Source organism: Silurus meridionalis, chromosome 6 (assembly GCF_014805685.1).
Source record: "Silurus meridionalis isolate SWU-2019-XX chromosome 6, ASM1480568v1, whole genome shotgun sequence".
Lineage (NCBI taxonomy): Eukaryota > Metazoa > Chordata > Actinopteri > Siluriformes > Siluridae > Silurus > Silurus meridionalis.
Genome location: NC_060889.1, coordinates 28,160,248 through 28,270,309, shown reverse-complemented (window position 1 = coordinate 28,270,309; position 110,062 = coordinate 28,160,248). Strand labels below are relative to the sequence as shown.

Genomic DNA, 110,062 nt, shown 5'->3' with positions numbered 1-110,062 from the left:
TGCTGCCACATGACCGACTGATTAGATATTCAGCGTAAACGTGCAGGTGTTCCTATTAAAGTGCATGCATGGACATTTTCCTTGAAGCTGAGCCCCAGACCTACAACTTGTTCTCATCATGCACTTCAAACACACACACCGGAGTAAAGCATTCCTTGTTGAACCATTTTGGCCAGTCTAATTCAATGCAGTAGACAGGAATTCTAAAAGGAAGTGGGTTCCAGCGGAAAATCAGAGTCTGATCCGAAGTGCATTTTCACTCGTGCGGTATTTTAACTGGACCCAGACCATGGAATGCCCTTCATGTGGCGAATTTGAATCTCGCGTTCTCAAACAGCCTTCTATCGCCCAGACACGGGGGTTTTAGAACCTGCATTCTTCCACACTCCACTTCTTCAGATCAAGCAGACATGTTCTCCGGGTTCAAAGACGTAAACGAATGCTTATCTTGTGGATCTATGAATCGTTTTGTCATCTTTTTTTTGGGGTAGAAGTGTTTTTTCTTCAGCATTTCATTCACCCTGGTCAGTCTTTAGGTTTTTACCCCTCTTTAAAACTCTTGCATGTTAAATTTCTTGCAGATGCTACAGCCTGATTTGCATTTCTAAGGAATAAGCAGACAAAACACTAGCCCGAAACAAATATTTACCAAACATGTCTGGGATTTAACCAAAGCAACATAACACAAAAATGCCTTGCTAACCACCACAAATGATTTAAAACATTCCAGACTTCAAGGCTCATCAAAATGGATAAAAGCTGGAAAGAAAAAATTCGAAACAAAGGCAATCTGGAATCTATTTCCACCAATGACACTAAATAAAGTGCTTTCTGTGATTAGGATCTTTGCAAATTTTATATTCTACAGGCCTCCTGGAGAAAGAAATGTACAGGAATGTCAAAAAAAAACATCTCATCTCATAACTCTGGGTGTTATGCTGGGGAAACCATCCTGCAGACCCACACCCAGCCAGAGAAACAGTAAATCCATACTCTCCATACTCTGTTTTCCTTCTTCTGTTTTTCTTCGAATGAGGAATTCGTGCAAACGACCTCCACATGCTATAGAGTAGCTCCCAGGGGGCGCCGGCCAGCAGTAATATTGCTGACTGGACGTGAAAACAAACTTCATCACGGGGCGACCTTTATGTCTTGTAGCAACACTCCAGACAATTCAAACCATGTGTCGGGAAATGTGGTTCGAGATGAAAAGGGGGGGAAATATTTCTAGATGTGTTTTAAAACCAGATCAGAAATCGGCTCTCGGGGTTCCTGAGCAGTGCAGAATAACAAAGCTGACCAAACTCGAGCCTCACTTAGGAATATTTTACTGAAACTGTGTATAAATGTTTTTGCAGTCCAAAACTGGACTTAAAGTGTACACCAGAGCTTACAAATAATACAGGGATGCTGATTTTCTGTGTAAGCATGTAGATAAATCCCAATGAGAAGATAAAGTAAAGGGATTGGCTGGGATTTGAACTCATGACCTTTGGATAAAAGTCTTATCTACAGAATTGGGCCATGCATTATGATAATTTATGATAATTTTCTTCATGATCTTTACATAACAATTTCCTCATGATCACTACTTAATTTTCTCATGTATTCAGCATAAGAGAATGTTCTACATGCACCATCATGGATAATAACCATTACAATTGGCACACGACCGTCCACGTATTATCCATGATGCTGCATCTAGAACATTGTCTGTGCTCAGTACTTCATTTTTCTGTGAATTCGATATAAGATGTTTTAGAGGCAGCATCATTGCAGCATCATGGTAATAAACATAACCACTTGTCACGTCCATGCAACCAACGAGAACGAGTCGTGATCATGAGAAAACAGGTAGAACAAATATTATAATGCATGACCTCTCGTATCCATTACCTCTCTTTTATAATATCCTTTATTAAACCAAAAGAGACCTGGCCCAAGAAAGCAGCAACTGATTTTCCAAAATAACAAAAAATGGAACGAAAAGTTAGAATATAAAAACAGTCAAGTGTCAGAGAAACAACTTCCAATATGACTGAACACAAAGTAATTATTAAGTGCCTTGTATTTAGCCAGTGAAAGATGTATAGGAAGCTGTAAGCAAGTGAGTGTACCTGTTACCACTTACCACCTTTCGGGAGCGTAAACTTTGTGTTAAACGACAGGATCTTTTTTTCTTTCTTTTTTTTTTTTTTTTTTAAGAAACACCTAATTATTTTATGTAAATACAATGAATGATACTTTGGAACAAATTTCAAATGAATGTTTTGTTTCAGAACACGTCATCTATAGACATTTCCCCCAGGACGTCATTCCGACCTCGTAGCAACCCTTCCTAGGTCACGACCTCCTGGTAATTGGGGACCATCAACATAGTGTAGTGGATAATATTACAGACTCACAAATTTACAGACCCTGTTTCTATCCTGACTCGAGGCTAAAGTAGAATTTCACAGTCTCCATGTGTATGGGTTTGAGATGCGAAGTGGACCATCAGCTCTAAAGTATAAATGAAGATAAGTTGGAAACTTGTGTGTAAAGTGCATCAGTTAGTATGTTGGCCTTGTTCCAAATGTTCCCAGGATTCTCTTCATCTAAAATCCACCACCCTAAACCTGAATAAAACAATTCCCCAAAGTGAACAAGTTCAAATTTTAATCTTTTTGATATAAATGAAACTGAAAAACAAACGCCCCACTGCTTCAATTCCTATCCCATAAAACAAAGCAGATGGCCGTTTCCTCAAGCCCTTGCATTTCTCGTTCTGTCCCAGTGGACCGGGTGGAGCCCACAGCAAGCACTCTATCTTCTTTATAACTCCATCACTATGGATGATTCATTGCACTCCTGATGAGTGAAAGACTCCCGACTCACAGCTTTGACCTTGTCAGGTGGCCAAGAATGTTTCTGTCTGGCAGCATTATGAATGAACTGTGGCAGGACTGAAGACTGAAGACTTCCATTTCTTTGCTGACAGAATCCTAAAGCATAACTGTGGCCTGTTCTGTTTAAAGCGAAACATTGTGACCTGAACGCAGGACGCCTGTTCTGACCAGCAATGGATATTCGGTCTTGATATTGCCCAGCCTTATGCTTGTCAAGCCATATACATATATGTTCGGTGGAAGCTCAAGGTCCCTTCTCAGCGACAATCTGGATCACTCATCAACTTTTAAATAAAAAAACCCAAGCAAGTCCAAAAATTATTATTATTACAAGCAAACTACAAAGATGTCTCCAGTATCCCTGGTTCATCCTTAACGTATCTCTATCAAGGAGAACCTCAAAGTTCTCCATGTTCCTTCTGGGTTTTCAGAATTTCCCCCACTGTCCAAAAACAGGTCTGGGGCCTATAAATCAACTGGAACGCTGGATAAACTCCAGATGTACCACTACTCTGACAGGGATAACCAGCAGTTACTGAAGGCCAATTGGTTTCCTGCGAAAATAATATGAAATATAATAATATTTTGGATCTTGAAGGAGTTTCATTTGTTGTTACTGAGCCAAATATGGTGCATTTCTCATTTTTATTTCAGCTATAGTGCACAGCTGTTCTTCATTTAAAACCTGAAATAATTAGGAGTAAGTCAGATAAGTCCAATCGGTGAAACTCTACGGAACAAACTAATCAGGAGGGTGGAATAGAATATACCTCCGGTTGCGGTAAACATGAGCTCATCTCTCTGGGGCAATCAGAGGAAGGTCTTGTTTAATGACAACATTCGAGCGTATTTACTCAGGAGCTTGAATGTTCTCTGAATCAGTTTCACTTGACCTTCAGCCCCCATGATGTCCGTGTATACAAAACAGAGGAACGGGGTCAGAGGTGAAATCAGATGTAGTGATCCTCAGGATTAGAAATGTAATTTAGACTGGCAGGAGGGGGAGCTGGTCTGGGATCAGCTCGTACAGGATATGTTTCCTTTATGTAAAGTGCTAAATGCCACAAATGTAAAGGATAGGTAGATCTGAATCATCATCCCGGTTGCTCTAAAGTGTTTTTTTTTCCTTCTGACATTGTAATGTTGTAGAAACACTATCATGGTTGTGCAATACATTATATCACGGTCTCATCAATAAATAAATATTAGAACATGGGGCAATAACAACATCCCAAATGCATTTTTGGGGAAAAAAGCATTAAAGAAACTGATTGCTTCCACAAGTCATTTGTATCACAATACATTGTTTTTAACATATTTGCATTGGTAAGAACTGAATTATTTATATATAATTATTAGTAGATGCGCTATACTTTTATTATTTAGAGAGGATGGGCCATACTTTAGAAGTCAGAAGGCACTTAGTTAAATTGATCAAATCGTATCGTATCGCATCGGTAGCTGCTTCATATTTATCTTAAACGTATCATAACGTTGGCTATGCATCGAGATGCGAATAGAGATGCACATCCCTATTCTATAATAGTATTCGCTACATAAATATTGTCTCTAAGGTATGTATGAGGAAATTTTCATTTATTTTCTAATAATTTAATGTATTTCTTTTTTGGGTTTATGGATGTGGTGAGGGAAGACATGTTGGGTTGAAAGAGGCAGATGTAGAGGACAGGGGGGTATGAAGACGGATGATCCGCTGTGGCGCCCCCTAATGGGAGTAGCCGAAAGAAGAAGAAGAAGAAGAATGTATTTCCTATTTGAATAGATAGATAGATAGATAGATAGATAGATAGATAGATAGATAGATAGATAGATAGATAGATAGATAGATAGATAGATAGATAGATGATAGATAGATAGATAGATAGATAAGTGCAGGGTCAGCCATGACACAAAGACCCTGGAGATCAGAGATTTAAGGGCCTTGCTCAATGGCCCAAAGTAACAAGAAAGATAATGAGAGAGGAGAGGATCTATAAGATTTTATAAATGGCCCAAATAATAATCTCATATCTTCATCTACAGACAGCACATCCTATTGTATCAGCACGTAATAAAAGAGGCAGGACACAAATGACATATGTTTATGTTTCGAGGTCAGATAAGAGGCAGTATTAAAGTACATCATCATGTCAATAAACTGGCAGGATGATTCATAATCATGAGAGGAATCTGTAAACACAGAACTATTCCGGGCTCAACAGAAGTCCTATAACAACTTAGTTTGCATTCCTAATTGTGTTTGGGTTTACAAGCGAAATGAATGAACCCGAAAACTGCATTTCAGGGAAACATGACATTCTTCACTACTTAGTTGTGGTGAGAGCATAAACCTAATACCATGGTTCTGTTGAGTGTAACTATAGAAAACCTCCTCCTTATAAAGGCCTAATATACAAACAATAGGAAAGAAAGAATAGTCAATTATTCACTTACTTTTGACTGGTATCAGATTCAAGCAAAGGATTAGTACTTTGTCCACCAATGGTCACTATGAAAACCATGTATGGAAAGAGTCATTCATAACTACTTTATGTCTATAGCACTTTTTACAATAGACATTGTCTCAAGCAGCTTTTCAGAATGTAAGAATTATAGAACAAATTTTAATGATGAGAATGATGTGTGTTTATTCCTGATGATGAAGCCTGGGGTGACTGTGGCATGGAAAAACTCCCTTAGATGTTATGAAGAAGAAACACTGGCGAATGAGAAATATCTGTCTTTTCTACAGTCTAATAAAGTCAGCTGGTGCTGTGGAACCAGGAGCTCCTGAGCAACAAATTGTGCATGACATGTGCTCAACATGGGATCATTATAGATTGAACACCAACACCAAATCCTGCATGCAAAAGCCTTAAAACTTTGAAGAAACAGCATGTCCAATGTCCGAAATCCGAAAGTGACTTTTGTGGTTGATAAACACAAATCTCCAAAATCTAGTAGAACATCTTCTCAGAAGAGTGAAGGGAATTATAAGAGCAAATTAGGACTAAATGTGGAATGTGGTGCTCAAAAAACACATGCCATATTTATGACTAGGTGTCTGCAAACTTTTGACAATAAAGTTTATATATAAAATGTTTATTGACCTAAAGGCCCAATGTATAGCATGTTCCAGTCAAATCCTCAGAGCTTGAAAATAAAGCTGCACGTGAAGACTTTCTTGCCTGCACATGGCCTGCAAACATAAAACATGAACTAGAATTAAGGTTAAGCAAAAAAAAAAAAATGTGTTTATTTTTTCAAGTCCAACTCACTGCACCATGGTATCAATTCCCTCTGTCTCGCTCTGTTCCTCTTTCTCCAGCCGAGGCTTACACACACCATTCCTTTCTTCCACTTTTATCTGATGCATATATTACCGTATACACAGAGCAGTTTTTATGCTCTGCAGCCACCTGATTAACAAAGCGTTCAATTTGCATACATGATGCAAAAGTTTGTGGACATCTGAGCATAAGTCTTATTCCAAGATTTAGTCCAGATTTGCTGTTATAATGATCCATATCCACTCTTCTAAGTAGATGTTCCAGGTTTTATGGAGATTTGTGCTCAGCCACAGGGATGTTAGTAAAATCAGGTACTGATGTAGGTGAGAAGGTCAGGATGTCTGGGGTGCAGTCAGGGTTCAATGGGTTTTTTGTATAAGTTTGGAGCTCTATAGCAGGAGATTTTTCACATCTTCCAAACCATATCTTCATGGAGCTCTCTTTGTGAACAGCCACATTCTCTCTAGAACAGGTTTTGAGTCTACTAGTTCAAGTGAAGGAAAAATTTCATACAACAGCATCCAGAGATGTCCTATACTTTGTGGTAAGAGTTTGGAGAAGAACCATGTATGGCTGGAAAAGTCAAGCGTTCCAGTACAGATGTCCATATAGTGTACTGTGCATTTAAGAGCCGACACTGTCTCTTTAAAAACAAAATTCCTATGCAGTGATCATATTTTTACAACTCAGGCCCAGTAAATCTACGTTTATTACTAATAAATCTATACATATTACTGCTGCATGGTAGCGAAAATCGATGACATCATCCCCATACCGTTTGGTCCACGTCATGTCGATTTACTTTCGGAGCAGAGCGCATAAAACTCTACACCAGCGTGATGTTTTATGATCCAGTCCCTATACCTTAACCACCATTTTGACACATCTATACGTCATGCCAACCCCTGGGGTATCGCAAAAACGTGACCTTAAACACGGAAACGTCGCCGCATTTATTACAGAATCGGGTTTCCTCAGAAAAGCCATACGAACTGATCCTACACTTACATGTCTGCCTTTTTATTCAGGAAATGGTGATTTCAGCAAGGAGAGATTAAATAATACCTTAACATGAAGGGATATTTATGTATGTATGTATATCTTCAGGTTGAAAAGGATTTTTGTGGCACTTATGGGCCTACAGAGATCAGCTATTAATGCAGCAGGGAGGTGGAATTGGAAATGAGGTCACAGGGTACTGTACATCTACACTGGATGCACGTGCAGAAGGAAAACTGAATCACCAAAGCAGACAAAGCAACATCCAACCACAGTAGAGTATTAAATATAACTCTTTTTGCTGGCAAGTTCTACTCACAAAATCTGAAACCTCTGCTCCTGTCTTCAAAATATATATGAAGACAGTGGCTTCAAAAAAAAGTGCCAAAGACCAGAATTGTTGTTCAAATCCATTTACACCATGGAAAACTTTTCTTCCTTTCAGACTGAGGGGATCTTCTATCAGTGGACATTGGAGCATGCATGGTCCACCAGCTACTCACTAAAAGCTCTGCATCATGACTACATCAACCTCACATAGCAAACTAAAGCACAGGGACATGTATCCATCTATAGTTTAGTGGTAAAATATTGGACTTCTGATCAGGAAGGCATGAGTTTGAATCCCAGATTCACCAACATGCCACTGCTGGGCCCTTGAGCAAGGGATACTGGATACTGGTGTCTGTCAAATACTGTAAATATAAATGTACAGTAAATGTCAAAGCAAAACCTTTGAAATGATCAGGGACCCCAGTTTTACCCCACTGCACACCACTTTATCCAACACTGGTTAGTAATAAAGCACAAGGATGAAAAACAGATTCAGCAGCAGAACTGTAATGCCATACATCACCAGTGAGCGCCGCTGTCCTCACTCATTTACTTATTTACCTGTTTTTCTGCTGAAGTTTTATATACAGTATATGTTTACATACATGATTTCAAGCAATTTTGCAATGACTATTAAATGTGTTTAACATTTTTATTGTAAATTGCAAATGATTTGTATGGTGTAGAGGTGGAGCATTGTGGAGGAAGGGCGGAGCTATTGAGTGGGGTGGTGACAATAGGAAGGGCGCCTAGGGTCCCAAAAAAGCTAGAAACAACCCTGATGGCATAACAAACACATATGCATAAAGGCACATGTACAATACACCGATAATAGTTAAGATTTTAGAGTGAATAAAATTAATTATGAAGAGTTTTTCATCAGCTCTTTGTAAATGAATGAAAAAAACAGACGCAAGGACTGATGTTCTCATATTCTCTTATATTCAACAATAATTACATATAATATTGTAGAATGTTCATTTAACGAGCTCGATCCTGTTCTCACTTAACGTTATAGCCACTATAAACTGTCGCTCTCTCACCAGTTTCACCTTGTAACTTGATATTTTACATAGAATGTAATAGTGTAATGATTTATAATCACATTCTTGGTATGACCAAGATAAGGACGGGTTTCCTATTGAGTCTGGTAACACACAAGGTTTCTTCCTCATATCATCTAAGGGTTTTTTTCTTGCCACAGTCCACCCAGGTTTGCTCATTTGGGGATAAATACACATAATTCAATTGTATTAAATTTTTTGTTCTATAATTCTTACATTCTGTAAAGTGGCTTTGAGACAATGTCCATTGTGAAAAGTGGTAAAATAAAAAAACCTGAATTGAATAATAAGTCAAAATCTCAGAGTCCCCAGATTTCTTCAGCAAGTCCTTGATGTTACAAGCATTGAATGTGTAATAAACACAATGCTGTAGATTGGGTTTGTAATTATTAAACACTACACCAATTGGTTACCATCATGCAAAACCTGTCATGGTCCATCACATCAACACTCCTAAGATGATTAAGAGAAATCAAAGATCTTTCAAAGTGCTCAGGAACTTTTATACCTACCCCAATGGGAGCATCGTAATGGGGAACATTACATAGTTTGTGTACTATGAGCTCACCATCCACACTGAGCTTCCTGATCTGCAGTCTATCTACGGTGATGTGATCCTGAACCAAGGCCACGGAGAAACCGAAGAACATCCAAACGATGGACTTTTTTTGCTGTTGCGCTCAGGCAAACAGAAGACCAAAAACACTTGCAACTTTCCCAGCTGGGAAAACACCAAGGACCAGAGTTTGCACTCATACACACAACACTACCTCAACCTGCTTTTTCCACTCACATTTGTTTTTATTCTTTATTTTTGCCCTTTCTCGCTGGTCACCGAAATAAACAATGCTGCCACCTAGCGGACAATCTCATAGTTAACGTGTGGGTCTTGATTTAAAACAGTGGTTCTCAAACATTTTACTGTCAATCCGAATGACTGTTTAAGTCCTACCTGTCCATTACCCCAGAAAATGTTAATGAAATATTTTAAGCTTAAGGATGTCGAATTTATTAAAATATAAGTTCTAAATCAATAACATCAAATAGCATCAAGTAAAAAAAAAAAAAGAAAAGAAAATTGTAGGTGTTAGGGGTACATGTGTTAGGTACCCTATCAGATGTTGTTTTAATTTACATGCATTCATGACTTATTTGAGTATAAATAATTGAATAAAAAATTATAATATAAAAAAAAAAACATGCCACTAATTGCACCCCACCTGCCCTTCCTTTTTTCTCCACTAGAGGGCCACACCTTGAGAATTGCCTTCAGTTGGAAACCACTCACTGCAGCTGAGGATGATTCCACATGATCAGTCTAAAGAACAGTGTGGTTTCTGTGGAGGATTAAACTCAAGAACCATAAAGATGGACTGTAATGAATAAAAAGGTCTGAAACAATTGCAACAAACAGTTTTGTATTCAAGAGTCAGAGTCTTTATTTGTCATATTCACATTAGAAAAGAGCAAATTGGGACTAAATGTGGAATGAAATGCTCGGAATCACATACTAAACTTATGACCCGGTGACTCAATACCTATATAGTGTATATATACACACACACATATACACATATTTATTATACAGCATATTTTATAGATGTATCAAAAAGCCCATGTTTCTAAAGTATGCAAGACAGCTTCTGATAGTGATGTAATATATATCATTGGCACTACAGCTATAATTTTATTTAAATTCCTTTTACTTTTTCCTTCCAAAACAAAACAACAAACCTGAGCGAAATAATCTCCAGAACTGATCATTTGGTCTCAAACAAATATTAATGTTTTTATTCCTGTTGATTACTTTGTGCTTTTATAACTTTTTTCCTATGAGGTCTGCTCCACTCAGCATCCTCATACTGTACATGTTCTCTCTATACACAGATATAATATTCAAATTTCTAGTTTTACTGCAGGTCACTACCAGGTTCTGCACAGAGAGATGAAGGTTTGTATTTTTTATTTGTGTAGACAGGAATCAAATGCAGATTTGAAATGCGTCAATTTTCATTCAAACTATAAAAGATAGTAAATATAATAAAAACAAATGTGGCCTGTGTATTTTGTGTACTTCTTGTTTCTCTGTGTGTGTGTGTATATACAGTGAGGAAAATAAGTATTTGAACACCCTGCTATTTTGCAAGTTCTCCCACTTAGAAATCATGGAGGGGTCTGAAAGTGTCATCGTAGGTGCATGTCCACTGTGAGAGACATAATCTAAAAAAAAAATCCAGAAATCACAATGTATGACTTTTAAACTATTTATTTGTATGATACAGCTGCAAATAAGTATTTGAACACCTGAGAAAGTCAATGTTAATATTTGGTACAGTAGCCTTTGTTTGCAATTACAGAGGTCAAACGTTTCCTGTAGTTTTTCACCAGGTTTGCACACACTGCAGGAGGGATTTTGGCCCACTCCTCCACACAGATCTTCTCTAGATCAGTCAGGTTTCTGGCCTGTCGCTGAGAAACACGGAGTTTGAGCTCCCTCCAAAGATTCTCTATTGGGTTTAGGTCTGGAGACTGGCTAGGCCACGCCAGAACCTTGATATGCTTCTTACAGAGCCACTCCTTGGTTATCCTAGCTGTGTGCTTCAGGTCATTGTCATGTTGGAAGACCCAGCCTCGACCCATCTACAATGCTCTAACTGAGGGAAGGAGGTTGTTCCCCAAAATCTCGCAATACATGGCCCCGGTCATCCTCTTCTTAATACAGTGCAGTCGCCCTGTCCCATGTGCAGAAAAACACCCCAAAGCATGATGCAACCACCCCCATGCTTCACAGTAGGGATGGTGTTCTTGGGATGGTACTCATCATTCTTCTTCCTCCAAACACGTTTAGTGGAATTATGACCCAAAAGTTCTATTTTGGTCTCATCTGACCACATGACTTTCTCCCATGACTCTTCTGGATCATCCAAATGGTCATTGGCAAACTTAAGACGTGCCTGGACATGTGCTGGTTTAAGCAGGGGAACCTTCCGTGCCATGCATGATTTCAAACCATGACGTCTTAGTGTATTACCAACAGTAACCTTGGAAACGGTGGTCCCAGCTCTTTTCAGGTCATTGACCAGCTCCTCCTGTGTAGTTCTGGGCTGATTTCTCACCTTCCTTAGGATCATTGAGACCCCACGAGGTGAGATCTTGCATGGAGCCCCAGTCCGAGTGAGATTGACAGTCATGTTTAGCTTCTTCCATTACCTTTTTTCACCAAGCTGCTTTGCAATTTCCCCGTAGCCCTTTCCAGCCTTGTGGAGGTGTACAATTTTGTCTCTAGTGTCTTTGGACAGCTCTTTGGTCTTGGCCATGTTAGTAGTTGGATTCTTACTGATTGTATGGGGTGGACAGATGTCTTTATGCAGCTAACGACCTCAAACAGGTGCATCTAATTTAGAATAATAAATGTAGTGGAGGTGGACATTTTAAAGGCAGACTAACAGGTCTTTGAGGGTCAGAATTCTAGCTGATAGACAGGTGTTCAAATACTTATTTGCAGCTGTATCATACAAATAAATAGTAAAAAAATCATATATTGTGATTTCTGGATTTCTGGATCACAGTGGACATGCACCTACGATGACAATTTCAGACCCCTCAATGATTTCTAAGTGGGGGAACTTGGAACTTTATATATATATATATATACACTATCTCAAAAGTGAGTGCACCCCCACATTTCGGCAACTAATTTACTATATCTTCTCAAGGGACAATACTATAGAAATATACTCACTTTTGTTGCCAGTTATATAAACAGTAATGGATGTATTTTAAGTTTTTTTTCAGAAGACAGTAAATCTGTACTGCTGTACAAGCTGCACATTGACTCCTCTAAAATATATCCAAGTTCATGTTTCGATAGTATTGTCCTTTGAGAATATACTAAAATGTTTGCGGAAATGTAAGGGGTGTACTAACTTTTGTGAGATACTGTATATTAGGGACGTGCATCTCTATAACTAAGGCTGATTCGCATCTCATGCACAGCCAACGATATCATATATTAAAGATAGGGTCTTTGTAGTGTTGTGAAACGTCATATTCACGTAGCAGCGGTGCTGAGAGAACTCGCTCGATAATTGGTCACAAATTACTGGTCACTTTCTAAATAATAAAAGTAGAGCACATCTAATAATCATTATATAGAAATAAATCAGTTTTTACTACACATACATTTTTTTTATCTTACATTACAACCCGAAATAGTTCTGTAACACATTAACACCAGTTTAGATGGGTCTAATTTAAACTTTTATTTGTGTGCTTCCTGAATAGATAGATAGATAGATAGATAGATAGATAGATAGATAGATAGATAGATAGATAGATAGATAGATAGATAGATAGATAGATAGATAGATAGATTAACATTAAAGACATTTATTTCTCTCCAAGATCTTGTATTGATGACCACTGTATAAAGTCTTCTACAGTAAGTCCCAAAGATACTCAATGGGGTTAAAGGACTCTTATGGATTGGAGGCCAATCCATGTGTAAAAATAATCCCACATAAAAAAAACTTCTGGACAGGATTTGGCATTAAGTTGTGAGGCCACAGAAAAGAAAATTGATTCCACCAGTAAAAGAAGACTGTATCTGACCCTGGATAGGAATGATGGCTTGTTCATGAACTAAAACATAGATGTTTAAGAGCTTTGTGAAACATTGCCATAAACATTCAGTATTTCATAATACTGTTGTTGTCAAGGCATTTTGAATCTGGGCCAAGGGTGTGTATAAAGTGGCTAGATTGAGGTTTTGTTGAGGCTGACTTGTGGAACCAACTTGTTTGGTCCTACATACAGCTATAGTCATACATTTGGCTGAAATATAGCTGTGCGATGGACCATATGTGGCTCGAGATCTGGCAACCAACCGGTCCAATCAAGTACCATAATTCACTGCTGTATTTGAGCCAAGTGAAAGTCGGCTGTGTGGACCAGCCAAACCAATTTTGCTATGTGGATGCCTCATAAACACTTTTATTATTTGAGTCCAGTGTAGCCTGGCATTTTGAAACCTGGTTATTTAGTTAATTCAGGTAGTCCAGTGACCTCATTTTTTAGTCACATAACATTAATATACATTAATATACAGCTGAAGCAACCGCAGATCATAACACTGCCCCCACAGGCTTCAACTATAGGCACTAGAAATGATGGTTCATATCTTCTTACCCTGATGTCTCCACTGCTCCAGTGTCCATCAGCAAATATGAAGCCTTTCTTCAGATGAGCCTTATAAATGGTATTTATTTTAAGGCTAAGGTTGTACAGAAAAGGACAGGGCCACTCACTGCATCAGTTGCAGTTGTAGCTGCACTAATTATGTAATGAAAGCATCTTACCTATTTGGTTATTAAATACAGGTGGTACCCAGGTTTTTTTTTGGCAGGCAGTATATATGTTTGCATCAATCAGAAAATAAAATGGCCATTTTTTAATGGAAAAAATACAACAACAACTTGAAAAGCACTTCACCAGGAAAAACACACTAACACAATTATTTCATCAACACACACGATGATGTGTGCTACAGAGCTGCAGAATTTAGTTCATTTGCATTGTGCTGCAGAGAACTTTATGAAAAAACAGTGTAATAAAAAATAGGAGGAGCAAAGGAGGAAATGAATGGATGAAGTGAGGGTCTGGGACATTTACAAGAAACACACAGCACATAGATATCAGAGAACCATTTAGAGTGAGATATTTATAACAATGATCAAGAAATATTCATTTTCTCAAATATATTTGAGGTTGATGATGACTTTGGTGAATTGGCAGAAGTAATGAATGAATAAGCGTTTTTTTATTCAATTTTCATTTCATTGTGATTGAACTAATATTTGTTGTTCTCCAGAGTTATGGCTTCAGCGTTGTTCTTCATTCTGCTTTTCTCAGGTCACTTGACATTTTTTTACTCTATAAACCTCTTTTCTGTTTCACTATGATGTTACTCAGCTCATGTGAGATCTTTTTTTCCTGCAGGACTGTGGGCTTTCGCTTTGGGCGCATCACGTCATTATTATGCAGTGAAAGTTAATGCAACATGGGACGATGCTCAGAAATGGTGCAGGGAGAATTACAGTGACTTGGCTACTATTGAGAATGAGGATGAAATGAATGCTGTAAAAGAGCTTCTCAAGGAGGAACATGACAAATTCTGGATAGGACTGAAACAAAACATGACTGTAAGTATACATAGATATAAAATCTCTCTCTCATTTTTATATATATACACACACAAACACACTGATTAGGAATAACATTATGAATGGTGAAGTGAAGAACACTGATCATCTCTTCATCATGGCACCTGTTAGTAGGTGGATTTATATATTCGGCAGCAAGTGAACATTTTGTCATCAAAGTTGATGTTAGAAGCAGGAAAAATTTACAATTGTAAGGATTTGATTTTAATAAATTGTGACGTCTAGACTTCTGGTCAGAGCGTCTCCAAAACTGCAGCTCTTGTGAGATGTTCCTGGTCTGCAGTGGTCAGTATCTATCAAAAGTGCTCCAAGGAAGGAACAGTGGTGAACCGACAACAGGGTCGTGTGCACCCGAGGATCATTGATGCAGGTGTTGAGTGAAGGCTGGTCCGTTTGGTCCGATCCACCAGACGAGCTCCTGTAGCTCAAACTGCTAAGAAGTTAATGGTGTTGATGCTGGTCAGAAATATTTCAGCAGCAAAAGGGGGACCAACACAGTATTGGGCAGGTGGTCATAATGTTATGCCTCATCAGTGTATACTATATATTTTATATTTATATACTAATTTGTATATTGCATATTGTGTTGTATAATTGGTATATTATTTACAAATTGTGAATGTTCCATAAATTAAGAACTAAAACTACCAATTACCACAATGCGGATTTCAATATTTTAAAATGCTCAATAATCACAAATAAATATTGTCAATTTGATCCATTCCTACATATAAATGATCTTTCTTTAGTATTGGGAGCTTTCTGAACAAAGGTCCTGGTTCTGGTCAGATGGGGCTCCATTCAAATACACGTTCTGGTGTTGTGGAGAACCGAACAACAAGATTGTGGAGAGTAACTGTGTACAGGAATACAGGAAATAACTATACAGGAAATAACACATGGAACAATGCCATGTGTGAACACTCAAATTCATTTATCTGTTATAAAAGTGAGTAATCCAACAATGTTACAGCAGATTTGCTATTTTATTAAGTCACCTTTACAGCTTGTAGTGTAGTTACAGCTGGATGAACTAACCGTAAATAAATGATAGAGCGAACCAGATTTTTCCACCAAACGTTCCTTTTTTATTCATATTATTATTACTTCATTTCTTTCTAATATCTTTTAAGGTTAGTTTAAAGCATACAAGGTACAGACAAATAACTGATAATAATGAAATCTACAAGGCCTCCAAACACTGAGAAAGCATTTTTAACATGTTCTTGCATTCTCAGAGATCTGTTGTATGAAGATGTCCAAATCATTTGAAGAATTCAAATTGATTTCGATTGCTTTTATGAGGCTTTCCATGAAGAGGAAACAGTTTTGGTGTTGATTGGACAAAATTCTAAATTTCTTTAAATTTCTAAAAAAAAAAAAAAAAAAAAAAAAAAAAAAGGAAAAACTAAAGATAGGTTCAAATTTGGACATAAAGTTGTTACTATTAATTTTACCCTATAGTAAAGCTAGAGCACTGATAGCACTGGGCCCAAATTTGATGGGTTATACAGTAATTCAAGAAAGTTTTCACAGCGCTTAACTTTTTCCAAATTTTGTTTTCATTACAGCCTTATTCCAAAATGTATTAAATTCATTATTTTCCTTAAAATTCTACAAACAAAACCTTATAATGACGTAATACCTTTTTAAAAAAAAAATCTTTGCAAATTTATTTATTTAAAAAATAACTGATTCACGTAAATAAATATTCACAACCTTTGCCATGACACTCAATATTGAGCTCAGGTGCATAGAAATCTGGAATAAATCTGTAACATAACAAAATGTGGAAAAAATGAAGTGTTGTGAAAACCTTCTGGATGCACTGTAATATATAGACAAATTATTAAGAAGAATAAGAGGAACAAGTAGCAGAAAAAGACTTAATAAATAAACTGTTGTCGTTACTATTATCTTTTTTGTCTGATTGTAGAATGACCTCCAATCACTGTGATTGCTCAGAATAAGACGTGGCAAGAAGCTCTGAGGTTCTGCAGACAGAACCATGTGGACCTGCTCTATATTTACTCGAAGGAAATACAGGACTGGGTTGAATACGCCACTCAAAACGTCACTACCGATGTGTGGATTGGTCTGCGTCATACCTGCGCTCTGGGCTTCTGGTACTGGGTGAGTGACCATCTGCTACCAAAACTGGGCGCCAGGGAACGGAACCGGAGTGGAAGACTGTAATTGTGTGGAGAGAATTGGAGCTCTGCTGGCTGGGAGTAAGAAGTGGGTCAGTCTGCCACAGACTCAAGAACTCAACTTTATCTGCATCACCTTCTAGTGCAGGTCAGAGATTTAGACATTTATCACTACATTACAATTATTCATAGAATAATGTAACTGATTAATGGGCTTTTTTTATAGGCTACTAGAAGTGGAGGCATGGAATTCAGCTTGATTCTCATTATTTAGGACCACATTTTTTCTTTTCAATATGATTTTATTTCATTCGTTAGACATGCAAGAGGAATTTTAGAATAATGTTAAGTGTTTGCTAAATGTTTAAAGTTGGGAATGGTGTTGGTTATACTTTTAACCTTTTTAATATAAAAATATTTTAATATAAACTTTAAATATCTATTAGTATCTTTACTGCCGGCTACTGTTTAAAACTACATTATGTGAAGTGTTACTTCCTTTCACATGGTTTGTACTTCATTATCAGTAATATGTAGCATTCATATTTTTCATCTGCAGTCTTAGGATCTAACCAGCTACAATAAAGCTTTTTTCAAGCAATTGTTGGTGAATTAAGATTTTTATTCACAATAACATTTAAAAATTAATGATGTCTCAATCATTGAGACACTATCTAATTGAATTTGTGCCAAAAGTATTGACTTTTCAAAAAAATAAACAAAAGCCTACAATGTGAAACAAGAGCTCTGGAAAGGAAAAACTAGTGAACTCAGTGGAACAGTATTTAACTTTGAATTTTCATTACAAAACCACATAAACATACATAAACACAAACGCAAACACAAGAACTTACACTGTGCAACCTGGAGATATCAAAACAGAGACAAGGAAACAAAACATAAAAATGTTAACATCCCAGCAAGGAACTGACAAAAAAAGGAGGATCTTCAATAGACACAGTAGGCGATAAGCAGAGGTGGAAAAAATGGGTGACTAATTAAGAACACGATGGCGACATCAGGTGGGGCAACAGAGAAAAACACATAAAAACAAAAAGCAGAATCCACACAGGATCCACCCAAATCCTGGCAGAAACAACAGCATTGGTGATTAAAAAAGCTCAACAAGCTGGTCAAGAAGGCAGGCTTTGTATTAGGCTGCAGACTGGATAGTTTTGAGGTGATGGTGGAAAATAGGATACTCGATAAATTCAGTCATTGTGGATAATAAACAGCACTGCCTCCATGACCTACTGATAAAACAGTGGAGCTCCCCTAACAAAGACTTATTTAGCTCAGCTTTAGATGAGCAAGATCTACTGTTCACAGGCATACACACTGCCACCTTAATGAACTTAATGGGAGTTTTTCCTTGCCACAGTCGCCACGGCTTGCTCATCAGGGACAAATGCACACCATTCACCATCACTGTTGATTTGTGTAAAGCTGCTTTGAGACAATGTCTGTTGTGAAAAGCGCTATACAAATAAACTTGACTTGACTTGACTTGACTTAATGCCATTCATTCTTCTGCTGTTTCACTGCACTGCCACCCCAAGTCTGCTGGTGTATCAGGAATATTACAACAGAAACACTTTTTTCTTTACATACTGTATATTTATATACTTTAATTTTTTTAACTGCATATTTCTGAAGTTACGTTCAATCCAAGTGTAACTCAATCCAACGGTTTTTTTTCACACATGTATCTGCTGACTGCAAATGAATTGTGGATCCTGAACACACCACAAACCCGGGGTAGAGAGGCTGAGTGAATGTGGTATGAACTCTGTAAAGCAGCTTCATGGTTTCCGAGACACTGTAGAAGGACAGGGTTCCTGCCCTGTGATCCACATACACCCCTATTCTAGAGGAGCTGGGTATTATTGGGATTTGAATTTCTTTCTTAACATGTCTGAACGAGTAGCGGGAAGGATAACAAAACAATCTCCAGGACTGATTGTTTCGGCCAAACAAACATTCAGTACCTTTTCCTTTCCGGCTGATGGTTTTATATGACACTGCTATAGAGACTCCATGACGGCCGGTCCACTCCAGCTCCCAGTAACAGCGTCCACAGATGCCTTCTCTACACAACACCTGGAGATAATAATCAAATCTTTCTGGATGAGCCAAATATGATTGTGTAGTTTCAGTGCAGGTCACCACCGTGTTCCTCTCAGACAGACATAGGTGTTTATTTACCGTGTTGGGATCCAATGTGAATTGATAGGAATCTGGAGAAGATGAAACACAAGGAGTAGTCATAAATCAGGATCATTGCACCTGAGTTTATTGTAAATACTTATACACTATATAGACAAATTTGTGCCCATGAAATGGGTGTTTTTGTTTTGAATATCCAATTCCACATTTAGTCCCCATTTGCTCTTATAATAAGATCCATTTTTCTGGGAAGATGTTCTACTAGATTTCAGAGTGATTTGTGGTCATTATGACGCAATGTAATTAGTAAAGTCAGGTACTGATGTATGTGACGTGAGGAGGCCTGAGGTGCAGTCAACATTCACATTCATCCCAATAGTGTTTAAATAGAGTTGAGGTCAAAGATCTAAACTATAGTAGGCCACAAAACATCTTCCACTCCAACCAATATAAAGCATATCTTGCATTTCATGGAACTGGCTTTGAGCACATGGGCAATGTCATGCTTGAACAGGTTTGGGTCTCCTAGTTTCATGTTACTGCATCCAAAATGTATCCTATACAAGTGAATGCCTCCAACTTTGTAGTAACAGTTTGGGGAAGAACCACAACTGGTTGTAAAAGGCAGGTATAACAAAAGTATTGGAACACCTGCCTTTTCCAACCAGTTGTGGTTCTTCCCCAAACTGTTACTTCAAAGTTGGAGGCATTCACAGTAGTTTCTTTTAGGTATTTTTTAGTTGTCCTTTTGGCCTTTTTATGGACTTTTGTTGGTATCACTGAATGGCTTTTGCTGTGAACAGGCTTGTTTGCTTTTTGTTTGTTTTTGAAATTGATAGGCTTCTGGTGAAATTTAGTTTGGTATAGTTTAAAAATATTTAGACCCAAAAATATTAAGACACTACAAACATAATGGGGAAGTGGGAGCTTAGTGGTTAAGTCGTTGGACTTTGGATCTGAAGGTCGTTAGTTGACACTCTGGGGTCCCTGAGCAAGGCCCTTATTCCAACAGCTGCTCAGGTGTATTAATGAGATAAAAAGGTAAATGTTAATCACACCAGGTCCGAACACTGAAATCGTATAAATGTGTATTATGGTTTTGTTGAAAAAAAAAAAGAACTTACGCTGTAGGAACTCTTCCCTGCTTTTGGGTTCAGGAAGTGGAAGGATCTGGAGTTCTTTTACTGTAACACAATCACAATTCATCCACATGACAGTAATCAAATGATCACAGATTTTTATTTTTTTTTCCATTTGAGGGAACATTCACCGTTTCTACTTAGAACCCTGTGTACCTTACAGAAAAGCCTTCACATTGAATCCCTTTATAAAGTCACACCACGAAACCATCCAAATGACCTTTGAATATCCTTCTGTTCTAATTATATAAACTGTTCTCTTTATCCTTATGAATGGAAATCTCACATTTCTCACCAGAACAAATTCTTGATTTAATTCCAAAAAAAGAATCTATTGATCTACCTGTATTTGATACCATTCTGACCTCCTCACAGCAGAAAGCCTCCACTTTGTCCTTCAGCTGAGCCACAAATGCTGTTACATCCTCAAGAGAGAGGAAAGTACTGAGTCTGATGGAGTCCAATTCTTCCGATACGGGAGTGTCCAAGAGAGACGAGAAACCCTACAAAGAAAAGCAAAGACATTAAAGATAAACAGGGTGCCAGAATATACAGTATAAGTCAAAAGCTTGGACACAACTTCTCCTTCAGTGTTGTTTCTTTATTTTTTTTCTTTATCAAACTGTGAAAGAACACATATGGAATTATGTAGTAAACAAAACCTCATTTTCAGTTCCTTCTGTACATCTAACAAAGACACAAAGACAATTTTGACTCTTCACACCAAAGGACAGTTTTCCACTGATCTAATCTCTAATTTTTGTGTTTCTTGGTCCAAGCAATTCTCTTCTGCTTGTTGCTCTTCTGAAGTAATGTTTTCTTTTTGCTGCAATTTAACTATGAAGGCCTGAATCACAGTCTCCTCTTAACAGTGGATGTTAAAATATGTCTGACACTTGAACTCCAAGAAGCGTTTATGTAAATCAGCAATTTCTGAGGCTGGTAATTCTAATAAACTTATCCTCTGCAGCAGAGGTAGCTCTCGGTCTGGCTTCCCTGAGATGGTCCACAGGAGAGTGTGTTTCATTATAGTGTTTGATGGTTTTGGAGACTGCACTTGAGGAATACATTAGAAGTTCTTGAGATTTTTCAGATTAACTGCCCTTCATTTCTTATGAAGTAATAATGGATCTTTTCTCTTTACTTTACTTTTTCTTGCTATAATATGGATTTGTACAGTAGTTGTACTAGCACTAATATGGTTGTTTACTCTCCCTTTCTTTTGCACAAAACTAATGATTCTCTAAAGTTCATCAAGAAGGCAAGAAATGTCTTTAATCAGCACACCTGTGAAATAAAAACCATTCTGATGAGAGAGTTTGCCGAACTGATATAATAGCTAAAGACAAATTAAGCTATAAAACATATTCATGGTTGTTGAACACATTTTGTTGCTTATAAACACCTGTGAGACAGCTATTGTACACATTTCCTAATGACTTTCCTAAACAACATGGAGGATTTTATTGTGAGTTATAATGAATGCAGAATTTAACAACAGTGTGCAGTAACTTTGGAGCTTATAAGTTTATTGAAATACATGACAATTGAGAAGTGTGTGCAATTCTTTGCTGTTACCTGGAGGAAACAGATGGAATCTGCCTGTAAAAGCCACTCCATCTCAGCATCTCTTCTCTTCAGCTCTGCGATCTCCTGCTCTAGTTGCGTCATGACTTCTTCAGCTCGACTCACTGCAGCTTTTTCTTGAGCTTTGATCAGATCTCTCACCTTATGACGTCTTCTCTCCATGGATTTGATCATCTCTGTGAAGATCCTCTCACTTTCCTGAACTGCTCTTTGTGCAGACTTCTGTTAGGAGACACACGAGAAAAGAAATCAATGATATCTAATGTAGGTTGATCTTTCAAAAAGAAATACACCAGCACCAGACACACAACTTTACAATGTACAGAAATACATGTGTAATCTGGAGCATATTCATTAGCATTTAAATTAGTACATTCACAGCATTTAGCAGAAGCAAATTACTTTAATTATACAGTTGAATGTTTTAGGGTTTTGCTCAGAAACCAAGACGTGGAAGCCTGGCATTGCTGGAATTGGGTCCAACATGGGGTACCACTTCCCCACTTCACTGGACTTTGTGTGAAATATTTTTTAATTATAAATAATTACTAATGATGTCTATAATTTCTGTATCTGTCTGGTTCTAAAACAAAACTCACCTCATAAAACACCACAGCTTCTGCCAGCTCCTGATGTTTCTTCTCTTTTTCCAAAATTCTCTGTTGGCATTTTCTTTGTGTCTTCAACAGCTGCTTCTAAATATGAACACACACACACACACACACACACACACACACACACACACACACACACACACACACACACACACACACACACACACACACACACACCAGGTAATTCTACTGTGTTGGACGTTTAGACAAAATGGAACAGCCACTACCTGTTATTACTCTTTCTGACCACAAGAGGCAAATCTTTGGTACGAGTTTGCAATTTACATATAGTACTGTACAGTAGTTATTCCTGAATGCTTCAAGTGTCCGCTAGAGGCCACTAGAAGTCAAAATATTTATGCATGTGCAGTTTTTTTGCTTTTGAAATGTCAGAACTCAGTTTGTCAAGCAAGCCTAAAAGTATTAAATGGCAAATAAAAGCCATTAAAAAAAAGTCAATTATGCTTTTTACAATATGCTTTTATTATAACCATGGCACATTTCATAATATGCGAAATAATATTTAATGACATTTCTGTCTGTTAATAGAGTTGCTTCCATTACTGTATGTTGGTTAGGCTGAATTTATGTAATTCACATATTCTATGATCGAAAACTACAATACTGCTGTTCTGCTAGATAGGAAATGTGGACTTTGGACATTCAGACGTTTGAACATTATCAGATTACATGCTGCACAAATAAAACCCACTGAAACTGGACCATTCAATTCTTCAATCCTTAAACAAGCTTCCAGATCATCACTGATCATTTAAGTACCACAATGAATACCACCAGTATAGAGCTTTAGTGGAATGTACTCTAAGCATGAAATACACAGTGATTTTGAATTCTCAGCATTACATTAGTTCTAACGTGTGTTACATGTTTCTTTGACATTTTTCAGAATGTATGTACCCCTTTTCCTTGTGTAACAATGTTTGATGTTGATGTTAAACATTATTATTTTGGTCATTAGTTGTTTTTTTTTTACCTGTTTCTCAGCTTTTCCTGCTGAAGCTGATACTGTATCATGTCCTTTATGTTTATCTAACATACACAGCATGCAGATACACTGCTGATCTGTGCGACAGAAAACCTCCAGCAGTTTGTTATGATGAGAGCAGATCTGGAGTCTTTTGGAGGCGTCCACCAGCTTGTGCTTCTTAAAGGCAGGAAATTCATAGTGAGGTTGAAGGTGAGTCCCACAGAAAGAGGTCAAACACACCAGACACGATTTGACAGCTTTGTCTTTTTTCCCAGTACAGAAATCACACTCCAAATCTTCAGTTACAGATGAACAATAAGCAGGACGTGGAGATCGAAGATCTGCCTTTAGTTTCTCTGTTACTTCAGCCAGAACAGTGTTTTTACTCACAGCAGGTCTTGGAGTGATGGTTTCTTTACACTGAGGACAGCTATAGACTCCCTTCTGATCCTCCTGATCCCAGCAGTCACTAATGCATCCCATACAGAAACTGTGTCCACACTGAATAGTCACTGGTTCATTGAATAGATCCAGACAGATTGGACAACTGAACTGATCCTGAGGCACTGAAATATTAGTCTCTGCCATTTTTCTTTGCTCAGGTATACAGAATAAAAAAAATAGAAGATAATCTCAAATCTAGGTTATACCATCAAACAAAAATAAAAAATACAACGTTTAAGGTGATTGACTCAGACGCTTGATTTTTCACACACGCCGAAGGAAAAGACTAGTTTCAGTTTCACTTCTGTTGGTAGGTGGTTGAGAAATAAGAGTAAATAGGATTGGCTGAGAGGAAGAGAAAAAGAGAAGGAGAGGGAGGGCAGGAAAAATGTTTGTATTCCAAGCAAAGCAAATGTTAGCACAGAAGTCCACTGTGTTTCTGTTCAACCTGTTATTCTGCATACATTTTGTAAAAACAACCCATATCTCCTGTAGTTACATAATATTAGACAAGTGGTTTTAATGTTATGGTGGATTGATGTGAACATGTACTTAATTTGACCTCTTACTACTGCAATAAACAACAGACTAATAGTATGTATGGATATTGTGTGTTTGTTAAGGTTTATATTTAAAGCTATAGCCCATGCCATCAAAAATATGAATTTTATTGCAGCTTCTCTGCATGCTGCTAGTATTTAGCGTAAAATAATCTTTGATCGAGTTTATTTCTGCATGATCTGTATGAATGTGCAGTAGAAAAAGACTTTGCTGTGATTATTCACTTTAGTCTTACCTTTTAAGCTCATGTAGATCATTTTAATAAAATTGCCTTCTCTCATTACATTAAAAATGATCTTCTTACATAAAGAAAGACTAGGTTGGATTATCGTAATGCTCTCCTGTTTTCATATTCTAGTAAAAGCATAAACTTTAATTCTTTTAGTATGCAACAACAATAATTTGTACTTTGGCTCCCCAAAAAAATCCACATTGATTATAAAATACTACTGCTGACTTATAAAGCACCAAATGGTCCCATGTCACTATACCTGAGCAAACCTCTGATGTGTTACAATCTACCACACCTACTTCAATCAGAAGAAAGCAGGCTATTTGTTGGTGCCTTGAATAGTAATACGTATTCTGGGAGCGGAGGTTTCTCTTACAGATCCCTAGAGTTATGGAACAGCCTTCAGAATTACTACAATCTACATCTCAGCAATAAAGCTGAAGTGTGACCCCATAGCTGAGAGTCTATACTTACAGAGCTTTGATATGAATATGCTGATTTAGAAATGTAAATAGAAGAAACAGTGCAGGTTTAAATCCATCTGAGATAAAAAAGGGGAAGTGGTCACTCTGGATATGGGCATCTGCAAAAGCCATAAATGGAAATGTACCAATAAGCAGTACACCAGGAAATGCAGTGTAACAAACAATAAAGACAACAAAAGGGAAAAACCCAGAGCATGTCCATGAACGATACTATGCAATGCAAAAAGGTTTAAAGACATTGAAAAATATTACAATTCTTTAATTCAGATTCAATCTTTTGAAACTCTTGGTCCTTAGAGCCAACATGCAGGTTTTAAAGAATAATAATAATAATAATAATTCGTTACATTTATATAGCGCTTTTCTGCAGCACTCAAAGCGCTTTACATATGAAAGGGGGGATTCTCTTCAAAGAAGTCAGACACCTTCATCAAATATTGATTGGATTCCATCTGTAGCACTGAAACATATTTAACAGTTGGTGTCAATGGAACTTGTCATCCTGCATCTCATGAAGATCAAAAGACCAAAGCTTTGATCTAATCCACATAGAGTCACTAAATGATTGGATGCGGTCAAGCTACTGTACACATGCTCCTGAGGCACCAGTCATCCTGTCCACTTCTTCTTTCCAGAACAGCCTGAATCATCCTGATGCCTTTCTAACCATTGGTTACTGTTGAGGATGGCTCTCCATGAATGTAAAGAACTGTGGATGGTTCTATTTGGCTACATGAAGATAGATTTTGGCTGTAATTAATACAAAAGGTTTGCATTCAAGTCTCATCAGTAAACAGTTGGTAACCTCAACATTGATGGATCTATAATGAATGAATAATCAGGTGTCAACCAGATGAGAATGACACCTGATTCTCCTAAACGTTTCTGTTGGATGATTTGTAAAGAAATGTAGAAATGTACAAAGAAAATATAGTGTAGGTTTGAATCCATTCAGGAATAAGAAATGAAATATACTGTGCAAAGAAATTTAAAGACACAACAAATACATTTTATACTCTAATGCTGTCTTATTCATCCATGATTTAACAGACATCATTCAGACTAGTGAGTAAGTAACAAATTAGTGGTTATAAGTTTATCTTTGTGCAGCCTAAAACACACACATCTGATGCAGAACCGTACATTTTAGTTCATTTACATTTTGCTGCTTATGAAAAGCAGCACACAAATAATGTACAGGAGGAAGAACATGAACAAAGATATATTTTTGTCGATGTTTAGTTCCAAGAGCCTAATCAGGGTCAGTGATCAGTGCCATCTACAGTACCTGCAATATATTACGTAGCATCTCTGAATGGTGTTTCTGTCTCAGTGTGTACAGCAGTAAAAAACCTTCGTGCGAATATTGACCCGAGTCTTTCCTTTGAGGCTCATGTGAATATTATTTTAATAATAGCAGGATTGTCTTCTTTCACCTTAGAAATATTGCTAAAATTAAGCATGATTAAAAACTAGTTCATGCTTTTGTTACTTCTAGATTAGACTACTGTAACACTTTACTGTCTGGGTGTTGGAGTAAGTGCATAAATAAGCTTCAGTTAGTTCAGAATGCAGCAGCATGAGTCCTCACTAGATCTAGGAAATATGACCACATCACCCCTGTTTTAATCAGTCTACACTGCTCCCTATTAAATCTTGCATTGATTAAAAAACACTACTACTGACGTATAAAGCACTTAACGGTCTCGCACCGCAGTATCTGAGTGAACTCCTGTACCAGTATGATCCTCCATGCCTACTTAGATCAAAAGGTGCAGGCAATTTGTTGGTACCTCAAATAATGAAGACTACAGCAGGGGGGCAGATCTTTCTCTTATAAAGCCCCACAATTATGGAACAGCCTTCTAATCAGTGTACAGGACTCAGACACAGTCTCAGTGTTCAAGTCAAGGCTGCAAACATACTTATTTCGTTTTTAGAATTGCATCCAAAGACTTCAGACAGGTACAAAACACTAAATAGTTTAGCTCCCATGTATCTTTCCAGTCTTGTGACATGCTACAGTCCGTCCCTGAGATTCTAAAAACTCCGGACTTCTAGTAGTTCCTAGAATAGCAAAGTCCACTAAAGGCGGTAGAACCTTCTCACATTTAGCACATTAGAAGTAGATGCCTGCAAAACATACACGACATCTAGAGATGTACCAGTGCCATTTGGATCCCACTTCATGTGGAGTTTGGACACTGGACCAACTTTATTTTGTTTAAAGGCTCTGGCATGGAGAAGCTGGTGTTGGATCTGTGATGATCTCAGATGTTGAGCTTTTTTATGAGTTGCTCAGTAGCTCCTGGTTCCTTAATCTCAAATGACTGTATAAGACTGTAGAAAGATCATTACTCATAATCTTATACTCCAGTGCTCATGTTAGTTCTCACTCTCCAGTGTTCTGTATTGATTAAAGATTTATGATCACACTCTTGATGTCACACAAATGAGGATGGGTTCCACTTTTGAGTCTGGTTCCTCTCAAGGTTTCTTCCTCATAACATCTAAGGGAGTTTTTCCTTGCCACAATCTCCATGGCTGCTCATCAGGGATAAACACACATCATTCACCTTAACTGTTAAATTCTATAAAGCTGATTTGAGACAATGTCCCTTGTAAAAAGCACTATAGAAATAAATTTGACTTGACTTGACTTAAACTGATCCTCACCTATCTTTAAGCCAACCCACTCTGGACCCATACCAATTTGCCTATCACCCAAATAGGTCAACCGAGGACACCATTTCCACAGTACTTCATTCTGCCCTGACTCACCTAGACAACTCTGACACTTATGCCAGGATGTTGTTTTTTGATTTCAGCTAAGGTTCAAAAACTTTAAATCATGATCATTTAGAAATTTACTCCATCCACATTTCTTTCTTGAAGATGATGGTTCACCACTTCTTCCAGGTTTGATAATGTGTAATAACCCAATGTTAGTAGTTTTTCCTTAGTTACTATCTTACTATCATCAATCTCCTTAGTTGCTATTCTGCTTGATGCAGGCCAATAATTTTACCTTTCTGAAAACATTTGAGTACTACCTTTTCTTTATTTAGAGGACTTGTCTTCTGACATGGTTGTAAATAACCTGTTGCAGCTGAAACATTTTCATCACTGCAGTTATTAACCAGTGGAAGTCTGTTTGTTTGCTTAAATTGAGGTGGTGTACATTTGTGCCTCAATCAGGAAATAATGTGGCTATTTTTAATTAAAAAAACAAAACAATTTAAAAAGCATTTCATCAGAAAAGCACATTATTAACTGAATTATTTTAATGTTTGAACAAACATGTATCAGATGCCATGTTAGTGTTTATATGTTGATTCGGCTACAGAGCTGCACAGTTCAATTCATTTGCATTGAGCTGCACAGAACTTTATGAAAAAACAAAAAAAGTAGGAGGATCAAAAAAGGAAAGGAATGGATACAGTTAAAGTCAGCGACATTTACAAGGGTTAGGACCAGAGGACCAGAGCATCTCTACCATCATTAACTCGTAAGTAAAAACTCTATATGACACTCCTCCTATTGATTATTATCTTAAAAACCTTTTTTCACAACCAAGACTATTGGAAGCTTGTGGAATGATGTATAGAATGATGTTAAATTTGATTAATGATTTAATTATATTTATTATTAAAAAGTTAATTGTATTTAATTATTCAAATCGCCAAGAAAAACATGCACAACAACATTAATTGTTTAAAATTACAAGTCATACAATAAAGTTTTTTGTTTAAAAATATTTTATATCTAATAGCCAAGTCCATTATTTCTATTCATACAAGTCATACTACACATTTATATTAGAAAACTATTGGGGAGTTTTTAATCATATAAATTTGATGTTGATGACCAGTAAAATGGGCAGAAATTATGAACTGGAATAGGTTATGAGTAGCAAATAAAACAAAAAACAAACAAAAAGCAAAAGCAAATTAGCTTTTTTTTTCATTTTACATTTAATTTTAATAGAATTTTAATGTCTGTTGTTTTCTTCTCTCTCTCTATTGTTCTCCAGAGTTATGGCTTCAGTGGTGTTCTTCATTCTGCTTTTCTCAGGTCACTTGACATTTCTTTTTAATTTATAAACCTCTCTTCTGTGTCATAATCATGTTACTCAGCTCATGTGAGATCTTTTTTTCCTGCAGGATTGTGGGCTCTCGCTTTGGGCGCATCACGTCATTATTATTTGGTGAAAGTAAAAGCAACATGGGACGATGCACAGAAATGGTGCAGGGATAATAACAGTGACTTGGCTACTATTGAGAATGAGGACGAAATGAATGCTGTAAAAGAGCTTCTCAAGGGAGAACAGGTCAAATTCTGGATAGGACTGAAACAAAACATGACTGTAAGCAATGTATATTAACTCGTTAATGCAAATTGATTAATATTGTGTATTTGTATATATACCGTAATTTCCGGACTATAAAGCGCTTATATAAGCGCTGACAAAGATTTTTTTTTTTTTAACATAAATAAGCTGCAGGTGTCTACACTGAAACTAATGAGCTTTACACAGGCTTTAATGAAAGACACTAAATGCAATATGTTGCGCTTCTATTAGGAGCATAGCGGTATTTTGGGAATAGCCTGCCACTGCATTCTTTTGGTATTACTGCGTGTGTGGAGACTGAGGATTATGTCCTTATTATTTTCTGATGCTCATTTCTAAGTTTCTTTGACTAACCCGTAACGCTGTTGCCAAGAAAAATAAAAAGCACGAGTTTTGGAAACCTGTCTGTGCTTATATGAGTTCTGTTGTAACTGGAGTTAGCGAGCTCTCCCTTCACCCAGACTCAATGCGTTACAACGGCTTGTATCTAAACAGTAGCCTACTGAGTAAGTCATTGTTCACTGTCTTCCTCTTTCCTTTCACAACTACAGTGGTACCTTGACCTACGAGTGCATTAATGTACAAGTTTTCCTAGGTACGAGCGGTCACTCGGTCGATTTTTTTGCTTTGTTACGCGAGCAAAAAATTGAGGTACGAGCTCGAGACGCCGCTGCTAGATGGGCGAAGCGATCTAAATTAAGATAAGCAAAGTAAAAATGTTAAAGTTTAGGGATACGTAGTGTACAGGAGTGATACTAAAAAACCTCTGCCTCCGCTTATCGCCTCTACCCCCCTCCACACACACACACACACACACACACACACACACACACACACACCGGCGTTTTCGTTAGCTCAAGTCGTCTCATCTCCAAGGAAAATACACTGAATAAAACCTTTATATCTTTACATACTCTTTCTATTATGTTTTTATACAAGATTTGTTATTAAGAAATGTATTTTCTAATTTAATAACATGAAACATAAAAACGAGGTGTCATTTTGAGGGTTTAAACGGATTAATGCCATTTTAAGTATTTTCAATATGGAAAACTGATTTGATGTGCGAGCAAAATGAGATACGAGCTCGTCCACAGAACGAATTAAACTCGTAGGTCAAGGTACCACTGTAATTCTCTGGGGAGTTTATCTTTTGTCATCGTCATGCGCCACCGGTGGAAGTTTTTCTCCCGAAGCCGTGCAGCTCAGAACACAGGTGAAGTGCGTTTTTTCGTTTCCGTTCGGAAATTTCATTGGTCTAATGTTATGTCGCTCAGTTTTTTGGCTTGAAGTTTGTGAAACCGGGAAAAACCCAGGAGAAATCCATATATTAGCCGCTTCGTTGTTAAAACGTGGGAAAAACGTAGCGGCTTATAGTCCGAAAAATATCGTGTATGTGTACATATACAGTGAGGAAAATAAGTATTTGAACACCCTGCTATTTTGCAAGTTCTCCCACTTAGAAATCATGGAGGGTCTGAAATTGTCATCGAGGTGCATGTCCACTGTGAGAGACATAATCTAAAAAAATCCAGAAATCACAATATATGATTTTTAAACTATTTATTTGTATGATACAGCTGCAAATAAGTATTTGAACAGCTGCCTATCAGCTAGAATTCTGACCCTCAAAGACCAGTTAGTCTGCCTTTAAAATGTCCACCTCCACTACATTTATTATCCTAAATTAGATGCACCTGTTTGAGGTCGTTAGCTGCATAAAGACACCTGTCCACCCCATACAATCAGTAAGAATCCAACTACTAACATGGCTAAGACCAAAGAGCTGTCCAAAGACACTAGAGACAAAATTGTACACCTCCACAAGGCTGGAAAGGGCTACGGGAAATTGCCAAGCAGCTTGGTGAAAAAGGTCCACTGTTGGAGCAATCATTAGAAAATGGAAGAAGCTAAACATGACTGTCAATCTCCTCGGACTGGGGCTCCATGCAAGATCTCACCGTGGGGTCTCAATGATCCCAAGGAAGGTGAGAAATCAGCCCAGAACTACACGGGAGGAGCTGGTCAATGACCTGAAAAGAGCTGGGACCACCGCTTCCAAGGTTACTGTTGGTAATACACTAAGGCGTCATGGTTTGAAATCATGCATGGCACGGAAGGTTCCCCTGCTTAAACCAGCACATGTCCAGGCACGTCTTAAGTTTGCCAATGACCATTTGGATGATCCAGAGGAGTCATGGGAGAAAGTCATGTGGTCAGATGAGACCAAAATAGAACTTTTGGGTCATAATTCCACTAAACGTGTTTGGAGGAAGAAGAATGATGAGTACCATCCCAAGAACACCATCCCTACTGTGAAGCATGGGGGTGGTAGCATCATGCTTTGGGGTGTTTTTCTGCACATGGGACAGGGCGACTGCACTGTATTAAGGAGAGGATGACCGGGGCCATGTATTGCGAGATTTTGGGGAACAACCTCCTTCCCTCAGTTAGAGCATTGAAGATGGGTCGAGGCTGGGTCTTCCAACATGACAATGACCAAGCACACAGCCAGGATAACCAAGGAGTGGCTCTGTAAGAAGCATATCAAGGTTCTGGCATGGCCTAGCCAGTCTCCAGACCTAAACCCAATAGAGAATCTTTGGAGGGAGCTCAAACTCCGTGTTTCTCAGCGACAGGCCAGAAACCTGACTGATCTAGAGAAGATCTGTGTGAAGGAGTGGGCCAAAATCCCTCCTGCAGTGTGTGCAAACCTGGTGAAAACCACAGGAAACGTTTGACCTCTGTAATTGCAAACAAAGGCTACTGTACCGAATATTAACATTGACTTTCTCAGGTGTTCAAATACTTATTTGCAGCTGTATCATACAAATAAATAGTTAAAAATCATACATTGTGATTTCTGGATTTTTTTTTAGATTATGTCTCTCACAGTGGACATGCACCTACAATGACAAATTCAGACCCATGATTTCTAAGTGGGAGAACTTGCAAAATAGCAGGGTGTTCAAATACTTATTTTCCTCACTATATATATATATATATATATATATATATATATATATATATATATATATATATATATATATATATATATATATATATATATATATATATATATATATATATATATATATATATATATATATATATATATATATATATATATATATATATATATATATGTACACACAGACATATACATATACATATTTTATTAGGTCCAACTGCACGTTAACGCAAATTTCTAATCAGCCAATCACATGGCAGCAACTCAATGCATTTAGGCATGTAGACATGGTCAAGACGATCTGCTGCAGTTCAAACCGAGCTTCAGAATGGGGAAGAAAGGTGATTTAAGTGACTTTGAACGTGGCATGGTTGTTGGTGCCAGACAGGCTGGTCTGAGTATTTCAGAAACTGCTGATCTACTGGGATTTTCACGCACAACCATCTCTATGGTTTACAGAGAATGGTCCGAAAAAGAGAAAATATCCAGTGAGCTGCAGTTCTGTGGACGCAAATGCCTTGTTGATGCCAGAGGTCAGAGGAGAATAGCCAGACTGGTTCGAGCTGATAGAAAGGCAACAGTAACTCAAATAACCACTCGTTACAACCGAGGTATGCAGAAGAGCATCTCTGCGCGCACAACACGTCGAACCTTGAGGTGGATGGGCTACAGCAGCAGAAGACCACACCGGGTGCCACTTCTGACAGCTAAGAACAGGAAATTGAGGCTACAATTTGCACAGGCTCACCAAAATTGGACAATAGAAGATTGTCTGATGAGTTTCGATTTCTGCTGCGACATTCGGAAACGAACAGTAGTGAACCGGCGACAGGGTCGTGAATGGCCGATTGGTCTGTGTGGTCCGATCTAACAGACGAGATCCTGTATCTCAAACTGCTGAATAAGTTCATGCTGTTAATGATCGATGGATCACGGCTGTTTTAGCAGCAAAAGGGGACAAACACAATATTAGGCAGGTGGTCATAATGTCATGCCTGATCAGTGTATACTGTTTATTATATATTTATATAATAATTTGTATATTGCATTATTGTGTTGTAGAATTGGTGATTACAGTAACCCATTAAAACTACCAATTACACATTGAGGTTTTCAGTAAAGCCCTGTTAAGAAACAAATAAATATAGCTTTTTTTAAATGCAATTATCAAAAATAAATATTGTAAATGATACATATTCATACATATGAATGATCTTTCCCTAGTATTGGACAACTTCTAAAATTAGGTCCTGGTTCTGGTCAGATGGGGCTCCATTCAACTACACGTACTGGTGTTATGGAGAACCAAACAACAAGATTGTGGAGAGTAACTGTGTGGAAGTCTATACAGGAAATAACACATGGAACGATGCAAACTGCAGTCATTCAAATTTATTTATTTGTTATAGAAGTGAGTAATCCAACAATGTTACAGCAGATTTACTGCACAGGCTTCATTGTCACCTTTACAACTTGTAGTTAGAGCTGGAGGAACTGAACATAAATAAATGGTAGAGCAAACAAGATTTTGATGAGGATTCAAAATGATTGCTTTTATGAGGCTTAGTCCAAAGTTGAAACAGATATGTTGACGATTGGACAATATTCAAGATTTCTTTCAAATTCAGGCTTTGGTAACAAAGTTATGACAATTTGCTTCCAAATGAAGTCTAAATTTAATCTACTGGTGGAGCTAGAGCATTTTCAGCACTTGGCACAAATGATGGGCTACTATAGACACAATAGCCAGAAGAATAAGAGGAACAAGTAGCAGAAAAAGACTTAATAATAAACTGTTGTCGTTACTATTATCTTTTTTGTCTGATTGCAGAACAACCTCCAATCAAAGTGATTGCTCAGAAGAAGACATGGCGAGAAGCTCTGAGGTTCTGCAGACAGAACCATGTGGACCTGTTCTATATTTACTCGAAGGATATACAGGACTGGGTTGAATACGCCACTAAAAACGTCACCACCGATGTGTGGATTGGTCTGCGTCACACCTGCGCTCTGGGCTTCTGGTACTGGGTGAGTGGTAAAACCATCTGCTACCAAAACTGGGCGCCAGGGAACGGAACCGGAGTGGAAGACTGTAATGGTGTGGAGAGAACTGGAGCTCTGGTGGCCAAGAGTAAGAAGTGGGTCAGTCTGCCACAGACTCAAGAACTCAACTTCATCTGCATCACCTTCTAGTGGAGGTCAGAGATTTAGACATTTATCACTACGGTACAATTATTCATAGAATAATGTAACTGATTGATGGGCTTTTTTTATAGGCTACTAGAAGTGGAGGCATGGAATTCAGCTGGATTCTCATTGCTTCAGGACCACACTTTTTCTTTTCAACATGAATTTATTTCATTCATTAGACATGCAAGAGGAATTTATGAATTTCAAAATAATGTTAAGTGTTTGCTAAATGTTTAATGTTGGGAATGGTGTTGCTTATACTTTTACTTTAAATATCTATTAGTATCTTTACTGCCGCCTACTGTTTAAAACTACAATATGTAAAGTGTTCCTTCCTTTCACATGGTTTGTACTTCATTATCAGTAATATGTAGCATTAATATTTTTCATCTGCAGTCTTAGGATCTAACCAGCTACAATAAAGCTTTACTTTTTCAAGCAATTTCTGGTGAATTAAGATACATCTATAGGGGCAAAAGTTTGTGGGGACCTGAACATAAGGTCGTGTGCTTTTTGAAAATTATTTTTTATTTACAATAACATTTAAAAATTAATGATGTCTCAGACACTATCTAATTGAATTTGTGCCAAAAGTATTGACTTTAAAAAAACATTTTTAAAAGCTTAAAATGTGAAACAGGAGCTCTGGAAAGGAAAAACTAGTGAACTCAGTGGAACAATTTTTAACATGGAATTTCCAGTACAAAACCACATAATAAACATACATAAACACAAGAAACAAAGAACTTACACTGTGCAACCTGGAGATATCTAAACAGAGACAAGGAAACAAAACATAAAAATGTTAACATCCCAGCAAGGAACTGACAAAAAAAAGGGGGGATTTTAAATAGACACAGTAGGCTATTTGGTTGACTAATTAAGAACACTATGGCGACATCTGGTGGGGCAACAGAGAAAAACACATAAAAACAAACAAACAAAAAGCAGAATCCTCACAGGACCCACCCAAATCCTGGCAGAAACACCAACAATTATATACTTTTATTTTTTTTCATTGCTTATTTTAGTTATGTCCAATCTGAATGTAACTCCATCCAACGTTTTATTTCACACATGTATCTGCTGACTGCAAATGAATTGTGGATCCTGAACACACCACAAACCCGGGGTAGAGAGGCTGAGTGAATGTGGTATGAACTCTGTAAAGGAGCTTCACAGGGTTCCTGCCCTGTGATCCACATACACCCCTATTCTAGAGCAGCTGGGTATTACTGGGATTTACAAACATTCAGTACCTTTTCCTTTCCGGCTGATGGTTTTATACGACACTGCTATAGAGACGCCATGACGGCCGGTCCACTCCAGCTCCCAGTAACAACGTCCACAGATGCCTTCTCTACACAACCCCTGGAGATAATAATCAAATCTTTCTGGATGAGCCAAATATGATTGTGCAGTTTCAGTGCAGGTCACCACCGTGTTCCTCTCAGACAGACAGAGGTGTTTATTTACCGTGTTGGGATCCAATGTGAATTGATAGGAATCTGGAGAAGATGAAACACAAGGAGTAGTCATAAATCAGGATCATAGCACCTGAGTTTATTGTAAATCCTTATACACTATATAGACAAGTTTGTGCCCATGAAATGGGTGTTTTTGTTTTGAATATCCAATTCCACATTTAGTCCCCATTTGCTCTTATAATAAGATCCATTTTTCTGGGAAGATGTTCTACTAGATTTCAGAGTGATTTGTGGTCATTATGACGCAATGTAATTAGTAAAGTCAGGTATTGATGTATGTGACGTGAGGAGGCCTGAGGTGCAGTCAACATTCACATTCATCCCAATGGTGTTTAAATAGAGTTGTGGTCAAAGATCTAAACTATAGTAGACCACAAAACATCTTCCACTTCAACCCATATAAAGCATATCTTGCATTTCATGGAACTGGCTTTGAGCACATGGGCAATGTCATGCTTGAACAGGTTTGGGTCTCCTAGTTTCATGTTACTGCATCAAAGATTTATCCTATACAAGTGAACTGGTTGTAAAAGGCAGGCATAACAAAAGTATTGGAACACCTGCCTTTTCAACAAAGTTGAAGACATTCACTTGTATAGGATATTTTTGGATGCAGTACCACGAGGTACTGCAATGTCTGTTCTTTTTTAGTTGTCATTTTGGCCTTTTTATGGCCTTTTTTGTTGGTATCACTGAATGGCTTTTGCTGTGAACAGGCTTTGCGTTTTGTTTGCTTTTGAAATTGATTGGCTTCTGGTGATATTTAGTTTGGTGTAGCTCAAAAATATTTAGACTCAAAAACATTAAGACACAACAAACATAATGGTCAGGTGGGGAGGTGGAGCTTAGTGGTTAAGTCGTTGGACTTTTAATTTGTAGGTCGTCAGTTGACACTCTGGGGTCCCTGAGCAAGGCCCTTGTTCCCACAGCTGCTCAGGTGTATTAATGAGATAAAAATGTAAATGATAATCACACAAGGTCCGTATAAATGTGTATTATGGTTTTGTTGAAGAAAAAAAAGAACTTACGTTGTAGGAACTCTTCCCTGCTTTTGGGTTCAGGAAGTGGAAGGATCTGGAGTTCTTTTACTGTAACATAATCACAATTCATCCACATGACAGTAATCAAATGATCACAGATTTTTATTTTTTTTTCCATTTGAGGGAACATTCACTGTTTCTACTTAGAACCCTGTGTACCTTACAGAAATGCCTTCACATTGAACCCCTTTATAAAGTCACACCATGAAACCATCCACATGACCTTTAAATATCCTTCTGTTCTAATTATATACACTGTTCTCTTTATCCTTATGAATGGAAATCTCACATTTCTCACCAGAACAAATTCTTGATTTAATTCCAAAAAAAGGAATCTATTGATCTACTTGTATTTGATACCATTCTGACCTCCTCACAGCAGAAAGCCTCCACTTTGTCCTTCAGCTGAGCCACAAATGCTGTTACATCCTCAAGAGAGAGGAAAGTACTGAGTCTGATGGAGTCCAAGTCCTCCGATATGGGAGTGTCCAAGAGAGACAAGAAACCCTACAAAGAAAAGCAAAGACATTAAAGATAAACAGGGTGTCAGAATATACAGTATAAGTCAAAAGCTTGGACACAACTTCTCCTTCAGTGTTGTTTCTTTATCAAACTGTGAAAGAACACATATGGAATTATGTAGTAAACAAAACCTCATTTTTCAGTTCCTTCTGTACATCTAACAAAGACACAAAGACAATTTTGACTCTTCACACCAAAGGACAGTTTTCCACTGATCTAATCTCTAATTTTTGTGTTTCTTGGTCCAAGCAATTCTCTTCTGCTTGTTGCTCTTCTGAAGTAATGTTTTCTTTTTGCTGCAATTCAACTATGAAGGCCTGAATCACAGTCTCCTCTTAACAGTGGATGTTAAAATATGTCTGACACTTGAACTCCAAGAAGCGTTTATGTAAATCAGTCATTTCTGAGGCTGGTAGTTCTAATAAACTTATCCTCTGCAGCAGAGGTAGCTCCTGGTCTGGCTTTCCTGAGATGGTCCACAGGAGAGTGTGTTTCATCATAGTGTTTGATGGTTTTGGAGACTGCACTTGGGGAATACATTAGAAGTTCTTGAGATTTTTCAGATGAACCGACCTTCATTTCTTATGAAGTAATAATGGATCTTTTCTCTTTAATTTACTAAGTTTTTCTTGCTATAATATGGATTTGTACAGTAGTTGTACTAGCACTAATATTGTTATTTACTCTCCCTTTCTTTTGCACAAAACTAATGATTGAAGTTCATCAAGAGGTCAAGAAATGTCATAAATTGACTCCATTCGGCACACCTGTGAACTAAAAACCATTCTGATAAGAGAGTTTTCCGAACTGATATCATATCTTAAGATAGCTAATTTGGATAAATTAAGCTATAAAACATATTCATGGCTGTTGAACAAATTTTTGTTGCTTATAAACACCTGTGAGACAGGTATTGTACACATTTCCTAATGACTTTCCTAAACAACATGGAGGATTTTTATTGTGAGTTATAATGAATGCAGAATTTAACAACAGTGTGCAGTAACTATGGAGCTTATAAGTTTATTGAAATACATGACAATTGAGAAGTGTGTGTAATTATTTGCTGTTACCTGGAGGAAACAGATGGAATCTGCCTGTAAAAGCCACTCCATCTCAGCATCTCTTCTCTTCAGCTCTGCGATCTCCTGCTCTAGTTGCGTCATGACTTCTTTAGCTCGACTCACTGCAGCTTTTTCTTGAGCTTTGATCAGATCTCTCACCTTATGACGTCTTCTCTTCATGGATTTGATCATCTCTGTGAAGATCCTCTCACTTTCCCGAACTGCTCTTTGTGCAGACTTCTGTTAGGAGACACACGAGAAAATAAACCAATGATATCTAATGTAGGTTGATCTTTCAAAAAGAAATAAACCAGCACCAGACACACAACTTTACAATGTACAGAAATACGTGTAATCTGGAGCATATTCATTAGCATTTCATTTAGTACATTTACAGCATTAGGCAGAAGCTCTTGTCTAGAGAAAATTACTTTAATTTTACAGCTGAAGGTTTCAGGGTTTTGCTCAAAGACCAAGACATGGAAGCCTGGCATTGCTGGGATTGGGTCCAACATGGGGACTTCCACAACCACTTCCCCACTTTACTTGACTTTGTGTGAAATATTTTTTTTAAATTATGTCTATAATTTCTGTATCTGTCTGGTTCTGAAACAAAACTCACTTCATAAAACTCCACAGCTTCTGCCAGCTCCTGATGTTTCTTCTCTTTTTCCGAAATTCTCTGTTGGCATTTTCTTTGTGTCTTCAACAGCTGCTTCTAAATATGAACACACACACACACACACACACACACACACACACACATACCAGGCAATTCCACTGTATTGGACGTTTAGACAAAATGGAGGGAAATCTTTTGTACGAGTTTGCAATTCACATATAGTACTGTACAGTAGTTATTCCTGAATGCTTCAAGTGTCCGCTAGAGGCCACTAGAAGTCAAAATATTTATGCATGTGCAGTTTTTTTGCTTTTGAAATGTCAGAACTCAGTTTGTCAAGCAAGCCTAAAAGTATTAAATGGCAAATGAAAGCCATTAAAAATAAAGTAAATTATGCTTATTAAATTATGCTTTGATCATAACCATGGCACATTTCATAATATGTGAAATAATATTTAATGACATTTCTGTCTGTTAATAGAGTTGCTTCCCTTACTGTATGTTGGTTAGGCTGCATTTATGTCATTCACATATTCTATGATCGAAAACTACAATACTGCGGTTCTGCTAGATAGGAAATGTGGACTTTGGACATTCAGACGTTTGAACATGATCAGATTACATGCTGCACAAATAAAACCCACTGAAACTGGACCATTCAATTCTTCAATCCTTAAACAAGCTTCCAGATCATCACTGATCATTTAAGTACCACAATGAATACCACCAGTATAGAGCTTTAGTGGAATGTACTCTAAGCATGAAATACACAGTGATTTTGAATTCTCAGCATTACATTAGTTCTAACGTGTGTTACATGTTTCTTTGACATTTTTCAAAATGTATGTACCTCTTTTCCTTGTGTAACAATGTTTGATGTTAATGTTAAACATTATTATTTTGGTCATTAGTTGTTTTTTTTTTACCTGTTTCTCAGCTTTTCCTGCTGAAGCTGATACTGTATCATGTCCTTTATGTTTATCTAACATACACAGCATGCAGATACACTGCTGATCTGTGCGACAGAAAACCTCCAGCAGTTTGTTATGATGAGAGCAGATCTGGAGTCTTTTGGAGGCGTCCACCAGCTTGTGCTTCTTAAAGGCAGGAAATTCATAGTGAGGTTGAAGGTGAGTCCCACAGAAAGAGGTCAAACACACCAGACACGATTTGACAGCTTTGTCTTTTTTCCCAGTACAGAAATCACACTCCAAATCTTCAGTTACAGATGAACAATAAGCAGGACGTGGAGATCGAAGATCTGCCTTTAGTTTCTCTGTTACTTCAGCCAGAACAGTGTTTTTACTCACAGCAGGTCTTGGAGTGATGGTTTCTTTACACTGAGGACAGCTATAGACTCCCTTCTGATCCTCCTGATCCCAGCAGTCACTAATGCATCCCATACAGAAACTGTGTCCACACTGAATAGTCACTGGTTCATTGAATAGATCCAGACAGATTGGACAACTGAACTGATCCTGAGGCACTGAAATATTAGTCTCTGCCATTTTTCTTTGCTCAGGTATACAGAATAAAAAAATAGAAGATAATCTCAAATCTAGGTTATACCATCAAACAAAAATAAAAAATACAACGTTTAAGGTGATTGACTCAGAGGCTTGATTTTTCACACACGCCGAAGGAAAAGACTAGTTTCAGTTTCATTTCTGTTGGTAGATGGTTGAGAAATAAGAGTAAATAGGATTGGCTGAGAGGAAGAGAAAAAGAGAAGGAGAGGGAGGGCAGGAAAAAAAAAGTTTGTATCCCAAGCAAAGCAAATGTTAGCACAGAAGTCCACTGTGTGTCTGTTCAACCTGTTATTCTGCATACATTTTGTAAAAACAGACCATATCTCCTGTAGTTACATAATATTAGACAAGTGGTTTTAATGTTATGGTGGATTGATGTGAACATGTACTTAATTTGACCTCTTACTACTGCAATAAACAACAGACTAATAGTATGTATGGATATTGTGTGTTTGTTCAAGGTTTATATTTAAAGCTATAGCCCATGCAATCAAAAATATGAATTTTATTGCAGCTTCTCTGCATGCTGCTAGTATTTAGCGTAAAATAATCTTTGATCGAGTTTATTTCTGCATGATCTGTATGAATGTGCAGTAGAAAAAGACTTTGCTGTGATTATTCACTTTAGTCTTACCTTTTAAGCTCATGTAGATCATTTTAATAAAATTGCCTTCTCTCATTACATTAAAATGATCTTCTTACATAAAGAAAGACTAGGTTGGATTATCATAATGCTCTCCTGTTTTCATATTCTAGTAAAAGCATAAACTTTAATTCTTTTAGTATGCAACAACAATAATTTGTACTTTGGCTCCCCAAAAAAATCCACATTGATTACAAAATACTACTGCTGACTTATAAAGCACCAAATGGTCCCATGTCACTATACCTGAGCAAACCTCTGATGTGTTACAATCTACCACACCTACTTCAATCAGAAGAAAGCAGGCTATTTGTTGGTGCCTTGAATAGTAATACGTATTCTGGGAGCGGAGGTTTCTCTTACAGAGCCCTAGAGTTATGGAACAGCCTTCAGAATTACTACAATCTACATCTCAGCAATAAAGCTGAAGTGTGACCCCATAGCTGAGAGTCTATACTTACAGAGCTTTGATATGAATATGCTGATTTAGAAATGTAAATAGAAGAAACAGTGCAGGTTTAAATCCATCTGAGATAAAAAAGGGGAAGTGGTCACTCTGGATATGGGCATCTGCAAAAGCAATAAATGGAAATGTACCGATAAGCAGTACACCAGGAAATGCAGTGTAACAAACAATAAAGACAACAAAAGGGAAAAACCCAGAGCATGTCCATGAACGATACTATGCAATGCAAAAAGGTTTAAAGACATTAAAAAATATTACAATTCTCTAATTCAAATTCAATCTTTTGAAACTCTTGGTCCTTAGAGCCAACATGCAGGTCTAAAGAAGTCAGACACCTTCTTCAAATATTGATTGGATCCCATCTGTAGCACTGAACCATTTTTAGCAGTTGGTGTCAATGGAACTTGTCATCCTGCATCTCATGAAGATCAAGAGTCCAAAGCTTTGATTTAATCCACATAGAGTCACTAAATGATTGGATGCGGTCAAGCTACTGTACACATGCTCCTGAGGCACCAGTCATCCTGTCCACTTCTTCTTTCCAGATCGGTTACTGTTGAGGATGGCTCTCCATGAATGTAAAGAACTGTGGATGGTTCTATTTGGCTACATGAAGATACATTTTGGATGTAATTAATACAAAAGGTTTGCATTCAAGTCTCATCAGTAAACAGTTGGTAACCTCAAAATTGATGGATCTATAATGAATGAATAATCAGGTGTCAACCAGATGAGAATGACACCTGATTCTCCTAAACGTTTCTGTTGGATGATTTGTAAAGAAGTGTAGAAATGTACAAAGAAAATATAGTGCAGGTTTGAATCCATTCAGGAATAAGAAATGAAATATACTGTGCAATGCAAAGAGATTTAAAGACACAACAAATAAATTTTATACTCTAATTCTGGCTTATTCATCCATGATTTAACAGACATCATTCAGACTAGTGAATAAGTAACACATTAGTGGTTATAAGTTAATCTTTGTCCAGCCCAAAACACACACATCTACTAGTTCATTTCCATTTTTCTACTTATGAAAAGCAGCACACAAATATTGTACAGGAGGAAGAGCATGAACAAAGATATATGTTTGATTCATGTTCAGTTCCAAGAGCCTAATCAGGGTCGTTGATTAAAGCCATCTACAGTACCTGCAATCCGTAAATATACTGTATATCACAAAGATCAAAATCAAGAGGAAAATCTAAAACAATGCAGCCTGACAGGTTGAAACAATTGTTCTTCTTGGCCAACATGCTGGTCTGATAAAGTCAGACACATTCTTTAAATACTGATGAGATGAAGTGCCATTGAAGTGACAGTGGCACTTATTACTCTGCATCTCATGCGCATCAGGAGATGTGGTCCTAACCTTTAAATCCATCCACATAAGGTCATCAATGGTTGTATTTCTTGCATTTTCATGTAATATTTTCATGAGAATAAAATCTATTTTGAAATCGTATTTTTACGATTTTGCACACTAATGATGTAAATCTAATGTTCAGATATCTGTAGATATACAACAATCATCAGCCTTCAACCCTTGACAGGGTTTAACTTTTCTGGCCTCTTATTGCTACCTGTCCCAACTTTTTTGGAATGTGTAACTCTCATGAAATCTAAAATGAGCCAATATTTGGCATGACATTTCAAAATGTCTCATTTCAACATTTTATTTGTTTTCTATATTCTATTATAAATAATAAAATAAACGTTTATGAGATTTGTATATTATTGCCTTCCTTTTTTATTCACAATTTGTACACCAACTTTTTTGGAATCGGGTTTGAACAACTTTCCAGATCTGCCTGATATATCTTGATGCCCTTCTTCTCGATAGAGTTCCCTTCAGATGGAAACCATTCGCTACTGTTGAGGATGGCTCCACATGAACATGAGATAACTGTGGATAGTTCCATTCATGATCCATAAAAATAGATTTTGGCTGTAATAATTACAAACGATTTTTTGCACAGATAACCTCAACAGTGATGGAACTATAATAAATGGATGTGTCACCCAGATGAGGAGAGCATCTGATTATTGTCATGGTTCCTTCAGGAAGTTTTGGAAAGAAATTTAGAAACGTACAAAGAAAAAATGGTGCAGGTTTGAATCCATTTAGGATGAAGAACACAAATAGATACTGCACCAGCAAATGCAGGTGATACCCCGATCAAAAAACAAGTGGAAAGTATGTTTATGAAATACTATATGGTGCAATGCAAAAAAAAACAATTAAAAACACTTATTCATCCAGGTTTAAACACATATTCACATATCTCATATTGGTGCTTGTAAGTTGAATCATGTTTGTGTAGCCTATAATACACACATCGACTGCAGAACTGTACATTAGAGTTAATTTGTGTTTTGCTGTATATGGAAAGCAGCACAGAAATAATATACAGGAAGTTCATGGACAAAGCTACATTTGTAGACATGAAGACAGAACACAGCAGAAGCCAGACAGAGGCACACACCCAAGCACCTTTACTGTCACAAACAGGTAAGAAATAACTTTTCATTTATATATGTATATATAGATATTATTATTATTATTATTATTATTATTATTATTATTATTATTAATAATACCTGTTGGATCTCAGGTGCAAAAGTAAAAATAAAATAAAATAAAATAAATAAAAGCAGAATTAAATGTACATGCATTTTCAATCATAAGCATAAAATATTAAGCATTAGAATTGTTCATGTTCTAGAAAATGTAATATTTAACATCTTTCCCTCTCTGTTCTCCAGAGTTATGGCTTCAGCAGTGCTCTTCATTCTGCTTTTCTTAGGTCACTTAAAATTTTTGTTACTATATAAACCTCTCTTCTGTTTCATTATCATGTTACTCATCTCATGGGAGATTTTTTTTGTCTCAGCAGGACTGTTCGCTCTCGCTTTGGGCGCATCACGGCAGTTTTATGTCGTGAAAGAAAACAAAAAATGGGACGAAGCTCAGAAATGGTGCAGAGAGAATTACACGGACCTGGCTACCATCGAGAGCGAGGAAGAAATGAACGCTTTAAAGAAGGCTCTTAAGACTACAAGTGGACATTTTTGGATAGGACTAAAGCAGGATAATAGTTCGGTAAGCATTTACATTTTTTTACAATTTAAAAAACAATATTTAAACACTTAATAATTAATATTTAAACTGATCATTGAACACCGCTCTCAAGAAAAGAAATAACAAAAATGTGTACATAAGACAGTATATGTAGCTTTGATTAATTTAACAAAATTGTTTCAATATTTAGCAAAACTCCATGTTTCTATTTAGGTTTAATGCCTTAGAACAGGGGTCTTTATTGTTTTTAGGTCAAGGACTCTTTAGCCATAGAGACATGGGGCAGGGACCCCCGATACAAAATGTGTCAAAACAGCCACTGATAAAAATAGAAACCAATCATATTATATTTATATGATGCACGACAATTAGAACTATATTGTTGTATATGCATCACTGTCTGTATATTTTCAGATATTTTTAAATATCTATAAAGACGTTCCACATAATCAACTTTGAGGTAACACTTTAGAGAAGAATCACATATGGCTGGAAAAGTCATGTGTCCCAATACTTTTGTTTATATAGTGTGTATAGAATTACTTGATCTTTTACTTTGTAAGTATTGGATCAATCGTTTCTTGTGAAATAAATAAATGCACTAGAATTTAAAATAACATTATTAGCTGATTTATCACTAATAGGTGGTATTTAATTGTCTTCCCGCCAGTCATCAGTTGTTTTCAACAATAGGTCCTGGGTCTGGTCAGATAACACCAGAGTCTCATATAAAAACTGGAAAGATGATGAGCCAAACAACAATGGGATTAATAATGCTGTGGAAATCTGGGCAGAAAGTACAGGTTATATATGGAATGATGCAAAAAACAGTTATCCACAAAGTTTTGTCTGCTATAAAAGTGAGTACAGTACTTTTTCTTAAAGTTTTATTCCACAGGATTAATTACAGTAAAGAAACTCTATTAAAAAATATCTGAACTCTGATCTGAAATGCAAAGTATCTTATATAATTATTTAATTTATGACTATTTAAGTCAACTATCCAAAAGGTTTTTCCCTGTCTGATTTTAGAACGACCTCCAATCACTGTGATTGCTCAGAATAAGAAGTGGCAAGAAGCTCTGAGGTTCTGCAGACAGAACCATGTGGACCTGCTCTATATTTACTCGAAGGAAATGCAGAACTGGGTTGAATACGCCACTCAAAACGTCACCACCGATGTGTGGATTGGTCTGCGTCACACCTGCGCTCTGGGCTTCTGGTACTGGGTGAGTGGTGAGACCATCTGCTACCAAAACTGGGCTCCAGGGAATGGAACCGGAGTGGAAGACTGTAATGGCGTGGAGAGAACTGGAGCTCTGCTGGCTGCGAGTAAGAAGTGGGTCAGTCTGCCACAGACTCAAGAACTCAACTTCATCTGCATCACCTTCTAGTGGAGGAGATTTAGACATTTATCACTACGTTACAATTATTCATAGAGAAATAAAACTGATTCATGGGCTTATTTTTTAACAGAAGTGGCAGCATAGAATTCAGCTGGATTCTTATCTCTCAGGACCAGACCTTTCTACACTTTTCAACAGGATTTTACTTTAATTTTAATAGAATTTTAATGTCTGTTGTTGTTTTTCTCTCTCTCTCTCTCTATTGTTCTCCAGAGTTATGGCTTCAGCATTGTTCTTCATTCTGCTTTTCTCAGGTCACTTGACAATTTTTTTACTCTATAAACCTCTTTTTTGTTTCATTATCATATTACTATATTGCTCATGTGAGATCTTTATCCCTGCAGGACTGTGGGCTCTCGCTTTGGGCGCATCACGTCATTATTATGTGGTGGAAGTGAAAGCAACATGGGACGATGCTCAGAAATGGTGCAGGGAGAATTACAGTGACTTGGCTACTATTGAGAATGAGGACGAAATGAATGCTGTAAAAGAGCTTCTCAAGGGGAAAAAGGTCAAATTCTGGATAGGACTGAAACAAAACATGACAGTAAGCAATGTATATTAACTCATTGATGCAAATTGATTAACATTGCGTGTGTGTGTGTGTGTGTGTGTGTGTGTGTGTGTGTGTGTGTGTGTGTGTATATATATATATATATATATATACACACTCTGTCACGGTTGCAGAGTGACTGAAGCAAAACTCTAGGGTAGTGAAGAAAAGGGTTTTACTGAAGTAGGAGCGCAACAGGTAAAAAAACAGAAATGCTGAACACAAAGTAAATGGTTCTTCGGGGAGGAAGAACAGAGCGGTCTCTGGAAGTATAGAGACCGCGGTGGCCATCCACAGTAAAGTGGAAGGTCGTGTAGCGAGGTCACAATGTTCATCTATGTGAAATAGTAGAACTGACGGTGAGTGAGAGCAGGAGAGGGGTTTATGTAGGGCTGTAGATAACGAGCCGCAGGTGCCGATACTTAGTATGATGGGGACAGACTGTGTGTGTGTGTGTGTGTGTGTGTGTGTGTGAGCTGAGGGATGGCGTGGCAGGCTGTCCCCTGACACACACACACACACACACACACACACACACACACACACACACACTACACACACACACACACACACACACACACACACACACACACAGAGAGAGAGAGAGAGACCAGGCATAACATTATAGACATTATAATGTTTTGTCCTCAAAGTTGATGTTAGAAGCAGGAAAAATGGGCAACCATAAGGAATTTGACAAATTGTGACGTCTAGACGACTGGGTCAGAGCATCTCCAAAACTGCAGCTCTTGTGGGATGTTCCTGGTCTGCAGTGGTCAGTATCTATCAAAAGTGCTCTAAGGAAGGAACAGTGGTGAACCGGCGACAGGTTTGTGGGCGGCCGAGGATCATTAATGCAGGTGAGGAGTGAAAGCTGGTCCATGTGGTCCGATCCAACAGACGAGCTCCTGTAGCTCAAACTGCTGAAGTTCATGGAGTTAATACTCGACGGGTTACAACTGTTTAAGCAGCAAACAGGGACCAACACAATATTAGGCAGGTGGTCATAATGTCATGCCTGATCAGTGCATACTGTATATTATATATTTATATAATCATTTGTATATTGCATTATTGTGTTGTAGAATTGGTGATTACAGTAACCCATTAAAACTACTAATTACCACAATGAGGTTTTCAATAAAGCCCTGTTATGATGCAATTATCACAAATAAATATTGTAAATTATACATATTCATATTCTACATATGAATTATCTTTCCCTAGTATTGGAACATTTATAAAGAAAGGTCCTGGTTCTGGTCAGATGGGGCCAGATTCAACTACACATACTGGTGTTATGGAGAACCGAACAATGATGATGAGAAGAGGCACTGTGTGGAAGTCTATAAAGGAAATAACACATGGAACGATGCAAACTGTGAACACTCAAATTCATTTATCTGTTATAGAAGTGAGTAATCCAACAATGTTACAACAGATTTACTGCATGTTTTATTAAGTCACCTTTACAGCTTGTAGTTGGAGCTGGAGGAACTGAACATAAATAAATAGTAGAGCAAACAAGATTTTGACGAGCATTCAAAATTATTGCTTTCATGAGGCTTAGTCTAAAGTTGAAACAGATATGTTGACGATTGGACAGAATTCAAGATTTCTTTTAAATTCAGGCTAAAATTTTGGACACAAAGTTATGACAATTTGCTTTCAAATGAAATCTAAATTTGACCTGATGGTGGATCTAAAGCATTGCCAGCACTTGGCACAAATGATGGGCTACTATAGACACAATAACCTGAAGAATAAGAGGAACAAGTAGCAGAAAAAGACTTAATAAATAAACTGTTGTCGTTACTATTATCTTTTTTGTCTGATTGTAGAACGACCTCCAATCACTGTGATTGCTCAGAATAAGACGTGGCAAGAAGCTCTGAGGTTCTGCAGACAGAACCATGTGGACCTGCTCTATATTTACTCGAAGGAAATGCAGGACTGGGTTGAATACGCCACTCAAAACGTCACCACCGATGTGTGGATTGGTCTGCGTCACACCTGCGCTCTCGGCTTCTGGTACTGGGTGAGTGGTAAAACCATCTGCTACCAAAACTGGGCGCCAGGGAACGGAACCGGAGTGGAAGACTGTAATGGTGTGGAGAGAACTGGAGCTCTGCTGGCTGGAAGTAAGAAGTGGGTCAGTCTGACACAGACTCAAGAACTCAACTTCATCTGCATCACCTTCTAGTGGAGGTCAGAGATTTAGACATTTATCACTACATTACAATTATTCATAGAATAATGTAACTGATTAATGGTCTTTTTCATAGAATTTGGAACTTAACTGGATTCTCATCTCTCAGGACCAGACTTTTTACCCTGTTGTTACCTTATTTCTGTAATAAAGTACAATTTAAAGTTTCTTTATGGTGTTGGTTTATACTTTTACCTGACTTTACTCAATATCTATTCATAACCAGAATGTTAGCTAGTGTGTAAAAGTTTAATATGTGTAACTTTAATTTAGTTTCATGATCAGTAATATGTTACTCAGCTCTTTTATGGAGAATTCATATTTTTGATTTGATTGGGGTAGTTTGCTACATTATGTGATGAGCAATTTTCCAGCACATGTTGCATTTCAAAAGACTGCTGTATTATAATCTGGCTAAACTTAAACTAATCAATAACAAAATTAAAAACTTTTTTTTATTACTATATTTTTTTGTAGTAATTACAATGTTAATGTAAATTCCCATCACTGCTGATTTGTATATTGATGTTTTTTACTCAAACAATAACTAGATATTCTTCCATTACTCACTCTTTATTGTTTGATACTTAATCATTGTATATTTTTTATTCGAGCCTTGTACATGTCTACAATCTTGCCACTGACCTCCTTTGACAGCTCTTTGGTCTTTCTCATGGTCATGGAGAGGTTTAAATGGAAGACGCTGATTCTGTGACTGGTAAATGGTCTTTATACACAAAACGAGTTGATATTAGGAGCACTTTTCTGAAGTAACACTATTGATTTGGGTGTGTGGGCGTCAGGATTCTTGCTGGTTGGTATGGAATGAAATACGTATTTTACTTATATATACACAGTACAGACCAAAAGTTTGGACACACCTTCTCATTCAAAGGGTTTTCTTTATTTTCATGACTATGAAAATTGTAGATTCACACTGAAGGCATCAAAACTATGAATTAACACATGTGGAATTATATATGGAATTATATACATAACAAAAAAGTGTGAAACAACTGAAAAATGTCATATTGTAGGTTCTTCAAAGTAGCCACCTTTTGCTTTGATTACTGCTTTGCACACTCTTGGCATTCTCTTGATGAGCTACAAGAGGTAGTCACCTGAAATGGTCTTCCAACAGTCTTGAAGGAGTTCCCCGAGAGATGCTTGGCACTTGTTGGCCCTTTTGCCTTCACTCTGCGGTCCAGCTCACCCCTAAACCATCTCGATTGGGTTCAGGTCCGGTGACTGTGGAGGCCAGGTCATCTGGCGCAGCACCCCATCACTCTCCTTCTTGGTCAAATAGCCCTTGATGCCTTCAGTGTGACTCTACAATTTTCATAGTCATGAAAATAAAGAAAACTCTGAATGAGAAGGTGTGTCCAAACTTTTGGTCTGTACTGTATATATATTGTGTATGTATATTACGTATAATAAAAAAATATAGTAAGAATAATAAGTAAAAATTCATTTATAACCTTTTTTAATGTTCGTTATTTGTGCGAAAATAAAACACCCCTAAACATTCTTGACTGTTCATTTCTTCAGGGGGTTAATTTACAAAATCAGCAGGGGAGGAAAAAGATAAATAATGATAAACCAGATATATTCAGGGTATTCAGGGTGAAGGAAGTGGACAGAATGGAACAGCGCTGACCTGCTATCACTCTCTCTGACCACAAGAGGCCACTCGTGTCTAGTTTTTCATTTTTTGGACTATTCACAATACATTATTTAAACATTTTACAATAGTAGTGGGGTAAAGTCTCTCTCGCTACATGTCGATCAAGTTCTTTGTGTGTGAATTTTGGAGTGGAAGAACTCGGTCAACTACACTGAACATCTGACCTCCTGACCAAGACGACATCTGAACTTGACTTCACCAAATACCTTTTGGATGAACTAGAACCCTGACTAAACCCCTTTAGCTCCTGTCTATTAAAACATTAAGTTCTTCCACTTCCACACTTCACACGCAGACCTCAATCAACTCCAGTGAACATCTTTGGCATGAACTGGAACACTGAATAAACCCCCGAACACCTGTACTTAAAGACATTGTGTGTTATGGTTGGAGGAGAAGAGCAAAAAGACCTTATTCAACTTAATTGAACACCATTAAGATGAACTACAGTTGTGTTCAAAATTATTCAACCCCCACTGAAATTGATTGTTTTGGTCGGTTTGACATTGATTATGATCATTCAGTCATCCTGCTTACAATTAAATCAAAGAGGCACGTGTAGGTCAGACAAATATAACGTAACATTTATAATGAAATAACCACAAATGTCTTTTCTGAGCTCACATCATTATCAGTTTTATTCAACCCCCAAGTGACATTCAATCTTAGTACTTAGTACAACATCCTTTTACAGTTATAACAGCTTTTAAACGTGAAGCATAGCTTGACACAAGTGTCTTGCAGCGATCTACGGGTATCTTCACCCATTCATCGTGGGCAAAAGCCTCCAGTTCAGTCACATTCTTAGGCTTGCGCACTGCAACTGCTTTCTTTAAGTCCCACCAGAGGTTCTCAATCGGATTTAAGTCTGGTGACTGCGATGGCCACTTCAAAATGTTCCAGCCTTTAATCTGCAACCATGCTCTAGTGGACTTGGAGGTATGCTTGGGATCATTGTCCTGTTGAAAGGTCCAACGTCTTCCAAGCCTCAGGTTTGTGACGGACTGCATCACATTGTCATCCAATATCTCCTGGTACTGAAGAGAATTCATGGTACCTTGCACACGCTGAAGCTTCCCAGTACCTGCAGAAGCAAAACAGCCCCAAAGCATGATTGACCCCCCGCCATGCTTCACAGTAGGCAAGGTGTTCTTTTCTTCATAGGCCTTGTTCTTCCTCCTCCAAACATAGCGTTGATCCATGGGCCCAAACAGTTCTAATTTTGTTTCATCAGTCCACAGAACACTATCCCAAAACTTCTGTGGTTTGTCCACATGACTTTTGGCATACTGCAGTCGACTCTTCTTATTCTTTGGGGACAGCAAGGGGGTGCGCCTGGGAGTTCTGGCATGGAGGCCTTCATTACGCAGGGTGCGCCGTATTGTCTGAGCAGAAACTTCAGTACCCACATCTGACAAATCTTTTCTCAGTTCCTCAGCAGTCACACGAGGACTTTTCTCCACTCTACGCTTCAGGTAGCGCACAGCAGTCGAAGTCAGCATCTTCTTTCTGCCACGACCAGGTAGCGTTTCAACAGTGCCCTTTGCCTTGAATTTGCGAATGATGCTTCCTATGGTGTCTCTTGGTATGTTTAACATCTTTGCAATCTTCTTATAGCCATTGCCCTTCCTGTGAAGAGTAATCACCTGTTCTCTTGTCTTCCTGGACCATTCTCTTGACCTCACCATGTTTGTAACCACACCAGTAAATGTCTAGAAGGAGCTGAGTATCACAGTCATTTTAAAGCTGCCTAATTGGTGCTTATTAGGCTTTATTGCTGCTCCCTGATATCCACAGGTGTTTTCAATACCTGATTGAAAACACTTCATTGAACCTCTGTTCTTCAGAGTGGTAGTCTTTAAGGGGTTGAATAATTATGTCAATGAAGAATTCACAAAAGAAACATTTACTACTGTATTACAAAACTAATTGATGTCATTTTAGTTGCATATGGTTCTTTAAGAAGTCCTTGTAGGATTTCATTCTGAATACAATTACAAATGTACACTAAATTCCCTAAAACCATTTACAGCATTGGGGGTTGAATAATTTTGAACACAACTGTACAAGACCTCCTCAATTACATCAAAGATATTTGAGCTTTTCAACTCCAAAATTCACATGCAAAGACCTCAATCAACTCCACCGAACTCCTTTAGGATGAATTAGGAGACGACCTCACTAATGATCCTATGGCTGAATTGACAAATCCAGACATCAATGCTCCAAAATCTAGTGCAAAATCCTTCTTAGAAGAAAAACTGTACAGTATATTTTTTTCTTTCGGCTTCTCCAATAAGGGGTGCCACAGCGAATCATCTCCATACCCCTCTGTCCTCTACATCTGCCTCTTTCAAACCAACTTCCTGCATGTCTTCACTCAATATAGCCATAAACCTCCTCCTTGGTCTTCCTCTTTTCCTCCTTCCTGGTGGCTCCATCCTCAGCATTCTTCTACTGATATACCCCATGTCCCTCCTCTGCACATGTCCAAACCATCTCAATCTCGCCTCCCTCACCTTGTCTCCAAAACGTCCTACATGCGCTGTCCCTCTAATAAACTAATTTCTAATCCTGTCCATCGTCGTCACTCCCAATGAAAACCTCAACATCTGCAGCTCTGCTACCTCCAGCTCCACCTCCTGTCTTTTACTCAATGCCACTGTCTCTAATCCATACAACATCGCAGGTCTCACCACAGTCCTATAACTTTCCCTTTCACTCTCACTCTTCTATCACAGATCACTCCTTTTATCACTCTTCTCCACCCACTCCACCCTGCCTGCACTCTTTTCTTAACTTCTCTAACACACTCTCCATTACCTACTGTACAGTAAGGATAAAAATAAGCATGAAAACATTGTTTAGAAAGAACAGAATATTTTTGGTTGATAACTAGAGGTAAGCTTTGGGTCAGAGATACAACAGGATGACACCGTGCTTAAATGAGGCTAATAGCTTGTTTGTATTTTTTAAATAATGCAACAGGATAAATTTGGTATAAAATACCACGGACAAAATTAACAACTGAGCCATAAGGATTTTGAGAAGAAAAATATAATCATAATAATCATAATAATCATCATAATAATAATACCCACAACTGTATTTCTGAGCAATTATAAACTAGAGTGATGTAACAGGGGACTCCATACATTTCCAGACATATGCAGAGTTCCCCAAACATTTTTAAGATTAAATTCAACATCCGAAATAATGAATTATGTTACAATCTTTATTATATTACCAAATAATTGCTGGAAGGTTGCAGCTATTGTAGCTCATACAAATAATAAAACAAAACCAAGTTCATTTGATTAAAACTGCAATTCTAAAACAGTGCAAAGTTGATCATTTATAAATAGAATTTTGAAACTGTAAACCTTCAATCCTACAGCAGTGGAAAGATTGTTCATGTGCAATTCATCAAGAAACTAATAAAGAGAACTAAAGTCCATTAACAAAAAATAAATAAATAGATAAATAAAAAAAACAACTGTTCGGCCATGTCCCCATTAATATGTTTACATTTGAAAATGTTTATATTTTCTGTCCATTTTGGCCTTCTGTCCGCACCGAGATGGCGTTTTCAGTCAAGTTTTCAGTCAAGTATAGACGTTTTGGTGTGGATGAGCAACGACTGAAAACGAAATTGTGGACGGTGAGCGTTTTTCCGACGAAAACACCGTTTTTAAATGTATCCAGTTTAGTGTAGCCTTTGTTTTATAACAAATATTTTTTAATCAATTTTACATTTTAGAAACCGAACCGAAATACTTTTCCATATCAATGGAACTAATTTAAATACTTTTCAAAATGCTAATCCAGACCTGAAACCAGTCAAATCAAATTCCATATTCATACTTTTCCAGAATGCATAGGAACCCTGAGAATAAAATGTCCAGACTGGTCTTTAGCTGTGAACCTGGACATAAATATGACATGGACATGGCCATTTGGCTACATTTTAACAGATATTAATCATACACTCAGGAAGAAGCCCTGGGAGCCTCAGAGCGAACGACTGGAAAATTGGTACAATCCAGAAATGCTGGAATAAAATCAAACATTACAGAGGTATAATGTTCAAAACAGCTTGAGGAACGACACCTTACATTGTAACTGTTGGTAATAATGTATCAAAACCATAGGGAACAGGGTGAAATGTATTGCCAATGAAGGTCAATGGAGCTACTGTTCTCAGATCAGCCATATGTCTATCATCAAGCCATGTCCATTGCCCTCAGGGCAACCGCAGTGCTGTGTTAATACCCCTGTATTAACTACAGTGTAGATTCATCAGAGTCAAACCAGAGTTCTTGTGTTTTCCTTTCGGTTGAAGGACCGCTGTCTTTTTAACATTTAGATGTTCTGAAAGCCTTTCACACACATTACACACATTTCTGAGGACCTCAGTGGGCTATGGCGTGGTTATTGTGTTGGTGAGTGCTACCAAACGTCTGTGGACAATCAGGACTCTCATGTTGGAGTTTCGCAGACCTGGTTACCGTACGAATGGAGCCGAGTGTAGTGCGATTTTAAGCCCATTTCGGTGAGAATCTCTTCCCGCACTCCGGACAGACGATAAATTCGGACTTGGGTTCGCATTTATGCTCTTTTAAACCTCTGGATTCAGGATTCGCTAGGACAACCTTGCCACAATCCTGACACAGTTTATAAAATGGTTTGGATCCGTGCTCCTGTTCAGCATGATTCTGAAAACTGGCTACGTCCTCAAACCGAACAGGAAGTGTTTCAATACAATGCGTCCGAACGCCGTCACCTGTACCACACTGAGCGCAGCAGAACAATTTTTTGTGCTGATGGACAGAACATGAGAGCGAGGCCACGGCCCTACACTGTGTACACCACTTCACGGGACCATCCTCCTTTAACACTGTGAACAGACCTTTATCCATGGAAACATCAGAGTCTGTGGCCCATTCATCTAAACATGACTCCCAATTGTCTGAACTGCTTTTACTTTCAGACTTCCTTTTCCTTTTCCTTTTTTCTGCCTTTTTCTGTAAATGTGTTTCAGCATCATCAGTAGATAAATATGACCCATCCTTTTCAATAAACACCTTCTCACTGCACTCGGCATCTGAGGACACAATCTGAGCCACGACCTGCAGGACAGAGAATGTCTTTGTTAGAGATACACAACATTTAATGACGCCCCAATGGTCCCTATTGGTGTCCACTTGATGCCAACATGTGAGCTATAAGATAAAAAGGCATTCAATTAGTCCTTAATGGTAGCAGACAGCATATGTAATTAATAGAAGGCACCCAGTTACAAGCAGAGACCCATACACCATTACAATTTTCATTACAACCATTACAAAATTCACTGTAACCATTAAACCATTACAGATCCCACTGTAATTAATACAATTACCATTAAAACTATTACAATTCTTATTATAACCACTAAAACCATTTCAAAGGCTATTAAAACCATTGATACATTACGATTCCCTATTATAAAAACATAGAAACATTGAAAACATTACAATTTTCATTATAAACATTAAAACCATTATAAATACCAATAAAACCACTACAATTTCCATTGTAACAATAGAAACCATTACAATTTCCATTAAAACTGTTTCAAATCACATTACAAATCTTATTACAAACATTAATACCATTAAAACATTACAATCTGCATTATAAACATTAAGACCATTTAAATTCCCATTATAAATTTAAAACCTTAAGAAATCCCAATTACAACCATTACAATTCCCATTATACCTATTAAGACATTACAATGAACATTATAACCATTAGAAACATCACAACCCCCATTATAAACACTAACACCATTACAACCATAGAAACCATTACAATTGCCATTAAAACCATCTTATTACAAACATTATTGCCATTAGGATTCCCATTATACTCATTAAAACATTACAATTTCCATTATAAATTTTAAAACCACAACAAATCATAATAAAACAACTGCAGTTCCCATTATAACCACAAAAACCATTTCAAATCCCATTACAATTCCCACTATAAACAGTAAAACCATTACAAATCCCATTATAATCCTTACAAATCCCATTATAACCAAAAAAACAGTAAACAATTCTATTCAAACCACTGCAATTCCCATTTTAACCTTAAAAACATTGCAATTCCCATTATAAACATTCAAACCATTACAAATCCCATTACAACCGTTACAATTTTCATTGCACTGGTAAAAAACATCAACAATATAATACCCACTATACCCATTGAAATGTTACATTTCCCATTACATCTATTACAAATCCCATTATATCCAGTAAAACCATTATATTTTCCATTACAGCCATTAAAACCACTACAGAGATTTAGAGGGTCCCTGTTGATGTTTATCTTTCAGAAGGGTCGTCTTATCTTTAAGACTGCTATATAAACTGCCCCCAGTTATCTTGCCCCAGACTGTAGTCTGAGTTTTTTAGGTCAGTCTATGAAACTTTACATTATACACGAGTGTACAAATCTACTAACTGAATCAATACACACCTTCTCACCATCCTCATCCTCATGTGCATGCTTTTCCTCCTTATTGAAGGAGTGTGGAGGTTCTGTTAAAGGTGGGCGACTCCTCCATTCTCTGTGGTAGCCACAACTCTGGCAGTCCTGCATGACTGAAAACAGCTTCTCGTTGCCATCGATGGTGATGCAGCACTCTTTCTGACAAAACCAGCAGAACTGGAAAAGCTCCAGCAAACACTGGGTGTTCACCATTACCTCACTGCTTCTGGAAAGGGCAGATAGAAACCAGTGCTAAAACAGACATAATAATATCACTATACGATACTGTGATGTCAATAGATTTTTCCATGTTTCTTTGCATAATGAGGGTGTTAGTAAAATCAAGAAGGTGAGGTGAGGAGGTCTGGGGTGCCAGAGCTCATGCACTCTCATGCCATGTCATACTGGAACAAATTTGGGTCTACTAGTTCAAGTGAAGTGAAAATCTCATTCTCCTGCATCCGAAGACGTCCTGCACAAATGTGTGCCTTCAACTTTGTGGTAACAGTTCGGAGAAGAACCGATAAGGCTAGAAAACCAGTTGTCCCAATACTTTTGGCCTTAGAGTATTATAGTCATAGAAATTCAAAACAAGCATATGCAGTACTACCAATTTGCTGGTAGCTTTTTAGCAAATATATATATTGTGATAAATTTAGTATTATAATACTTGAAATTATAATACATGACATTTATGCAGTTATTGAATCAGCCAATCACGTGGCAGCTGTGTAATACATAAAATCATACAGATCATGAAAGATTTTTAGGTTTTCAGTACCAGAAACTGTCTGTAGAGTGTATTTTTTACTCAGAATGGTTCAAAACATCTTGTGAATGACAGTTTTACAGGAAAATGCCTGAGGAAAATTAGTTAAGCTGCTATGAGGGATACAGTAACTCGAATAATCATTCTTTCCAACTGTTGTGAGCAGAAAAGCATCTCAGCATGCACAAAACTGTGAGGTGAATTCGCTACAACAGTTGAAGACCACGTCGGGTTTCCACTCCTGTCAGCCTCAAACTAGAATCAGAGTGCAGAGACTCTGTGAAAGCTGACAATTTGCAGACATGTGACTGGTTGATTACATTACTGCATGAATGCATGTGTACAGATCTTCCTATTCAAATAAATAAAAAAACGTGGTGATGGCTTACTTAAAATGCTGGTTTCCTGATAAGTCTGAAGGCTCTTGACAGCTTTTGGAAGAGAAAGGGCCACAGATCAATCCAAACAGGTGTGACATGTATTGTAACTTGTGAATAAATAATTGTAAATTAATAAACTAGAGCTTCAGCTCGCTTCATATAATCAAGTGACTCGGATTAATTGTTTCAATTCAACTTCTACACGAGTTTACTTCCCCCAACCTTCACGCAATGACTTCTCCTCCACCCCGGGACGTGTCGACAGTGCAGTCCGTGTGTTTTCTTTGTAAAATGGATCTTTAGAAATGGAAAAAAAAGCATTACTTGTTGTAAAGTGAAAGCCTGCTATAAATAAATCCTAGAGACTTCCCATAAATTACACCCAATACCTTTGGAGATCTTCCTTGTCTTTTCATTCTCATATCACCAAAAGCCCAAGGTGATATGGAATCGTGTAGACTGGAGAACGCAGGTTTGTGATTAGACTGAGGAGATGAAACAACCTCAGACTGCACTGGTAGTTCTGGACTTGGTCCAAAATCCAGGGAGTAATCTTGGTCCTGTGAAGAGATCAGAATGTCAATGTCAGTGAAATAAATCCAGTATAATCCTGTTTCTTAATGGACAAACGTACTGGGACACCTGACTTTCCCCAGTCATGTGTAGTTCTTTCTCAAACACAAAGTCAGGGGCACACAATTAGTATATATGATGTGCACAAAGCCAGCTTCAAGAAGATATGCTTTACATGAGTTGGAGTGAAAGATCTCCTGTTATGTGAATACTGATGGCATCCCAGACCTTCTTACCTCACCTACATCAGTACCTGCCTTTAGTACCACCCTTGTGGCTGAATAAGAAAAAAATCTCCATAAAATCTAGTAAAACATCCTCCCAAAAGAGGTGATCAGCACCTTCAACTCTGTGGTAACAGTTTGGGGAAGAACCACACATGGATAAACCACACATGGAAATCAGTGCTGCACGAGTAATTGCATCGCAATCACGGCTAATTTAATGTTGCGATTTCATGAAATAAATAAGTGCATGGGTCGACACATTCTCTCTCAGAACCGCTGTTATATGGTGATACTTTAGCTTTAAGATCACCGACACTGAGCAGAGGAACTGTGTAAGATTCGCTAAATTGAAGTTTCTACATCACGTGGTCATGCGATAAATCTTTAACATCTCACTGGTTCCGGGGAGGAAGAGTCGAATTCCGAATTCCGGAAATGTTGGGACGTTGTTTAAATTTGAACATAGAGAACATAACAAAAATTGAAAAATTTTACACTTTTATGCCCAAAATGAGCTTATTTTAAATTTGATGTCTTCTACAGATCTCACAAAATTTGTCCCGGGGGCATGTTTACCACGGTGTAGCATCTCCTCTTCTTTTTAAAACAGTTTGAAGACGTCTGGGCATTGAGGTTATACGTTTCTGGAGTTTTGCTTTTGGAGTTTGGTCCCGTTCTTGTCTGATGTCGGTTTCCAGCTGCTGAAGAGTTCGTGGTCGTCTTTTTTGTTTAATTATGTGCCAAATGTTCTCTATAGGTAAAAGATCTGGACTGCAGGCTGGCCAATTTAGCACCTGGACTCTTCTATTACAAAGCCATGCTGTTGTAATAGTTGCAGTATGTGGTTATGCATCGTCCTGCTGAAATACACAAGGCTTTCCCTGAAATAGACGAAGTCTGGAGGGGGGCATATGTTCCTCTAAAACCTTTATATACCTTTCAGCATTCATAGTGCCTTCCAAAACATGCAAGCTGCCCATACTGTATGCACTTATGCACCCCAGTACCATCAGAGATGCTGGCTTTTCAACTGAACACTGAAGGTCCCTCTCCTCTTTAGCCCGGAGGACACGGCGTCTGTAATTTCGTCATTAATGTAAAATTTGGACTCGTCTGACCATAGAACACTTTTCCACTTTAAAACAGTCCATTTTAATTAAGACTTGGCCCACAGGGCACGATGTCGCTTTCGGACCATGTTCACATATGGCTTCCTTTTTGCATGATAGAGCTTCAGTTGGCATCTGCAGATGGCACGGCGGATTGTGTTAACCGACAGTGGTTTCTGATGACACAATCATGCCGATGAGTGTCGTCTGAGAACCCAAAGATAACGGGCATCCACCCTTACGCCCGAGATTTCTCCAGTCTCTTTGAATCTTTTGATGATGTTATGTACTGTAGTAGATGAGATTTGCAGAGCTTTTTCAATTTGACGTTGAGGAACGTTGTTTTTAAAGTGTTCCACAATTTGTACGCACTCGTTCACAGATTGGAGAGCCTCCGCCCATCTTTACTTCTGAGGGACTCTGCCTCTCTATGACCTCCCTTTTATAGCTAATCATGTTACAGACCTAATGTCAGTTCACTTGATTAGATGCTAGATTTTCTGCTAGCTGAAAATTATCAAAATCTCTAGCTTTTGTTGGAAGAAAGGAAAGAAAGAAGGAAGGAAAGAACAAGTTGACCTACATTGGCTTGATGGTTTTCCACGTCTTCTTCAGGTACCTCATGGCTGTCAGCCTCCAGCTTTACTGGAAGATGTTCTTCTCCAGCCTCAGCTGCCATTGTGCCCATGCATTTACTCAGATGATCCACAAATCTGTTCCTCTTCTCCAATAATTTGCTACAGCTTGGGCAGTGAAAATGTGAAACAGGTCTGCAGTTCAGTCCACACTTAAAGATTATATATCCTGCAACCAAACAGATCATTTTTTTTATTTTAAAGCTCCAGACTGCTGGAATCATAAACTATGTAATGTACCATAATATTTCAGCTCCCAAGACGTCTAACTCCACAGAGGAATGTTTGAGGAGTAAAAACACTATGCACTGATGACCTCATTCTCTGAAAATGAACCCTGTTTTAATCCCATGATCTCATTTAGATGTCCAATTCCAGGAATAGAAAATAGATTGAGATGCTTGCCTTTATATTTGACGGCTCTCTTCTCATGCGCTTTAATGTGCTTCCTCACTTTGCTCTCCACGGTCGGCTTAAAGATCTCAGGCTTGCAGAACGGACAGTGATATTTACTGCAGCACTGAACACATTTCACCAGCTGAATCGGCCCTCCATTCTGTATCGTGACATGTAGCTGTGGAAAGGAACAAAAAGACAAAGATCAAGCAGTGAAATAGAACATGATAATTCACATATACATTCCAGCAAGAAAGAAAGAAAGAAAGAAAGAAAGAAAGAAAGAAAGAAAGAAAGAAAGAAAGGAAATAAAGAATGAAAGAAAGAAGATAAGTAATGCAAGAAAAAAAGAATACAAAGTAAAATAAAGAAAGAATGAAAGAAAGAACGAAATAAAGAAATAAAGAAAGAGAGAAAGAAAGAAAGAAAGAAAAGAAAGAAAAAAAGAAAGAAAGAAAAGTAATGCAAGAAAAAAGAATACAAAGTAAAATAAATAAAGAATGAAAGAAAGAAAGAAGATAAGAAATGCAAGAAAGAATTAAAGAAAGAAGAAAAGTAATGCAAGAAAGAAAGAAAGAAAGAAAGAAAGAAAGAAAGAAAGAAAGAAAGAAAGAAAGAAAGAAATAATGCAAGGAAAAGAAAGAAAGAAAGAAGAAAGAAAGAAAGAAAGAAAGAAAGAAAGAAAGAAAGAAAGAAAGAAAGAAAGAAAGAAAGAAAGAAAGAAAGAATTGCAAGAAAAAGTAAAATAAATAAAGAATGAAAGAAAGAAGATAAGTAATACAAAAAGAATGAAAGAAAGAAGATAAGAAATGCAAGAAAGAATGAAAGAAAGAAGAAAAGTAATGCAAGAAAGAAAGAAAGAAAGAAAAGAAAGAAAGAAAGAGAAATAATGCAAGAAGAAAGAAAGAAAGAATTGCAAGAAAAAGTAAAATAAAGAATGAAAGAAAGAAAGAAAGAAAAGTAATGCAAGAAAGAAAGAAAGAAAGAAAGAAAGAAAGAGAAGTAATGCAAGAAAAAAAGAATAAAAACTAAAATAAATAAAGAATGTAAGAAAGAAGATAAGTAATGCAAGAAAGAAAGTAGGAAAAAAAGAAAGAAAGAAGAAAAAAAAAAAAAAAAACATACCTCCACTACAGGAACAGCTAGCAGACTCTGATGTTCCTCAGAAATAGGACTGTCCACATCCTCTTTAACAGAGAAATGATTTGGATTCAGCTCCTCCTTTACAGGGACCAGATTCTCTCGATCCTCCTCATGGGCCACTGTTCCCACACATTTGTCCAGATGCTCGAGGAATTTGTTCTTTTTTTCTACTAATTTACTGCATTTGGGGCAGTGGAAATGCGAAACCGCCTTGCAGTTCAAGCCACACTTGAAGATCGCATATTCTGAAGGAAATAGTGAACAAAGAAAAGACTATTATATAATAATGTATAATTGGTTCATGCCCAGAGTACCTTTTATAAGATATGTGCACCAGATAGCTGCTTGCCTTTATATCTGACGGCCCTTTTTTCATGCGCTTTAAGGTGCTTCCTCACTTTGCTCTCCACGGTCGGCTTGAAGATCTCAGGCTTACAGAATGGACAGTGATATTTACTGCAGCACTGAACACATTTCACCAGCTGAATCGGCCCTCCATTCTGTATCGTGACATGTAGCTGTGAAAGAAAGAATAACAGGAGAAACACAACACAGGATCTTGAACTAAACTGTAGATAAATGTCATCTGTATCAATAGCGATTCAGGTTAGATATGGTGGCTAATAAATAAATAAATAAACAAAAAAATGCACTATATGGGCAATGCTTTGTGTACACCTGACCATTACATTGTGTTATTTTAATATACTATTTAATATTTAGTCCCCATTTGCTGTTGTAATAACCTCCACTCTTTTAATTTTAGTGCTGATAACAAGTCAGATGATCCCGCTCCTCTTTAATCCGGAGGATGCAGTGTCCATGGTTTCTATGTGGTTCAGCCATGTGTGGTTCTTCCCCAAACTGTTACCACAAAGCTGAAGGCACTGATCATAAATTTGCTGTGTTTTTTGAACATTCAATTTTACATTTAGCCATTTAATGTTTCGATATGCTCCACTCTTCTGGGAAGATGTTCCACTAGAGATTTGTGTTTAGTCAGCTACAAGGGCGTTCGAAATGTCAGGTACTGATGTAGGTGAGGTGAGGAGGCCTGAGGTGCCATTCTAATTAATCATGGTCCATAAGGTTGGAGTTCTATAGCATCTTCCAACCAATGGAAAGCATATCTTTACGGACAAGGAATTGTGGACAGGGGCATTGTCATGCTGGAACAGGTTATGATTAGGAAGCTTAAGTGGGGAAAACGTAATGCTACCACATCCAAAGAAGTCCTATACAATTGTGTCTCCAATTTTGTGGGAACTGTTTGGGAAGCACATGTGGCTTGAAAGGTCAAGTGACCCAATACTTTTTGCCATAAAGTGTATTTTAGGTGAATATTTACAAAAATGTAATATGGCATTTTTTTGTGATCTAAAACCATGATAAATCATAAAGAGAATAACAGTTCGGTCTGCCATAAAGATCTTTTTTGGGAATAACACTTTTAATACCATTAAAGACCACATTAAAATCCCAACAGGAACCTGTCTGAAAGCTCTAATGGTGTTTCAATCATAGTCGAGCTTGTAGGAACATGCATTCACAAATTTCAAAGTAGTACACAATTAAGAAAAAAGGTAAATTATTTTTTTTTTTCTTTCAGAACATTAATATACTTTCCCTCACCAACACTTCAGCCCAGTAGCTGTGAAGCCAAAAAAAACCCCACCATGTAGCTAAAATGTCTTTTATTACCTGCATGTAATCCAATACTGTTATTTGTATACAAGACGAACAGATTATAAATTACCATTAACTCATCATGTTCATACCTTCATTGTTTCTGGATGAAAAGTTATCTTTCTTGTATATGGTCAAACTTCAACAAGGCTTCTGAGACCTATTCCACGATCTGCACACAGAGGTCATTGGTAATTTTGTGAGCACAATTGCACATTCATTCATGATGAAATATAGGAATGTTTGTATATTTTGTTAAGACAAATTGCAACCTCAACCTCACTTATCTCAAAGCTACAGCTTATAACTGTCTCAGGAAGCCTTAGCTTGCTCAGCATCTGACCTGAGATTGTGTAAAATGCACAATATGGACAGGAGTATTAGGACACCATGTCATTCTTCTCCAAACTTTTACCACAAAATTGGAAACACACAATAGTATACGACGTCTTTGGATGCTCTATTACCATTTATTTTCCTTCACTTGAACTAGGAGCTCCAAACCTGCTTCATGAACATGTGTTTTACATGGGTTGGAGTGGAAGATCTCCTGCTATAGTTCAATTTAGTCAACCCTGTTGAACACCCCTGGGATGAATGTAAACACTGCACCCCATTCCTCCTCGCTCAGCTACATCACTACCTGAATTAACTAACAGCCTTGTATTTGGAAGTAAATGTGGAATCATCTTATTGCAAGTTTTCTTCCTTATGTCATCTCAAGCCACCGCTGCCCCTGGTTCTCCTACTATTGATAAACTTATATACACTATACTGCCAAAAGTATTGGGTCACCTGGTCATAAGTACAGTATGTGATTTTTAAACATTGCTTCCACATGTAGTCCCAATGTGCTCTTATAATTCCCTCCACTCTTCTGGAAGATGTTCTACTAGATTTTGGAGTGTGTTGGATATTTGTGTTCATCAGCCACAAGGGAGTTACGTTAGGAAGGTACTGATGTAGGTGAGGTGAGGAAGCCTAGGGTGCAGTCAGCGTTCACATTCACAAAGTAGGGATGAGATCAGAGCTCTATAGCAGCAAGATCTTCCTCTCCAAAGCATGTAAACCAGATCTACAAGGAGCTCACTTTGTGCACAGGGGCATCACCATGCTGGAGCAGGTTTTGGTTCAAGTGAATGCAAAATTATATTAGAGCGCATCTAAAGACGTCCTGTACAATCAAGTAACTCCAGATTTGTGGTCACAGTTTGAAGAAGAACCACATATAAGAGGAAAGGTCAGGTGTCCCAATACTTTTGGAAATATAGTGCATGTCCCTAAAGCTGCTTATATATTTATATATGTCTGTAAAACTGCTTTTACATTTATATATGTATACAAAAGTCTTCACCATATTAACAGTTACACATATTAAGCCTGTACATGTGGACCATCATATGTTAATAAGACTCTTTAAATGGACTGTTACCACAAAAATAACATATTTCCAACTAAGGAAATATAAACTTATAACTTGAAATAATCGTTGTCAGAACTGCTGTTACAAATGTACCCAATGTTAGACCAAAAAAAAAAATAAAAACCTGATAAATTTTTAATAAATGTAGTAAATGGTTAATAAAAAAGAAACAAACAAACAAAATACAGCAATTCGACGGCGCACTTGAACGCACCTTTCCAAATTGAAAAGTTTACTCTTATTATATCAATGAATCGTCTAATAATGAATCTAAACGATAGTAGAAAGCCAAGAAAATTGAGAAAATACCTTGTTTCCAGTGCTGTGAAGTCAATTTCACCACATTATAACAGAGAAACTAATTTTTATAAGCGAATTTAAGATCAGCTTATAGATATCAGAGAACAGTGCAGCGTTTCCTCGCCTGTCATTAGAAATGTTAAAAATCCTTTCCGTGGTGTAACATATATTATTATTTACAATTCAGGACAAAACCACAATAATCTCATTACTCCACCTAAATCAGTCTCTCCTGCCGTTTCCATACGCTATTTAATGCTTATTTCTTGCACGGCAACCCAGCTGATCACAAACTAAATGAAATACATATTAAACCATTCATAATTCTGTTGTCAAATACATCCAGGATACACAGGACACTTCCACACTTCTGTTTTCCAAAACCAAGCTGAAGAGCCAATCAGATTGCAGATAAGAATTCAGGAGTTCCTGCTCAAGAGCCAATCAGATGCCACGTGGTGACGTCACATCCTGGATGGACTCCAATTTTAGTGTATCTAATATAAATAAATAAATAAATAAATAAATAAATAAATAAATAAAGCTGCGTATACATTTATATGTCCCAAAAGCTGTGTATACATTTATATATGTCCCCAAAGCTGCTTATACATTTATATATGTCTCAAAAGTTGTGTATACATTTATATATGTCCCCAAAGCTGTGTATACATTTATATATGTCCCCAAATCTGTGTATACATTTATATATGTCCCCAAAGCTGTGTATACATTTATATGTGTCCCCAAAGCTGCTTATACATTTATATATGTCTCAAAAGTTGTGTATACATTTATATATGTCCCCAAAGCTGTGTATACATTTATATATGTCCCCAAAGCTGTGTATACATTTATATATGTCCCCAAAGCTGTGTATACATTTATATATGGCCATAAATCTGCGTATACATTTATATATGTCCCCAAAGCTGTGTATACATTTATATATGTCCCCAAAGCTGTGTATACATTTATATATGTCCCCAAAAGCTGTGTACATTTATATGGCCATAAATCTGTGTATACATTTATATATGTCCCCAAAGCTGTGTATACATTTATATATGTCCCCAAAGCTGTGTATACATTTATATATGGCCATAAATCTATGTATACATTTATATATGTCCCCAAAGCTGTGTATACATTTATATATGTCCCCAAAGCTGTGTATACATTTATATATGTCCCCAAAGCTGTGTATACATTTATATATGTACCCCAAAGCTGTGTATACATTTATATATGTCCCCAAAGCTGTGTATACATTTATATATGTCCCCAAAGCTGTGTATACATTTATATATGTCCCCAAAGCTGTGTATACATTTATATATGGCCATAAATCTGCATATACATTTATATATGTCCCCAAAGCTGTGTATACATTTATATATGTCCCCCAAAGCTGTGTATACATTTATATATGTCCCCAAAGCTGTGTGTACATTTATATATGGCCATAAATCTGCGTATACATTTATATATGTCCCCAAAGCTGTGTATACATTTATATATGTCCCCCAATGCTGTGTATACATTTATATATGTCCCCAAAGCTGTGTGTACATTTATATGGCCATAAATCTGCGTATACATTTATATATGTCCCCAAAGCTGTGTATACATTTATATATGCCCCCCAAAGCTGTGTATACATTTATATATGTCCCCCAAAGCTGTGTATACATTTATATATGGCCATAAAGCTGTGTATACATTTATATATGTCCCCAAAGCTGCGTGTACATTTATATATGTCCCCCAAAGCTGTGTATACATTTATATATGTCCCCAAAGCTGTATACATTTATATATGTCCCCAAAGCTGCGTGTACATTTATATATGTCCCCAAAGCTGCTTATACATGTATATATGTCCCAAAAGCTGCATATACATTTATATATGTCCCAAAAGCTGCATATACATTTATATGTCCCCAAAGCTGTGTATACATTTATATATGTCCCCAAAGCTGTGTATTCATTTATATATGTCCCCAAAGCTGTGTACATTTATATATGTCCCCAAAGCTGCATGTACATTTATATATGTCCATAAAGCTGTTTAAATATTTATAAATGTCCCTAAATCTTATTTTATATTAATAATGTCCATAATCCTACTTATACATTTATATATGTCCCCAAAGCTGTGTACATTTAAATATGTCCCCAAAGCTGTGTGTACATTTATATATGTCCCCAAAGCTGCATGTACATTTATATATGTCCATAAAGCTGTTTAAATATTTATAAATGTCCCTAAAGCTTATTTTATATTAATAATGTCCATAATCCTACTTATACATTTATATATGTCCCTAAAGCTGCATATACCTTTATATATCCCTAAACATGATAATACATTTATATATGTCCCCAAAGCTGTGTATACATTTATATCCCTAAATCTGTCCCTAAAGCTGCTTAAACATACATATACATGAGGTCAGATGCTGGTGTTGGATGAGTTCCAGTTCATCCCACAGGCAGCACAGTGAGGTTGAGGAGGTCTTCCAAATCAGGTCTTCATAGAGCTACAGGATACAGACATCCTATACAATTGTGTTGTTATTTTTGTTATTATTTACCTTTTAGATGATCATATATCTCTTTTGTGGTATTTTTGGAAAAAAATCAGTATATTAAGAATAAATTACCATGTTAAATATTGCAGTTTTCCAGATGGCAGGAGTTTGAAGATTGTGTGTGGGGTGTGTGATTAATCTCCATGCTGGTGGTGGTGGTGCAGATGCAGCATGTTGTGTTTTGTCTTCTATTTATATAAAGTTCTCAATGTTAATGTATTATTTATATGAATTCAATGTTTCGAATTCAGCCCTTTGATGTGAAATTCTTCTGGAAATGTAATGTTGTTAATCATATTTTGTATTTAACTCGTAATTATAAATAAATTACTACAATTATTATGCATATTAAGTTCCTATTAGTGTAGAAATACTTTTTTCAGGGAGATTAGCGACTACACCTCCAGGACTGCTTCAGATAAATGAGTATAATGCAGCTTTCCACAATGACATGAAGGCAGGGTTGCCAGATCCATTAAATAAAAACCATGAAAAGCAAAAAGTGTCAAATTAATGTCATTCCTTTGATCTTTTTCTCTTTGGATCTAACATATCAATTGGAATATTTGATCATATATGTTTTGTGTTCACTTTGGCTGAATTTCACTGCTTCATTTACATATATTTTTTGGAAGATATTCAAAAATCACATATGTACGTGGTCAGGTGTTCATATACATTTGAACATACGGTGTACACCAAATGGACAAAGGTTTGTGGACACTTGAGCATTAACAGTCTATAGCTATATGCTTCTTTTAAATCATCCCTTTCTATATTTAGTCTCTATTATAATAAGATCCACTAGATGTTCTACTAGATTCCATTAGTAAAGATCAGGTACTAATAGAGGTAAGGTGAGGAGGTCTAGGGTGCAGTCAGTGTTCACATTCATCCCAAAGGTGTATAATAGTGTTGGAGCTCTATAGCTGGAGATCTTCCACATCTCCTAACTAATTTAAAGCAGATCTTCATGGAGCTGAAAGCTTTGTGCACAAGGGCATTGTCATGCTGGAACAGGTCACACATTATGTTTTTGAAATATAATCAATATATGTTGAGGTCTCTGTAAACTGTATTTTTCCTTAAAACTTACTCAATAACAAATAGAATCACATTAATATACTTAATTTGGTAATAACCAAATAACCAAATGCCCACAACAATTTGTTTAGTAAAAAGTACCTAAATCTACCTGAATCTACCCCACAAGTTGAAATGAGATGTGATACATCAGAAAATGGTTTTCTCTGAATTGAAAGCCAATTGTTTGTTTTGGCAGGTGTCCCAATACTTTTGCCCCTATAATGTATTTACAACCTGTGTAGAAAGTCTTCTCTAATGTAGATGTTTGTCATGTGTACATCACAGCACAGTGATCCCCCACCTTCCGCTCTATAACCCAGAGTCATACACTATATTTCCAAAAGTATTGGGTCACCTGGTCATTTATTACACATTTAGTCCCAATTCGCTCTTATAATTCCCTCCACTCTTCTGGGAGGATAATCCACTAGATTTTGAAGTGTGTTTATGGATTTGTGTTCATCATTCACAAGGGTGTTATGAAAGTCAGGTACTGATGTAGGTGAGGAGACCTGTGGTGCAGTCAGTGTTTACATTCATCCCAAAGGTGTTCAGTAGGGATGAGATCAGAGCTCTATAGCAGCAAGATCTTCCTCTCCAAAGCATGTAAACCATATCTTTAAGGAGCTCACTTTGTGCACAGGAGCATCACCATGCTGGAGCAGGTTTTGGGTTGCCAAGTTCAAGTGAATACAAAATTTTGATATAGCGCCATCTAAAGACGTCCTGTACAATCGAGTGCCTCCGGCTTTGTGGTAACAGTTTGAAGAAGAACCACATCTAGCAGGAAAGATCAGGTGACCCAATACTTTTGGAAATAAGGTGGAAATATGAGCATAATCACATGACACTATAGTAAGAGAAAAGTGCCGAATTTATTCAAGTCAGTAGTCTTCATGTGCAAACATGACACACACACACACACACACACACACACACACACGCCACACTCTATGAAGGTAGGACAGTAATAGCAAACAGAGCGGCTTCTGCAGATTCACAACTTCTTTGGAAAAAACATTGTTCCTGTTGAGATCTTGCACCAAAGTAAAACAATTTCTACAGCGCCCCCTGCTGTATTACCTTATTCTCGACATCATGTAGCACTTCTTTCTCCACCTCATTTCCCAGTTCTTTCTCTGGAGGTGAACCCGAGTCGTGGTTTCGCTGCTTGTGGTTCTTCAGGCTGACGTTGTGACTGAACGACTCGCCGCACTGCTCGCACGTGAAAGGCCGTTCCCCGGTGTGGACGCGCATGTGAGCGCCGAGGTTTTCCATCCGGTTAAAGGAGCGCTCGCACACCTGGCATTTGAAGGGCTTTTCTCCGGAGTGGATCAGCTTGTGTCTCCTCAGTCTGTTGATATCCCGAAACCCTTTCTTACACACGCCGCACGCGTACTTGTGCGGACCTCGGTGCGACCTGACGTGCTCGTTGCGCTTGTAAATGTTGCCGAACTTCTGCGGACAGTCGGGACAGCTGTACGGTTGATTCTCTTTAGGATGGGTCTGCTCGTGTTCCAGTTTGGTGGATCTTGTTTTGAAGACCTTCAGGCAGTACTTGCACGGGTGGTCGTAGTCGGAATGGAGCTGAGTGTAGTGCGTCTTCAGGCCGCCTTCGGTCAGGAATCTCTTCCCGCACTCCGGACACACGACGAATTTGACTTTATGTTCGCAGACGTGCTCTTTATCGCGAGGACAAACTTCCCGCAATCCTGACACAGAATATAGAACGGTTTGGATCCGTGCTCCTGTTCGGCGTGGTTCTGGAAACTGGCCACGTCCTCGAACCGGACGGGGAGCGTTTCCAGACAAGCGTCTCCTGTACCGCACTGGGCGCAGCAGAACCATTTCTTGTGGTGACGGACAGAACAGGAGAGCGAGGCCTCGGCTCTACACTGCGTACACCAAACCAAAAGCTTGCCCTGACCCTCCTCCTTTAACGCTGTGAACAGATCTTCATCCATGGACACATCAGAGTCTTTGGCCTCATCGTCTGAATGTAGCTCCGGCTCATCAGAACTGACCTCCTCCTTTCTTGTCTTCGCTTCCTCTTCCTGCAGACTTGCTCCTTCATCGTTGCTAGATAAACACGAGACATCTTCTTGACCGGATACTTGCTCATGGCTCTGCTTGCTGCGCTCGTTACCTGAAGACCCAGTCTGAACCACAACCTGCAGCATGGAGATGTTTTCATCATACATTGGTTCTACTTTAAAGCTTTAGCGTATACGAGTATGCGATACCTCATTATGAATGGAGTGTGAAGGTTCTGTTGAAGGTGGGCGACTCCTCCATTCTCTGTGGTAACCACAACTCTGGCAGTCCTGCACGACTGAAAACAGCTTCTCGTTGCCCTCGATGGTGATGCAGCACTCTTTCTGACAAAACCAGCAGAACTGGAAGAGCTCCAGCAGACACTGCGTGTTCACCATCACCTCACGACTTCTGGAATCAATAAGGAAACCTGACGTTACCGAGACACTTTCGATAGATACACAGCAGATAAACCAAGGACTTGGAGGACATTTTGTGCTTACTTGAAGATGTTCGATCCTTGAGGAGTCTGAAGGCTCTTAATAGCTGTAGGCGAAAAAAATATTAACTATTTATACAAATTTAAGTAAACCTTCTGCTTCACACCCGAGACTCTACCTTTCAGCCATGACATCTCTTCCACATCAGAGCATGTTGAGAGAGGAGCAGGTGCGTTTTCTTTTTCAAATGACACCTATAAAGGGTAAAAATGAAATCGTTATATATGCGATGAAAAAAAGACTTTTGTAAATATAAATCCAATCAGACCTAAAAAATGTCAATGTTATTAGACGTCTTCTAGAGGGACTCGGAATCAGCGAATCAGACTGGTTCAAGCAGCAGCTGCAAGCAACAGGATGCCGGAGGTGTTTCCAGTGAAGTCTCACGTTTGATGTGGATAGAAAGCGAAACTTACACTCGGAAAATATATTAAACGTAAGTCAGTGATTGTGATAGAGTTCAGCCCTTGAGAAGGCTTCACCGGCCCTGACAGCCCACCACTAGAAAGACCACAAATGAGTGTGATGTCAGGTGTCCAGTGTTGGACGAGTAATAAAGTAAATGTAATTCTTAATGTATTCAAATCGCTTTTTTACTGAAGTGTTTCCATTTTTGGGGAGACTTTAACTTCACGACATTTCGTGTTGCGAAATCAGTCGTTTACTTTTTAGTTATGAGGATAAAAACTCAAACACGCAGCGATCCACCAATCAGGGCCGAGTGCGTGTTTTAAACTCGTTCTGATTGGCGCTTGGTGTATCTACTAATCAGCTACATGCAGTTCAGCATCAGTCAACACACGTGACCTCATTTGAAATTTTTTTTTTAAGCAGTTGAAAAGAAGGTTTTGGGTTTGTGATCATTTGAATAGAAATCATTCAGTGTTCTATTAATAGATCAGTGTGCTGAGAATAACAGAGGCTTTTCACATAAACTGAGTTGATTAAGTAAAAATAATAACAGGAACATTGTAGCCATAATAAATCATAGATCTTTGGATACTTAAGTACATTTGAAGGCTTTTGTACTTTTACTCAAGTGAAAGTTTAAAGGGACACTTTTACTTTTACTGGAGTCATAATTTAGTGAATTTCTACTTCAGGTCTGTCCAGGTTTCATTCAGGAACTCATTAGACATGTGATATCTGTCTGTGATCCGTTTACTGTTTTTTTTTAGAACCATCACTGTGCATTCTGACAGGAAAATGTTTTACAATGGGTTCCTGGCGCGGCTTGATGACGTATAAATGCCGCGCCTGTTGTTTTCAGTTTGATGGACAATGATAGGTGTTCAATACTAATAATAATTTAGTATTAATAAATAAATTAAGAATATTGTGCATATTTAAAGTGTGTAAATAATGTAAATAACAGGACTATAGTGAATAATAAACAGAGATACCGCTGATACCTGTGGTTGATGATTACTCGGAGTCTGCCTCCTTCCCGGCTTCCGTTTCCCCTGGAAGATGGACGGAACCGCTGTTTTCTTCAAGAGCTTTTTAGGTGGACACCCCAATAATTCCGCCTTCAAATCCCTCTCATAGTCGTCAGGAGTGAAGTGCTGACTGCAGACCCGCAAAGACGCGTATTTCCTCTGCGTTTTGTTCGCGTCTCTGCCGATCGCAGACATCCATGTGGCGCAGAGCTCCGGGTCTTTCTCGGGGAAACGGTGAATGACGACGTCTTTAGCTTTGGCCTGGTTACGTTTCCCACACCCACGAACACTACACCTCCACGACATGCTTACAAACAACACCAGAAGCTTTCCACAGCGTTCTTCTGCGCTTTCTTTCTCCTGGGCTGGTAGAAAAGTCTAATCATTACTGCCCTCTACTGGAGCACTGGTGTATACCAGGGGTTCATACTATACAATCAAAAAAGACTTAAGATCGAGTGCAATAAGTCTTTCTTTTCATTTTGCATAAATAATGCACAATAATAAAAATAAAGGATATAAATAATACTTTGTCACAAGGCAAAATGTGCATTGCTTAGGCTGGAAGGAAAATAATGGAGGTCTGTAATGTTAGCATGTATTCGGATTGGGTTCTTGTGTTCTTGGGTTCTTCAGGGCAAGCAAGGCCTTCTATTGTGGTCTAGCAGAATCACTGACTTATTTTATTAAATCTAGTTTTGTCCATGAATACGTATTTAAATTATTCCTAAACCATCTTTTTAATTTAGTCTAAGTTTCGGTTTCTCAAGTTCTTGTTAGATTTAAATACATGTTGCCTGAAGCTGTTGCTTCAACCAATCAGATTGTGATTTGGCCATTCCACGGCACCCAAACAAGCATCCAAATTGGATAATCCTACTTTCGATTAGATGGTCAGAGAGCGCACTAGTCACAGCTCGCATCCCGCGTCTGTAGCAAACTACACAAGCTTATATATATGTTTGTGTGGATTAGCTTTTTTTTATTCCACAATGGCTAACACAGGAGAAGGAATCGTTTTGGTCGCAGATACACTTATAAGGTGTTTTAGAAGATGGACTTATTAAGAAAAGCTCATGAGGAATGGTACGTAGACCAAAACAGTTCAAAACAGTTGTTACGCTTTTTCACGCACCAACATTTTGCCTTCATTTCAAATCCCCAGGAAAACCGTGATGCACAAAAAATATGCACGATAATGCGGGGAAATAAAGTGAAATCCCAAAGTCGTTTTATGAGGTGATTATCGGTGCTTCTGCTAGAGATGATGTATGTGAGAGGTGCAGTTGTGGCTGCAGTGAAAAGAGACTTGTTCAATTGTGTTCATTGGGTTTCTTGCTTTAGTAATAGCATTCATTTTCACTAAAATAAATACTGACTTAAAAAAAACATTAACTCTATGTAAAATAGTACTGAACCTTATTACAGAAATAAAAATGCCTTTGTGAAAACATTTAAAGCAGACATATTTATGTAAAATACTAAACTACTTTGAAGTAACCTTTTTTTTCTTCCCTTATTTGTATTTATACATTGTACTGTGTATATACTGTATATTATAGTATGTGTATATTATTTTTATATATTTGCATTTATTTTATTTCTTTCCTTTGCTGCTGTAACAAAGACATTTCCCCACTGTGGGACGAATAAAGGTATATCTTATCTTAAGACTCTATTTGTAACATTAATTGAAGTTAATAAATGCTTTAAAAGCTGTTTATTGTTTAATTTTAAAATTTTTTCATTTTTATTTTAAGGTTTTTTAATCATTTTAACTTAATGCTCTATAAACGAGGTACAGCGCGCAGTCACGTGTAAACATGAGGTAGCGTCAGTGACTCGCCTCTAGAGGTCGCTCTCACTGTATATCAGGGGTCACCAACCTTTTTGACACTTCTGAAATAACAAATTTGCTCAATTTACCTTTAATTATATGTTTTTATTAATAATTAATTATATTTATCAATGTCAAACTCAACTGCACAGGGGGCCAAAACTCAAAGCACACTTTAGGTCGCAGGCCGAACAGAATAAACATTTATTAAACACACTAAAACTATGTTTTTTAAACATAAATATGAATAAATACAGACAGGAATATTATTCCAGAATAAATAAACTTAAACTTTAAATAAATAGCTCTCCATAAAAATATCTCCTGTCAAAATTATACAAGTTAGAAATATGAACATGCTGCAAAAAACCCTGAACAAATAAATAAAAATTGTGCTTTTAAGTTAATGTTAAAATAAAAAATCAAAACAATCAGATTTCTTTGCTCTTATGCCATTTTATAAAAAATAAACTTAAACTTTAAATAACTTAAAATATTTTGCTCTCCATAAAAATATCTCCTGTCAAACACCAGACGTCTCACAGCTTCATCATGCAGCTCTTCAGAAACTCTCCCTCAGTAAATAACCTGCTGATGTGACTCTGATTTCTCCTCTGTTTTCACACCAGCTTCACTTTGTGATTTTGCTCTGGTGAAAAACATCTGCTGAAATGTCAGATTCTTCTTTAACTCTTCTACTTTCTGTATCTTCTGCTCTGCATTCAGGTTTTTCAGCTTCTCCTGATCTTTTGTCTCGTAGTTCCGTCTGAGATTCAATTCCTTAATTACACCCACATTCGCTCCACTAATAAAACACACGTGTTTACCGGCAGTGTCAGTAAACATCTACTCAGAATCCCATCGGTTTTGAAAGGCTCTGTTTTCTGAATCAACTTTTCTCTTCACCACTGTGAGGCGCTGTTTCACAATAACTGTACAATAGGGTTAAATACATCAACAGAAGCTCGACTTGATTGATGCTGGAATGTTCTCAGGTAGTCTAGAGTTCAGTAAGGCAGCTGAAGCGCTGCATTATGGGATCTGTAGTTTGTGTTTATCAGCGCTTCATATCGCCGGGACATTAATAACAATAATAATAGATCTTTATAAAATCATCTCGCGGGCCGGATATAATTGTACGTCAAGCCAGATGTGTCACTGAGTTTAATACCCCTGATCTATGTGAAGACACTGATCATATTAATGATTTTTCACTATAATTATCAACAATGATTTAACAAGGTAGGAAACAGATATTTTTAGAAAAGGCTCGCGGGGGGACTCATGTGGTCCTTGCGGGTGACCTGGTGTCTGCGGGCACCACGTTGGTGACCCCTGCTGTATAATAACAGCAGACCTTCTCAGGCGCTCCAGTGCAGACGCAACTCGGAAAAACTATCCATATGAATTTTTTACTATCCGTGCCAATTAATCAATAATATATTACAATTATATTAATTTAATTAATATATAAGGCTGACCTATTAATCGGTTTCACTGATTATTCGGCTTGGATAGTCATAAATCCATATATGTATACATATTAATACAGCACAGTGAATTTTTTCTTCACATATCCCAGCTTGTTAGAAAGTTTGGGTCAGCCTTGTTATAGCAGTCCTGGAGCAGAGAGGGTTAAGAGTCTTGCTGAAAAACAACAACAGTGGTAGCTTGGCAATGCTCCTTCAGTCTTTAAATGGGGGTATGTCCTTATTGCATAGCCTAACCTCATAGACTGCTTGGAGGATTCACAGAGTTAGAATTTTAAGATTTTTTTCTTTGTATTAATGTAGCAATAATATTAAGTATTCAAATTATGATTTACACATATGTTTGTGCCAGAAAGAATAGAAGCGACTCAGACAAACTCCAAATACGTGATATTTAATGAAAAAATCAGATAAACAGATAGTTATTGAGAGAGAGCACTGGAAATGAACAATGTAAACTATTGAACAAACTTTTGTTGAAAGAAAAATACATCTATCCATGAACAGCATAGCCTTAAAAAAGTATACTACATATATACACAGTATACATATATATCACACACACACACACACACACACACACACACACACACACACACACACACACAGACATCACAATTTGTCAAACTCACTCAAATCCTTACGCCCAATTTTCCTGCTTCTAACTTCAACTTTGAGGACAAAATGTTCACTTGCTGCCTAATAAATAAATCCACATACTAACAGGTGCCATGATGAAGATCATCAGTGTTCTTCACTTCACCACTCAGAATGTTTTAATGTTTTGCCTGAGTGGTTAAATAAAATGATGTTATTAGTTTTTGGGTGTGAACATGCTGCTTTACCACAAACGTTAAAGTTTCCATATAAAGAATTGCTTTTTAATTAAAGATAAGAATACATGGTCTGAAACGGACAAAATATAAAACAAGCTGTACAATTTCCTGTCTTATTACATGGCCAATTATGTCCAAGTTCACCCAAGATTGGTTCTTTCTCATTTCTAAATGAAATTATTTATAATTATTTACAATCTTAAATATCTTATTCATTGGATATAATTTGCACTGTTGAGTTTCCTCATTAAATGCTTCATGGCCATGTTTAATCACCTGAATTTAACTTTAATGTAGCTTGTTGTAATACCCCATTGCAGCATTAACTCTTTCCTGTGATTCAGGCTGAATTTTCCTGAGCGCTTTTAGTTTGTCTGCGAGGAAATCTCTTCCAGTTTCCTCAGCTCGAGGGATCAAAAAGTCAAGAGACTTAACAATGTAAGCAGAATCTGTCTTTAAAGCAATTTCTGACAATCTAATGATAATGGTGCAGGCTTCTTCTATCAGCTTGGCCTTTTCCTTTTTATTTCTGATCAGTTGTATTATCAGACTATTTTCTATGTTAAGATGCTCCAGTGCTTGTTTCTTGTTGTTTTGAAGGTCCTCTCTGATGTTTACAACAGCCCTTAAGTTGAATGCTAAATCATCATTTTCACATTGTCGTTTTAAATCATCATACGTCATGGTGACGCATTTGCTTCTGGTGACATATTTCTTGCTTTCTCTGACATGTTTAGTGAAATGACATTTATTTGTGCACGAAGTGCAGTAGTTTTGTTTAATGACTTCACACCACAGAACATTAGGGGTCAAGGAGCAGCCATACTCATGGCAGTTCTCCTGACAGACAGAGCAAGTGGTGGCCTTAGTTTTCTGCCATGCTTTTTTGTTAATAGCAACCTTTTCTTTGTAATACTTGGTGACTGTAAAAGTAAAGTTTTCATTTCTTTTAATCTTTTCTTGGTTTTCTGCAAGGGCTTTCTGTGTCTGAGCCAGTTCTTCACCTTTGTTCTCTTCAAATTCAATGCGAAACTGTAGATTAACAAGACAGGCTTCAAGTTGGATGGACTCCGTAAGAACACATGCAGTCTGCTCTAAACTTTTTCTGTTCTGCCCTTTCAGTGAGTCAAAGAACATTTTTAAACTGTCCTCTGTTTGTTCCCAAGCCGTCTGATGACCCCTCTTAAAGGTTTCGTTTCTTTTCTCAGTTTGGCGATTGTTGAATAAGAAATACACTGGTTCATTTTGTTCTTTCCTACACTGAATCTCTGCTTTCTTGATGGCATTAATTACATTTGTTGGAGGCAATCCATCTGAATGAGTGACAAAAATAACAATGCTGTTCTCGATGTCTTTACCAAACAAAGAAAAAACTGCATCAAATATGTAATGCTGTCTGTCAGAAAGCCGATTATCAGATGCCTTCACTACCAGACACACTGCATCAATTTCTTTCACTCCAGTTTCAGTGTTTAACAGTTTGTACAGATTTTCACCAATCTGTTTATCCATGTGTGTTCCCTTCGTGTCTCCATAACCTGGAGTGTCAATGAGGGTTAGACAGATTGGGTTTTCCTGAGCAAAGACTTCATACATTGTGATTTGAGTTGTTTGACTATTTGACTGATCTGGCATGTCATTCAAATCTCCTTCTTCTGTAATCTCAAACCACACTTCATCTGTAAACTTCACCCCAAGTAAATGATTAACCATCACATTGATCAGAGTAGTTTTGCCTGTTCCACTTTCTCCTACCAAGAGGATTATTTTGTTTTGCATGTTGACGTCTTGCTGTCCGAATGTCCATTTTCTCACTAAACCGTTTTTATCAAGATTACTTCTGGTTGTGAGGAGATGATTCCGTGCAGGTGGACCTTCACTGATTGATTGAATCTTCTGGGTTAAATGATGTGCAGTCACGAATGGCTCTGAAATACTGTGAAATTCACCAGACATTCATAAATAGTAGGTTTGATATTATCTCAATTTTTGCTTTTTATTGTTAATTTCTCTTAAACTAACAATATTTAAAATTAGAAATATTTACTTACTTAGCAGCCATAGTATTATGTTGTAGATGAAAATTAAAACGCAAACAGACAAATCTGTAAAGTGAATAAACATTGTAGTGTCAAGGCAAGGAATTTATTTTACTACGTATTTGTAGTATTTGACCTGCATTTATATTTTGAATTGCTTCATTTTCTCTGCTTTTTTTTGCTGTTCCTTTGTTGTAGGCTTTTCATCTTGTTGCTAAACTATGCAGATTTTTTTTTGTCTCAAGACAAAACTTGAAATTAGAAACACTTGTCACAGGTGATAAATATAAAAAATAAATATAAAATATAAAAAATTATATATATTATAAAATATTATATATGATATATATTATATATAATTATAAATTATAAAAAATTGATTTTAATCTAAACAACAAGACGATGAAATTGTAATGTAACGTACCTGTATTTCAAGATTGCCGAAGTGGGAAACATAGAAATAATGTTGAATAAATACTAGGTAGAAACTCAGACGTCAAGAGACAGCAGCCAATAGCAATGCCTGAGTAAGCAGCAGCCTTGGGCAATATTAAAACCTCAAACAGGATTTTCTGGGAGGTCAATTATGCTTTGCATTGTCACTTTTATGTAACGTATAGAAGCACAAATAAACCTGATACATACTGAATGCTACATTTTCAGTTTACATATTCTTTCATTACAAAACCATGAATAAAAACAAAAAGAATGAGCTGTCGTCTAATTATCACAGTGCATTGCAGTGTTAAATCCTTGAATCAATGCTTTTAGTTATAAGTTTGCATGAAATTGCATTTGCAAACAGTTCTGAGCAAGTTTCACCTGAATATTTGCTCCACCATCCCCCAACCCTCCCTAATTTTTCCTTCTTCCTGAAAATGTTGGCGAAATCTTCTGGAACAAGAAACCAGTTTCCCAAACCCTTCTGCTCCCCCTGTGTCTGTAGCTTCTTTCACTCTATCGATTGAGTTGGGGGCATTGGTCTGCACACCCAACATATCACAAACTGCACCTGATTGGGCAAGATGTTCAAGTATATTTTGTATCTTCGAGTGTACATGTGTGTGTGTGTGTGTGTGTGTGTGTGTGTGTGTGTGTGTGTGTTTGTGTTTGTGTGTGTGGACCACCTTGAATTTGAATGTTTGGTTCTAGATACCATATATGTAGGTATTTGTGAGTTAGAATTGTAATTGTTTAAGGTCTTAACCCAATTTAGTGCTACACCCTGCTGCCACATTTTCTTCAGTATCTTAGGAGAATTCAAAAAGAGCCCATGAAAGAAGAATTTAAATCACATAACTCCCATATCTGATACTGCCTTGTTAGAATGCATTTTTTTCATTTCATCAGTACATCAGGTGTCGTCTAATAAATGCTGCTCAAACGCAAATCCTTAGTAATTGACCATTAAAACATCAGCTGAGCGCTATCATTTGCAGTGAGCTGAATAAACCAATGTTTTTTTTTAATCTATATCTGTAAATGAGCATGTAATTAGGAAGAGGTGTGTCTTATCAGTACGACAGTTTAAAATCTAGAGTGGTCCTGTTATGGTTATGGTTTCTGGTAGGAAATAAAAATTGACTCTGGCAGTGACCTGAAGATTTTGGAACTATACAGAAAATAACTAACATTTATATAATAGGTTTTGTTATCAATATTACTGTACGAAAAAAAGAAAGAGCACTAGATACTTCTGCAATACCCTGCAATGAGCACATAATCATCATAGAGCAATAGAAGACAGTCACCAGGTTTTGATGAATCATAATTTATTTATCATCATGTGGATAGCTGGGTGAATACATGTCACTTTCCAAGGGAAGAGATTGCATCAGGATAAATTATGAAGAGAAGGAAGGCTGGCAGTGTAATGCTCCTGGCATTAATTTAAAATGTACACATTGTTAGAAAAACACACAATAAATGTAATGTGTTGATTTAGCCTTTTCCAGATCTTCTTCCTTCATATTTGATGTGTGGAAGGGGCCACATGATCCAACTAAAAACATCTGCTTATAAATATCACCATTCAAGATTTAAGAAAAAGATAATAAGTCTATAGATAAATCTGTGAACTCTTCTAGACATGCAAACATAGTCTGTTTTTGCATGTCTAGAAGAGTCTGGTTTTGTTCTGAAAACAACATAGTGTTTTGAATATAAACTGAAGGTTCTAATTAGCCATGGTTTATTTCTTATAGTTGCCTGGTATTTCCTGTAAAGAAACCAGCTTGAAGGAACGTGTGCACATATAATACACGGAATGCTGAATAACCTCCTCCTGCTTGATTCTGACAAAACAGAAGTTCCACTAGGTGGAACACAGGCAGTAAAAATCACAGGTAGCTAAAGAAAAAAAAAAAAAAGCTAGAGCTAGAGAAACAGCCAGAGAAAAATCCACTGCAGTTTTTAGCAGCTGCCAAACACATAGAATTTCCCCAAACAATTATTTTTTTTGTATTTTAAAAAGTGATTGTTGTGTAAGGCAATATCATAGGGTGAACACATCACAGTTCACCTACCAATAAAATGGACTCTAGTGGATTAATACAAAGAGACAACATCCTTCTGCATATATTCATGAATTGAATCCAATCACATGAAGTGAAAATATGAGGAAAAAGATTTTTCACTAAACAAAAGACCCATAGATTGGGATGCAATTTGAGACCATGAATTCAGCACATATAATATATACTTATAATTGATAAACAATGAATTATAATATTGTCACAGCTCTCACTGCAGCTCCACTTCCTAGCGGTGTGTCTTGAACAACTCAAGGTGCACCCAACCGCAAATACTCACTTCCTACTAGCTCTGCACTCTATGTCTTCTGGCCGTCCCAATCCTCCTATAATGTCACTCCAGGAGATGTTCGATGGTGCGAAAGAGATTCTACGAAGTAGGCATTGCTACTGACACTGCTAACTGGAAAAACTTTAGATTGGGACAGTGACAATCAACCAAGGGGTCCTATGCACATTTGACCAAGCTGATCCTTGATGTTTTTAAGATTTTTTGAATGTCTTCATCCTACGCTGCAGGTGTAGGTGGCCTGCAAAAAATATATTTTTTTATTGTTTTCTGTACATTGTTTGAGTCATCTATCTAGACTACTTCATCAGGAACCAGCACCCCACACATCATCACAGCTTCCTCCCAGCTATCCACCTCATAGGTTTGGCAGATCAATATGCTGCTTATACTGCATGATTATTGCACAGGTTGGCCACAATAAAAGACCACTCTAAAATGTGTAGTTTTACTGTATTGGGAGGTTCAGGGGGACGTGGAAAACCAGTCAGTATCTGGTGTGACGACCATTTGCCTCATGTATTTTGCTCTATTCAGTGAAAACCGGGATTCATCCGTAAAGAAAACACCTCTGCAAAGTGCTAGACGCCATCGAATGTGAGCATCTGCCAACTCAAGTCGGTTATGGTGACGAACTGCAGTCAGGTCGAGACCCCAAAGTGGACGAGGAGCATGCATATGAGCTTCCATAAAATGCTTTCTGACCGTTTGAGCAGAAATTCATTGGTTATACAAAGCGATTGTTGCAGCAGCTGTCCAGGTGGCTGGTCTCAGACAATCTTGAGGTGAGGATGCTGGATGTAGAGGTCCTGGGCTGGTGTGGTTCCACGTGGGTTGCGGTTTTGAGGCTGGTTGGATGTACGGTCAAATTCTCTGAAATGCCTTCGGAGACGCTTATGGTAGAGAAATTAACATTTAATTCACGGGCAACAGCTCTGGTGGACAATCATGCAGTCAGCATGCCAGTTAGATGCTCCCTTAAAACTTGTGACATCTGTGGCCTTTTATTGTTGCCTGCCTAAAGCACACCTGTGCAGTAATCATGCTGTCTAATCAGCATCTTGATCTGCCACATCTGTGAGATGAATGGATTCACTGGCTTCCAGTAGCTGCATGTATCAAATTCAAAACACTGATGCTTGCCTACAAGGCCAAAAATGGACCAGAACCATCTTACCTCAGAGCCCCTGTCACACCTCGCACTGCACAACGCTGTCTGAGATCCTCCAGCACTGCTTGACTGTTACCACCTTCTCTCAGAATGAGAGGTAAGTATACTTCAAGGCTCTTCTCTGTTCTGTTCTCTGTTCTCTCTTCTCTGTTCTCCACAGAGGTGGTGGAATAAACTTCCCCTAGATGTCCGTACAGCAAAGTCCCTGGCTATCTATAAGCGACGATTAAAGACCTACCTCTTCCTGAAACACTTAAATTAGCACTTTAGTTTGCTTTGTAGAATTCAAGAGTTGTATTTATATTAAATTTGTAATCTTGCATACCAGTGTAGATTTATTTACTGCTAGAGACTCAAAGCACTTTTGTACGTCGCTCTGGACAAGGGCGTCTTCTAAATGCCGTAAATGTAAATGTACAGTGGGTACTGAAAGTATTCAGACCCCCTTAAGTTTTCACTCTTAGTTGTGTTGCAGCCATTTGCCTAAATCATTTAAGTTCATTTATTTTTCTCATTAATGTACACATCGCACCCCATAGTGACAGAAAAACATAGAATTGTTGACATTTTTGCAGATTTATTAAAAAACAAAAACTGAAAATCTAGTTTAATAATGTTGAAGAACTTGTAAAGGACATTTTAAAAAATACTGTGTACACAGTCAAAGTGAAAGAACTTCTATCAGGACCACATGCATTACAGAGCACAGAGCATTAATTATCATTCTATGAGTCATGCTTTGCTGACATGCACCATAGACCAATACAAGACAGTTAGCAGGTTTGAATAATTATAATTTATTTAACATCATTTGGATAGCTGGGTGCAAATATATATACCTATACTTACCAAGGGAAGAGATGGCATCAGGATGAATTATGTGAAGAAGGCAAGCTGGCAAAGATAATGCTCTGTAAAAACTCCTACTGTGAAACTTTGGGTCCTGCCATTTATTTAAACTACACATTCAGGAATTGTTAGAAAAACATACAATGAATGTAATGTGTTGATTTTGCCTTCAGATTTTTTTCAGATTTACTTCCTTTATATTTGATGTGTGGGAGGGGCCACATGATCTAACTAAAAACATTTGCTTATAAAGATCACCATTCAAGATTTAAGAAAAAGATTATAAATCTGATAAATCTGTCACTCTTCTAGACATGCAAACTAATTTTTTTTTCTGAAAACAACAGTGTTTTGAACATAAACTAAAGGTTCTAATTAGTCATGGTTTATTTCTTATACTTGCCTGGTATTTCCTGTAAAGAAACCAGCTTGAAGGAACGTGTGCACATATAATACATGGAATGCTGAATAACCTCCTCCTCCTTGATTCTGACAAAATAGATGTACCTGTTACGCGGCAGTAATGGAGGCGGAAGCCGGAGTGTAAGCGAACACAGTTTATAGGAAGGAATGCAAAATTAGCAAAATACCAGCAGTGACGAAAAGAGTGCGTGAGGGAATATCCGTGGTGCGCTCTGGGAGTGAGGTCCACAAAAGTCCCGAAATAACGAAACGTGGTTCATGTAGAGAAATCAGGTGAGTGCCTTGGAAGTAGCTTATCGCAGGATTGGAGGAAAAGAGTTAAGCTGCAGAAGGGGGAAACAATAACAGACGCCGGGCAAGGGTGAGTGAGGGGTTTAAATGTGCATGTGAAATGAGTGCCAGGTGTGGGTAGTTAGTATGATGGCGAGGAGCTCCGTCTGGGCGGGCACGCACAGGAGAAGAAGGAGGGTGCTCCCTGACACTACCCCCTCCCCCAGGGGTGGCTCCAGGCGCCCTGACCTTGCGACGAGGCCTGCCCCTTGCCCGGGGCGCCGGGCGGCATGGGTTTGTGGCATGGAACTCCGCCAGCAGCACTAGGTCCAACATGTCCTGACTGGCCACCCAAGATCGTTCCTCTGTGCCGTACCCCTCCCAGTTTACCAGGTACTCGAGGCGACCCCCGTGCCGTCGGGAATCCAGCACCGGGCTGATCCACGACCTCCGGCTAGGTGAGTGCCGCGGGGTCAGCTTGGGGGCGAGACACAGGCGAGACACAGGGCTTTACCAGAGACAGGTGAAAGGTGGGGTGAATGCGGTACCTCGATGGCAGCTCCAGCCTGTTGGACACATTGCTGATCCGGTCGGCAACCCTGAAGGGCCCGATGAACGGAGGGCTCAGCTTGTGACAGGGCAGCCTCAGCTTTAGGTCCTTCGTGGACAGCCACACGAGGTACCCTGGACGGAAAAACGTGGGGACTCCAGCCGTCTCACGTCGGCGTGTCTGCAGGTGTTACAGAGGGCCCGTCACAGAGTGTGTGTGCAGACTCCCAGACCCGGTTGCTCTCCCGGAAGCAGAAATCCACTGAGGGCAGTGGGGTGGTTGGAACCCCAACACGCACTGGAAGGGGTTGGGACCCGTGGAGTCTTCGGCGGAGCAAGTTCTGGGCATACTCTGCCCATGGTAGATAACGGCACCAACCTGCCTGGTCCCAGCCTCAGTAGGTCCTCAGGTACCGGTTTAGCTCCTGGATCTTCCGCTCCACCTGGCCATTGGACTGTGGGTGATAGCCAGACATTAGATTGACCGACACCCCCAGGAGTTGAAAGAAGGCCCTCCAGCCCCGAGATGTGACCTCGGGCTCCCGAAGAGACGCCGTGTGTATCTCTTGTCGATGTCCCAAATGATTGGCCCCAGGATGAGTGCGGGAGGAAGGATGGGCTCTGGATCACTGGGCTCCTCTAACACGAACACCTAGGAGAGGGCGTCGACCTTTACATTTTGCCCGCTGCCCCGGTAGGTGATGTGGAAATGGAACTGGGTAAAAAAGAGGGCCCAGCGAGCTTGCCTGGGGTTTAGTCTCCGGGCCTCCCATAGGTCCCATTCTTGTGGTCGGTAATCAAGTAAACGGGTGCTCGGCTCCCTCCAGCCAGTGTCTCTTCTCTTCCAGGGCCAGCTTGATGGCCAGGTGCTCACGGTTGCCGATGTCATAGTTCTGCTCGGCGGCGGAGAGTTTGTGGGAAAAGAACGCACACAGGTGGAGTTGTGGAGGGGTTCATGACCGCTGGGAGAGACCGGCCCCCACGCCTGTTGAGGCTGTTGCTCTGGAGATCGAGCTTGGAGAACACCCTCGCCTCCCTTAGGTCCTTCAGAGCTGCTGGTACAAGCGGAAGGGGGTAAGGGAAATAGGCAATTTGGGAGTTCAGCTGCCTGTAGTCGATGCAGGGGCAAAGACGCCCGTCCTTCTTCCCCACATAGAAAATGCTCCACGCTGCTGGGGAGGAGGAGTGAGTGATGAAACCCTGGTGGAGAGCCTGCTAAACGTACTCCTCTATCAGCCGTTGTTCCGGAGCGGACAGGTGATACACCCGACCCTTGGGCAGCTTGGTTCCAGGAAGCAGGTTGATGCAGCAATCCCAGGGCTGGTGAGGGGGGAGACCAGTGGCCCCCTGTGCACAGAACATGAAAGCCCAGTATTCCTCAGGGATCACCACCTGTGTCGTGGTCGTGGCTTCTTCCACCCGGGTGGCGACTACCATGGCCCTGCAAAGCAGCTGGTCAGCCGGGGTGAGGACCCCGGAAGCGGTGCAGAACACCTCCAGGAAGTGCGCGGTGAACTGGGCATAGTAGTTTGTCACGGAGCCGGCTGCATCCCACAGCGATTGTGCTTAAGCCGGCATTCGGCGGCTTCTCCCGAACAGGCGGCCGGGCGCGCCATCGGGTTGCCGGTGAGCGTGGGCGGGTTCTGGCGAGCAGCGGCGGACGGAAAGGCAGTTTGGAGGGCGTGACGAGATTCATACAAAGGGACAAAATCCTTTGTTATATATTCATGCATTAAATCCAATCACATGAAGTGAAAATATGAGGAAAAAGATTTGTCACTAAACAAAAGACCCATAGATTGAAATGCAATTTGAGACCATGAATTCAGCACATATAATATATACTTATAATTGATAAACAATGAATTATAATATTGTCACAGCTCTCACTGCAGCACCCCTTACTAGCGGTGTGTCTTAAACATCTCAAGGTGCATCAAACCGCAAATACCCACCACCTACTAGCTATGCACTCTATGTCTTATGGCTGTCCCAAACCTCCTATAACACCACTCCAGGAGATGTTCGATGGTGCGGTAGAGATTCTATGAAGTAGGCATTGCTACTGACACTGCTAACTGGAAAAACTTTAGATTGGGACAGTGACAATCAAGTAAGGGGTTCTTATGCACATTTCACCCAGCTGATCCTTGAGGTTTTTAAGATTTTGTGAATGTCTTCATCCTAGGCTGCAGGTGTAAAAGGCCTGCAAAAATATATTTCTTATTGTTTTCTGTACATTGTGTGAGTCATCTATCTAGACTACTTCATCAGGAACCAGCACCCCACACATCATCACAGCTTCCTCCCAGCTATCCACCTCACAGGTGTGGCAGATCAATATGCTGCTTAGACTGCATGATTATTTCACAGGTGTGCCTTAGGCTGGCCACAATAAAAGGCCACTCTAAAATGTGCAGTTTTACTGTATTGGGAGTTTCAGGGGGGGACGTGGAAAACCAGTCAGTATCTGGTGTGACCACCATTTTCCTCACGCATTTTGCCCTATTCAGTGAAAACCGCGATTCATCCGTTAAGAGAACAGCTCTCCAAAGTGCTAGACGCCATCAAATGTGAGGATCTGCCAACTCAAGTCGGTTACGACGACAAACTGCAGTCAGGTTGAGACCCCAAAGAGGACGAGGATCATGCATATGAGCTTCCATGAGATGCTTTCTGACAGTTTGAGCAGAAACTCATTGGTTATGCAAAGCGAATGTTGCAGCAGCTTTCCGGGTGGCTGGTCCGGGTGGCTGGTCTCTTCTCTTCTCTACTAAACCCCCCTGCTGCACCTGCTCCATCCACCCTGACTGCTAATGACTTTGCCTCCTTCTATGATGAGAAGATTAGGAAAATCTGCCAGACCTTCACTTCCTCTCCAACAATGATTACACAACACAGCCAACAATCCACTACGTCTCTGTCAAGCTTCTCAACCTTAACAGAAGATGAGATACTGCAAGTCATCCGATCCTGCAATCCCACCACCTGTCCTCTAGATCCAATCCCTTCAACTACGCTCCAGACCATCACGCAAGATCTCCTGCCCTTCATCTCCACAATCATCAATGGGTCATTAACATCTGGCTATGTACCAACTACCTTCAAGCAAGCAAGGGTCATTCCTATCTTGAAGAAACCGGCTCTGGATCCATCAGACATCAACAACTACAGACCGGTATCACTCCTTTCCTTTCTTTCTAAATCTCTGAACGCACTGTTTTTAACCAACTGTCTGTCTATCTCTCACAGAACAACCTCCACGATCCGAACCAGTCTGGGTTCAAAGCGGCACATTCCACAGAGACGGCCCTATTGGCTGTTTCTGAGAAACTACATGCTGCTCGGTCAGCCAAGCTGTCATCTGTACTTATCTTTCTGGACCTTTCAGCAGCATTTGACACAGTCAACCACAAGACACTTTTGTCAACCCTCAAGAGCCTTGGTATCTGCGGAACAGCATGGGAATGGTTTGCTTCCTACCTGGAAGGTCGCTCATACCAGGTAACATGGAGGATCCACATCTGCCCCATGCAGACTCACCACTGGTGTCCCACAAGGCTCGTACTTGGTCCCTCCTTTTCTCCCTCTATACCCACTCCATTGGTGAAGTCATATCCTCACATGGGTTTTCTTATCACTGCTATGCAGATGACACTCAACTCATCTTTTCTTTCCTCCATCAGATACCACAGCTTCCGCTCGGATCTCAGCATGCTTGTCAGACATATCTTTATGGATGAGGGCTCACCAACTTAAACTCAACCCCAGCAAAACAGAACTGCTGGTCATCCCAGGTGATTCATCTCCAGGTCAAGATCTACAAATAACACTTCATGACTCTCTGCTCTCCCCTTCAGCCACTGCTCGTAACCTTGGGGTAACTATGGACAATGAACTGTCTTTTTTCCCACATGTCGCTAATGTTGCTCGTTCTTGTCGATTTCTTCTCTATAACATCCGAAGGATTCGACCATTTCTGTCCATACAGGCTGCCCAGTTGCTTGTTCAGTCTCTTGTCATTTCAAGACTGGACTACTGCAACTCTCTGCTGGCAGGTCTTCCCCTGAACGCTATTCGTCCACTGCAAATGATCCAAAACGCAGCTGCACGACTTGTGTTCAATCAGCCCAAGTTTTCCCACACCACCCCACTGCTGCGCTCCCTTCACTGGCTTCCAGTAGCTGCACGTATCAGATTCAAAACACTGATGCTTGCCTACAAGGCCAAAAATGGACCAGCACCATCTTACCTCAGTGACCTCATCACATCTCGCACTGCACCACGCTGTCTGAGATCCTCCAGCACTGCTCAACTGGTACCACCTTCTCTCAGAATGAGAGGTAAGTACAATTCAAGGCTCTTCTCTGTTCTGGCACCAAAGTGGTGGAATGAACTTCCTTTAGATGTCCGTACAGCAGAGTCCCTGATTATCTTTAAGCGACGACTGAAGACCTACCTCTTCCTAAAATACCTAAATTAGCACTTTCCAAGTTTGTAGAATTCGAGTTATATTTATATTGAGTTTGTATTCTTGCGTACCAGTGTAGATTTATTCACTACTAGAGATTTAAAGCACGTTTGTACGTCGCTCTGGATAAGGGCGTCTGCTAAATGCCGCAAATGTAAATGTAAATGTAAATGTAAATGTCTCAGACAATCTTGAGGTGAAGATGCTGGATGTGGAGGTCCTGGGCTGGTGTGGTTCCACGTGGTCTATGGTTTTGAGGCTGGTTGGATGAACTGCCAAATTATCTGTAATGCATTTAGAGACGTTTATGGTAGAGAAATGAAGATGTAATTCACGGGCAACAGCTCTGGTGGACATTCATGTAGTCAACATGACAATTGCACGCTCCCTTAAAACTTGTGACATCTGTGGCATTGTGCTGTGTGATAAAACTGCACATTTTAGAGAGCCTTTTATTGTGGCCTGCCTGAAGCACACCTGTGCAATAATCATGCTGTCTACTCAGCATCTTGATCTGCCACATCTGTGAGATGGATGGATTCACTGGCTTCCAGTAGCTGCACGTATCAAATTCAAAACTCTGATGCTTGCTTACAAGGCCAAAAATGAACCAGAACCATCTTACCTTAGAGACCTCATCAAATCTCGCACTACACCACGCTGTCTGAGATCCTCCAGCACTGCTTGACTGTTACCACCTTCTCTCAGAATGAGAGGTAAGTACACTTCAAGGCTCTTCTCTGTTCTGGCAGTGAGGTGGTGGAATGAACTTCTCCTAGATGTTCAAACAGCAAAGTTCCTGGCTGTCTTTATTTGAAGACCTACCTCTTCGTGAAGCACTTAAATTAGCACTTTACAAGTTTGCTTTGTAGAATTCAAGAGTTATATTTATATTAAGTTTGTAATCTTGCATACCAGTGTAGATTTATTCATTGCTAGAGACTCAAAGCATTTTTGTACGTCGCTCTGGACAAGGGCATCTGCTAAATGCTGCAAATGTAAATTAACTCAGAAAAGGAAAAGTATTCGATAACACAGATTTTGACATATTTGTGAACAATATCTTAGAGAAATTTTGTTCACTATATTTGTACTGACCTCTGCGACTGTTTTTTTATTACTCTCCTTGCTTACCGTGTTTATCTCATGGACTGTCTTTGTTATGTCCCGGACTTTTTTTGGATCACATGCCTGTATTACTTAAATATGTGTGTACGGATTTAACTGTTCCTGGGACCTCATCAAAGATATATTACTTGTAGTTGATCTTTTTCGATTTCATTGTGATTAACTTTTCTAATATGAATTATTTATAAAAGTCACAGCATTTTGAAGTATTTTATTTAGAAGAAGAACTAATGGTGTTTATTTATGTGTGGTTTATTTCTATACAAATTCGTTTTGGAATTTCCTGAATAGGATTTTTCAAATTCAATGAACCTTCTCTACTGCTGTTCCGACACACAGCTGTTTGTTTTCTGCAAAATCACATGACAGAAATCTGCTTAATAATGTTGAAGAACTTGTAAAGGACATTTTATAAATAGAAATGTGTACACAGTCATTACAGACAGAGCATTAATTATCATTCCATGAGTCATGCTTTGCTGTCAGAGATTCATAAAATTAAAACATCAGAAACATCAGTTAGCAGTGAATCTTGTCAAATGTAGACAATAAATAAATAAATAAAGCTTGTGGCATAGTCAGAAATGATATGCAATGTGCAGACAGACATAAACAAGTAAAAATGAGACTTACTTTTTACTTTTTAAGTAATTACTTTGTCTTTTTAGTTAATGAAATTAATTTATATAGTGTGTGTAATTGTGCACATTTGGACTCACTCAGTGAGAAACTCAGAGTGGGAAAGTGTCTGTGTGGTCTGGGACCTGAAGTTAGTGGTGACTATTTGGAAGTCATGGTGGATGCAAACTGAACTGAAGCTTCCACAGAGTTATGACAGGAACTATTTATTTTCTCAATTGCTTGTCTTTTTTCTTTACTTTTGTGTTTTTTCTGCTTTGCATAAGAAACAGAGTACATGTTTATTTCAAAGCAGGCAGACAAATCAATATACACAGGTAAACCAAGCATGGGTCAGTTGATTGGCAAACAAGATAAACAAGGCATAACAATTAAAAGAATGTGTAGAAAGAAGTAGAAAGAGAAACAAAAGAAGAAAAACTGGGAAAACAAAACACAAAACAAAGGCCGGGTAAACAACAGAAAACAAAATCAACTGAACAGCAGAAACATAAGGGTTTATATAAACATACATGAATGTGAAAACACCTGTGAATGAAAGACACATGGACATAAGGACCAGAAACCGGACAAGAGTGAAGATATGAAGTACGTGGAAAAAAGCACATGACCTCACAAACAAGGAAGCAGTAGTGCATCACTTTGTGATGCTGCGAACGCAGGGTGAAAATCTCTGGCATTTAGGTTGTCTTACTTTTCTCTGTTTCCCTCTAGTGGCAAATTGTCATGCTGGTGAAGCAGTTTAACAAACTGATACTGCTAAATGTCATATCTGGATTGGGAGATATTTTAAATTATCACATAGATTACAGTTATAGATCTAATTTCCCCTGTAAAAGGATATGGTGGCTCTATTCCCAAATGCTTCTTTTTATTACCAACTACACTGTCTTTCAATCAGACTTTTAAAACATAAATAAAACTACTGAAAAATACTGATATGTATATTAAAGATACAAAAAAATTCAAAAAGAAATACAACATATAAAAACCTTGTGCATCATTATTACTCTTACATATTGAAGAACAAGATATTTTGTGCTCATTACTTACTCATAAGTGTGCTGATTCTAATCAACAAATTAATCACCATTTTGAATATACTGACTTGGCTGTCTACTGAAAAAATATGTTTTATGCATGTCAAAAACACACAATAACGAAAAAGGTTAAAACTTTAAAGCACCACATATATAGCCAGCAAATTTCAGCTCAGCTGACAGATCTGTCTTGGTGAAGTGAGTGCACTACATCATTATCACCAGTAGATGTCATCCACCTATATTACAGATCAATCTACAGCATGGGTAACCCCATATTGGCATAATACTCTAAAAATATATACTTGTAATACTACACTAAAGATATATTTTTTAATATATATAGTATAATTATTACTAAGTGCTATTAAACATAAAGCTGATGTTTATGTAAATGTATAATTGTCCACCTGACATTAAAAATAAATGTCATGTTCTATTAAAATTAAAGCTGAAAATCATGTAAATGCACAATAGTCCACTGATCAGTAAAAAGAAATGTTATGAAACTGCAAATCTTTCAAAATAAAACACAACCACGGATAACTTGCAAAATATATGTGTTATGATGCAAAAATCTTTTAGAAAGATTTGAAAATATATGAAAATATACAGATAATGATGCATGTACAACAACAACATAGTGCTAATTGTCTTAACATAATATAACTGGCGTTATATGATTGATTTCTATTAATATCAGTGGATAAATTTGACACATTTTATTTTAGGGTTCCCTGCCCTATGTCTTTGAACTTGTGATGTTAAAGACCCCTACTCTAAAGTATTATCAGATAGACAGTGACAGTGAAGACAGTGGTGGGCGATCAAGCCCAGCAAATCCTTCTCTGCTAGTCTAAACACTTTTAGAAGCACTGACCTACATTTACAACGTAAATTCTAATATTTCTTTCATGAAATTTATTAATTTATTCCCAACAGTTTATTCACTGCTTCCAGCACAAGTATGTGGATGTTAGATTTTTTGTCCAATCAGATTTTAGCCTCTATGTGCTGCCATTTCAATCTAATCTGCCCAGGGCCTTCAAAGTCATTTTACCTTAGAACCTAAGGGTCTGTTTTTTAACCAATCAGATTTCATATTCTCCTCACAGGGCAGCTAGCTGGCCTAGAATAGCATCAGCATTTTTTTCTGTCCTCTGATTGGTTGGTCAGAGGGAAACTGTTACAGCCAAGTTCGACTGGAAAAACACATCTCTAGCTCTGCACACATGAATACATAGGAGTTAGACTTTTTTATGCCCACAATGGCAGATGGAGGAAAAGAAATTGATTTGGTCATGGACATTATTAAGAATCCATTTTCAAGAAAAGCTAGACATTGTGAGGAGGTCGGCCAACCCCTGAAGCTAGCTAGGGTGTCTCAGCCTGGGAAAGGGTTTGTTCTCCCATTCCAGACCAGTGAATACAAGCGGTAACACTGGATTACAGCCTCTGAGGGGTAATCCATGAGATCATTATGAGTCTGCATTTCTGGAGAGTAGGTTGTATTTTATTTACATTTATATATTTGTTATGTTTATTAGACAAATATTAATTCTGAACTGCTCCAGATGTTGTAAGTGCACAGTTGTGGTTGTAGTGTAGAGTTTTGGAGTCTTAACTGGGTTTCTTGATTTAGTAAAATGGTTTTCACCCTCCATATGTGAAATGTCTCTCTCTCTGTAATGCCACATGTTGTTATATTGCGTTTTTGTATTGTATTGATGGTTTCTATAATTGTGACGTGATAGTGGTGGTATTAAGAGGGGGATTAAGTTTGGTAAGTCCCCACTAAAGGCCCAGGTACCAAATGCACGGCCCACCACTGGTCAAAGGTCTGTTAGAACAATTTAGAGCAAAAAGACATGCTTTATTCAACACAACATATATCCATCTACTGTATATAATCTTTGGTCTATAGAAGCTGAGGGACCCCATATCATTTAGAATTTATTATCCACAAAACTACCTGTGCATTAATTTACAGAATAAGTAGACGATTTTAGAATGGTCATAATATCCATGCAAAATTCCCAGCTAAATCCTGTTTACTTGATAATAAATGCCTTAAAACATTCTACACATGAACAGCTTAAAGATACATGAGGTTACTGTTAAGGGTTAAACTGAATAAATATGAGGTATCGCTCATCAGGGATAAATTTACAGGGGCTGATTTATGACCCTGAAATTTATATTTGTGATTTTTTTACTTCTGTTAAGCTGATTTCTGACAATGTATATTGTTAAAAGTGCTATTCATATAACATTCAATAATACTGCTCATACAATCATATGATTTGTTTTTGAAATTTGAAGGAGAAGGTCTTCTTTTAAATCTGAAAAAGATCACCTAGTAAACTGAAGGACAGAGAGAAGGACTACTTTCTTAAATATATGAAGTTTCAGTTCAGTGGGAAATAAATGTTGAGACATGAGTTTTTAAGGTTTAATTTTCAAGTAATATTTATTAATTATAAAATATAAATGTCATATTATATGAAATAGGATTCAGCAATAATTAAAAATAAGTAAAGTTTTTTAAGCAATATTTAAAATGGACATCTTGGACAAAATATTACTAAATAAATAAAGTGCATTTTATCAATATATTCAATATATATATATATGAAATGCTAGATAGTAATCACATTACCTTTTAAACATCGACATTTGAAAATCAGTTTGAAATTAACTTTTATCAGTAACATTTTTCATTTTCTTGCTCCTTGCTCCTGCGTAGTCTATTGCAGCATGAACTCTTTCCTGTGATTCAGGTTGAATTTTTCTCATCTCTCTTAGTTTCTGAGCAAGAACAGGTTTTCCAGTTTCTTCAGTTCGAGGGATAAAGAAGTCAAGACACTGAAGAATGAAAGCAGAATCTGGCTTTAAAGCAATCTTACACAGTTTCTTGAAGGCACTGTAGGCTTCTTCTACCAGCTCAGATTTGTGCTTTTCATTCTTGATCAGTTCATATTTCAGTCTAGTCTCTACACTCGTCTTCTCCGCTTCCTGTTTCTTGTTGCTTTCAAACTCTTTTTTGACATATTGAAATGTCTCAGTATTAAACTGGATATCTGATGCTGATTTATTGCTGCTTTCATATTGTATTTTGAGATTGTCAAATGTCACTATGATCTCTCTGCTCCGTCGACGATATTTCTTGTTCTCTCTGACATGTTTTGTGTAGTGACATTTACCAGTACATGATGTGCAGTGGTCATTTTTCATGACGTCACACCATCCAGCATTGGGGCTCAACCAGCAGCCTTTCTCATGACAGTTCTCTTGACAGACAGAACAAGTGGTGGCCATTCCATCCTTCCATGAAGCATTTTGAATTGGCACTTTTTCTTTGTAATGTTCAGTGACTGTAAAAGGAAAGTTTTCATTTCTCTTTATATTTTCTCGGTTTTCCTCAAGCGCTTTCTGAATCTGAAGCAGTTCATTTCTCTTGCACTCTACAAACTCAATACGGCTTTGTAGATTAGAAATACAGATTTCAAGTCTTTTGGACTCAGACAGAACACTTTCAGTCTGCTGTAAGCTTTTTCTGTTCTGTTCTTTAAGTGAGAGAAAGAAATGATTTAAGCTCTCTGCTGTTAGTTCCCAAGCTGCCTGAAAAGCTTTTATGTACTTTGGGCTCTTTTTTTTAGTTTGATGATTGTTGAATAAGAAATGCTCAGGTTCATTTTCTTCATCTTTCCTGCAGGAAATCTTAGCTTTCTTGATGGCATTAAGAGCATCTTCTGGAGGAATTCCATCTGAGTGAGTGAACAAAACGACAATATTGTCCTTTATGTCTTTATCAAATAAAGACAAAACTGCATCAAAGATATATTCCTGTCTGTCAGAGAGTCGATTCACAGATGCCTTCACTACCAGACACACTGCATCAATTTCTTTCACTCCAGAATCACTGTGAAACAGTTTGAACAGATTTTCTGCAATCTGTTTATCCAGATCTGTTCCTCTGGTGTCTCCATAACCTGGAGTGTCAATGACGGTGAGACAGATTGGGTTGTCTTGAGCAAAGACTTCATACACTGTGACTTCAGTTGTTTGACTCTTTGACTGATCTGCCTTGTCATGATCTCCTCCCTCTTCTGTAATTTCAAACCACACTTCATGTGTAAACTTTACCCCAGTATATAATTCACCATGGCATTGATAAGAGCAGTTTTGCCTGTTCCAGTTTCTCCTTCCATGAAGCATTTTGAATTGGCACTTTTCTTTGTAATGTTCAGTGACTGTAAAAGGAAAGTTTTCATTTCTCTTTATATTTTCTCGGTTTTCCTCAAGCGCTTTCTGAATCTGAAGCAGTTCTTTTCTCTTGCACTCTACAAACTCAATACGGCTTTGTAGATTAGAAATACAGATTTCAAGTCTTTTGGACTCAGACAGAACACTTTCAGTCTGCTGTAAGCTTTTTCTGTTCTGTTCTTTAAGTGAGAGAAAGAAATGATTTAAGCTCTCTGCTGTTAGTTCCCAAGCTGCCTGAAAAGCTTTTATGTACTTTGGGCTCTTTTTTTTAGTTTGATGATTGTTGAATAAGAAATGCTCAGGTTCATTTTCTTCATCTTTCCTGCAGGAAATCTTAGCTTTCTTGATGGCATTAAGAGCATCTTCTGGAGGAATTCCATCTGAGTGAGTGAACATAATGACAATATTGTCCTTTATGTCTTTATCAAATAAAGACAAAACTGCATCAAAGATGTATTCCTGTCTGTCAGAGAGTCGATTCACAGATGCCTTCACTACCAGACACACTGCATCAATTTCTTTCACTCCAGAATCACTGTGAAACAGTTTGAACAGATTTTCTGCAATCTGTTTATCCAGATCTGTTCCTCTGGTGTCTCCATAACCTGGAGTGTCAATGACGGTGAGACAGATTGGGTTGTCTTGAGCAAAGACTTCATACACTGTGACTTCAGTTGTTTGACTCTTTGACTGATCTGCCTTGTCATGATCTCCTCCCTCTTCTGTAATTTCAAACCACACTTCATGTGTAAACTTTACCCCGAGTATATAATTCACCATGGCATTGATAAGAGCAGTTTTGCCTGTTCCAGTTTCTCCTACCATCAGTAGAATTTTGTTTTGCATGTTGATATCTCGCTGTCCAAATGTCCATTTTCTCACTGATCCGTCTTTTTCAAGATTACTTCTGGTAGTGAGGAGACGATATCGTGCAGGAGGACCTTCACTGATTAATTTACTCTTCTTGATTAAATCACGTAGAATCAGAGATGGCTCTTGAGATCTGTTAAATGCAATGACAGATAAAAATCTTGTTTAATGATATTACAGTTTATCGTTACGATAAAACAAGATGCAAAATACAAATGACTTTAAATACAAAATGTCATTTTCTGTATCTATTAGAGCAAAAGTAGAAGAAGTAGAAGTAGAAGTTGCCTTTTTTCATTATTTAAATGTAAAGAATTTTACTTACCCTGAAGCCATGATGCTAGTTACAGATGTCTCAGTGATGTTTTTTTAATACAGGTCCTGTTAATAAAAAATAGAATTTTATTAAAAGGAAAAATTTAAAAACTGCTGATCTACAAAAGTTTCACCTCTCTCTCTCTCTCTCTCTCTCTCTCTCTCTCTCTCTCTCTCTCCTGGTACTTTATTTACCTGTATATTTGATTTGTATTGGATGGCCTTGTGCTGGCAAAGTTACAGTTGTGCCATGTCCTATATCTTTAATAAACCAAAAGTAGACAAATATTCCAAAAAAAAAAAAAAAACATTTTTTTAACTGTTATCCATGCTGTGTACAGTGCAGTTGTAGCTACTGTAGATGACTGATATCAGACTTAATGGACAAAAAACAACAATAATATTAATAATAAGAACAACAACATTCTTGTCCAGCATGTGAAATAAGTAACTTTTTCAAGCTTATTGTTTTATTTGCTCTTGTATTCTTTCTTCTATCTCTTATGACAAATTATTTTCTTATATATTTTTAGCTATATTGTTTAGCAATTTTAGGTTTTTATTTTTCTGTTAAATAGTCTGCTGTCAGTTCTCTATCTCAGATTATTAATGAAAATGTAAATAAGATCATGAGACGGTTAACATACCTGTAGTTGGGGAACGTCTGTCAGGTGTGATAGATAAAAACTGGAATGGCTTAATGCTTATTAACAATCCGTTGTATTACACCGCAAGAGCAACGTTATTGCGGAAGCAATCACCCCACCCTCATGGTGTTGGAAACACTCCAATTGGATCCAATTAAAGTGATTACAACTGCAAAAAAATTTTAGACTTGCAAATACACAGCTTTAATTAAAACATGGTTAAAGGCAAAACAAAAAATCTAACAAAAGAAAAAAACTAAATTACTTTACCATGCAACTTTTTATATGCAAAGTATGTTATGACACTGTTAAATACATAGAAAACCGCCCTTTGGACACCTGAAGGAGAAATTATATTTCTAACATCAAACCTGATAGTCTTGTTTGTTTGGTTCAGCTTCCCAAACGCATTACTGTTTAACTTTAAACATTAAACACATGCCAGTGAACAGGACATGTACAGGATCTAAGTGTAACAATTATGCAATCATGCATAATAACTGCTTAGTACATGCTCACAAGGATATTACTCAATAAGGGTTATTTCTAATCCATTTGATTCTTTTCATTATGCATAATGAATGCATAAATTCAGAAGTAAGAAAAATAACTAATTTATATATATATTTTTAATGAAGTCTATTAGTATTGCAGTCCATTGCAAAGAGCATCAAGAATTATGAACAGTATAATGTGAATACATATTGGGTCCCTGGTGGTCTAATGGTTAGGATGCGGCGCTCAAACCTCTGCAGCCCAGGTTCGATCCCCAGTCAGGGAACCAACCCTAGCCACTCTTAGTGCCGGTCCCAAGCCCGGATAAATGGGGAGGGTTGCGTTAGGAAGGGCATCCAGCCTAAAAACATGTGCCAAATCAAACATGTGGATGATCCGCCTTGGCGACCCCTAATGGGAGAAGCCGAAAGAAAGTTTTTTTTATAATGTGAATACATATACTGCTACAATCACACACACACACACACACACACACACACACACACACACACACAAAGTACTTGTTTATTAATAAAAGATCTGGTTTCGATGTCTTCAATGTTTTCAGTATTTCTGATTGCTATTTATCTCCCTCTAGTGGCACATAGTCGTTCTGGTGTAACAGTCTACTGTTCCATATCGATATTGCTGAATTTCACATCCAGCAGATGTTTCATTTTATGGGCTACACACAATTCCAAAAAAGTTGTGTTGCTGTGTAAAATGTAAATAAAATCAGATTGTAAAGATTTACAAATGTCATAAACATATATTTTATTTACAATAAAACATGATGAAATAAAAGGAAAAACAATCAGTTTTGAATTTGATTGCTGGAACAAGTCTGTTGGGACGGGGCAACAAAAGTCTGAAAAAGGAAGTGATATTTAAATGAAATAGCTGGAGGAACATTTTCCATCTAATTAGGTTCATTTGCAACAGGTCAGTAACATTATTAAGTATAAAATAAATCTAACCTTTTGCAAAAAATTGCATCTATAAATTGTTGAACAATTACAGAATAATGTTCGTCAACATTGGATTGCAAAGAATATCTCATCATCAACAGAATATTTATCACAGAATTACATTTGCCACATAACTAATTACTTTGCCTGATTTTTCCGGTCTCTCACGGATAGCACAATAGACCAAGAAACTTATAATTTCTTTATAATTGTTTTTATGGAGTTTTATGTTGAAATAATGAAATTTATTACTAAAAGTATGATTACTATATTCTTGCAAATGTTTTCTGTGTGTGTTTAAAGTGTGTGGGAGGATGATTTATGGCTTAAACATAAAAAATAAATAATAACTATTGCGTTTTTTTGTTTATCACAGGAGGGTTTGCAACCTCGATAACGTGGGATTACTGTATTATCTAAGGTTCTAGAAACTTCTGTTTGCAAGGGACACAGCTGCAAAAATCTAAATTGGATGCATGTGATCCTCATGGCCCTTAGGATAAGCCATACTACAGTATATCTACAAACCCGATTCCAAAAAAGTTGTGACACTGTACAAATTGTAAACAAATAAAGCATGCAATAATTTACAAATCTTATCATATCAAATGTTGAAAGTGTGACATTTTGAAATGTCAGGAAAATATTGGCTCATTTTGGATTTCATGAGAGCTACACATTCCAAAAAAGTTGGGACAGGTAGCAATAAGAGGCCGGAAAAGTTAAATGTACATATAAGGAACAGCTGGAGGACCAATTTGCAACTTATTGGGGAAATTGGCAACATGATTGTTTATAAAAAGAGCCTCTCAGAGTGGCAGTGTCTCTCAGAAGTCAAGATAGGCAGAGCATCACCAATTCCCCCAATGCTGCGGTGAAAAATAGTGGAGCAAAATCAGAAAGGAGTTTCTCAGAGAAAAATGGCAAAGAGTTTGAAGTTATCATCCTCTACATCTGGAACAATCTCTGTGGGTAAGGGTCAAGGCCAGAAAACCATACTGGATGCCCGTGAACTTCAGCTCCTTAGACGGCACTGCATCACATACAGAAATGCTACTGTACTGCAGACAACATGGGCTCAGGAATACTTCCAGAAAACATTGTCGGCTAAAACTCTATATGTCAAAAAAGAAGCCATATCTAAACATGATACAGAGGCGCAGGCGTTTTCTCTGGGCCAATCCTCTTTTAAAATGGACTGTAGCAAAGTGGAAAACTGTTCTGTGGTCAGACGAATAAAAATTTTTTTTTGGAAAACTGGGACACCATGTCATCCGGACTAAAGAGGATAAGGATAACCCAAGTTGTTATCAGCGCTTAGTTCAAAAGCCTGCATCTCTGATGGTATTGGGTTGCATGAGAGAGTGTGCCATGGGCAGCTTACACATATGGAAAGGCACCATCAATGCTGAAAGTATATCCAAGTTTTAGAACAACATATGCTCCCATCCAGACGTCGTCTCTTTCAGGGAAGACCTTGAATTTTCCAACATGACAATGCCAGACCACATACTGCATCAATTACACCATCATGGCTGCGTAGAAGAAGGATCCATCCCCAGTCCCCAGACGTTTGCAGACTGTTATAAAAAGAAGAGGGGATGCCACACAGTGCTAAACATGGCCTTGTCCCAAATTTTTTGAGATGTGTTGATGCCATGAAATTTTAATTCAACTTATTTTTCTCTTAAAATCATAAATCTTTTCAGTTTAAACATTTGCTATGTCATCTATGATGTATTCTGAATAAAATATTAAAATTTGAAACTTCCACATCATTGCATTCTGTCTTTATTCACAATTTTGTACAGTGTCCCAACTTTTTTGGAATTGTGTTTGTATTACAGTAGCATGGCTTTGTAGTAGAAGTGGCCTGCATGCAGTCCAGACTTTTCAACAACTGAAAACATTTGATGTATTATATACCTATTGTCGAGAATTTTGCTAGTTTGAGCTATCAAAATAGAGAGTAGACTAAATAAATAATAATAATAAAACAAAACAAAATAAAGGTAGTTGTGATATGAGTATGATAGGTTTATTGGAGAAAGACAGGTGCAGTTTTGCAGAGTGTGCAAAATTTTAACAACAACAAGCTAGACTAGAAACCACAGGGTATTTTTGTCTGGTGTAATCCGAGGAACTGCACAGCATGTGCATCTTGTGTTTGAGTGTGTACAAAAGTTCACAAGTTCACAGAGCTTAGAAGATCAGCATAACAGAATAAAAATAAGCAAAGAACAATATCATTTAAGCTTCCTAACATATAACAATGCTTATATTAGTTTAAATCCAAGCTTAATAAATATAATCATTACTTAGCATTAATACACTACTGTATTAAGGAGCTCATTGTTGACTTCAGGAAGGAGACAAGAGGCACACACGACATCGCCCACATCAATGGGATGGACGTTGAATGCGTCTCCAGTTTCAAGTTCCTGGGGATCCACATCTCGGTGGACCTGTCCTGGACCACCAACACCTCCAGCCTGGTCAAGAAGGCTCACCAGCGTCTCTTTTTCCTGAGGACACTTAAGAAAAATCAGCTCTCTTCGGATATCCTGGTGAACTTCTACCGCTGCGCAGTAGAAAGCATCCTGACCAGCTGTGTCACAGTCTGGTATGGGAGCTGCTCTGTTGCAGAGCATAAGGCACTGCAGCGGGAGGTGAAAACCGCCCAGCGCATCACAGGGACTCCACTTCCAGCCATGGTGGACATCCAGAAGAAACGCTGTCTGCGTCGAGCTCGCAGCATTCTTAAGGACTCCTCTCATCCCGCCCATAGACTGTTTACTCTTCTGCCCTCTGGCAGGCGTTTCAGGTGCCTCCGGACCAGGACCAGCCGAGTAAAGAACAGCTTTTTTCCTAGAGCTGTCTCTTTACTGAACTCTGCCCCTCACTGATACACTACCACATTCCCCCCACAACTTACACTTCGTTATTTCGATAATGGACTGTTTGCACAAAAACTCATGCTCACTTGGACACTTGCTCATTTCTCACCTCACACTCGGTAATTGCACTAATAGACTGTTTACACAAAACTATGCTTATTTGCACACCAACTCTTGTCACTCAAAACTGTTACACAAAACTATGACTGTTACACAAAACTGTGACTGTTACACAAAACTGTGACTGTTACAAAAAACATTGCTCATTTTCACATTACTCTCTTAGTATTGCTGCTCACCACTAACTTACTACCACTGTATATATACCCGTTCTTCTGTTTATAATAATAGCAATATATTATGTTCACCATTCACATCCTTTCGTAAATCTCTGTTTATAGTAATCTGTAAATCATGTCAATAGTACATATATACTCATCTGTATATTACTGCTCATAGTACATATATACTCACCTGTACATTATTGTTCATAGTACATATCTATTCACCTGTATATTATATTCATAATACATATATATTCATCTGTATATTATATTCATCTGTATAGTATATTCATATTCCTATATTCAATTCTATTTAACTTATGAAAATCATGTAAAAACTATATATCCTGCACTTGCTGTTATTGCACTCTGGTTAGACCCAAACTGCATTTTGTTGCCTTGTACTTGTACATGTGTAATGACAATAAAGTTGAATCTAATCTAATGAAAAGAGATCATATAAAGCAAATAATCAAATAATCATGCTTAAAGAGGCAAAATTAGTTAATGATTTATATAAAGGCGTAGCTTACATTATATCATCGCCATCCTTAATCGTGCATACATGTCACACTTATATTTTAAGGGCTGGAAGAGAGGTGAAGCTGGTAGACAAGTTAGAGCTTCAAGAAGAAAGTGAAGATAAAAACAGCTTGCTGAAGTAAGAGAAAATTCACGGAGAGAGAACAACAGTGTCAGGTCCTGAGGAATAGGAAGGATCAGGCTCGTCTCCAGGAGACAAGGGAGTGGTTGGAGAATAGGTGAAGAGAGGAGACCCGCTGAAAAAGGGCTCAAGCAGAAGTTCAGGCTCAGTTTGGGTAGAAGCATCCCGTGTATGAACAGTGGAAGGCATGGAGTGAGGCACACAAGGTCCAACAAGTCATCCCAAAAGGCAAATATGTGCCATGGCCAGTAGGTAGCGGCGGCGATCACATACACCACACAAAGGGCGTCGGCCTGTGGGATGCCTTGTAGGAGAAGCTAATGAAAGAAGGGTTGAGAAGAAAGGGAATAAATGAAAAATAAGAATATAATGGATGTAGAGAGGGAAATGCTTGATTAATTATGCACAAATTATCATAATAATCATAATATAGGCAATATGGTACACAGGCAATATGCCCAAAGCACCTCGCTCCTTCTCTAGTGTGTGCACCGCCTGCACGGAGCTGCCTGCAATCGGGCTTCATGGGGAACACCTAAGGCTCATTTCACTCGCTCATTCCCAGCTCCTATACAAACCCCACATTCACCCACACTCCCGGTCCGTTATTGTAGGTTTCATGCGGTTCATTCTCACATTTAGCTCCTAAACTCTGGAATAGTCTTCCTGACAGTGTTCGGGGCTCAGACACACTCTCCCAGTTTAAGTGCAGATTAAAGACGTTTCTTTTTAGCGAGTCCTAAACATAACACATGTCACATCTCATAACCTTGTGCTCCAGAACATCTGATCACATGCACATTATCAACTTGTGCTGTTAATATCATGAATAGGTCTTCTGCAATATTTGCGGCGACTGTGGTGTAATTCAACAGAAGTTTCATCTAAAAAAATCCACCTTCTGCCACTTTTCCAACGTCCATCCTTTTAGCAGGCTGTGGGCCTTGGCAAATGCCACACGGTTTTTCAATTGTCTTTTGTTTAGTGCTGGCTTCTGGGCAATGATTCGACCATGGAGGCCATTTCGAGACAGAATTCGACAAACTGTTCTGGTTGACACAGGGACTTCAGGTGACCAGGTCTCGTGAAGCTCTGCTGCAGTGGGAAATAGGCTAGCCTTGGATTTTTGGGCCAACAAACGGTCTTCTCATGCAGTCCTGTGCTTGTCCATAACGTCTCCAGTCTCTTCAAATCTTTTTTTATCCTCTGTACTTGACGCTGAGACACATTGAAGGTGTCTCACACATCAGCAGCGGATCTGGTCTTCAGCCTCTTGATAATCAAAACGTTAGTCTCAGGGTGAATCTTAGGCATGTTTGCAGAGGTCTAGTTGCAGTTGATGTGAAGGTCTAGTGTACTGGGGTTCTTTTTATACACACCTGAGACCTAATTGATCCATTATTAGTCACAGGTGAAGCTCTTATGACAAGGTGACAACACTTATGTCTTTGCAAAAATTGACTCAATAGCCTTCACCAAGCTGTGAATATTAGAATACTTTTTGACAGTTTCGTTTTGCACTGAAACATTATTACAAAAGCTGTTGGCATTAAAATGAGCCATTTCTTGTAAAAAAAAAAAAAAAAATCTTGATTAGAAATAAATTTCAGCTGCACTTCAGGTCAATTTCTACAAAAGCGACAAGACTTTTTTATCAGGGACTGTATAATCACACTCTTGATGTCGCCCAAATAAGGATGGGTTCCCCTTTTGAGTCTGGTTCCTCTCAAAGTTTCTTCTTCATAACATCTAAGAGAGTTTTTCCTTGCCACAGTCACCATGGCTGCTCATCAGGGATAAATACACACCATTCACCTTCACTGTTAAATTCTGTAAAGCGCAAGATAAATTAATTTGACTATATAGATAGATAGATAGATAGATAGATAGATAGATAGATAGATAGATAGATAGATAGATAGATAGATAGATAGATTGCCAGAAAGAAAGAAAGAAAGAAAGAAGTGAAGGAGTTAAGCAGGCAGGTGCGCTCAGAAACGCTTAAGCCCCGCCTCTGCTCTCTCCTGATTGGCTGAGAGCCCGTAGACAGGCAGTTCTCTTTTCTCCTCTGGTCCACGTAAACACCGTCACATATCTACAGCTCCTCGGTGCTCATTCTGACTGCTACCGCCGCGAACATTTACAGTCTGCCAGCAGAAAGAAAAATATTTTTCTCTTCTTTCCGGAGACGCGTAACAATGTTGCGGTGCGCTTTCGGCCGAGGATGAAGAGGCTGAAGGCGGCACTGTGGCTCAGCGTCCTGCTCCTGTTGTGGTGAGAACAATTCAACATCTCTCTCGTTTATTTCATTCTTTCACATCATGGAAATAGAATGGAGTTTACAGTCTGAACTGAGAAACCACTTCCTCTGTGCCACCTGCTAACATTGCTATTGGTAGTAGCATGTGATCTAATGGTGTGACTGGAGATTCTGGAGCTGTGGATCCACACCAGTAGATTAGATCACTTTATAGTATTCAGGATATTCAGGGTCTCAGTAGTTTCCAGTGGAAGCTTGAATACTTCCCCCTGCTTGATATGTGCTTTATAGTGATTACAGTCCAACACTGGGTTTGGAGAGCAGAACTGATCTTCTGATTCTCTGCTCAGATGATCCAGTAGATCACTAGTCACTGTCAGAATGTAGTTTGAGACATCTGGAGATGTCCTTCACGAGATATCCTTCATGAACCAAGCAGAGATTCATCAAGATAACGGAGGAGGAAGGAAACCATGACAGAAGCAGTCATGCATTTAAACTAATACAGATTTAAAAGATGACATTTTTGCACACTGAGGTTTAAACATAAACAAATGTCATTAACATGAATATTTATGCAGATGGACATTTTTTGATGTTCAGGACTGAAGAAATGATGTGTGTGGTGTTCTAGAGAAATGCATAGTGTTGTTTCAACCTAAATTATTCTCTGAGATTTTTTACGACTGCATTTAGTTCCTCAAATTTGTAATTTCTTATATTGTAATTTTGTAAATTCTTATTAATTCCCGTATATTTCTGTTAATTCCTATGGAAAGTTTCCAGTCTTGAAAATTCCTGGAGTTTTGCAATCCCAGTCGGCATTAAGGGAATATGGAATATGGTGTGTGTGGAACGTGGACACCCCCAACTCCACCCCCCTGGTAATAAGATAATCATTGCTGTTCCTTTCACCTGTTAGTGGTTTTAGTGTTTGGGTTGTTTGGTGGTGCGTCAATACGATGTAAACTGTACATGAGAGACACGACCATGTTTATGATCACAGCAGCAGGTGAGATCTGTGGTGAGATCAGATAGACAGATGGATGGATGGATATTTTATTCATCTCAATGGAAAATGTACAATATTAAACACTAAGACGACCTTGAGTCTGTTCTGGTGAAGTTTATAATGAGATGTTTATGGTGAATATGTAGGTGGTAGATCAGAAGGTCTAGTTCAGTCCGAGCTCAAACAGAGTGGGCACTTGAACAAAACTCACCCCATGTGTTATTCCAGTCTTCCCATCGTTTTGGAGAACGGCAGCACTGCTGGAACTGGAAAGAGCACTAAGCCGAGTTTAGGTCGGACGAATCAGGGAACCCACGCCTCCAGCACCCTGAAAGAAAAGGTACGTGTTACAGAGAACCAGAAGTCGGTTTGTGCCTCTTTGTGAAAATCCAATTCCACATTTACTCCTCATATCTCTGTTCCAATAAGAGCTACTCTTTGGAGATGTTCCACTAGATTTGGTGGAGATTTGGGCTCCTCCAAAAATAAGGTTGGTAGTAACCTGAGGCCTGAGGAGACCTGGGGGGGTGTGTTCACATTCACCCCAACAGGGTTGGACCTCTATAGCAGGAAATCTTCCACACCTTCCAACCCATGTAGAGCAGATCTTCATAGCTTTGTCATGGAACAGGTTTAGGTCTCCTAGTTCAAGTTAAGAGTAAATTCGCTTCTACTGCATATAAAGACGTCCATTAACATTTGTGGAAACAATTTATAGGTGAAAAGTCAAGTGTCCCAATATACTATAAGATCATCTCAGTGTGCTTTTTGTGTGATTCTGTTTACTCGATCTGTGAAGATTTAATCTCAGATGTTGATTTATTTTGATTGGATTCGGTTGTAACTGATAAAGAAATAAAGCAGTGGCTTCTCATGTCGGTCCTGTGATTTTCTCAATCGTGTCTATTGCCATGTGGAACAGATCTTTGCCGCCACCCCGGGAAGAGACCCGGCTCCTCCTCCTCCTCCTGACCCAGAAGACATCCTTACTTTTGACGAATGGACAAAGAGCATGATGGAGGAGGAGAATGAAAAAAGTAAGACTCCATGTTTCGCTCAGCATCGAGCATCACCGATCACATGATCCTGTCCCCTTTTTACATGATCCTGTTTTCCTCCTCGACTCCCACCAGGTCAGACCACACACACGTCCTACAACGGGGGCTCGGGTGGGGTTAAGAAGGTGCAGAAAACCACAAACTACGCCTCTGTGGAATGCGGTGCCAAGATCCTGGCTTCTAATCCCGAAGCAAAGGTACTTAAACCTGATTTGTTTTTGGATGTTGTTTTTATGCTGAATGTCTAAGATTTGAAGGTTTTTCTGACTGTAAAATATGTGATATGATACATATTTATTTGTCACATGTACATTATTGGGGGATGAGCACAGGGTCAGCTATGATCTATCAGCATCTGTCAAAAACCGAATAATGCATTTGTACATTTTAATACTTTTAATGTCCTGTTTTTTTACCAAAGATCAAAAGAACTCTTTCTGTCTATCAGTATGAACCTGTGGTTTGCTTTGAGCTGGAACTCATGTCCTGCTGGGGCGGTTCTAGAAATTGAACTTCTTATAAATCAGAATTGAGTATTTAGCAGCAATGTGGTATAAAATGTAACAAATTATAATAAAAAAAATAAAAGTCGGTCTTTTGGGTCTTTAAAATGACAATAAAATGTAAAATAAAATGTAAAATATGTTGTAGTAGTTTGTCAGTAAGACTGCATGATGCACTGCAGAAGGGCTGCGACTCGATAACCTTCACTCCATGTTTCTGTAAAGGGGCAGTAACAGTGCAAAAGTATTTGGACACTACTAGGTTTCTTGTTTCAGCAATGATCCAACATAATAATTTCTCAGTCTATTTAGTAAAAACAGTCAGAAAATAAAAGTGCAGTATTTTAAAAAGAATAAAATCAGATAAATGCAGATTTAATTGGCTAAAAGTGAAGGATTTATTGCAGATTTGTCCATAATTTTCCTATGAAGGGGCCAGAA

General features: G+C 38.2%; 9 protein-coding genes and 1 long non-coding RNA gene across 21 annotated transcripts; 4 read left to right on the top strand and 6 right to left on the bottom strand.

Moving 5' to 3' along the window:
* The first annotated feature begins 14,407 nt into the window (after nt 1-14,407).
* On the top strand, nt 14,408-17,996 carry LOC124386953. The gene is made up of 3 exons (XR_006926058.1): nt 14,408-14,484; nt 14,572-14,774; nt 16,732-17,996. It is a non-coding gene; the product is annotated as an uncharacterized LOC124386953 (long non-coding RNA).
* Nucleotides 17,997-18,457: 461 nt separating this feature from the next.
* LOC124386944 (tripartite motif-containing protein 16-like) lies at nt 18,458-24,180 on the bottom strand. 4 transcript variants are annotated; one of them, XM_046851009.1, is made up of 7 exons: nt 23,446-24,180; nt 22,437-22,532; nt 21,829-22,059; nt 20,594-20,753; nt 20,236-20,295; nt 19,151-19,182; nt 18,458-19,045 (listed from the first exon to the last, which is right to left on the bottom strand). In XM_046851009.1, the coding sequence occupies exons 1-7, from the start codon at nt 24,025-24,027 to the stop codon at nt 18,608-18,610; spliced, it is 1,599 nt and encodes a 532-aa protein (XP_046706965.1). In that variant the 5' UTR covers nt 24,028-24,180; the 3' UTR covers nt 18,458-18,607. The 4 variants fall into 4 exon arrangements, with proteins under 4 accessions (XP_046706965.1, XP_046706966.1, XP_046706964.1 ...); XM_046851010.1 differs by having other exon boundaries at nt 18,458-19,182; nt 23,446-23,616; nt 23,830-24,180; XM_046851008.1 differs by having other exon boundaries at nt 18,458-19,182.
* A 4,391-nt stretch (nt 24,181-28,571) lies between these two features.
* On the top strand, nt 28,572-50,159 carry LOC124386951 (macrophage mannose receptor 1-like). The gene is made up of 6 exons (XM_046851029.1): nt 28,572-28,669; nt 46,751-46,791; nt 46,882-47,084; nt 48,318-48,504; nt 48,932-49,298; nt 49,376-50,159. The coding sequence occupies exons 2-5, from the start codon at nt 46,755-46,757 to the stop codon at nt 49,291-49,293; spliced, it is 789 nt and encodes a 262-aa protein (XP_046706985.1). The 5' UTR covers nt 28,572-28,669; nt 46,751-46,754; the 3' UTR covers nt 49,294-49,298; nt 49,376-50,159.
* On the bottom strand, nt 33,865-40,991 carry LOC124386943 (tripartite motif-containing protein 16-like). Of its 7 annotated transcripts, none has more exons than XM_046851004.1 (8): nt 40,719-40,990; nt 40,335-40,505; nt 39,409-39,504; nt 38,796-39,026; nt 37,548-37,707; nt 37,189-37,248; nt 35,933-36,181; nt 33,865-34,672 (listed from the first exon to the last, which is right to left on the bottom strand). In XM_046851004.1, the coding sequence occupies exons 1-8, from the start codon at nt 40,914-40,916 to the stop codon at nt 34,266-34,268; spliced, it is 1,572 nt and encodes a 523-aa protein (XP_046706960.1). In that variant the 5' UTR covers nt 40,917-40,990; the 3' UTR covers nt 33,865-34,265. The 7 variants fall into 7 exon arrangements, with proteins under 7 accessions (XP_046706960.1, XP_046706958.1, XP_046706959.1 ...); XM_046851002.1 differs by adding an exon at nt 35,425-35,444 and having other exon boundaries at nt 33,865-34,601; nt 40,335-40,977; XM_046851003.1 differs by having other exon boundaries at nt 35,933-36,044; nt 36,150-36,181; nt 40,335-40,975.
* LOC124386950 (macrophage mannose receptor 1-like) lies at nt 44,502-46,686 on the top strand. Its single transcript, XM_046851028.1, has 5 exons — nt 44,502-44,561; nt 44,816-44,856; nt 44,944-45,152; nt 45,802-45,991; nt 46,164-46,686. Exons 2-5 carry the CDS (start codon nt 44,820-44,822, stop codon nt 46,523-46,525), a joined length of 798 nt encoding a protein of 265 aa, XP_046706984.1. The 5' UTR covers nt 44,502-44,561; nt 44,816-44,819; the 3' UTR covers nt 46,526-46,686.
* Nucleotides 50,160-53,916: 3,757 nt separating the features above from the next.
* Nucleotides 53,917-66,562, bottom strand: LOC124388124. 2 transcript variants are annotated; one of them, XM_046852806.1, is made up of 12 exons: nt 66,177-66,562; nt 64,723-64,787; nt 64,537-64,616; nt 63,108-63,276; nt 62,741-63,003; nt 61,625-61,793; nt 61,168-61,388; nt 59,065-59,235; nt 58,898-58,972; nt 58,685-58,726; nt 57,515-57,752; nt 53,917-56,112 (listed from the first exon to the last, which is right to left on the bottom strand). In XM_046852806.1, the coding sequence occupies exons 3-10, from the start codon at nt 64,540-64,542 to the stop codon at nt 58,685-58,687; spliced, it is 1,116 nt and encodes a 371-aa protein (XP_046708762.1). In that variant the 5' UTR covers nt 64,543-64,616; nt 64,723-64,787; nt 66,177-66,562; the 3' UTR covers nt 53,917-56,112; nt 57,515-57,752. The 2 variants fall into 2 exon arrangements, with proteins under 2 accessions (XP_046708762.1, XP_046708761.1); XM_046852805.1 differs by lacking the exon at nt 64,723-64,787 and having other exon boundaries at nt 53,918-56,112.
* Nucleotides 66,563-70,703: 4,141 nt separating this feature from the next.
* LOC124386732 (zinc finger protein 543-like) lies at nt 70,704-74,202 on the bottom strand. The gene is given in 6 exon segments (XM_046850683.1): nt 70,704-71,542; nt 71,545-72,018; nt 72,091-72,292; nt 72,385-72,427; nt 72,500-72,575; nt 73,794-74,202. Coding segments are annotated over 6 exon segments (1,764 nt in total). The 5' UTR covers nt 74,127-74,202; the 3' UTR covers nt 70,704-70,906.
* A 3,637-nt stretch (nt 74,203-77,839) lies between these two features.
* On the bottom strand, nt 77,840-80,459 carry LOC124387659. Its single transcript, XM_046852136.1, has 3 exons — nt 80,447-80,459; nt 80,035-80,088; nt 77,840-79,919 (listed from the first exon to the last, which is right to left on the bottom strand). The coding sequence occupies exons 2-3, from the start codon at nt 80,043-80,045 to the stop codon at nt 78,272-78,274; spliced, it is 1,659 nt and encodes a 552-aa protein (XP_046708092.1). The 5' UTR covers nt 80,046-80,088; nt 80,447-80,459; the 3' UTR covers nt 77,840-78,271.
* Nucleotides 80,460-95,880: 15,421 nt separating this feature from the next.
* Nucleotides 95,881-99,655, bottom strand: LOC124387629. 2 transcript variants are annotated; one of them, XM_046852074.1, is made up of 4 exons: nt 99,481-99,655; nt 98,844-98,899; nt 97,627-98,651; nt 95,881-96,747 (listed from the first exon to the last, which is right to left on the bottom strand). In XM_046852074.1, exons 2-4 carry the CDS (start codon nt 98,852-98,854, stop codon nt 96,077-96,079), a joined length of 1,707 nt encoding a protein of 568 aa, XP_046708030.1. In that variant the 5' UTR covers nt 98,855-98,899; nt 99,481-99,655; the 3' UTR covers nt 95,881-96,076. The 2 variants fall into 2 exon arrangements, with proteins under 2 accessions (XP_046708030.1, XP_046708032.1); XM_046852076.1 differs by lacking the exon at nt 99,481-99,655 and adding an exon at nt 99,029-99,090.
* A 7,205-nt stretch (nt 99,656-106,860) lies between these two features.
* LOC124387542 (SUN domain-containing ossification factor-like) lies at nt 106,861-109,629 on the top strand. The gene is made up of 5 exons (XM_046851954.1): nt 106,861-107,062; nt 108,289-108,400; nt 108,983-109,097; nt 109,194-109,315; nt 109,567-109,629. The coding sequence occupies exons 1-5, from the start codon at nt 107,013-107,015 to the stop codon at nt 109,627-109,629; spliced, it is 462 nt and encodes a 153-aa protein (XP_046707910.1). The 5' UTR covers nt 106,861-107,012.
* The last annotated feature ends 433 nt before the right edge of the window (nt 109,630-110,062 follow it).

Coding starts and splice junctions, on each gene's coding strand:
- LOC124386944 (XM_046851008.1), bottom strand. CDS start 24,027: ATGGCAGAGACTAATATTTCAGTGCCTCAGGATCAGTTCAGTTGTCCA. Junction 20,296..20,593: donor CAGAATGGTATCAAATACAG/GTAGATCAATAG, acceptor ATTGTGTTACAG/TAAAAGAACTCCAGATCCTT. Junction 19,183..20,235: donor CAGGGAAGAGTTCCTACAGC/GTAAGTTCTTTT, acceptor CATCTTCTCCAG/ATTCCTATCAATTCACATTG.
- LOC124386943 (XM_046851001.1), bottom strand. CDS start 40,916: ATGGCAGAGACTAATATTTCAGTGCCTCAGGATCAGTTCAGTTGTCCA. Junction 39,027..39,408: donor AAGCTGTGGAGTTTTATGAA/GTGAGTTTTGTT, acceptor GTCTCCTAACAG/AAGTCTGCACAAAGAGCAGT. Junction 37,708..38,795: donor ATTCCATCTGTTTCCTCCAG/GTAACAGCAAAT, acceptor TTTTCTTTGTAG/GGTTTCTTGTCTCTCTTGGA.
- LOC124386950 (XM_046851028.1), top strand. CDS start 44,820: ATGGCTTCAGCAGTGCTCTTCATTCTGCTTTTCTTAG. Junction 44,857..44,943: donor CTTCATTCTGCTTTTCTTAG/GTCACTTAAAAT, acceptor TTTTTGTCTCAG/CAGGACTGTTCGCTCTCGCT. Junction 45,153..45,801: donor TAAAGCAGGATAATAGTTCG/GTAAGCATTTAC, acceptor TCTTCCCGCCAG/TCATCAGTTGTTTTCAACAA.
- LOC124386951 (XM_046851029.1), top strand. CDS start 46,755: ATGGCTTCAGCATTGTTCTTCATTCTGCTTTTCTCAG. Junction 46,792..46,881: donor CTTCATTCTGCTTTTCTCAG/GTCACTTGACAA, acceptor TTATCCCTGCAG/GACTGTGGGCTCTCGCTTTG. Junction 48,505..48,931: donor TTCATTTATCTGTTATAGAA/GTGAGTAATCCA, acceptor GTCTGATTGTAG/AACGACCTCCAATCACTGTG.
- LOC124388124 (XM_046852806.1), bottom strand. Junction 63,004..63,107: donor AAGGGCCGTCAGATATAAAG/GCAAGCAGCTAT, acceptor TATTTCCTTCAG/AATATGCGATCTTCAAGTGT. Junction 61,794..62,740: donor TAGCTGTTCCTGTAGTGGAG/GTATGTTTTTTT, acceptor TCCTTTCCACAG/CTACATGTCACGATACAGAA.
- LOC124387629 (XM_046852074.1), bottom strand. Junction 96,748..97,626: donor TCCTTTTACAGTCACTGAAC/ATTACAAAGAAA, acceptor CAGTCACTGAAC/ATTACAAAGAAAAAGTGCCA.
- LOC124387542 (XM_046851954.1), top strand. CDS start 107,013: ATGAAGAGGCTGAAGGCGGCACTGTGGCTCAGCGTCCTGCTCCTGTTG. Junction 109,098..109,193: donor GGAGGAGGAGAATGAAAAAA/GTAAGACTCCAT, acceptor GACTCCCACCAG/GTCAGACCACACACACGTCC. Junction 109,316..109,566: donor CTTCTAATCCCGAAGCAAAG/GTACTTAAACCT, acceptor TCTGTCTATCAG/TATGAACCTGTGGTTTGCTT.